Genomic DNA, 141456 nt, shown 5'->3' on the forward strand with positions numbered 1-141456 from the left:
CGGAGCCGGCATATTTTGCCCGGAGCCGGAGCCGGAGCCGGAGCCGTGAAACAATATAGCCCGGAGCCGGAGCCGGAGCCGGAGCCGCCAAAAAAGGGGCGACTCCGGCTCCTTTTTTATTTTTTGAAGAGGAAAAAAATAATTGACCTAGTACGGTTTGACAGTACAAGGCAGTAAAGCATATGATAAGTACGTCATGAGCCATCAAGTGAATGAAAAAAAGCCGAATATCCCCAGTATCCCACAGTACGCAATCAACTTTCTGTCTGCTCCTCCTCGCCCCCCCCCCCCCCCCCACGTCTACTGCATCCCCAGAACATGAGGACCGGTCATCAGGTGACGGCCATTGTTTTGAAGCCAGTGCAGTGGACTGCGACTCCCAGCACCGTCTCTTCCCCACCCCCCACCCCCCACCCTCCCCCCATGCAGCCGAGAGGAATGTCAGCTTCAGTGAACTCCGATTCGCGGCGACTGCGTTTCCAATGCCATCGCTTCCTAGTCCTTTGTTCTGCCAGTTCTCTCCGAGGTGCGTTTGCGCGGGGACGCGGTGAGCCGGTCATGGCAAAGAGTAACGCGTATAACCAATCCAATTTTTCTTCCACCCGTATTTAATTGATTGCATAGGGGATGTACTGAGTCGGAGCCGGAGCCGCCGGAGCCGGAGCCGCCGGAGCCGGACCATTTTACTCGGAGCCGGAGCCGGAGCCGGAGCCGCCATGACATTTCACCCGGAGCCGGAGTCGGAGCCGGAGCCGATTTTTTTCTCCGGAGCCGGAGCCGGAGCCGGAGCCGTCTGAAATTTCCACGGCTCCGCATCCCTGGTCATTATATTTTCAGGGTACGTTTAAAATTGATAAACGCGAGGGTAGGTACTGGAAGTTTCGTCGCGACCGGCCGCTTTTTACGCGAGTTATCTGCGAAAAACCGAGGGGTGGGGGTCTGTTCGACCCTCCCCATACGGGCGAGGGTTTCCTCGCCCGCCAGTGTCCTGACTTAACCCGCATCCCGCCGGGCTATTCAGCCATACGCACCCTGCTAAGGGGGATACATACCTATTCTCTCTCCCCTCCCAGTTCCGAACCGATGGTCGTAAAAAGACAGGGAGAGCGGCAATAGAAAGCTCTCAACAAGACAGACCTTTAAAACAATTTATTTCTTCGCTTGAGCAGGTCAGAGGTCATGTCAAGGACAGGTCAAGGTCAACTTTCTACATTACCGGTTTTGGAGCGCAGTTGGCGAAGAATGGACGAGATCGAGTATCCAAAACGTGTTCTTAGGCTACCAAGACCGGATTCGTTCATGCAATGCCATGCAAAGGTCAAGGTCAAGGTCAATGTCAGGTCAGGTCACCAAAAGTGAAATATAGAATAGGACATATTCGACACATGTTTTATGGGTGACAGTCACAGAAGAATCACGCACACGCTTTTCGTTACGTCCTAATTTCATTAAAAAATGAGAATGTTAGAGGCGTTTGAAATTTTGCGGTTTTTGAAGCGAAAATGGCGTGAGACGACTGTCTCCGACGTCACTAAATGCAATTTCGGAAACATTTCCCCACGGATTTCGCTTAAATTTTCAGGCAACATCTCAAATTCATCAATTGATGTATAAGGTACCTATTGAAAGTTTGACATCGCTGGCTTACCACGTTTAAAAGTTACTGGCGAAAAACGGGAGAGGCAGTCTTTATCATCTCAGAGGGACCAGGGTGCTTTTCTGAATTTGGGGTTCCAAATCAGTTCCAAATAATGTTGAACTCAATGGGCAGTTCCAATTGCAGTTCCAAATCAGCCCCTTATGGTTCCAAATGCATTGCCGCCCACGTTAACATTTGGAACAATTTGGGACGCATTTGGAACTGCAATTGGAACTGCCCATTGAGTTCAGCATTATTTGGTTTCCCAGTGTCGCCGGCCGGCCGCCAGGTGCGTTAGCGCCGACTGCGGGCGACGACTCCGGGCGGACGGGGCGCTGATAACGTAGCTACGTAGTTATTATAATGACGGAACATAAAATATTTATCCTATATCTCCACACACAGTTATCGTATAGATCTGTTCATGGGTTCAATCGATGACGCTTTCCACACGCTACGTTGCTATGCAACGTTTATGCTGGGATATAATCGTAAAATGAAGTTTATACTGGTGTTCGAAGCCGTTTGTTTATCATATTATTTCGTAGTTTACTACGTTAACTGTTGTTTTTTCTTAATCAGCCCTATCTATCGGTTTCCTACGGCTTGTATCATCGTGACCCTCGCACCTGGTTCCCGGTATGATGTCGACCTCATGACGGCGAGGTCACGGGTCCGATATGACCTCACGTTACCCTTAGGAGAAATCCGACAATCATAAAACAAGCCTGTGTGTTGCTAAGCTACTAACCTCAAACGACACATACCACGCCAGGGCGCGCTTCAGTCGGGTGAAAGGCAATCTACCGAAGCATTATAGAAGCACTCGTTCTTGATTAAAAACACAGCCGCGTAACATTCTTCCCTGATCAAAATACAGTCACCATGGGACGCCCATTGGTCCAGCGAAACAGTTGCACTAAAAAAAAAAAAAAAAACTCCCTGATTAACATACTGCCACGGTGGGCGCTGGTTGATCCAGCGAAACAGTTCAGGCTTCAGCTACAGCCGAATGGAACCATTTTTATTCATTAAAACATGATCAAGACAAAAACAGGTTTGATAAAAATTGATAAAAACAGGCAGCGATAACTGTCCAACCGACCGAACAACAAACGACCGCTCATTCGCGCTTTGCGAATCCCGCTCTCTTCGCCTCCACGAAGTTCGTCCATTGCCCAATCACTGTTGGCGCTGTTGCCGTTACTGCCTTAACAGTTTGTTGCAGCGCTGCTCAACTGGGGCAGAACACGCGCCCCCCGTACCGCGCGTGGGCGCCATCAGAAGGTTCGCCGCACTGGCGGCACTTGTACGAGCATGCCGGGCACGCCGTCGCCGCCGGGCACGGACCGAGCGCGTCGTCGCCGCGGCAATGGATTGTTTGAGCACAGTAGCTGCTTGCGGCGGCGTCAGGCCCTGGGCCTCCGCCTCCGCCCGGGCCTCCTTCAGGCGCCGGAAGTAGGTGGTGCGCGACACTCGACAGGCGCTTGCCACCCTCCCCCTGCGTCTGTAAGGTCGCAGACGATCCCTACTACTGCGGAGGCGGGAGGCGGCGGGGACTGCAGCAGTGGCCACCACACCGGCTGCTGGTAGGGCTGCGGCGGCCGCCAGCCCGGCTGCTGCTGCTCCTACGGCGGGGCCCCGGATGCAACCATCTCGGGTGCTGAGGTGGCGGCGGCTTTTCGTGTCAGAAGCCATGACAGGGACTGTCCTTGTTGGGCTTGAGAGCCCTCGATTATTATATACTTGTGTCATATTTGTATTATTTGTCAATAAATGTTGAGAAAAGAGGTGGCGGCGGCTGCTGAGGCGGCCAGCCTCGCAGCTGCGGAGGAGACCAGGCAGCAATGGCCGGCGGCTGCTACGGGACTGCGACTGTCGGCGGGACCGGCGGCGGGTTCGCCGCGGCAGGCCTTCGAACTTTAGCGGTTTGCGATCCGCCGGCTCCAGCCACCCCCACCGCTCCCGGATCCGGTCTGCCTGCGTGTTGGCCAACGCTAGGCGGCTCGAAGCCAGAACTTAACAAACGAAACTAAACAAACTTAACTAGTCAGTAAGCGCGACGCCTCTCACCCGTGTGCGCCGCCGGAGGCCGGTAGGCGGGGAAGAGCGGCTGCAAGCCGACCAGGCCGGCCAGCTCGGTAAGCCGGCGCTGCAGTCCGGTGCCGTGCAGGCGAAGACCGGGCAACTGCTGCTGGGGCTGAAGAGCCGCCACTGCCCTGTCCGCATGCCACCTCGGACGGCCCTCGACCAGGTAGGCCTGGAAGTGGACGGCGCTAGCCGAGGAGCCTACAACGAGCAGAAAAGAACCACACCGTCAATTCATAATCCGCGCGCCTCTACCTGCCAGTCATACCATACCAACGCTGATAAGTTCGCACTCAGCTTACACGATTATAACTATCATCTATTTATATTTTTTATAACTAGCATCAGTTATTTCTAGCAAAGTAAACCGCAAGTTAGCGATTAATAAGATGTCAACCGACATAGGGGCCAGTCGCTGCAAAATAAACATTAGAAATCATATAGGTACGACCAGGGATGCGGAGCCGGAGCCGGAGTCGGAGCCGGAGCCGCCGGAGCCGGCATATTTTGCCCGGAGCCGGAGCCGGAGCCGGAGCCGTGAAACAATATAGCCCGGAGCCGGAGCCGGAGCCGGAGCCGCCAAAAAAGGGGCGACTCCGGCTCCTTTTTTATTTTTTGAAGAGGAAAAAAATAATTGACCTAGTACGGTTTGACAGTACAAGGCAGTAAAGCATATGATAAGTACGTCATGAGCCATCAAGTGAATGAAAAAAAGCCGAATATCCCCAGTATCCCACAGTACGCAATCAACTTTCTGTCTGCTCCTCCTCGCCCCCCCCCCCCCCACGTCTACTGCATCCCCAGAACATGAGGACCGGTCATCAGGTGACGGCCATTGTTTTGAAGCCAGTGCAGTGGACTGCGACTCCCAGCACCGTCTCTTCCCCACCCCCCACCCCCCACCCTCCCCCCATGCAGCCGAGAGGAATGTCAGCTTCAGTGAACTCCGATTCGCGGCGACTGCGTTTCCAATGCCATCGCTTCCTAGTCCTTTGTTCTGCCAGTTCTCTCCGAGGTGCGTTTGCGCGGGGACGCGGTGAGCCGGTCATGGCAAAGAGTAACGCGTATAACCAATCCAATTTTTCTTCCACCCGTATTTAATTGATTGCATAGGGGATGTACTGAGTCGGAGCCGGAGCCGCCGGAGCCGGAGCCGCCGGAGCCGGACCATTTTACTCGGAGCCGGAGCCGGAGCCGGAGCCGCCATGACATTTCACCCGGAGCCGGAGTCGGAGCCGGAGCCGATTTTTTTCTCCGGAGCCGGAGCCGGAGCCGGAGCCGTCTGAAATTTCCACGGCTCCGCATCCCTGGGTACGACCATTGCGGTTTCGAGCTAACTATTTCTATGTCTGACCTGGGATGAAGCGGCAGAGATGGAGATGAAAACTCTCCAGCGACGTGGTGCCGCGAGCGCAGCGGTAGATGTTCTACGCCGCCCAACTGGGAGCTGCCGATGCGACGGTACAGTGTGACGCCCTCGGGGTCCTGCAGACAAGGGAGGCGGCGCCGCTGCTCATCCCAGATGTCTCGCATCTCCTCCCACATTAGAGGTGCCCCCAGACTATCCGTCGCATCAGCGAGCTCCAGTAGGAGCGTTTCCAGTAGGTCGGCTGTGCACAGGACGCCGGCGGTGCGCCGGCGCGGTAGTGGCGGGCCAGCTCCTTGGTTCCGATGGCCAGGCGGACGGCCTTGGCCGTCGGCTCCGTCACTCAGTCGGCCTGGATCTGTGCCCGCTTGGCCTGCTCTAGCAGCGCCAAGTCAGCAGTGTCTCACTAGAGGAGGCACGCTGAGAGGCGGCTCAGCAACGTGCCGTATGTACAGAGGGTGAGAGCCGCTCGTTACGCCAAAGGCGAAGCGCCGCATGTAATGCTAGGCGTCCAGGCGCACGACGAGCTGCGGCCAGGCTCAAACAGCTCCCATAGCCGCGAAGTGCCGCCCCCGCCGCAGCAGCAATTGATGTCGGTGTAGAGAGCTGCCGGGGGCGGCTGGCCGGCCGAGCGGAAATGCTCACCAGGTCGGTGGCCAGCGGCTCCAGGTCAACAAGTCCTTCGGAGATGGTGAGGACGGTGCCTTCAGCATCCCACCGCGTTCGCTGCCGACCGAGGTGGCCCATGTGGCGGAGCTAGCCGCCAATCCCGCCAGCTTCTTGGTGATCTACGGGAACAAACATACCATTTAGTAAATGGTACTCATATTACATAGTAAATGGTAGGTGCATACCACATTCATTGTGGTGATGCGGTCACTGTTATACCGGGCCGATATCTGACCTCACTTAGCTACACGCTCAGAGTATGACTAACAACGTAACATGAACGGGAATCTTTACATCACAACTAACAACATTATCAGCAATTTAATCATGAAGACAAGAATAAGAAGCTAGAGGTGCAGGTGCTCACCTTCTTGGTAGAGTCAATCTTTACGGCCAGACAGTCCACTGTCTGGCCGTAAGTGCTCGTGCAGGCCGCCTTCATCAGGGGCAGCCGCTGCCAGTTGTCCCGCAGGTGCATTGCCAAGTATCACGCGGGTCCGGGCGGGGCGGCAAAGTCTGGCGGCGGCTGGTACTGCACCGCCAGCTGCAGAAGACCTACAGAGCCGAGTCCAGAGTGAAAAAGAGCACCTGCTGTTAGACTACCACTGCCTGAGGCCTGTGGCCACCTCCGATGATTCGTACAGCGGATGAACTTTTGATTTATGAACACCGTAACTGTCCATGGGCAGCCGAAATCCATAAATCAACGCTCTTATAGGCGTATAGATCCCAAAAAAATAGCGAGACGAAATATGTTCTTAGTGTACTGGAGGTGCAACTTACTACTATACTTACTACTATGGTACTATAGTGTCGCCGGCAGTCGGCCAGGTACGCCTGCACCCGAAGGCAGTACTCAGAGTGCAGCCCGGCGATCGTTCGGCGGGGCGCGGTGCGGCTGTTGCCCAGGGTCCAGCCGAGCAGGAGCCCCGGCAGGACGGCTCGGTCGCAGGCGGACCGCTGGCTCGACACCACCGGATACCGGAGCCCCAGGACGGCTCGGTCGCAGGCAGACAGCTAGCTCGACACCACCGGGTACCGGCCGCGCCAGCTGCTCGACCAGCTGAGGGTCCGTACTGATGTAGGTCCCGCTGAACGCCGGGCAGTAGTGGTACTCTGCTGCTAGGAAGTAGAGGTCTCGGACGTTCGGGCACAGTCCGCAGAACGCTAGTGCACCACGGTCTTCAAGGCATTACCGCACCATAGGTGGCCGTCCACTGGTAAGGCGCGCATTTTGAGCGTAATCGTCCAGTGCCTAGTGCGCGCTGAAAAGAAAGAAGTATTTCAAGTCGTCAGGAGTGATGCAGCTCGTGACGAGACTCGCTCCGGATCACCCAAAATCAGCGTTAACTTTAAATGGACTTTAAAGTGGACAAAAAATGATCCAAAACAAAATACGGCCTAAAACAGTATGCTCACATTGTTCAAAATTAAATTTGGCTCACAAATAGGGCACATAAAAACAGGCGGAGAGCTCGGACCCTGCCGAGGCCAGTGTGCTACAGGTCAGCTGATACGCTGGCCCTACTGGCCGAGAAAGTCTTTTTACAAAAGGCGGCTGTGTGAGCCGACCTTTCCCCAAAAGGCCAGAGTGCAGAAAGGCAGCCGTGTACGCCGACCCTTCCCGGCCCAGACGACTCCCTTTTGCAGCTCTCCGTGTTACGGCCCTACACTCTATACAACACTCAAAAATCGAGCCACCCGGCCGGCTCCACTGCACCGAGACGACTGACTCTCTCCCGCCGTGACCCCGACACAGGTCAATTCGCCGGCGGGGAGATAATTCGCCGGCGAGTATCACGTGATACTCGCGCGACCACATCACCCCCCCCCCCCCCGGCCCGCACCGCGCGCGGCTCGGCCTGCCGGTACAAGTGTATCCCGCCCACACAGTGGGCTCGGAGAGGACACGCCGAACACAACAGTGCTTCATTGCTGTTGTGAATTCACTTCTCCCAACAAGGAGAAGTGAAGTAATGTTGAGCTGTCATCGCGAGATTCGGCGCCCAACAGCCGCCGAATATTCAGCTGATTGCCCTTCATCGCACATTCGGCGCTGAACCGCAATCGGCGCGCAGCCCATATACTCCACAGCATATATGGGCTGCGCGTATTTACATACAGCGCATATTTAACCCTAGAACGCCTAGGGGGGGGTTGTATCAACCCCCCCTGAGGTTTTTTTCGAAGTGCACGCTAAACGGCTTGTCGTAGCGGGCTGAAATTTTCAATACCCTCTGGGGCAACCTTTGCGCATCTTTTGCCGAAAACAATTGATCGGGTCATGTCAGGTCACGGAGTTATGACGTCATAAGAGGTACAGCCTCCGGCCGGATTTTCACAAACTGAGTGCCAACGCCCGAGGTTTCCTGCCGGTGGTACGGACATCGGTTGATGGATCGTGTTGAAACTTCCCATGCATGTTGGGGCAAGTATTGGCTATCATATGGTATAAGAAATTTGACCGGGTCAGGTCAGGTCACGGAGCTATGACGTCACAAGAGGAACAGCGTCCGGTACTATTTTTGAAAAGCGCCCGAACCACTATTTTGCTAATTCTTGTCACCTCAATGGGAATATGCAGCAATATTAGCTTCTATAGGGAGCAAATGGACCTCCCAAATCCAAAAATACAATCAGATTTCAAAAATTTAAATTTCGATTTTTCGAATTCCTGCCGCCGACTGTGACCTTGCCGACTTCCGGCGCTCCCAACGCGCCATTTTTAGAGCTAGGGAAACGAAATACATACCAAACGATAGAGAATTGATCAAGGAATACGATAGTGAAGGTTTCAAGTCGATATCTCCCACCGTTTTGCCGCAATCGCCGCCGAAAGTTGAAAAAAGTATATTTTTCCGAAAATTTTACCTTTGACCGGTCAAAAGTAGGTCAAATGTTGACCTAGGACCAAAAAATATACCACCAATCGCGAGATCTCGTTGAGAGCAATCCGTTGGTTTTTTCCGCTAAGCTCTACGACCTTCCGTTTCGAAACGCCAGGGGGGGGTCGTAACAACCCCCCCCCCTGGTCGTTCGTGTTATGAGAAATGGCCTGGTCGTGCGAGGGTTAACCCTCGCATGTGTGCGGCGTTTGCCAGCTTCTAATGTGTAGGGGGGGGGGGTCGGTTGGACCCCCCCTTGCCGTTTGGCCCCTGATCGAGCTAGAGCTTCGCGGAAAAAACGAGCGTGTTGCCCGTGACGAGAGGAAGCCGATGATACCCAATTTTAAGGTCCTAGGTCATTGGTTGACCTTCCAGGTCAGGTCAATGACCCAAAGTCGGGAAAATCGGGACCTGTTAGAAAGTCGTAAAGTGTGGCTGCTAAGGGTTTTTTTGGGGTGCTGATCACGAATATCGTGTTAGTTTTGATCACAGATGATGTCTTGAAGCATTTAGACCAGGTCGGGTCAGGTCAGGTCAGGTCAACCAGTAGGCGTCGTGACGGGTATTCGTAGTACGTGTCAACCGCCTCTGACAGCTTCGTAACATGTTACGAAGTCACCAAAACTACTTCGTAAATGTTCAAATGGTTGCTAAATTCGAATTCAGCTCCAAAAACTAGCCTAGAAACATGTAAAACTCGAAAAAGTGACCCGAGGTCACCCGAGGTCACCAAAGGTCAATGACCTGACCTCAGACCTGACCTTCAGGTGACCTTGACACACACGATAGTAACATCAAATCACATGTTTGAACGTTTGAAACCACGAAAAGCTTGCAAACACGCGGCTAGTGCGAGCCGACATACGCGAAATCGCGATTCCGGCCAAACATGGTCTCGGAAAAGAGGTCGCAGGTCAAAGGTCATTTGGGTCAGGGTCATGAAATTTTCAGGGTAGGTGTAAAATTGATCAATGCGAGGGTACTGAAAGTTTCGTCGCGATCGGCCGCTTTTTACGCGAGTTATTCGCGAAAAACCATGGGGGGTCCATCCGACCCCCCCCTACACATGCGAGGGTTAACCAGTGAACGGTAGCCTTTAGTGCTTTCCATGGGCTAGTCGGTTCCGGTCCAGCATTGTAATTAAAACACAGCAAAGCCGTAGTTACTCAAGGAACGTACCTGGCAGGAGTGCAGCGGAGACACTTCAGGTCGACCCTCCATATTCTGCCGGGCATCCAGAGTAGGGGGCGCCGGCAGAACTGAGCGCCAGGCATGGAGTAGGAGCCGGGCGGCGGCACGCCGGCAGTCGGCGGGTACTGCCACAGGTCCAGGCCGTCTCTCAGCCGCCCGTGGTCGTCGAACAGCCGGTGTGTCACCCACTGCTGATCAGCCGGCTCCAGCGTCTCCAGCCAGCCGTCAGGCAGGACACTGGCCGGTCCGGTGGGCCGGGAGTACGGCCCGACCCACAACCGACCTACTGCTCTAAAAGTTAAAACCGGTTGGTTCGGTCGGTTTCAGCTTTTCTCGAGTAGTGTAGGACATACCCCAGGATCTCAGATGCCATTTACTGCTACTGTTGCTGCCACGTCTCGGCACACAAGGCGGCGTTCGGGTTCGAAAATGCGTGTATTGTTAGGCTTTAGGCGTGCACCACACCTGTGACATTTTTGACCTAGTAAAAACAAAAAACAACCAGCAATCTGACTAGCCAAAACCACTCAGGTCAGTTACTTCGGCATTCGAGAGAAATAAACTATGATCTCACTGGTGTCACGAAACGCCGACAACACAACCACTGAGGAAGTAATATGCATACATTACATAAGTGGCAGAAGAATGTCAATCAACACGAACAAGACAATGATGACAGCATTCGCGAGACGAGAAACCAGAAATGAGTACCTACCTATAGCATTGCTAGGACAACCATGTGAATACTGGATTATTTGTAACAGCAATGAAACAAAATGAAACGTATTGTGAGTACGAAATAAGATGATGTCGGATAGATAAATGCACAACGCAAACCAGCTCCATGCTTCCAGCTATTATAAGCGTACTAGTCACTAGGGATGCAACAGTAGAGTTAAAACCAAGCAGACACCAAAAGGCAGTCCACAGACCCGATCAAGGTAAAGCATTCGTCTCCGGTTACAAAGAACCTCGCTGAAGTAGAATCCAACTCCTGCTTAAGCGCTCTGTGTTATGTGTCCTGCAATCGTCCTCACAACCCGGCACTGTCTCAGCTGACAGTTTAAATCTCACACTGGCAGACAGCGATATGACCGAAATGCCAGGACGAAGGACCCGCTCGATCTGCCAGTACCGTTCGACTCTCATACCAGTCGCTCTGATAGCAGCAGGACAGATAGATCGCACACAAAATCTCACAAGGTCACACACAGCGGACACTGGGGTGGCATCCACAGTCCAGTTCCTTAGTCCACGGTGGTTACAGAGTGGAAGGTGTCACTCTGTTGGTAGGGTTCTATGATGCGTCGACAGCCGGCCGGGGTTATTATGTGAAGGTGTCACTATATCACTAGTACACACCCTGTCGCCCATCACCGGTCCCCGGACCCACCATCAACCTTCCATGGGAGGTCCACCCTCGCACCTGTCCGGCAGGAGTCTCACAGAGCCTCCCAGACACACGTCAGGGCGGCGGGGTGACCTCTGAGGCATAGCCGTATTACCACTCCCACACAGTTATAAGCCACGGTCACAACGGCCACTTGACTGAATTCCCAGCCGGAGCTTGGATGAATCGAGTACCGCCACGGTGCCTTTCTCGGGTTTTATAATCAGGGTCCGAAGTCTCCTGTAGATCAGGACACCTCGTGTATCCCGAACATTGCGTGGGTGTCAGCTCGGCGATACCAAACTCCCGTAAACGACGGAAGGCTAGGCACTCGTCACCTGATTATATGCCGCTGAGCGGGACACCTTTTGCGCTCCTCACACCATATGCGCTCCTGTGGGCACACAGGACGACTGGACCCCGTACTACACTTATCCTCCGTTGTGGGTCACACTCAAAGCTCGTTCCCACCTACATGCAACTGTTCGCACGCAGGGCCTCTTGTCGCTCTTCCACAGGCTACATGCCGCTGTTAGCACGCAGGGCCTCTTCGCCGCCTTCTCACAGTCTACATGCCACTGTGGGCATCAGCCTCTGTGTCGGCTTGGCCGTAGAACTTCTTCTCGCCCATGAGAGCCTGGTAGTGTCGCCGCCCGTCCAGATACATCATCATCTCTGCGGAAGATAGACAGGGTCCGTAATAGAAGTAGGTACCCAACCAGGAACAATGTACAACTGAGCTACGGGGAGGTGTGCTGACTTGTAAAAATAACAGTATTGCAGTCATAGCTAATGGGTATTCTTAGTCGGCCGCTTTTTCGCCTCCTAATCTGCCTAGGCTTGTTTGAGCCATCGCTCGCTGGAAGAGAATAATTACGCCTTGGAAAAGGTGGGAAATTAAACGATTTCTAAGATGCGTGTAGAGCACAGGAGGCCCAACCCATTAGAAATACATAACAAGCACCGAGCACGACATCCTCTAACTGCTTATCTTATATGAGTTATAAGACACTAAACCAGAGCCGGCGCTAGAATACACACTACACAGCATCCAATAAAGTAACGTACACTGGATTTTAGCTCCAATACGCTACTGCAGTAACCATGGTGGAGCGGTACTCACAGCCGATTGTGGCGCCACCTCCACTGTACTAACAATCAACCTCGGTGCGGTGCCTCACCAACAGGCAGCAAATACATTTCCAATCAAAGGAATTTGACAGTTTCTGATTGAACACAAATGAAATAAACCCTGGTGGAATCCGACCAATGCCCACAAACGCCAGCGACCAACACCACACTGGCTTCAGGCGGCCCAACCACAGTGGCCAATGAGTGGTACTATGAGTACCGCGACTCTCCGCCAGGTGGTCAGAAGTAGAATAGCATAAAACGTTCTCACCGTTTTGTGAGTCGGTGACCTTCACCATCTATTTCTAACATGCGCCAGCTGCTGCCCGTGCCTGTTTGGTTCCAGAGCTCACCTACAGAGGGCGACAACCGTGAGCGTCGCCTACGATATTCAACCGTGTGATTTTAGCAATTTTTAAGAAATAGGGAATGATTTGTGAGTATGTTACAAGCTAGTCTGCTGGGTAAATGAACTACGGTATTAGTAAAACATTTTACAAACTATTTGCTGAACGGATAGTCAGCAAATTCCCAGGAAAAGCACTACACCGTACAATACTCGACAGTGCAGTGAATTATCAGTTCCGCACAAAACTAACATAACAAAATCCGTTGATCGTACCAGCTTCGGCTGTACATATACTAAAATTGGAACGATACAGAGAAGATTAGCATGGCCCTCGCGCAGAGATGACACGCAAAATCGTGAAGCGTTCCCAATTTTTAATTTATAAGGAAAAAAAAATGACAGACCGCAGCCACCTATCCCAACAAACTGGGGTACCTACTTTCATACCAAACAAACCATCACCGGTTGACTTTTGAGGCCCGCATAGACCTTTGCGAGCCTGGATAGAGGTGCGTTATCACGTTTTGGCGTGCACCAAGACCGAGCAGTCTCCACAGAGAAGCATGATCTATACAATGCTCAGTCTGTGCACCATAATCACAGTCCGTACGTAACGGAGACTAACCCAGAGTGCGCCCGTCCCTGCTGGCCGATCCCGGGAGTCTCCCGTTCCTCCCCGTACCTGACCAGCCCTCTCACCGTGGTAAGTCTGCGGCAGGATCGGCTTGACCGGCTCCTTGGTGGTGAACGTGAAGTAGAAGACGTTGGTGAGGTCCTTGGTGCCCAGCCGTGGGTCGACCACCTCGGCTGAGACGCACAGCTGCAGGTTGTTACCTTCCGTGTACACCACCTGAGGTAGGGGGCAGACTGCTAAAGGTGTGTCGTGCAGACCGATCGAGTCTCGGATACTGGAAACCAGTCACATGATGAACAGATGAGAGCAGTGCTGGAAATGAGGCCGCTTTCTGGTCCCGGCGTTTTATTCTCCGGGTGAGTTAGCCCCGTCTAGCGATTAGCCTTTCGGGACCCTCTCAGAGCCGCGGCTGTTTTCGCCGCTCGGCCCATTCGAGATGCAAAGTTGATAGTCGCACGAAGTTTATTTGGGCCTCTGAATATACGACTTCGAAATTAATCGATTCTACAAAACCTTTTCTTTCATCTATATGCATACATTGAACAGCAACTCCAGACTGGACTGGTTTGGCTGGCCCTAAACAAGCTTCGTGTGACTATTAACTTTGCATCTCGACTGGGGCGAGCGGCGAAAACAACCGCGACCCTGAGTGGGTCCCGAAAGGCTAAACGCTGGACGGGATTAACCCGCGAGGAGAATAAAACGCCGGGACCAGAAAGCGGCCTCATTTCCAGCACTGGATGAGAGCGGCAATAGCAAAGGGCAGTGTGATCAAACTGGAAATGCTATTGCAAAAACGACGAGCTACTTGACTCTTGAGATTGGTGACAATGGTTCAGTTATATTGCTTTTTATTATGAGAAACACTGTAAGAATACACCATCAGCTGAGGTGAACCGCAAGCTTTCCGCGGTGTTCAGCGTTGTTCGCGCCAATTAGCTACATTCAGCCGGAACTGGCCAGACCATTGAAGAGATGCCTTTCCGGAAACGTCACCGGCGACAGAAAACACTGAAAATGGATAATATCAGAGTACAGGGTACTCAGCATGGAAACTGGTACCTAGGCTCCAATGTTGGCTGCTGCTGATAATGTAACGCACATACTAAACACAAACTTAAATTGGCCAACGAGCAGCGTCGACATGATGACCTTATTGGCATAAGTAAGACATATGTCAAATCAATGAAATCATCAACCATGTGCAACCGAGCTGCGAGAACCGGGCACCAGCCGAACATGCAAAGTGCTCAGAAACAAGCAAGCACATAAATCAAAACCCAGACCGGTGATGCCACACATCCTGTGACGTCACACACCAACTCAGCGACAGAGTTGTGACGTCACTCGCTCACCCGAGAGAGGAGGTAGAGCAGAGAGCCGACGTCGACCGGCTTCCGGAACAGGATGTCGTCCACGTGGGTCAGACGCGGCCGGCTACCGCTGTGGTGGGCGCGGGGCGGGGGCGGGGGCGGGGGCGGCGCGGGTCAGTAGGCATTCGGTGTTCAGCGCGGACCGGCGGGGGCTCGGCGGTCTGCGTCAGGCCCGTCCACTACCTCTAGAGGCTCGGAGCCGACCATCCGTGGCGGTTTGAGTCTGTAACTACTTTATATCGGCAGCCCGACAGGGTCAGAGGACCGGACAGCAGGCGAGTCAGCGGGGAGCCAGAGCGCTGGGGGCTCATACAGCAGCAGGCGGCGCCCAGGTATACAGAACATGACTTTACATTAGCCTTTTAGCTTTGCAACGTGACCAGAGCGACAACCTATCAGGACGAGCGTTTAATAAAATACAATAGTTCACAATACTATTGCAAATTTCAAACGAAGAGTAACTATTAAAGACCTCATCAAACAGAATAACTGACACCCGCAACACGGAATGTTTGCACACATGTTGCACAATATTAACTGCTGCTGATTATACGTACGCCTAAGTACATCGTAGGTACTTCGAATCAATGGATTAGGCCGCCTAATCCATTGATTCGAAGTACCTACGATGTACTGCCCAAAATGTACGGCCCACCGCTAAAGTAATGTAGGGTTTTACCAATCTCAACGGTTGGCTTTGACTGGCGATTGTTTAATGCGGAGTGATCAAAAAGAAGATGTCAATAGCTAAAGTTGCAGCTGCAAGGGTGACGATACATATAACGATACATATTCAAAGTTTCATTGTAGTCTGGCTAATCGTTCCTAAGCTTCAGAAGCAGAACATACCCATGACTGAAACCCCACATTACTTCTGCTGTGGACTGTACAACGGCACCCAGCTACCAACGGCTGAAACATTATATACAACGGCCAACCAGGACCAACAGGCAGATGAGCATCACCGAGTCTGATAGAACCCCAAAGTACGGGAAAGCCGAAGGTGGAGAAAACTGGACAGCAGTATCAAGCATCAACACGTCAGCATGAAAGAATAAGTTATAAGTCACTGAGGCATAAAACTGTGTCAGTCACATGGTTACAATTACAGTTGGGGTGTCAAAATTAGCCTTATAAGAAATGTTTGCTAAAATGTTTTCAGTGGAATTAGTCACTGAGTGAAGGATGACCAATTGACCAAATGGATAACAAAATGGATGGATGACAGTGAAAAATCCATATTACGCTACAATATTTTAGAGTTAACGCTCTGACACTCTTCATTTCATAGGCGTAGGAACAGGGGGGGCCGGGGGGGCCATGGCCCCCCCACTTTCGGAGGTGGGGGGGCCAGCAATGTTAACTGGCCCCCCCACTTTTTGCTGACTTAAGTGTCTGTCTGTACCTAACCTACCACCCGGTAACTTGACACTATTCAGCTTGCCCTTTAATGAGGATTCCTTTTTGTTTCTTTCGGAGGTGGGGGGGGGGGGGGGCAGCAATGTTAACTGCCCCCCCCCCCTCACTTTTTGCTGACTTAAGTGTCTGTCTGTACCTAACCTACCACCCGGTAACTTGACACTATTCAGCTTGCCCTTTAATGAGGATTCCTTTTTGTTTCTACAGCGTTATTGACCGCAATTTCCTTCACTCAATGAAGGAAACCATATCAGAGACAAGACTGTGAGTCCTGGTGACAGCATTTTGTTGAATACGAGGCGCGGGACAGCGAGTACTAAAAAGGTATAGGCAATGCTAAGACAATACTAGCACGGTGCAGGAGAATGCGTATACAAACGACCAACGCTTGACCTTATCTGCTTGGGGTCGGCATAGTTCGGCATGGGCCCCATGGGCGTATGGGGCTCTGGCCCGTATTCGATTGTCACGAGACTCAAGAATCCCACGCTAGCTATTAACAGCTCCCAAACCAGTCTTTGAGGGTCCTACACTGATCTCGGAGGGCCCTTCAGTGGCGGTCAAGCGCCCACATTGACCGCTGAAAACCCACATTGACCTCATTTGAGGGCCCCTAAACCGGCCTCAAGAGCCCAGCCGGCGTCTGAGGGCCTCACACCGGCCTCTGGTGGCCTCATTTCTGTCTCTGGGGTCCCAAGACTAGCCTTTAGGTGCCTTTGAGGGCCCCGCACTGAATTCTGAAGACCCGATGCCGGCCTCTAAGGGTCCGCATCGGCCTATGAGGGTCCACCTTGGCCTGAGGGGTCCAACGCCGGCCCATGCCGGTCTTTTAGGGCCCCACACTGACCTCTAAGGACCCATGCTGACCTGTAAGGACCCACATTAGCCTCTGATGGCCCAAGTCGGCATCTGGTCTCATCCTGCCCTTTGCAGGCCCTGTACTGGTCTCTGAGGGCCTTAACCCTCGCCGGCCGGGGGGGGGGGGGGCGGGGCGGGTGCCGCCCCTCCATAGGTTTTTTTTTTCGCGATAGCTCCGAACACGCCGGCGATAGAGAGCTGAAGCTTGGCATACCTGACCTTTGAATCAAACGGGATCTTTTGACACCAACCGCATTTTCGGGTCAGATCTGACCCATGTGGTCATAAGTGAACCTCTGCACGGTCTTCACATGTCGCAACTTCGCAACGCCCTCACTGCCAGAGGAGATTTCACAGGGAAATGAACCTTGGAGGACCTAGTATCCAATAGGAGTCTCTCAACTTGTATAATGTATATCTCGGATTTTTCCTAAAGTTCATATGAGGTGAGGTCATTTTCGTGACCTCACCATTAGGTATAAGTCAATGGGGATAAACTGAAAACTTTTTCTGGCGCCGGGAACGATCGATCTCCAACTATCTCAAGCACACCGAATCGTGATTTCATGCACTCCTTGCAAGGTTCGATGCGTCACTTTTGCAATGTTGACCTTGCGCGACGTCATTTATGAAGTTATAAGGGTCTTATTAGTTTTTCGTCAATAACTAGGTACCGATCAAATTGAGCTAGCGAGTCGGGAAAGCCACCTATGGACTCAAGAAGACCTGCCGAATCGAATGATATGCGACATGACCTCCTTCGACCAATTTCGTGACCTGGGGACGCCGACCTGACCGTGACCCGAGGTCAACACCCTAAGTTTACCTCACCCAAACAAAAAGTATACCATTCGACGCGCCTGAGAGAGGCGAACACGATGCTGGCAAAATCGCGGCTCTGCGGCCATTTTTTGCGAAGTTATTCACCAAAAACGGAACCGTGCCTTGAGGCACTTGACCTGACCTCAGAGGTCACCGGTTTTGTTTGTTTTGTTGGGTTAGGCCCTTTCGGTCCAATGAGACCATTTCAGAGCCGGAAGAATGATAGGATATAGGGGGAGACATTGGTCTGGGCAGGCACCCTAGTGAGTCGCCGGGGCTGAGCCCGTCCAGAGGACAGGCCACCCAGCCCCAAGGCACTCACTGCACCCGGCTACGGGGTGCGCTCCCTCGGGAGCAGCGGTGCCGCTCCAAGGGAGCAGCCCGCATGAGATAAAGTTGCCTGTCCAGCCCGGAGGGGTTGCGGTGTGGAGGAGAAGGATTTCAGTATCCTGAGGATAGAAGCACGGAACGGTGTCAGAGGTCACCGGTTGACCTAGGACCATAAAATCGGGTATCGATCTCTGCGTCCCGTAACGGCGCACACGCTCGTTTTACCGCGACGCGCTAGCTCCACCTGGGGCGAAACGGCGAGGGGGGTCGTACCCGCCCCCCGCCCCCTCGGCCAGCGCGTATGTAGAAAACCTATAGGACCGGGCCGTGGAGGGTTAAACTGGCCTCTGAAGGCCCAGACCGTCTAAAAGTCTCACACCGGCCTCTAATAAGTGATAGTCAATCAGCCCAGTTGCAGTGGTCGCTGATATAAAACCTCTTAAAAACGTTATAGGCCTGGCTGAGCCTAGCTGGGCCGTTCATGTTGATTTTTATAGGTATATTGAAAAGACTCGCTTTGCACGTTTCACGCTTGCTCGTAATGAAAAAGTTGCTGGATGCCTCTGGAATTTGCATGGGTGCCAACGGCTGCGGAGGACAGGGGAACGCGTCCATCAGTTTGAGTTTATGGACGGGAGACTCCCTGAAATTTCAACCAATTTTTTTCTTTTTTGTCTCGATTTTTTTTACCTCTGAGCATGTTTGCGAAAACAAAGTGGCCAAAATCCGAGGAGAAATCGGATTTTGGGGGTAGGTTAGGTTTTGGACCTCTGGGACCCTGGCCCCCCCACTTTCGAAAACGTTCCTACGCCTATGCTTCATTTGATATCATGGTTATGGGACATGGAACCATTGCAAATTTCTTTTTTAAAAATTGATCAAACCAAATTTCAATTCGAATAGAATGATATTCAACTTTAGTGTGGCGTGCATTAGAATACAACAGTAAAACTGATAAATGAAAGTGTCGTCTATTGCAACATTCAGCAAAGCTGTGGCTACTGGTCCCATTAAGATGTGTTCCCCTTTAAAAGCGCAGGAACGTCGAGAGACAACAGCCACACAGTAGGTAAGTACGCCCGAAAACATCACCCAAAAATACCGGCCTGTCTTTACCTTCAATCTACGAGCACCAGCATTCGATAGCATCTTGATACGGGATCACACATTGGTTTCCAAATTAGATTACCAGCAATTTCGAGCCGAAACTACCACACCAAATGTATTAATAATAAGCGCGATATACCGTCTGAACTCTGAAGACTACTAAACAGTCTGTACGGAGTAGCACGAAAAGGCTCCGCCCTTCACTGACCTACTGCAGTTGATGATGGCGTTAGCGTAGGCGAGCTCCAGCGCCTGTCTCATCAGATAACCGCCGAAGATTTTACCGTACACGTTCCGGTTCTGGGTGGGCGCCGCCAGGTCAGGTCAGAGGTCAGGTCAGAGGTACAGGCCACCTGCCGCCCCAAGCCGCCACCGTCGAGTTCGGAAAGTCTACGAGCGGCCACGACCGAAGGTGAACGACGACAGACGGCCGCCAGAGAGTTCCGCCTTGGATAACAAAGCGAAAAATGTGCAGACTTTACAGCATAAGAAAACCAGTACATTCGGTCGCATCCGTTCTGTGCCACATAAACGAACAGAAGCTCGAATTTACCCGAGACTGGTCGACTTCAGCTGTGATAATGTGCACAAAATGTGAACATTCCATCGTCGTTCACCTTCGACGAGCCGCTATCATATTTTTCAGCCTCCGTCGGCCACGGTATAAATGGCAAATGCTCAATGTAAGTGAAGCCCCCGGAAGCGTACCGCAGCGAAAGATTCGCGGTTTTCTCATATCGCAGTGTTAGTAGAAAGCAGATACAGGTAGACGTCTGAGAGCTAAAAGCAAAGCAGCAACGTTTGTGCATGAGCGGGTTGTGATAAGCGGGTGGTGGATCATGCATCAGACAGACACGGAGCAATCTTGCTGTGTAAACACGCCGCGACGGTGTGACTGTATCGTCCCACACAGTGTTTACAGAACATGACAGCGTGCAGATCATGCAGAGGCAGCTGACACAACCCGTGCCAGTGATGGTATCTCAATCTGAGGTCTGAGGTCTGGGCCGAGTCAGGTTCAGGGACCTCGGGAGATGACTGGGAGTAACTGTCGACTGCTGAGAGCTTCTCCTGACGGCTGAGAGGTGGTCTTCCTGAACGTTTGGACAAATTAATTAAGAGTTATTGTGGGGTTAATGGGGTGGACGTAAGAATTATCTAGCTGTAAAATTTAGCAGCGTATTAATTTCGGCCATTTTGGATGAAAAAAAAATCCTTAGAAAAATGATCAGCTGTTGGGAAAAAACATAAAACGAGAAATAAAGTCCATAAGGATTTAATCTATCAATGGCTAGGGGTTGATAATACTGCAACAAGCAATGTCAGCTGTAAAAAAATGTTTGTGTAGCAAAGGCACACCGACTGGAGGATACACGTCTTGCCGGCCGTTGGGCGAGGGTGTCACTGATCAGGGTATGCGAGTGGTGGACAATGAACGGAGGGGGGGGGGGGCGCAGACCAGTCTCCAACGGTCTGGTGTCTCAGGACGGACTAGGGGCTGTTAGAGGCTGTGTAAACTAAACTAGAGCGACGTATACTAACCTAGCGACCATGGCGTTCGCCCAGCCAAGCTCAATCGCCTGGCGCATGAGAAAACCGCCAAAGATTCGCCCGAAACGGTTCCGGTGCTGAAAACGGCACATATCAGCCAGATTTATCGAGAATATTGAATAAAATATCGCCAGGAGTCCGACAAATTAGCTCACTTTAAACCAAATGGAGCAGTAGATTTCCCGAACAGCACAACTTTAAACACAGTGTCTAGACAGTCACAGCCACCCATAATTAAGCTATAAGCATTCTGTAATATGTGTACATTCAAGGCATCTGGCCACTTCTACATACAACATTTTCTTATAACCAGCATTCAGACAGCCAGTGTCCTAGAAGCAGAACTTTCATAATATACTGTTTTCAGAGTAACCCTAGCAGGCAGAAAGCACGCAAAATATGTCTACACAATGCATGAATCGTACTGTAGGTATGTAAAACAAACAGTCAAGCCAACGGTGTTCATCCCAAGCAAAATGTTTCAAAGCAAGCATACCGTGTCCCTATAATTACACAACAGACTCGAAGACAGAGGCCCGCTTGAGGCCAGCTACCGCCGCGCGGTTGAGCAATGACTCACCAGTGGCTGGGGCCTACCTGCCCACTTCTGCAGGGAGATGACCATTGATCGAAAGGCAGGATACCTATTATTACCTATCTGGGCCCAGGACTGGCTCCTGCAGTAGCAGTGGCACAGATTCAACCCCTGGGACCGAGCCAAGGGTGAGTCATGGACCTATGGGCCAGGGGCCGTATTCACGTTGACTTCGTAAGTCGATTTTCTTTCGTAAGTATAAGTTGGTATTCACATCGACACTTCTTAAATTTTTATCGGCGGAGTTCACGTGAATAAAAAAATTAACTTAAGAAGTAGGTCAAACTTAAGAAAATTCTTACGAAAATGATCGACGTGAATACGGCCCCAGGAACTGAACTCTGGACCAGAAACCTGACCTCAGAGCTGGGGCCATGATGACCATCATGACCCTCTGGGCATGATGATTAACCTCAGGTCCAGCGATCTGACCGGGCTCGGAACTGACCTCCGGATGGCAAATGATGAGGTTCTTCAGCTTGGTCTCGCTCATGAAGAGGGCGTTCTCGGGCCGGCGCTGTCGGAACGTGCCGTGGTCGACGGTGTCGATGAACACCTGGTGGATGAGTGCCACCTCTGACTGCGTCGGCGGCAGCTTGAACAGCGACTGCTCGGCCATCCGCTTACGGCGCACCTTGTTCACTGGAACACGCGGCCAGTGAGTGCTGGAACTGACTGCTAGCCGACCAGGGAGGGGGACTGAGGACAACTGCTCGTTGCTGAGGGTTGGTGGTCTTTCAGGCACGGCAAAGGTGTGGGAAAGCATACTGACACAAAATGCTCGGCTTCGGAAAGTGTGCATATAAATCATTACCAAAGCAAGACATATTCACACTTATTGATGAAAATATGGTGATGCCATCGCATTTATTCGCCAATATGCGATTACCATTGCATAAACAAATGACTATTAAAATTAAAAATGATCATACCCAGGAAACAACCGCATCAAATGTTCACCAGCCCGAGTCCGAGACCCACCTTTTCCGACTTTGACCATCTCCTGCTCCTCTGGAGTATCGGCCACCAGCGGGTTGACCACGGCCGATCCAGTGTTGAGCGGGTCGCGCGCCACCATCACCATCTCTGCCTTGGTGATGGGCTCCCAGTGGCCACCGTCCAGCTGCTCCAGCACCACGGTGGTCTCCAGGGAGCTGGTGCCCACGTACGTCACCTTGCCGGACAGACGGATGTCCTCGTCCGGCTGCCGGGTGGAGGGCGATGTTAGGGAGGCTCATGGGATGATACATGTATCATCATATTCATGAATCACATGCCTGTTTTACAAGTATATCTATATTTCTATGCACTTATGATGGAGACTTAGCAAAAGTACATGTCATTTTAGGACTTAGATTATTGTAGCACTAAGACCTCGTCAAAACAAAAAAGGAAAAAAAAATCACTCAACGCAAATACTGTCAAATGCGGATGTCGCCTATTACCTAATCTATTCTGTTTCTTATTCAGCCCACTGCATTCAACAGCCGGCTCCCAGCAGCATTTTGTACCTTGAGGTTGTGCGCAGTGAAGTCCATCCGATCCACCAGCGCGGTGACGATGCAGAACGGGCTGGGCATGTTGGGCAGCTGCTTGGGGTTCTTCACGTACTTGTAGCACAGCCACACTGGCGGGGGAGATAGAAATGTGACGGTCAGGTCTTAACAGTAAAACTAAGGGTGTATGATATTATCCTAATCCACGGATAACGACGACGTGCCCAAATATTATTGAGCGAACCTAATTCTAGAGAGAGAAAAAATGACAAGAGTAAGCATATCGATAATATGTTTAAAAATTGAGTATTTTGAGCCCAATAAAGTAAGTCGAAAAATCGCCAAGCGCATGCACCACTGCGCATCTTGGATCATGTCTCAAAATCTGTAGGCCTTCAAGATGACTACATGGGAAATCTTGACAGACTCGCGGTTTTTCTACACATATCATCGGTAAAACATCACGTTCGTTGTAAGTGCACACCACACAAGACATGTCAAAGAGCCACCTACACTTCTCCCTCACCAGCAAACACGTCGATATCCTCCATGAGTCTGCCGGTGCGCACTCCGCCCATGTAGTTGATGTACTTCTCCCGCAGTGCCAGATCCTTTCCGAGCGGGATGTAGGCCTCGTCATAGCTGTCTGCCATGCGCCGTCCGGGCAGCTCGGCCTGTGAGCGGGGCAGGATCGCCTCCAGAGCCGCACGGTCCTCGGCAGGGGATGAGAAGGACGTCTGGGCGCCCGTCACTGACTCCAGACGGGCGATCACTGCGGGGAGAGGGAGGGAGGGAGGGTGAGAGTGACGGGGAGGTAAGGAGTGGTCAATGACTTGGCTGAGAAAGATATTAGTGCATATTATAATTCTCGTTTAAGTTCATTTTACAGTGATGTCCAAAGCCAAAGATGGGTGAAGTCAAACTGAGCCAAAATTGAGCAATGTGGTCAAATATGAGACACGATAATGAACGCCACTAGCTTGGCTAGCAGCACGTGGAATATACCGTAGAGCTGGTTATGTGGTAGAGCCGTTTTCACCTACCATCCTGGACGGTTTGTCGGCGCACGGTCCTTGTGATGCAGATGTGTCGGACCGGCACGGCTGATTTGAACAGAGCCAAACCACTGAAACAAATCGAAGTGTGTGAGACCACAGCCAATACATGATGACTGGCACAGACCACAGCCGTAGCAAAAACCCAGGGTTTAGCCAGCACAAAGGCTAGCCACAGCTCACCGCTCACACCAAGGGTGGCGTCGATGGTTTCCAGCCGATCGAAGCCTGAGACTAGCGGTCTTACGCATTTGTCAAATGTTCAGATGTTGCAGTGCAGTGGTGGGGGTTTGACTATCTGAGACAAGGTACGAATGAGTGTGCTCTCGTTGAAGTTTCAGTTATCTTCAGTTCTCTTGCCGAGTGATCGGTATCAAATTCTACCCACATAAGACAGGCTGTAAAACAACCACAAATCAGAAAAGTGGGCGCTAAATATCAACTAAGACATCTTGACGATCAAGCGGCGAACGATCATAGACGGCTCGCCAAAAGATTGATCGTTGACGGTCCGTCGAAAGATCGATCGCATCATAGACGCTCGTCGAAAGATCAATCGCATCATAGATGCTCGCCGAAAGATCGACCGTAGACGGCTCGCCAAGAGATCGACGGACTGTCACTGACTTAGGCCGATCATCTGCGCCGATCACTCGACCAGCGACTGCTGGGAATTCATGGAGAGGGCACCGAGACACTTTTCGTTTGAACTTTTCTTATCGTTTCCTTGCACATACTTTTCAACTGCTAAGTGGATGGAACTCAACAAGATGAGTTGACAAGGTGAGTTTCAGTTGCCTTACCTTCTAATGCAATGACTGAACATGGCTGACTGGCTTTTGAGATAGATATGTGCCAAAATGGATGCACCTGAAAAATGAGAAGGCATTAAAACATTAAAAACACATTTAAATACACAGAAAACAGCAAACACTTCTTCTGACTGCAAACGTACTCGGTACTCGAAACACCTGATTTGGTACTGATCGCAAAACTGTTGACGTCATTATTAAATATTTCATTTGAATGCTGACTTGTTTGTGTGAGAATGTAGGTAATAAATACCTACTAGGTGAGGTGGCGACAGCCTAACAAGAAATTACGAAAATCCCAAGAAAATCCCAAATTAATATTTCCATTCAAGAGGCTTCCACAGAAAATGTGCACAATCCACATGATGACACCATCAAACCGCAATATGTTGCATGTATTCTAGTGAATACTGCCTGGGTACCCACCGCAAATGCACTTCTGTTGGACTACGACTATGTCTCCAGTCTCACGGCCTCAGCAGCCTGCCTGCCTGGGAACCTGTCAGCAAAGATATGTAAAAACCGCATTTAGGCCAGGGCCTTAAGGCTTAAGAAAATGCAAGAGGCGAGCTCAAAGTCGAGAGAAAATCACCCAAACTAGAAAGTTGGACAAAAATGAGCATATAAAGGATAAGACATAGACAAAAAACACCTAATAGAAATCAAAAAACGCATCACTACTCACCAACCACACCACCTTCGTTGTCAAGGCTGGTCCAAGATTCTCACAGATAAACAGACATACATATATTATTACAGACAGGGCTGGTCACTTTGTTGTGGTAAAATCCAAAATCCGCCTTGGGTTGGCCCTCAGTAAAATTTGAGTAAAATGCACAGTGTGTAAAATGTTATTTTCCCGTCGTCGAAAAGTTGTTTGTGTTTGTAAGCACCCTGATATTTACAATATATTACGTACTAAATTTAAATTATCAAAATACTTAAAAGAAATTTTTCAATATTCTTGCTATTTTATAGAAATGAATTCAACTATGTCAATTTAGAGCAAATAACAATAAATATCGAAAAGCAACAGCAGTAAGTCCCAAAATTAGGTGATTATTCATTAAAACGTCAGTTGTAAGCAACAGGGCAACCATCAAAGAACCCATTGAAAAACATTTAACTTGAATGAGACGAGCAGTGCTATGATTGCCGCATATACTTTTGTTCTTCTTGTAATTCTGCCCTAGGACGTCATCAAAATCCTCCCATTTGATTTGAGGAATCTTGTGAGGAATAGTGAATCGCTAGAGAGCGATCATATATTAGCCTGAAAACGAAACACCTGATTTGGTATTGATTGCAAAACTGTTGACGTAATTATTAAATATTTTATTTTAATGTTGACTTGTTTGTGTGAGAATGTAGATTCCTTGACGCTTATTTGCCCAAATTTGCCTTCAGGCTCCCCACGTCCGTCTGTTTCTGTGCGTGATCCATATGGTCGGGATGTGGTAAGTTGTCTAAGGTAATTTGCAAACTACGTACTTGTGCAATTTTTTGTAGCATGTAAATAGCGAAGTACGTATACGATGAACTGCACAACAACTTAGGAAGGTATTTTAGGATGCCTTTTGTTTATGCTCAATGATAACGATTGTTTCCAAAATCAAGTAGTCATGAGTCATGTTACAGTCTGTCTTAAAAGTACCGCACAAAGTAATGGTGGATCCATCAAGCCTGACCGAGGGAGGACCTGCTATAATTTGAAAGTCACCGAACCAATTGACCTGGGGCATGGACGAGGATGCCCAGTGCCTACTGCTTTGGTGACTCAAATTTAGCAGTCCTTTGTCGGTAAGGCTTGATGGAATATGGATCCTCGGTTGCTTTGCGCTGTACTTTTAAGACAGACTGTACCTACCAAATGAATGAATTACTTAACCTTTTGCTATCACTGAGCATAAGATATTCTAAGATTTGTTATTTTCTTAGGTTTTGTTATGTTCCATTGCTTCATAGTTTGTAATTTCAAGAATTTTATCTGATGTCTCTGCTTTCTTTTCAAGTCAAAACTCAAAAATGAGCTGGTTTGCACATTTTCTGGTGATTGTTGATGCAACAAATATTCCAGATTTTTTTTACAAAGTAATTTTGTAGAAGGTTGAATGGGTGGCTGTGAGGAGCGAGCGTGGGTGCCTCGCTAAGCAGTGCTTGTATGAATGACACCACAGACCCCCACCTGAGTCTGATCTTGCGCGCGCCAGTTCATTGGTGATAATTTGAATCAAGTTAACAGAGAAATTTGCTGCAGATAGATGGTGGTACAGCACAGTGTCAACTGTCAGGACCATCCCATCTCTAGTGTGATCCACTTACCAGTACCGTTGGCTGAGAATAAATATAGTAGATGCAGGTCAAATGACCTGGAGCTTTCAGGCTATGTATTCGCTGCCCACCAGTTAGGAGATGGACGCCTTATCCACTAGGGCAGGGGCAGCACACACCTTTTCCTTGTTTCATTTTGTAGTTACTTGGGGTCATTTCTAGTCCTAAAAATAGTTGCTCAGTCAGATGAGCTTGGAGGATCGCTGTATTTCAATGGTATGATATAAACACTAATAAAAATCATATTACTTGTACTACCTAGGTAGGTATTCAAAAGCAGTACAACCCAAGCATGCTGAATCCCCACTTTTTCCATACACTATTTTCATTTATTAGCATGCCTTTTGCCTACCACTTGATTGCATGACATACTTACTTAGTTGGTAATGCTATTTTCAGTCTTTCTTTGGTAATGGCAAAACAGTAGTGCCAAAAATTGGGAAGGTCTAGCAGAGATTTTGAGATTTATGTCCCAATTCTCCTGATTACCTAGTTCCAGAGTCACCAAATTTCCACAGGGTGAGATTTCTTATGGGCCCACTGCCCGGGGCCCTGTGAATTTGGTGTTTCTAATGACATAGGAAACAATTGCCTGGGGTGTTGCCCCTCCCCCTGACAGTTTGGTGAGTTCATTTGTTCAAGTCATGAAAAGTCTGCAGTCGAGCAAAAATAGTTTCTGGCTCCTATGCAGTAAATCTTTTGCAGGAATTCAAGGAGTCTGTACAAGTAACAGTGGTTTACCACAGGCCCAGCTCCTCATGCACATTAGGTTTGTGTTGAACTTTCATTGGGCAGACTTTCAACTACGTTCGAGCGTATGCGAGACTAGTTTAATCGTCCCAGGCGAGGTGCTTGTCGAAAATCGCGCCAAGGCTTTCTCACCAGCGGATCGTGCCCTTAAAGGGACTATCCCACCTTCTAAATGTTGTTAAAACCAGTTAATTGTGCCCGACTTATAGATTGGATGACCAGGAACACGGTTCTGGCATTTTTTTTCATTAAACATCTAGGTTCCCGTATTCCAAACACAAACTTTCAAATAGTGACGTCACAGCCCAAAAATACCTTTCCCCAGGCCACATTACTGTCATAAAGCTGATTCTTTTACTCTGTAGGCACCACAACAATGTTCAGACCAAGTTTTAAGCGATTTTTCAACGACACAAACCCATTTAAATCAGAATGACTAAACGAGGTGACGTCACACTAACGGTCGCTCCATGTTGAAGATAGGGCCTTGTACAAGGCCCATTTTCAAATGAAGGGAACGAATTTCTTCAACACCAAGAGGCCGCGGGGGTTGCAACCTAGATAGATAGTGGTTCTGAACCTCGCCGTAAACTTGGCTATCTCAACTCAAACCCCATGTTAAAGGTGGGATAGTCCCTTTAATTAGTTTGAATTTGATCGGCCTAGACACAAAGAGCATGCATGCCAAATTTCAGCTACCCTCAAACGTGCTCCGAATAATCGCGAAGAAGTCGAACCATTTTCTGGTTCCCGGACCCAGGTGGACCAAAATATTTGTTTTACTGAATAGGCATACATATACCTAAGCAGTCTATTGAAAATTGAAATCATCATTTGTCATCCACTCTGCAGGCCATACACGACGTCACAAAGCTCATTTGAGAATGCCTAGATTATCAAAGTTTTTTCGCCACTGACTAAGGATCGAATTGAATAGGCGAGTCGGGAAAGGGACCGGCTCACTCTGAAAGAGTTGGTGAGTCGAACTACCCATACATACGTACCCGACACGATCTATGCTCTGACTCACTACGACGTCGCACCTCACTGAACCCTGACGAACCGTGCTCGTTACAGGTAACGATGGCGTCTATAGCGGATAGACTGGGCGTCAGCGGCGACCACGAGTGGTCATCGGCGCCAGCTTCAGCAAGGGCAACAAGGGCACCGCCTTCCACTCCGTGCGCTGTGAGTGACGGGGAAATGGGGGGGGGGGAGGGCACGGAGGTCGGGTGGACGGGCGGCGGAGGTCGGGTGGACAGTGGAGGGAGCCACACAGGTGGAGTGGGCGGGATAGGGGCCACGTGTGGCGGGTGTGGTGAGTGAATCTTTGAGACCGCGATGTACGGACGGGGATAGATGGCGGCGACGATGGGTACGGACCACTGAGAATCAATCAATCAATCAATCATGTTTTGAGTCCTCCAGTGAATGGTTTTTCAGTGCTCTCGTCATAACATTCATTCACAATCTATAAAACTACAAGTGGGTATAAAACACACATCAATAAGAATGACGCACAGTATAAAAGTAAAGAGAATTGTCTGTACCAGTAAGATACTCAGATGGCAAAATGGAAGTTAAGAATGCACATACGGGTAAAAGTAGACAAAGTAAAAAAAGTGAGCAGCGCAAAAAAATCATCACAAAATACATCACAGCTTGTTGCCAGAAAGCTAACGATGGAGACCGTTCCACGATTTTACTGCTTTAAAATGAAAAGTACGCCTAGCTCGCTCTGTTCTAATTTTAGGCAGGTCCGCTGATCCCCACATGTCCGCGAGTGACCTCCTATTCACATCAGAGCGACGCATCACGAGTCCAGCTAGAGATGGCGGCGCATCCGACGAGAGAACCTACGCAGCATCGCTATGTCTCGGTCCTCCAACATCTTGTCAAACTTCGGCCATTCGAGAGCTTCCAGAGCTGCGCTAATGGTCGCGTTTAGACAGTCCTGTTACAATGCGCGTCTCAGTGGAGTGCGGACCACTGAGACTGTGGTGGGGTGGATGGGAGGGTGTTTCAGTGGAGTACGGACCACTGAGACTGTGGTGGGGTGGGAGGGGGGAGGGTGTCTCAATGGAGTACGGACCACTGAGACTGTGGTGGGGTGGATGGGAGGTGTCTCAGTGGAGTACGGACCACTGAGACGGTGGTGGGGTGGGTGGGAGGGTGTCTCAGGTGTACGGACCACTGAGACTGTGGTGGGGTGGATGGGAGGGTGTCTCAGTGGAGTACGGACCACTGAGACTGAGTTGGGGTGGATGGGAGGGAGTCTCAGTGGAGTACGGACCACTGAGACTGTGGTGGGGTGGGAGGGGGGGGGAGGGTGTCTCAATGGATTACGGACCACTGAGACTGTGGTGGTGGGGGGGGGGGGGGGAGGGTGTCTCAGTGGAGTACGGACCACTGAGACTGTGGTGTGTGTGGGGGGGAGGGTGTCTCAGTGGAGTACGGACCACTGAGACTTGGTGGGGTGGATGGAGGGAGTCTCAGTGGAGTACGGACCACTGAGACTGTGGTGGGGTGGGAGGGGGAGGGTGTTTCAATGGAGTACGGACCACTGAGACTGTGGTGGGTGGGTGGGAGGGTGTCTCAGTGGTGTACGGACCACTGAGACTGTGGTGGGGTGGATGGGAGACTGTCTCAGTGGAGTACGGACCACTGAGACTGTGGTGGGGTGGATGGGAGGGTGTCTCAGTGGAGTACGGACCACTGAGACTGTGGTGGGGTGGATGGGAGGGTGTCTCAGTGGAGTACGGACCACTGAGACGGTGGTGGGTGGGTGGAGGGTGTCTCAGTGGTGTACGGACCACTGAGACTGTGGTGGGGTGGATGGGAGGGTGTCTCAGTGGAGTACGGACCACTGAGACGGTGGTGGGTGGGTGGGAGGGTGTCTCAGTGGTGTACGGACCACTGAGACTGAGGTGGGGTGGATGGAGGGAGTCTCAGTGGAGTACGGACCACTGAGACTGTGGTGGGGTGGGAGGGGGGGGGGAGGGTGTCTCAATGGATTACGGACCACTGAGACTGTAGTGGTGGTGGGGGGGGGGGGGGGTGCTCAGTGGAGTACGGACCACTGAGACTGTGGTGTGTGTGGGGGGGAGGGTGTCAGTGGAGTACGGACCACTGAGACTGTGGTGGGGTGGATGGGAGGGAGTCTCAGTGGAGTACGGACCACTGAGACTGTGGTGGGGTGGGAGGGGGGAGGGTGTCTCAATGGAGTACGGACCACTGAGACTGTGGTGTGGGGGGGGAGGGTGTCTCAGTGGAGTACGGACCACTGAGACTGTGGTGGGGTGGATGGAGGGTGTTTCAGTGAGTACGGACCACTGAACTGTGGTGGGGTGGATGGGAGGGTGTTTCAATGGAGTACGGACCACTGAGACTGTGGTGGGGTGGATGGGAGGGTGTCTCAGTGGAGTACGGACCACTGAGACTGTGGTGGGGTGGATGGGAGGGTGTTTCAGTGGAGTACGGACACTGAGACTGTGGGGGTGGATGGGAGGGTGTTTCAATGGAGTACGGACCACTGAGACTGTGGTGGGGTGGATGGGAGGGTGTTTCAATGGGTACGGACCACTGAGACTGTGGTGGGGTGGATGGGAGGGTGTCTCAGTGGAGTACGGACCACTGAGACTGTGGTGGGTGGATGGGAGGGTGTTTCAGTGGAGTACGGACCACTGAGACTGTGGGGGGTGGATGGGAGGGTGTTTCAATGGAGTACGGACCACTGAGACTGTGGTGGGGTGGATGGGAGGGTGTCTCAGTGGAGTACGGACCACTGAGACTGTGGTGGGGTGGATGGGAGGGTGTTTCAGTGGAGTACGGACCACTGAGACTGTGGTGGGGTGGATGGGAGGGTGTTTCAGTGGAGCACGGACCACTGAGATGTGTGGGGTGGGTGGGAGGGTGTCAGTGGTGTACGGACCACTGAGACTGTGGTGGTGGGTGGGAGGGTGTCTCAGTGGTGTACGGACCACTGAGACTGTGGTGGGTGGGTGGGAGGGTGTCTCAGTGGTGTACGGACCACTGAGACTGTGGTGGGGTGTGTGGGAGGGTGTCTCAGTGGTTGTACGGACCACTGAGACTGTGGTGGGGGGATGGGAGGGTGTCTCAGTGGTGTACGGACCACTGAGACTGAGGTGGGGTGGATGGGAGGGTGTCTCAGTGGTGTACGGACCACTGAGACTGAGGTGGGGGGGAGGGGTGTCTCAGTGGAGTACGGACCACTGAGACTGTGGTGGACACCGTGGACAGGGTGGACGAGCGAGTGTCGCCCGGTGACGGATGAACCCGCTAGACAGGCGAGAGTCGCCTGTTGGCAGGGCGAGGATTGCACGGTGGGCGGGCGCTATTTGTAACCACATCTGCTCATTGTTCTGTGCGCTGGCGATGATTGTCATTAGTTGTAGGTGCGATGGTGCCTTGCCATCCCCCTGGTCGTACGTCTGGGGAAGCAGCACCCGAGCCACAGCGTCACATGTGGGGAAACTAGAAGACAAATCGATTCTACTGATGGGTTGTAATGAATTCCCTGACGTCTAACTATTTCATCAGCATTTCAAATAACGCCATCTGGGTGATCAGTGGCCAGGCGATTGCGTCATCGACACCCGACAATCACTTTTAATGGTCGTTTTTACCTTATCGAATAACGTGTTCAATGTTTATAATGCCAGTGCTGCCAGGCCGATATTATTATTTTGCTTTGGTTCCATTTCTCGCACGTCACGCAGGCCTTTCGCTACCTTCTACAGTATGCTATCTGTAGTAACCTCTCGGCTTACCTATCCACCCCTACAATGCCCAAATGCTCCCCCTCGGCGCCCCCACTCCCCTTCAACATCTCTCCGATGACTACTTGTTCTTCCCCGTCACTCACTTCGACATCCGTACCATCACGGGGATTCCCCCGATCCCCTCCTTACCCTCCAGTTATTCCCTATCTTTCCTAACGTACCGCACCATAACGCCCGCTTACATTCCCCTCGTGTGACTCTCTCACTGTATGACTCCAGCTCACCGTACCTCTCCCCGTCAGATGACTTCAAGCCGGCCTCCGTGGACCCGTCCAAGACAGCCACAGTGGACGTGGGTGATAACCACAGTGTGACAGTGACTGTGCCGCACATCGAGGGCACCAACCACACCGTCTACCGCGGCAACAGCCGGCCCTACCAGAAGGAATGTGTGCTGATAGTCGACCATGAAACGGGGGATATCAGGCTCGAGAGGCTCACTGAGAACATCCAGGTCAAGAAGACCAGGTGGGTGACGATACTACGAGGAGCGGATTAGGGGGTAAAGGTGGTGAATGATTAGATTGTGACACGTGTCTCGGTGATATTGTGTATCATTCGATGTTTGCATTTTGTAATGCAACGATATGACTAACGAATTGATAGCGTAATGCTGCCGAGTCTGGTTTTGGTGTTTATTAGGTAATTGGTGTGTGATACTGCCGAGCCTTTGACGCTGTGTCTCTCTCCACCCCAATGCCCCCGGTGACCACGGTCTGTTCTTTCACTGGCCCGGCAGGTCGGAGGGCCCCACGCCGCGGATGCCGGCCATGCCGCGGCCTTTGACTCCTATCGACCCGGTGGCGCGGCGCACCTCGCCCTCCCAGCACCAGGCGGCGGCGGCGGCGGCTCCTCCGGCACCGCCGCAGCGCCTGTCGCCACACTCTGTGCCCTCTCGGTCTGCGCGCGCCTCACCCACTGTGCGCCGGCCGTCCCCGGTGCCGCACCAGCAGCCGGCCCGCCGCGAGCCGCCGCCGCCGCCCCCACCACCGGCCACGGCGCCCGGCAGCATGCCTAGCATCCTGGGGATGCTGGACGATGACACCTCGCTGCAGCTGCCGCAGGCCGCCCCGCCTCCCCAGCCGCCCCCGCCGCCGCAGCAGCAGCAGCCGCCCGCCGCGCCGGCGCACGCGCCGCCCCGCAACCCGGTGAGGCGGACGGGAGTGGGGGGGGGGAGGGGTGACGACTAATGTTGGCAGACATACGTCCTTCGTGCAAATTTACTTAACTGAATATTGCCAACGGTAAAATGTTTAAACGTGTGCCCGGCAAGTTGGCATTCATGATTCGTGGATACAATCAGAGTGAGTATTGCCGTTAATTAGTGTAAACACGACCATTTATTTTTGATGCTTGACGCAATTTTGGGGCCTGAAACTCCTGTTTCTGATATTGGCCTACTTTATGTTGCGCTGCATGGCGATCCCCGCTGACGCCATACCTGACATATTCTGTCGCCAGAGTACCGACTGTATTGGCACGGTGAGCGACAGTGACAGTGACAGCGACTCGGGCTCCAGCTCCGACAGTGACATGGATGTGGACAGCCGACCCGTGCCAGGTGGGTGTCCGTACATATAAACGTTTTACTCTACAGCGCCATACCCAGCTTTGGGACTAGAGGTGGCAAAATGTGGACCCGAGGACCCGGTCCAAAGAACCAGTCTGGACCCATATGGGTCCAGACCGGTTCCTGGAAATTTTCTGACGGGTCCAACCGGGTCCAACCATAAACTATACATCTTGCACACTACACATTATTGCAAAATATGAAGTGAATGAAGTGAATGTTTCTTTGCACACAGTAGCTCATGAGTATTCCCAGTGGGAAATAGGCTGTTATACATGATGCAACTAATGATGTCTACAAGAAGTTTGTATTAATTGACTTTTGGGTACCGGGTCCAACTGATTCCGATTCCAACTAAGACCGGGTCCGACTGATTCCAGAAATGTCCAGCCGGGTCTGGTTCGAGTCTGGTTCCCAAAATTTTCATCTTTTGCCACCTCTATTTGGGACTGATCAATTTTGGGGGCTAACTGTAAGGCAAGGTGTGATGATGCTGGATAATATTTGTTTAGGGACTAGGGATGTGCTTTACTCGAGGAGTGGCATAAATTATTTAAGGCTTACACAGGCTTGACAACAACGCTATAGCATTGCCAAGGTATCCGCCAGTCATGAGCTTTATGTGTCTTGGCGCAATCACAGTGTCCTGGCAAAAATAGGCACCATGTCGTCCAGTGCCTTTCGTTCCAGTGTCCCAAAATTTGTAGATGTGGGTGGGAAACGACATCGAAATGCAAATCATTTTCCACTTTCTCCTCCAGTTTTCAAGCCCAATTTTCCACTCCCAATCCCATCGAGAAGGAGCAATTGCGGGAATGGTTGTTTTACATCTGTCACAATTGTAGATAGATTAATGTTTTTGATCATTTCCCACTCTTTTTGGGCCTTACCTGACCGACAATTTTCACTTTCATCCTTTACTCAAGAGGAGGAGGCGCCTCTTGAGTAAAGGGTCTTATTACTCGAAAGGGTATCTAATGACCTTTACTTAAGGTAAATACTTAAGGTAAATACTTTTTTTTTGGTCAGCAATTTTCCCCTCTGACACCCAAGCAAAAATATGATTTTGGTACACTGGTCGTTCCTGTATTGTAACGTGCCCTCCTCCGTTGACAGGTCGTCAGAACGGTAACCTGAACATGCCGTCCCTGCTGACGGACCTGCAGCTGTCCGAGTCGGACTAGCCGCCGGCGCGGGCCACAGGTCACCGACAGCCCGAGGTCACCGGCCTCCAGGTCAGCCAGGTCACTCCCGAGGACCGCCCGGCCTCGCACCGAGTGGCCGACGCGGCGTGGCTGCGGGCGCAGCCAGGACAAAACGACACACAGATATAACTGTATAACGTGCCTGCTACGCAACGACGACGGAACGCTTGGACGCGAGGGCTGCGTGCGATCCTATAAACGCGTGCGGCCGGCGGGGCGCCGCAGTGTTGTTATTTCGAACGTTGGTGATGGGTGCGAGAGCGCGGTCCCTGCCGTCTCTCTGCGATAGATTTTAGGAGGTGAGAAGGACTATGTCAGTGACACACCGCAGGTCGGGGAGGAGCTTTGCCGGCTCATACCAGAAGGTAGCCGTCGTGGTGAGGCAGGAGGTAGATCTGTAAGAGTGGGGCGGATTCGCGGCCAACCAGGCCGTGACTGGAGCCTCCCTTAAGTCGACCGGATGGACTGAGTTCCGATGGTTCTATAACGGTACCCTAGACTCTACGAGGCGATATTACTTATCAACCGTGCCCTATGTGCGGACGGCCGGGAGGGTGCAGATGCGTGCCCGGGAGACTGGGCTCCCGCCGGCTCTAACGCGGCTGAGCCCCGGCCGTCCGCTCTCCAACCGTTCCACAAACCAGCGTCTCTGAGCGCCTACTAACGTTCTGTGTTCTCCTGTGTTCTTTGACAATGGTTCTTACCATAGCCAGCTGTGATCGCGAGCGAGCGGTCCGCCGAAGAGCTCTTCAGTGATGGGTGCGTCATTCCCCTCGTGGACAAATCATTTATGCAATCAGTCGAAAACAAGTCAGATAGACGATATGCAGTATCAACGGCAAATATCAAAATCTATTCCGCCGTATCGCTTCGTATGACCGATCAGGACATATCAGAGTGAATTGATTAAATTATTGCAATCTGCAGTAGACCTATAGGTGAGGCCGTTCCGAATCCCTCTCACGCTGTGCAGTACCGGTCGGCATGTATTGAGGGACCCCATGACCTGGTCTGTGGGCTCCGGGACGCGCATTCGAGGCTCCCCGTGAGGAGAGAGTCCGGGAGGAAGGAAAGAGTGAGGGAGTGTGTATCACACGAGTCTGCTCTGCCCGAGGCGGGAATACAGGTTTGATAGTTCGCTGTCTTTGACTGAGGTTGTGTTCGTCCTGTGTTTGGTACCGGCGTGGGATATGACTGCAGAAACAAAGTACTAAGTCAGCGAGCACCGATGCGTGCCTCGTTTCGTAACCCCAGACTAAACTCACCAGCCAGCAACCCCGTACTCCATGGAACTGTTGTATCATGAGCGAGGTGATACACGATTGATTCCATCTCAAACACGTTAACCCTATTAGTGGCAGGGGGGGTTGTTTTTATCCACCCCTCAGGTTTTTCGGGAATATCTCCGAAACCGCTGAAGCTACGATGCTGAAATTTTCTGACTTTTCCTAAAACTAAATTGGGCACATTCCCTGAAAATTTCAAGTTCATAACTTTACCAGGGGCGGCTCCAGAGCACTGGGAATAGGGGGTCCTATTCGTGAAGCGAGTCATTTGGGCGAAGATCACGATGCTGCACCAGTTTTACGAACAGTGAAGGTATCATGTGATAACATATACAAAGTTATTGCGCATCCTCTTTTGACACGTTTTTGCTATAATAGGCGGATCCAGGCGTCCAAAAAGGGGTTTATTTTTTACCTCCCAACATAGGTGCCCTGACACCGCCTATGCATGACCAATACAATTTTAGTCGTTCTCTCATAAGAAAATTGTAACATAACATGACCATTGCCACCCTTTTTAGAAACGGTACCAACAAAAACCTTATTTACTATACTTTTTGTGTACCCCCAATCTCAATGATCTGTATCCGCCTATGATTTTTGAAAATGCATATTTTTAGGATCCATGTGAATTCCTGGTTCATTCTCTATCGATCGGCAAAAGTTGCGTTAAGATTGGTTCAGAAACCTGGCCGTGATAAACAGTCTAAAATGTATCTGCAATTTGCACGTTTTTACCCCCCTCTACCCCCCTATTGACATTTTTCAATTTTATTTTTTTTTTTAGAAATGTAGATCTCGTTGAGCCAAATCGAATGCCGTTTGAATTTTGGAAATCGGCCGGTTAGATCTCGAGATATCAAGGGGGGTCGTAAACAGCCCCCCCCCTGCCACTAATATGGGGTAGCCAGGAGCCTGCCACTAATAGGGTTAAACATATCGTTACACAGTTGAACGGCATTATGAACCGAATGGAAGCCCATCACCGCTGCAGCGTTCAGTGCGCGCCACGCTGATCAAGATTACACTGGCAAGCTCCTCGCCATGACATGCGGTAAAAATGTAAATGTATTTCATGAGATGCGGACGATGACATACGACTAGGAAAAACACTACACCCCTGCTGTCACAATATGTACCCCCCCCCCCCCCCCGAGATACATCATATCAGTTCTGGCTCCCACGGTCATCACATCTTGAGTTTCTCCGGTTCTGACTCATTCTTTGTTCATTTCGACTTTTGTTTCCGCGCTTTGGTTTTCTTCTCGGTGTTTAGCGTACTTGGCCTCCAGCTGGTCGAAGAAGGAGCCCATTGCGGCGCCCCGCGCCTCCTGGCGAGCCTGCAGCACAAACGGGAGTGTCAGCCTATCAGGGAATTCACGCACAATCAGGGAATTCACGCACAAAACGTATGAATATAACGAGTCACGAGGTGGCTGCTTAAGCGTTAGCAAGGTGCTTGTCCAAAACGAATAAATCAGTCAGTGCGATGATAGCAATGGCTTTCTAGAAAATTCACCAGAAAGCAAGGATCGTCATTTGTTCTTTCAAATTGCTTATAAATTCGGCAAATTGTACTGAGGCCGAGTGCACCGCTGACAAATAGGAATTTTATTTTAATCAGAAAGCCCACCCCATCTACTCGTTGTCCACCCGGTCCATTCACCTACCATGATCATGGCCTGCAGAGATCCATCTCCGTCACCCAGACCGAGCTTTTTCTTCTCTCTCCTCAGCCTCAGCAGCCTCAGCCATCGCCTGCGGGCACAGCAGCCACGGACGGTTATCGATTTAAAGATAAATGACTGATTCACGACAGGAATGGGCACAAAACGCTCAACAGCAGGCAAACATGTTCTCAGTATATCCCATATTCGGCTGTCTAATGTCTTCGGAGTTGGATATAAGTGCACATACAATATTCAACATTGATGTCCCTACTCCGCAAACTATGTGAGAATACTGACTACGGATAGTTTAACTATGTCAACATCTCGATACTACGCCGAACCACGATACTGTGCATACAGGGTGGAAAGTAATTACGCGAACATGGATTTTCTTACAATTTCGCCCGTCAGTGGAGATTTTGTATGAGCGCGGGCTGTCATGGAACATGATTGGTCGTGTTTGTTGTCGCCTCATCTACCAAAAGTGACCTTACTTTGAAAAATGACTTGGAAGGTCTACAACACGTCTCGACTTCGAATGGTGCAGACGCCATACGCTGCACAAGACCACACATGTGCAAAGATCGCAATTTGGTGTTGCCAGGGAAAGCGTTTGTGATTATTTTGGGGATTGGTGCGGAAGGGACTCGGAACGGTCTCGGCACCAGCATTACTCAATTACACGTTTGGTTGAAGCATAATAAAACTTAAGAGGACCGTAAACTGGGGTGGCTTTGAACTTCCGGGTGACTTTGAACGCCGTTCACTTCTTAGAGGGAATCACAAATATCTTAAAAATGTGAATTATAAATGCAGCCATGTTTTTTTTACAGAAATGCACATTTTTGAAAATGTACATGACATATTGGAAGATATTTACCTTAGTACATATGAGTAAAAAATCAAAACTAAATCAATGTTTTTAGCTTTTGAGATATACCCGTAAACTTCCATATGGCATGGACTAGTCATTATGGTCATGGAACGGAATGACATATTTTTGCCATTTGATGGTTGGCCTATATGCCCCATCATAATTTTTTAGCTTGCTTGAGCATGGCCAATGCTGTGAAGGGATTTGTAAAAGCATGACATTTTTGGAACTTCGCTGGGGTGACTTTGAACGTGTTCAATGTAGCCCCGGTGACACGCATGCCTGACTTGTTGATCAAAAGACATGTTGATCAAAGCAACCCCACCAAAATACACTGCATACATTTTGCGCTACAAGATAGGGGTGTAACAGAGATCGACCAGCTGGTGTGCAGGCTAAGCCAGCCTGACATGGACAGGAGGGGCAGGCTCCACTTCAAGAGTGAGGAGCTCTCACTATACAAACTGATGCCGGGGTAAACTCATGACTGATGTGTTCTGACGCTAGCAGGTGTACACTGTACCTAGTGTTAAGTGTTAATATTAAGGTGTTAAGTCGGGTGTCAAGTGTTAACTGTGTCCAAGGATATTCTGTACTCAGGTGTTCTCAGGTGTATTTCATGCACAGGCCTAGTCGAGTGCATGCATTACACTTGAGTTGAGTTGAATCGAGTGATTTCATATCCTGTGAGTGTTGCTCCACAGTGCCTATGCAAGTCTTAAGGTGAGGAAGTAAGGTGTTTGCCATGAAAGATGCTTCTTTTTACTCACTGTCTGTGTGCTAATTTCTGTGAATATGATGTTTGATTCATCAGCAGAGGCTGTTCCAAGAAGTTGTGTTTTTGCTTGATGAGCTCGCCTTGTTTTGACTACTGCCCCCAGAAGGACTTTTGCAGGTATAAATGTTTTTGGCCTCTTTCTTAAAAAGCATCAGGGTGTTCAAAGCCACCTCAATCGGCACGAGAAATTGAACACCTAATGAGATAAATGATGAAAAACACAGACTGTTAAAGTCACCCCATTGCGTGGTGACTTTGAACACCAGACATTTTTTAAAAAATAGAGAAATGGCTATACCTAATTTTTGTTGACACCATGGATGGATAAGGCCAGACTCAGCCCACAAATAGTCCATGTTTCACATTCCTATCTACAGTAGTTTACAAGATATTCACCGATAAGTCTCAAAACTGTCCAAAGTCGCCCCGTTTTACGGGACTTAAAAAGCAAAGCCGTTGGCGGCAGTAAAACCTCGGCGAATTCAGGCGCCGAATGGGTGGTCACCATTTCCGCGACCAAACGACAACAGTCGATCCGAAAACAGGCGAAATGGTTTACTATGGCCGGGTACCCGATCTAAGATATCACGATATCACGATTCATACATAAATCCGTGAAAATTCGAAAATTAAGCCGTACAAACAATCGAGATGGCCAAAATTCATGAATTAACAGCAGGATTGTCAATTTAAGTTTTCTAAAGACCGGCAAACCTGAACAGAGGAGGACAGGCAGCTGGCTTTGTGGTTGGGTGAGACATCTTCGAAGCTATTTCATCCGTCAAACCTGCAGAACAACGCGTTGGGGGCTGCTGATGTGTCCGACGTCCGCCCGTCCCAACCTTCAAACATCCGGCAAAGGAACACACATCAGCGTGTTATGAGCGCCCGGATGGTGTCAGAATTGCATGTAGTGGCCAAAAAGGCAACCAAAAAAAAGTATACAACTAGTGGAACATCCTTCAGACGAGTCTCTTTATCTAATCCACCAATGCACCAAAAGGGGCAAAATGATTGAGCGCACTTTTGTGCCCGACGCAAAGAAATTCTTCTTCATGATTGATAAAGTCCTTCCTCTCACGGCCAAAAAGACGCAAGACTGGTGCTTTGAGAACCTGTTCTTCTTCTGGGCATATAATGGTCAATCTGGGAATAGCCCAGACCTCAATTTGATCAAAAATATCCAGGCGACTCTTCAGGAGAGCGTCTAAGAGCTGCTAGTAGCCACCAACATCGATTGCCTCACCAGACAGCTCCAGGAGGCGTGGACTAAGCTTTGGCCAATAGTGCTTGACATGCTCATGTCAAGCAGTAATTGTTTTTATTTTGTCCAGTGACCAAGGGTGAGCAACATCATCCGAAATATATGGACTTGTGAGTTATATATTATTATCCCAGAGATAATCCGAAAAGTGACTATACATAACTAATTTCCTGGGAAAAAATGACTTTAAAACATGCTCATGTCAATTATGCCTGAACGCCTTTGTCAGTGTATCGCACATAAATAGGAATATACAAGCGGCTGCGCCACTTGCTTTGCTGCGTGGTAGCAAAAATTGCGGCACCAGCCAATTTCTGCCGCCCGGAGGTAAAGAAGCGTAACTTGATTTGGGCGAATATGACTTTTTGATATCATTCGTTTCCGCGTAACGAAACGCATCTCTTGACATTGGCCTTAGGTGGCTATCACTAATATTGCACGAATTATGTGCAATAACTTTATTGTGCTGCGAGTGCATAGTTTTAAAGTCATGCAACATCAGGCAAAAAGGCGTAAAATGCATGTTTAATGGAATAAAAGCGTGTACATTCGATAAAGTGATCCGGCTTGCAGGCAAGGGAGCGTAAATGTGCTCACGCGCTTTTCTTCCTGCTACGAAGGACTAACAGCAATAATGAGCGGAAGCGTAACCTCCCGTTGGCAGCGGATTTGATGCAGGCAAAAAAGCGCAAAACATCCAGCACGCTTTTTTGGCTGCAATTAAAAATGGAGTCAAGTCAAGATACGTTTTTTTTTCGCTAAAATTTTAACGGAGGCACCAAATAAGTGCAAATTTGCATTGTTGTTGGCACAATCTTGTGCCAATATCTCGGCGGGCTCCCGCTTCTGGCCTAGCGGGGCGCACTTCTAGTGCCTACCCGCGTACGGATCCCGCACTTCCTCGGGCGGATGGGTCGAAGTCAGCCCAATACGCCCTCAACTTCGCAGCAATCCCTCGCAACTGCTGACACGCCCTCGCGGAATACCAGAAGCCACGTCGCTCGCCGGATACAATTCGACCTGGCCCACAGCCGACAGGCAGCCCGCCGGGCGCAGCTGCCCCCCAGCCGGTGCTTCTCGGAGACGACCAGCTGGACCAGCTTGCCCGTCGAGTGGCGGCGCTTTTGCAGCCGCCCCCTCCGGCTCGCCCAGCCGAGCCGTCGCAACCAGATTCGACACCGCGCCCGGGTTCGGCTAACCTACGCCCGATGGACGGGCCCCCACCACTGGTGCTCCCCGCCAGTGTTCAACCAACAGGGCGGGACTACCTGGTAGTTCAACGACTCATCAACGACAACTACCAGACGCGGGACCGACAGAAGATCCGGGTACTCCTACTGGCTACAGCCCCGGCCGACATCCAGGACTTCCAGTTTCTCCAAGACATATTGAAACTGTTCGTCATAGTCGGCCACCGCGGCTGGGCGGCTGCCTTAACCGCACTTCCAGGCCTGGAACTACTGCAGCTAGGAGTCCAGCTGCCGCCGCCCGCCCCGTACTACACCTGCCACCAGCCCCGGCCCCTCAGGTACAATGTGCCGAGAGTGTGGCCCCGGCCCTGCTGCCAGCCGTCGCCGCCGTCGCAAGAGGCAGGCAGCGGCTGCCGCGGGCGGTGCGCATTAATAGTAAATGGCGCCTGGCACGCGACGGTGCGGGTTGTAGCAACGGTCCCTCCGGTCCTCTCCCGCGCCGACGGAGCTCGTGAGCCGGGTCCCCCAGGGCCCCCCGGCTTGGCAGCCGGTGGCCGGGCGCCTCTTCCAGAGGCTTTTCCCTCGTCGACGGCAGCCAGCGGTTCTCCTGCTCCAGCTCCGGAGCGGCCGCGCTCAGCTGACGTCCCAGCAGATGAGGTACCACCTGCTCCGGACGAGCCTCTCCCCCGCGACGATGATACGCTCTCGTTTGCGGGGTCCCTCATCAGTGCAGAGTCCCAGCTGACCATCGACGAGATTGGGTCGCTCCCGGACCTCCACCAGCTGCTGACTCCCTCACCCGGCCGGTACCTGCCTCGCCCTCCCCCTGCCCTAGCTGTCAGATCTCGAGAGTGTGCTGGGCGGCAGCGGGACGGGCGACCCGCCGGAGGCCTCCACGCCGTCTGAGTCGGACTCCGACGATAGCTACCGGGGACCGACTACAGTGGACCTTTCGCAGCTGCAGCCCTCTCCACCCAGGCCGCAGCGCTTCATGGACCACTTCCGCCGTCTCACAGACGCCGAGATTAGGAAAATGGCCGACCAAGCTCGAGCCTTGCAGAATCTGCCCGCCCAGGACGCCGAGTCAGATCCACAGCAGCCGCCCCCCCTGCAGTCGCCTCTGGACCTCCAGACCCGGACGAGGACCAGAACCAAGAGGACAACGACCAGGAAGAGGAAGACGCCGACGATGACGACGAATCGCCCCTGCCGTTCATCGGCGGTCCACAGTCAACAGCAGCTTCGCCCAAACACGAGGTGGACATAGACGACCGACCCACAGTGAGTCCGGTGGTGGCCCAGGATCACCGGGTGGCCTCCAGCCTGACCTCAGGTGCTCGGACCTTTATACCTCGGGAGGCCCGTGGCCAGTTCTACCCGACTCAAGACCTGTTGAACCCTCCGCCCTGTTACCTGCCAGGGCGCTGGACCTCTTTCAATGTGAGAGTCCCCAGTGGGCTATACAAGTGGACCTGCAACATGGGTTTTACCATATCCCCTACACCAGGCCCTCCAGCCGTTCATGGGCGTTCGGCTCTCCACCGGTGAAGAGTACGTGTGGACCGTGCTGCCGATGAGCCTGGCGTCCGCTCCGGCCATAATGCAGTTGGTAATGCAGAGCGTGACCAAATATATGAGGAACAGGTTCCCACTCGTCCAGGCCAAGGTACGTGTATACCTGCACGACTTCCTGTTCTACGCGCCGCAGCCGGAACACCTACTCGGCATCCCGGCGCTGCTCACGGATATCGGGCTCCAGATCAACAAGAAAGAATCCATCGGATCCTTCGCAGAGCCTCACCTACCTGGGCCTTCAAAACGATTTGAACCACCGACGGATCTCGATCCCAGACCGCCTACAACGCCGGATTCTGCGGGCCCTGGCTCAGATCAGCTCTCTCTCCGAGCACCAAGCGCAACAGTTGTCCGACAGTCCGGATATCTCAACTTGGTTCGGCCCGTTGCAAAGCTGCCTCTCCAGCTCATCGTGGCTACCCTCCAAAGGGCCCACGGTTGAAGCAGTGGGCTCACGACGGTGTGTGGAACCACCAGTGTGGTCCTTCGACTACAAGGACTACCACAACTGGTTCCGGGAACACGACCACCGCGTGGCGGTGGACGCCACGCCGTCCCAGCTCGGGTTTGCCGACAACTTGGCAGCCCTAGCGATCCCACTCGAGAGGCCCCTGCCAATCTACGCGGCAGAGTACCTGGCCGCCTTCATCGCGGCCCTGCAGGTGCCGCCCGAGACAACAGTCTACACCGACAACATGGCAGTGTTGCATAATATTCATAAGGGTCGGTGCCCCGCAGCCTAGCTCCCATTTGTTTCGCGTACGTGTCAACAGTTTCCGATATGTACCATCCGCCTTGAACCCTACAGACGCCCCTAGCCGGTGCCCCCCTCCCCCTCCAGGGACAGGATGCCTAGAGAGCCCAAGAGCGTGCCTCGGCCCTGTAACCCTCTGGTGTATGTCCCGCATGTACTCAGTGTTGCAAAAAACGTGAGCAAAACTGCTCCTCAAAAGGAAGTAAATAAAAATCGTGTTTATGAATGTTTAAGAATATAAACATTCGTGAGTTAATGCATATAACGCATGGTTAAAAAAGCGTGCTGTGCTCGATATATCTGAGGAAAGTCTGGTAAAAAAGCGTAAATCACATCTTACGCTTTTTTGGCTGACATACAGAGACAATGCGCTTTTTTGGTTACGGTGCTATTGGCCGGTTGTGCATTTCAGCGGACGGCAAAGAAGTTTGGGCCGTTATGCTGCTGTAATGGCCCGATTTATTATTTTTAAGTAACACTGCCTTGATGCTGGATCGAAATGCTTTACAACGGTGCTATTTCGAAGTTTGTACGACAGAGAGGGCCCAAACAATTCCTAATAATCCATAACAACTTTAAATCGGCTCTCCTGAAAACTTGCTTCTTTTGCTTTACGCTTTTTGCCACCGGGCGGCAGATTTGCTTTCGAATGGTGTTTGATTCATGTCGATGCGTTGTCTAGAAGCGTAGATATGGACGGAAATGTGAAGAGCATGTAAAAAATAACTGTTCTGAGGGCGTTGTTGGATGCAATTTGGGTGATACGGGGTCAATACGGGTCAAAGGGGTCAGTCCCGGTCACTTTGGGTCAGGCCAGGTCACATAGGTCACCTCCGTCCGATGGGATCAGCCCGGGCCACTGGTCTACTTTTGCCTCCACCACTACCCCTACCACTACCCCTACCCCTACCACTACCCCTACCACTACCCTACCACTACTCCTACCACTACCCCTACTACTACCCCTACCCCTACCCCTACATCTACCACTACCACTACCCCTACCCCTACCAATACTACTACCCATACTCCTACCCCTACCACTACCCCTACCACTACCCCTACTACTACCCCTACTACTGCCCCTACCACTACCCTACCACTACTACTACCCCTGCCACTACCCTACCCCTACCACTACCCCTACCCCTACCACTACCCCTACCACTACCCCTACCAACACCGCTGGGTCATGTCAGGTCACAGAATAATTGGATCCAATCAGTACTAAAATATCAGACTTAAAGTGTTCCCAGCCCTGCCCCTATTCGTGCCATTCCATTACGCTTAATCGTATTTGTCGGAAATGGCGCTTTGTGACAAATGTGGCGCATTGCGGCAAACGCGGCGCATTTTCACCCGGTGATTGAGCAAGCATCTTTGCACCAAATTGCACCCATATCGGACCATATTTGACAAAACTGTGCGATTTGCGGCAAAAATGACGCCCTGAGATAATTGTGGCGCATTGCGGCAAACGCGGTGCATTTGTAAACTCGTATCACAAACTGCTCCCATTGAAAGAAAATCAACACATTCTCTGGCCACTTTTTATTCAAATTAAAACTTGCCCATCCGCCAATGCGAGGCACCCGCCGCCGATCGGCATGCATTTAGTTCACAAAATTTGTCGACCCCGGCTCTCAATGAAGATATAAGAACCGATCAAAATTTCATTGGCGTTCTTCCAGCGCGCCCCACGCGCGAACCGTGCACCCCAGCGAGTCGGAACCTAGGAAAGGCGCTGACCCGCTCTGTCACCTAGAAGGTGTGCAAATTTCAGCCCCCTACGCCGTACCGTCTGCCCTGTAGCCGTAACAAATTGAACCCACTACACGATGTGCGGACACACAAACAGACAGACAGACAGATGGATTCTGTTGGAATAGTAAGTTAGATGAAAGGATGAAATTTTCATGTCACCCGCCGCTTTTTCCATTGCTATAAGACGAAAAAGTATGTTCGCGTAATTACTTTCCACCCTGTACATAATAGGTACATATCAACCGTCATATGGACGATTTCGGTATCATATCCGTGACTGACCCGTCGTTTCCTGGCGGCCCGTTTGGCCTTAGTCTCGTTGGTGAAGGCGGGCAGGGCGGGCAGCTCGCCCGAGTCGATGAGGCCCTGCACCAACTGCCGCAGCCGGTCCTCGGAGTCGACAGAGGCGCACGGCACGCGGTCCAGCAGGCCGCCCATGTCACCGTCACAGGCCAGGTAGGCGGCACGCACGTCCTCCACCTCCTCCGCCGAGCCTGCCGACAGACGTGGCTCGTCATCGTAGTGTTTTACCGGTCACCGACGCATTCGGAGAAAGATCGGAGAAGGGTGAACTTCAGGGAAAAAATCGTAAAACCGACAATGGCAAAAAAACTACATGGTTGAGCACTGTTGAACAGTCGACCGTTCTCCGTTTCGGTTTGTCTGCATGCAACCGATATGCAAGTAAAACAAAAAGTAATGAGGCCGTGTCCGCATATGCTTATCAAGTCATATCTTTTTACCCAGAAGTTGCGACAACTCACCGACATACTCCTTCTCGAACCTCTCGATGTCCTGTATGGTGAGCGGCTTGAAGAGCAGCCGCCAGTAGTCGGCCCAGTCGCGCTCCTGCTCCACAGGGTCGTCGTCGTCGACGCAGCCCGTCTCGTCGTAGACGGCGCGCCGGTCTCGGTCCGAGAGCACGCTGTATGCGCGGCCCAGCGCCTGGAACTGTTCGGTGGCGCGCTCCTTCTGGGAGGCGCTCACCCGGTCCGGGTGCACCTTCAGCGACACGTGGTGGTAGCCCTTCTTGACTGGATAGAGAGGCAGAAACAGACGTGGTAGGTTAGGTTAAATAATAGCTTAATTCAATTTTGGGACAATATGGAGCAAGTGGCAGGCATGCAGTTCCAACCTCAAACCATCATTTTTGACGATACTGGGTGGAATATTTCTGACAATAATTAGGCTTCTAGTGATAACCTGAAGCTATATTACAAACCTTCTTCCATGACTGGTGCAAGCAGACACTGTGTATATTGCATTACACTGGTTGAATGAGCAGGCAATATGTGGGTACTCACTTTGCTTTTCAGAAGCATCCTTTGTCAAGCCAAAAATGGAATACAAGTCATCCTTTCCAAACAACTCCTTGCATTCTCTAGAAAAGACATTGCAGTTCTTCTGTGTCCTTTTGTGGTTACAGGGGCACTAGTCACCAGGTCACTACACTTTTAATCTTCTTCCTCTCCGGTTTTCTGCTTGCTCTTTGGTGGTCAACTCAGTTTACCAGCAAAGGAAGGAAAACACCAAAATAAGCAGCTGCTGAATGAGGTTTCCTGATAAAGACAAAACAGTGTCACTAGTGAAACCAGAGAGATAGTTTAAACAGGCAAACTAATACTTAAACAATGACTACCAAGCCTGAACTGCTGAAGTCTGAACACTGAACCAATGATTACTGAACAAAACCACGGACATCTCAACTGGAATAAGAGAACACTGAGCCAATGGCTATTGGGCCAAGCCAGGGGGGTATTAGTAGAGCAGACGTCACACGAAGGTTTTCCAACCAAGGAGAGGTGCTATGCCTGGAGGTACTTCTTTCTAACAAAACCTAAACAAACCTAACCTAACCTGACCGAACCTAACCTACAACCTACAAACCTACAACCTAAAAACCTACAACCTACAACCTACCCTACAACCTACAAACCTACAGCACCTCTCCTTAGTTGGAAAACCTTCGTGTGACATCTGCTCTACTAATGCCGCCAGGGGCACCTGAACTGGGACAACTCATCCCTGAGCCAATGACTTGAAGTATTAAACCAAGCCAGACACTTGAACCAGAGGCTGTTCACAGACCCTGTGTGCGGTCGGACCGCACACAGCCTCCAAGCTCCGCCCACTGCGTCCCTACGTCAGCCTTGCGTCACCGCACACAGCGACCACTGTGGCCGGTCGGGACTAGCCACAGCGGACCGTCCACCGCACGCAGCCGTGACGTCAGAGCCGCCTACCCATCCCCTACCCCCACGCCTGCTGGACGCACCGCACACACCGCACGCAGCAGTGTGCGGTGCCCGTGAACACCCCTCTGAACAACTTAATAAAAACCAATGACTCATTATGAACCAGACCAGGGACATCACTCAGACAGCTGAACCAGAATTTGTGATAGGTATTCCTAGCATTCAATGTAGGTCATAGGTTTGTCTCCACTGTTGGAAAACCTTCGTGTGACGTCTGCCCTACTAATACCGGTGCTTACACCTCAACTGAAATGCTTCTGAAAATAATAACAAATTTGTAAGAAAGCAAACATGTTTCATGCTTGATAGTTTAAATAAAACTCAACAATCTGATAACCGGCCGATTTGAATTTCACTAATTATTCATTTAATTTAAACATATTTCAAGATGATGCTGTTACTTCGTTTAACCATTTTCTATCGATAAAAACATTATACAAAAATAACAAACAAACTGACCCAGCCTACCAAACACAAACGCCCGAGAAGCCCAATCAAGAACATACACAAACTCAGGGGGGTTCGCTCCCGTGCCTTCAGCATTACGAAAAATGGCAACAACCCGTGAGCAGCATCAGCGCTCACGCACATGTTCAGGGAAAATAACGTGTAATGGACTGCTAACGACGGCCCTCTCCACCAATCAGCGTTCGGCATCTCGAGCGCTGATTGGCTGGTAGCAAACGCGTCATATGTGGGTCTCATTTTTTGCGATCAGTGAATGCGTTATTTAATACACAGTGGCCTATGGAGAATGGCACGCGGAATTGAAGGTCAGTGTTTTATTGCTTCGTATATGCGAATGGGGGTATCTGAGTGGCATTTGACACCATTTTCGAAATCTACAGTTAATTTCTGATCGAGTCATGTATATATTTTTATGAATTTGGCAGTATTAGTGCTATATAGTCGGTGTTTTATGTTGGTGTTGTTTCTCTCGACCTTTGTCTTGGACTTTTATCATATCTTTTCTCGAAAATGCTTGCCATAACCAGGTCTAAACTGTATCTTTATAAAGGAAATATGTGTTGAATATGAGGAGAAAGTAGTAGTGACCATTCTGCCTATCAAACTGCCAGAAGGTGTGCTTGTAAGGTGATTGAAACTGTAGTACGGGTTGCAGATGTGGGTTTGACATTAGCATTGTTGTTGTAACCCCACTTGCTCTAATAAAATGGCAACATGGGGTTATGTACACACTATTGCACAGCCTGGTATCAAGCTGGTTGATTTGTGGAGGATAATGAAAGCGTAAAAAACTTTTCTTAAGTGAATAGGAGCGCTGCATCTTGTGACTTATGTCAGGTCATTTTAAATCAAATGATTGTGATTGTAAATTTTACTTCAATTATTATTGCGACTTTTGACCTTTTAAATCATCAAGTTTTATGTGTACCAATTTCATATGCCTGTGTTATGTCTGTGCGGCTTTGTGCAGTGTGCGTGTCTTGAAACAAACCAATTTATTTTGTACCTTTTTGTACTTCAACAAATGAATGTCAAAGGACAAAAATGTCATGTCTATTATCATTGACAATACTACAGCTAACTTTGCCTGTATTCCTATCTTTCAGAGGCATTTAATTCAATCTACTTTCCAGTGCAGTACCTAGGAGGCTGCAACTGAAGCTCGCACAAAGGCAATCAAGTGTCACTTCATCAGCCTACAGCAACAGCCCATCTGTAATCAAAATATGGATGAAGTGGCATAGAAGAACAACCAGTTCAAACATGAAAAAATGTAATTTGTTTTGGACTATTTCTTAGCATAACAGAACAGCACACTTGCTGCTTTTATGTTTGCCCTGTGTGCAGTTTTAAATAATTTTAACTATGAAATGCTTTTGCCAACTCTTCTCTTTACATAAGCTTCCTTTGACATGCATGTGTAATTTTGAGTTTACATGCATGATGTAGGCATATTTCCCTTGGCTTCATAAAACTACTTTGCAAGCTTTTGTTATGGACATTGGTGCTACCTATATTATATGATGCTTCAGATGTGTCCAGTAGTTGATGAAGGAAGAAGAGGAGTAGGACAGCTGCCAAAACCAATTTTTTAATCAGGCAAATCCACTCATAGTGGCTATTCCTTGCCATCAGTCAAGTTGTGAAATGCAGTGAAAAGCTGATAGCTATTACCAAAAATATGGGCTTGTCTGCACTTCGGGCTGTTCCATCATATGCAACCTCTATTTACTTCCTTCAGTTAAAAACACCTCATCTTTTGTTTCTTTCCTGTGTGGCCATTGTTTCCGTGGTGCTATAAACGTCAAGTTTGAAGTTGGTATCCAAGTGAGCAAAATGTGCATTATTTCAGTCCGTCTTGAATCATTCGTCTTGAATTATATCCCTAACTGACATCCTGTTATTTGTCGTGCAATGTCTGTGCCTGTGTCCGCCCTTACCTCCGGCTCCAGCCTCCAACCAGCCCTGCTGAGCTCTGTCGCCGGCGCGGTGTGTCGCAACGTGCTGTTTCTCCACTCCAGCCAACAGCTGCTAGGAATCGTCCTGTGCCATATGCGCCATGCGACACAGCAATTGTAAGCTGCAGGTCACATTCGGACTGATTGGCTCCGCATATGTGCATCCGGCCGAGTGCTAGTCGATATCAGGGACGTGGGTCGGACTGTTGTGGCGGCGTGCACTGTGCTGGTTGAAGTTGTTGTATTTCTGTTAGTGAAAAGCATTAATACATAACCATGGCCGCAGCCCAATGTTTTTGTGGATTTCAGAGGGAGTGGCCAGTCAGGAGGGCCCCATGTGGGTATGGATCCAGTGTCCAGTGGGATTGGCTAAGATTTCCGGCGATTGATATAAACGCTTCTATGATGATAGTAAACCTATGATCAATACGACATTCGTGAGCTCTTGACTTGTATTATCGAAAGACAACGGTACAGTCACGAATGTTCCGGGCTCATATCTGAAACAGAGATAGGTTGGCATTACCATACAGATGAGAGATAACACATACCACTCTGCATCCCCTCCAGTTTCTACCCGAAAACTCAACGAAAGATACAAAACACGATCCACCTACAGGTATGGTTCGCAGCTCACGTACACTCGTAGTCATCCAGGTACGCTGGACGACGTCGCTGCCGGGGCGGCAACACAGGCGGGTCGTCGGCGAATACGGGCGAGTGACCGACAAGTGGCGTCGCCGGCTCGACGTTGTGGGGGGCGTCCCAGTTGTCGGCAGGGCGAGTCACGGGAGTGCGAGACGCTGTCGCCTGGTCGTCGCCCCGCGGAGAGGTGGTGGGCGGGGGGAGCGGGGAAGATGCGGCGGCAGGTCGGGCAGCTGACGGTGACGTCGGAGCGCCGCGGGGAGATGCGGCGGCAGGTGGGGAGCTGACGGTGACGTCGGAGCGCAGGGAGCTGCGGCGGCAGGTGGGGGAGCCGACGGTGGCGCTGGAACACAGGGAACGGTACAGTCACGAATGTTCCGGGCTCATATCTGATCTGAAACAGAGATAGGTTGGCATTACCATACAGATGAGAGATAACACATACCACTCTGCAACCTAGTCCTATTGAGCTATGAGGGGAGGTGACGTGAGGGACCTGACCTTACTAAACTCTTGTGAAAACACGACACATACGAACGGTAAGAAACCGACAGCTATTCTTTCTGCCAAGTGTCATCTTTCTGTGAAGGATTTCTTGGCACTGAGTGTTCAAAAATTGCGTTGTTTTTGGACTGTGTAGAGGCTCACGAGCGACAACATAGGTCAACAACCTGACGTACCTTAAATATGCGACTTGTACCAGAAGATCCAACTTGATCAAAAGACTGGACATGTCAAATTTCAGCTCTTTAGCTCAAAAGAATTTTGAGCTGTCGTTAAAACCGTCAGTGTGGCACCATATTGCCTCCCTGCGCGATCGGAAGGTAAAAGTTCGCCGTCTCTAACTAAACAAATAGTCGTCGTATCGCAAATTCAATGACGGCGTTCGAAGCGTCGTTCAATTTACTTTCGAAACATATCCTAACATTAACATTTAACTGCCTAGCGCAATCTCCAACAAGCAAAAGTTCCGTGCATTCATCCTCATACAGTGTTAGCGGCCGCCGGCCGCTGACCCACATTCGCGTCATCAGGGAATGCCGCAACTAATTTATTGTTTCCAACTTTTTTCCCGGAGCGGTCTACCTGGTTTATATAGCCTTGACACAAACTGAAACGAAATCATTCGATTGGCGCCAAAAGAGTAATGTTTATAGTAGACAAGCAAAAATAAAGATTGATGACGTAATAGATTTAAGCAATTCTAGTGACATATAGTTTAAATGAAACCGAGAATAGCTGAACACCGAGGACAAAAAGATCTAAAAAAGACCGATAATGCTCATTTCTTTTTTTAGTATTATATCAAATATCATTTGACGTTTGAACACATGTCTAAGCCTTACTGACCATACATACTGATGACGTCATCAGACTCAGAAATTTAGACGAAATACATATGACCACTCAATATTGTGTCCACTGAATGAACGAATGAGTGAATGAATGAATGAATGAGTGAGGAGTGAGTGAAGAAAACGTACATTATCATTATACGAATGATTGAATCAATGCATGAGTAAATAGGTGAAAGAAATGACCGCTATAATGTAAATATATGGGCATCTTACATGGAAAATCATGCAAAAAGCTTCGTGAGAGATGATATATTCAAAAGAAGTGTTTCGAGCACATGAAACGCTTCACGAGCGTTACGCTAGGTTAAAAGACGATGGCGGCAAGGCTGTCGTTCAGGCGCCATTCTCTGGGTCCCACCGGTCCCACCCCACTACTTCTCAATCCGGTCGGGTCTTGGCACGTAAACTCTTACTTCGCCGGACAGGGCCAAAATTCGCTCACGCACCCAGGCACACAGATATACGGAAACACGTCGCATCAATGCCCTCTCTCTCTCCGCTGTATCACCACCGGGTGCAGCAATGTCACCGTCGCATTCCCACGCTACCAGATAGAGTGTACATTGCCCTAGCGACAGCAGGCGCTCTACCCCAGCTCGGCCGCGGCTGCACCCGTCCGACTCACCCCAACGACTCTGGCTCCGACTCCGCCTACTCCCCCGTCGGAAGTCAGCTCAGGTACACAGACTCCCTGACCAGCGCGACAGTCGAACGCTGCAGCTACCAACATTTCCTTCACGCAATGACGTCACCAATCACCCTCAGCGCACTGCGCAGGCGCCATCACGTGACTCGCCACAGACCGGTAAAATGATCAGTCCGAACGTCACGAAAACAACAAACAGCAATTCCATATCAGGTTATACCGAAATCGAATTCACTCGATGACTAAAACGGCAGTGGATTGTGACAAAACAACGTTTCAGCTACATAACACAAATAATGTCAACGACATTTGGCCTTTGGATTTCGCACATCCTCCCTCGATGCAGACAGTCGTCCCCGACTCCCCATTGCTAACATAATCAGTCTACCCCGGTAATATCGCCCCCTCGGAGCCCCCCGCCCTCCCTACAGCCATCTCAGGAACACACTAAGCTCGGACTCGCGTCAGACGCGGGCCGGCTCGCCGTCTTTTGTTAGCATCACCACTAGCGTCACCACTGACAGCGTCCGTCCGTTTAACCGGCGGCACCTTTCACACTATCGCACGTGCTGCCCGACTACGTCACAATGAGCTAACCACCCGGCGGCGGCGGCGGCGGCGCGGCTTTTGGATGGAGGCGGGGAGCGCCGCGCCGGTCCGACCCCGGTCAGTGCTCCTTCTTCTGGTGGGCGCTGACGGGAGGGAATCTCACGATGCGCAGCTCGGAGCCGTAATCACAGACGATGGCGTCCCCGACGGGCGTCATCTGGCGGACAAACACCGAGCTGTCGCGGTCGCCCAGACGCACCAGGCGCACTGGCTCGCCGAGCTCCAGGTCCCACACCATCAGAGAGCCCTGCCGGAGGTCAAGTCGGGTCAGGTCAGGACACACATTATCAGAGAGCCCTGCCGGACAGGTCAGGTCAGGTCAGGGCACACACCATCAGAGCCCTGACGGAGGTCAGTTCAGGTCGGCGGTAAAATCACAATATCGGAACACCCCGAGGTCAGCTTAGGGCAGGTTAGGCTACGCACACAGAGCCCTGCATGAGGTCAGGTCCAACAAATATCATCGGAGTCCTGCAGGTCAGGTCAGGTCACAGCCCTGCTGGTCAAGTTATTCCAATTCACCGTACCAGGCAAGAATGATGATAAAAGTCGGAACATAACGATTGGTTTACCACAGCAGACAGAATCACAGCGTTCACATATACAGCACAGCCAAATGTCATCGTCCATTAAAAATCACTTGACCACGCCTCCCGAGCCCTCTTCCTTGCCCCCCCCCCCCCGCGGCGTCATTTCGGAGCTGACCTGTCTGGAGGTGACGAACAGGTTGCTGGTGAGCAGGATGACCTGGCTGCAGTAGGCGTGGCTGAGCGCGATCTTGCTGATGAGGTGGCCCTGGAAGCGCTCCCAGACGCAGAGCCTCTCGTCGCCGCCGGTGCTCAGGATGTAGGAGGCGTTACAGTTGAGCGAGGTCACCGCGCCGTCGTGCGCCGGCACGCTGTACAGGCACAGACCTGCAGAGGGGAGGGGCGGAGTGTAACAGCTCAGTGGTCCATAGAGTCAGCAGGTCTAACGAACAACAGCATCAGATAGACGGCTGAGCTGGTGCAGTCGACGGGGAGTGATTACGGAGCGAGCGAAGCGAGCGTAGTCTTTCCTTAGATTAACGGAAATTTCTGAGTATGAGCGGCCGGCCGGCCGGCCGGCCGGCCGTGGTCACGCTTTTGCGAGGCTTATATCTCAGCAACCACTTGACCGATTTACACGCGGTAATTTTTGTAGGGTAGCTTCATTCCTTCTACCAAGTATTGGACTATTCCTGATGCATGTGGGTGACCCCTTATGCACGTGCCACGTGCAAAACGAAGAGGTTTCCGTTTTGTAATTGTTGCAATATCTCGGTAACTACTTGGCCGATTGCGCTGAAAGTTGGCATGTAGGTAGGCACCCACTAGGCACTGCATATCCATGTGCCACAGTTGGGGTGCTGCTGCACGTGCGCACGGGCAGGGGTCGTTTCCAGATCTCGAGAACGGCTCGACCGATTGCGCTCAAATTTGGTACACAGTTAGGGACCAGTTAGTAGGGTGCCGTGCACAATAGGGTGTGTCGACAGAGGGGTTTTTCTCACAGATTCGCGTTAGACAAAGATATAAATTGGCGGGAGCATGCCAAAACACTAGCCCTGCAGTTGGTTTTGCGTAAAAATGCGATTTGACGAGGCTCGGGCAGGTCGAAGTTACAGCGAAAAAGTCGCAGTCGACGGTGCTGCCACCTACATTGCCAATAACGGGCACTATCATATCGTTATAATTGGGGTAGTTTCAAATGAGAAATGACTTCTATTTTTGTTCAAACTGCTTAAGAAGAAATAAAACAATTCGGAAACATACATTTTTCCCAAATATCGCGTTCCATTTTTTCCTGTTGAGTTGTTAGGAAAGTGGTAAATTTCAAGGTTGACGGCTAAAAAACGAAACAGGAGGAACAGAGCAGGAATCACCAAGACGTGCGCCGCGCCGATGCTGTAGCCTGTAGATAAGGGGTGAGCAACAGAACCAGCATACCTAACGATTTTGATTAGTGATAGATATTTTTCTCTAAATGAAAGACTATTAGTAACTCAGGCAAGCCTTCTAATATAGGTATCGACAGGGTTGCGGTAAAAGGTACAATCGATGGCACATTACAATTATTCTGAGTTGGGAAACAACACTCTTCAGATACCTACCATCAACAACCTCACTATCTCCTATGTGGGAGCTATTTCATCTGATTCCAGCGCCCTGAAAACGAACAGGTTATCATCAAAAATCTCTGTATTAGCGCCTACCGACATATGCTGAATGACGCTATCAATACCCAACATTTGTAAAAGGTGATTCGCCACACAGCCCGCCGGCGTCGGAGGGGTTGAATCAGTGAGCCAGATTGCCAGCGACTCACCGCTGAACTACCGGGCGTAACAAAACGGACGATGCGACATGACTCAGAGATCATCACAGACGCGACGGTAAGCCGCCAACAGCTCCTCTGATGTACCTATGCTTTAAAAATGTTGGCCAAAATTTAAGATCTATCTAACATTTGGGTTTTCGGTTTTTCTAATCCCCTCTATTTCACGGATTGCTTGAAAAAAAGCTAGAGGGTTTCTTTTTACCGATGTCAAGTGGTTTTAGTTCAAAAGATTGGTGGTGCTGCTACTGGCAACAGTATTGGCGCAATATAACCGTTCTTTAGTCACCATGTCAATAATATTGACACAATCAATGACCACCGACTCTCACTGAATGTGTCTTCCTGTGTTCCGCAGGAAGCTGAGCTGTGACTGACTGGCCATTGCGTGTCATCAGTTCGGCCAGTAGCGGCGGAATACCTTCAATTAAGCCGACTTTTGGTCCCATTCATTCCATGCAACGCCCATAGGGCTAATGTTAAAATGACAAAATCAAAGGGGGCACGGTGCCGCGGTGCCCTCCCCGTTCCGCCGCCTATGAGTTCGGCTTGACAAGGGAACCGCGAGGTGGCAGATAGCGATATTACGTATCTGAACGAGGGTTCCGCACGAGCTCAGATGGGGCGGGGTGGGGCACGACACCTGGCGGGCTGCTGGGATCGTGCTCACGATCGAGCCCCTGCTGCCCGCCCGCGCGCCGCCGTGGGAGGTGGCCGCCTGCCCACACGTCACATTCTCCCTGGACATCGGAGCGTTGCGGCGGGACGCCTCACCTGACGAACTGCACCAGGCGGCGCAGAGACACCTAGCGTCCCTCCCCCAGCAAGCCATCTGGGTTTGGACGGATGGGTCGGCGGATGCGGGAGTCCGCAGCGGAGGAGCAGGAGCCTTTGTGGAGTGGCCGGACGGTGCAACCGACGAGCTACGCGTCCCTGCCGGTCAACTCTGCTCGAGCTTCAGGGCGGAGATGGTCACACTCCGCGCGGCCCTGAACCACCTGCGCGACCACCCGCACCAGCCGAGCGCGCCGATCACCATCTGCTCGGATTCGCAGTCGGCCCTCGCGACGCTGAGAGAGGGCCCGGCGTCCCAGAAGACCCTGCTAGGAGCCGCCATCTGGACCGAACTAGCGGCCCTGGCCGGTCCGTCCCGCCGGATCCACCTACAGTGGGTGCTGTCCCATTGCGGCGTCGACGAAAACGAGCGCGCCGACCCAGATCGCCAAGGAGGCGACCGCGCTCCCCCAGGCGGCGGTCCCGGTGGACGTCGCTACCGCCCACCGCGCGGCCGCCAGACTGGCCCGCGACCGCACCATCGCCGCCTGGCCGGAGGGCTGGTACCGGACCCTGATGGAGAACCGGCTGCCGCCGCCGGCCGCGACGGGGGACAGATCGTCGGCCGTCGACGTCCATCAACTCCGCGCGGGCCACTGGTCAGGATCCCGCCAATACCTTCACCGGATTGGACGGAACCCTTCCGATGATTGCCGCCAGTGCCCTGACACCGACTGTGCGGCGGGCCGGTGCACCGTGTGCCGGGAGGAGGCCACACGCCCCGGCACTTCTTCTTCCGGTGCCCGGCCCTCATGGGCTGGCATCTCCGGATGTACGGAACGATTTTCCTGAACCCGGAAGACGTCCGCGACGACGGAGAGGTGGCGGCCCTGGCGGTCGCCGTGAGGGACCTCCAGAGCCGCACGGCTACACCGCGGTGACGCGGCTGGAGGGAACACACAACAACAACAACAACAGCTCAGATGGCCTTCGGTTACATTTTTCGTTGCGTCTGTGATGATCTCTGAGTCATGTCGCATCGTCCGTTTTGTTATGCCCGGTAGTTCAGCGGTGAGTCGCTGGCAATCTGGCTCACTTATTCAACCCCTCAGACGCCGGGGGCTGTGTAGCGAATCACCTTTTACAAATGTCGGGTATTGATAGCGTCATTCAGCGTATGTCGGTAGGCGCTAATATAGAGATTTTTGGTAATAACCTGTTTGTTTTCAGGGCGCTGGAATCAGATGATATAGCTCCCATATAGGAGATAGTGAGGTTGTTGATGGTAGGTATCTGAAGAGTGTTGTTACCCAACTCAGAATAATTGTAATGTGCCATCGATTGTACCTTTTACCGCAACCCTGTCGATACCTATATTAGAAGGCTTGCCTGAGTTACTAATAGTCTTCCATTTAGAAAAAATATCTATCAGTAATCAAAATCGTTAGGTATGCTGGTTCTGTTGCTCACCCCTTATCTACAGGCTACAGCATCGGCGCGGCACACGTCTTGGTGATTCCTGCTCTGTTCCTCCTGTTTCGTTTTTTAGCCGTCAACCTTGAAATTTACCACTTTCTTAACAACTCAACAGGAAAAAATGGAACGCGATATTTGGGAAAAATGTGTGTTTCCGAAAAGTTTTATTTCTTCTTAAGCAGTTTGAACAAAAATAGAAGTCATTTCTCATTTGAAACTACCCCAATTATCACGATATGATAGTACCCGTTATTGGCAATGTAGGTGGCAGCACCGTCGACTGCGACTTTTTCGCTGTAACTTCGACCTGCCCGAGCCTCGTCAAATCGCATTTTTTCGCAAAACCAACTGCAGGGCTAGTGTTTTGGCATGCTCGCGCCAATTTATATCTTTGTCTAACGCGAATCTGCGACTATCGACACACCCTAGTGCACAAGTCAGTTGGGACCCATTTTGCACGTGCGCACGTGCAGAGCGCCGCTTCCAGATCTCGAGAACGGCTGGGCCGATTGTGCTCAAATTTGGCACATCGCTAGAGACCGGTTAGTAGGGTGCCGTGCACAAGTCAGTTGGAGGTACCCCCTCGAAATTTCGCACGTGCAAGGCCCACCCTCTCGCTCGCTCCGTTAGTCGCCCCAAAAGGCGTTATACTGGTTCTTAGCAGCTGCCAGTATTCACACAGCTCGAAGGATTTGATGGAACGATAACTTACAGCCGAACAGAATGATAACACGAAAAGGTTTCAGCGTTGCGGTGTACCGGGCTAGCAACCGTGCTATTTTTTATTTATATAATTTTCCATATTGATACTCAGCATTATATGTATGCCCATTGTCCTTTGTATACAGACTGGGATCTTACCTGACGTGAGATCCCAGACGGACAGAGTGCCCTCTGCGCTGCCCCCTCCCCCTGCACAGTGTATACAGACTGGGATCTTACCTGACGTGAGATCCCAGACGGACAGAGTACCCTCTGCGCTGCCCCCTCCCCCTGCACAGTGTATACAGACTGGGATCTTACCTGACGTGAGATCCCAGACGGACAGAGTACCCTCTGCACTGCCCCCTCCCCCTGCACAGTGTATACAGACTGGGATCTTACCTGACGTGAGATCCCAGACGGACAGAGTACCCTCTGCGCTGCCCCCTCCCCCTGCACAGTGTATACAGACTGGGATCTTACCTGACGTGAGATCCCAGACGGACAGAGTACCCTCTGCACTGCCGCTGCCGGCGGTGGCCGGTTCGGACCGACAACGGTCCACGAACAGCGCGGTGACGGTACCATAGTGGCCGTGCAGGGTGTGGACGGGAGAACCGTCCTCCAGCCGGGTCACCTGGCGGGGCACGGGGTCAGGTCAGCAGGGGGGGGGGGGGGCGAAAGGTCACTGGAGAGGTCAGCGTGGGTCACCACAGTCTGACGTGGGTCGGGGTAGAATTACCAAGTCTGCGCACAACAAACACTGTTTGAATACGAGACTTTCGGTAAATGGTTAGGTAGAACTAGAGCAAAACGTCCTTAGCATGTTTACATAAGTGTGTTATGGTCTGACGGCAGAAAAAATGACATGATCGTCCAGAATCAGATCGTCCGTTCATCCAAACCCATGCCTCCTTCCCTCCTCCCCCCCCCCCCACCCCGTACACCGCCCCGTCCCCCGTCCACGGACCCTGAGCATGTGGTCGAGGCTGCCGGTGACGATGCGGCCGCCGCAGCACTCCAGCACGGTGATGAGCTGCTGGTGGGCGCGCGCCGTGCTCAGGCCTGCCCAGCGCAGCTGGGTGACCGCCTCCCAGCGCAGCTCGTCACCGCCGGTGGGCAGCCGCGGCCGGCTGCAGCTGTAGTAGCCCCAGTCGATCGGGACGCCCTGCTGCACCGCCTGCATCGTTAGGATGTGCACCGTGCCGTTGAAGCGCGCCACCACCAGCCGCGCGCCCACCAGACGTACGTGCGTCACCGGCACAGCTACCTCCGAGTGCACCAGCTGAAAAAAACAGACAGATTGATGGTTAGAATATGGTCAGGGTGGGGGTGAGCTAGGATCAGAGATCGTTGATGGAGGTATCTCACTGAATTCGAAACTCTTCCTGATGGGGAATAATTTCTAAAAAATGCCAGCAGTAAGTACTTTGAAGACACTCCATATTTCCGTCAACACTGTGTTTCATCTCAAAAACGCATCACTCATCTACGTAGTCCACAATATCTTAAAACCTATGGCACTCATATTTCATAACCCACAGTCCTAAAAACCCCACCGATTTGGCCAACATCCAACAGACCCAAACATCCTGCTGATCGTCCTACGTACCACCTACCACCGGATATCACCCCCGCCGTACCTTGAGCGCGCCGGTGGCGGCGTCCCAGACCTCCACCGACCCATCACTACAGCCGACCGCCAGCAGTCCATCGCTGCAGTCCATGCACCAGATGGCGCCACGCTCGGGCGGCGCGCCGGCGCGGTCCTCGTCGCGCGCGGCGCCGGCCACCGCGCTGCCGGCGCTCCACACGCGCCGGTGGGTGCGCCGCGGCGCCGGCGCCGGGCCGGGGTCCTCACTCGGCTCCCGCGCCGCCAGGAAGCGCGAGAAGTCGTACGGCGCGTCGGCGGCGGCGGGCGCCGCGGCCGGCCGCGAGGAGAAGGTCAGGTCGACGGTGGGCGTCAACTGGTGGTCGGACTGCGCCAGTTGGGGGGTCGAGAGACGCTTGGCCATCTGCTCCAGGTGCCGCTCACCCTACCGGGGGCAGAGGGAAGGGTGGAGGTCAGCGAGGGTACCTATCATTCTGGTCAGGAAGGTGAAGCAAAGGGCGATGTTTGAATAATAGTAGTCACTACTTGGATGTTTATGATTTGAACATAAACCGACACAACCAGCTATCAGCGTTATCATTTTGTACTTGAGATAATGCGAGATTTAATGCATTGGAAGCCTTTTCTAGCCAATTTGATACCATGATCCCCCCCCCCCCCTCCAGCACGCATGGACGCTAAGTGGCGTGCTACTGATACGTACCCTGCTGGGAGGCGATCCGCCCGACCCGTAGTCAGAGTGTACGTCCTCACGACTGGCGCGAGGACTGGGCGTCGCCGTACCGCGGTTTATCACCCTGGGAAGGAGCGGCATAGCGTCAGAAGGCGGATATCAACCCGTTCCATGGCTTTCATCTTCAAAATAATCAAAGCTTTCTCCTCCACGCTGCAGCCTCTGGTCCGCGCTGGACAGGCAACTCTTTATCTCATGCCATCGGCTCCCATTGGAGCGCACCGCAGCTCCTAAGTGAGCCCATACGTAGCCGGGTGCAGTGAGTGCTCCCTCCCCCTCTCACCTGATACAGTCTCCGGTGACGGCGTCCCTCCCCTAACCCATCTCCCTCTTCCCCCTCTCACCTGATACAGTCTCCGGTGTCGGCGTCCCTCCCATCTCCCTCCCCTCTCACTCTCTCCTTCCCTCTCCCCTCACACCTGACACACTCTCCGGTGTCGGCGTCCCTCCCATCTCCCTCCCCCTCTCACTCTCTCCTTCCCTCTCCCCTCACACCTGACACACTCTCCGGTGTCGGCGTCCCTCCCATCTCCCTCCCCCTCTCACTCTCTCCTTCCCTCTCCCCTCACACCTGACACACTCTCCGGTGTCGGCGTCCCTCCCATCTCCCTCCCCCTCTCACTCTCTCCTTCCCTCTCCCCTCACACCTGACACACTCTCCAGTGACGGCGTCCCTCCCATCTCCCTCCCCTTCTCACTCTCTCAGTTCCTCTCCCCTCTCTCACCTGACACAGTCTCCGGTGACGGCATCCCTCCCCTCCCCCGTTCACTCTCTCCTTCCCTCCCCCTCTCTCACCTGACACAGTCTCCAGTGACGGCGTCCCTCCCTTTCCCTCTCACTCTCTCCTTCCCTCCCCCCTCTCACCTGACACAGTCTCCGGTGACAGCGTCCCAGACGCGCACCTGCCCGGCCAGGCAGCAGCTGACCAGCAGCTGTCCGTCTGTCTGCAGGCACTCCACCTGCTGGGAGTGGCCGCTGAGCCGGAGAGGCAGAGCCTCCAGTACCACCTGCTGCTGGTGGTAGTCGCCGGCGCACTGACCGTCGGCGCCCCATGACGAGCGCCACTCGGCGTAGTTGCGCGAGCACACGCACCGGTACAGAACGACCAGGAGATAGATCTGAAGGGGGGGGGGGCGTCAGAGAGTTATCAGTACAGAACGACCAGGAGATAGATCTGAAGGGGGGGGGGGCGTCAGAGAGTTATCAGTACAGAACGACCAGGAGATAGATCTGAAGGGGGAGGGGGGCGTCAGAGAGTTATCGGTACAGAACGGCCAGCAGGACGTAGATCTGGAGGGGGAAGGGGGAGGTCAGTACTGAGCAGCCAGAAAGGTTCAGGCCAGTGAAGAAGCGGGGAGGTAGGATAAGACGTCGGGTCAGAAGTTAGGTGGGGTACAAGAATTACAGTGACAGTATCATATGTTATATCTTCTGGTCAAACTGAGAGGAACTTAAGCCCTGTGAAGCCCCACAGGATAAAGATACAAAATAATAGTCAAGTGCTTGATTGTCTAGCTGAACTAAACACCTGAGTTATTCAGCACACAATATGAAATTAATTGCTTCAGAAATAGATCCACTAATTGTTCTTCACAAAATTGGGACAACCAGAGATGTCCAAATAAGTACCTCACAATAATTTGAAGAGCCTTAGTATCATTTAAGTTTCAATACAGACCCTCTGTGAGGACCGAGCGCCTTGAGTGGTACTCGATTACAGCGCCCTTAAAACCAAATTATCATCGAGTGCTTCTCGATGAAAGCCACCTAACTCATCTTATCAAGACATAACCTCTTTATAATCGATAACAATCCAATAATGTTCAGTTGGGTACCAAAGCGCCATGGCCAAACGCTAACCAGTACGGTAACAGCAGACAGTCGAAACCCCCTCCCTTCCCGGTCCTCGACTCACTATGAAGGCGATTGACGGGAGAGCCAGTAGAACCACGAGGAACACCTCGAACGGCGAGGACGGTACGTAGGCGTAGTCCGAGCTCGGGCTGGGGTACTGCGACGGCTGGCCCGTCTCGTCAATGTCTGAAAACGAACAGAGCAGAGTCGTCAGCAATGCTGGAGGTTACGGTTCTACGTCAATGATTGAGGAGGATGAAAAACGGAAACATTATCTCGATATCTGTCGCTAAAACTATGCAAAAATATGAGATGTCCTTGTCTATTCCCGCCCAATTGCTTCTCCTGCAATGATTGAACGATACACCCCTCTCCCGTGACACTGTCACAAGCCAAACCAGGCTGTGCCTACCTGCAATCTCCAGCTGCCCAAGCGTCAGCGCTATCCGATCCACCACTCGGTCGGAAACTTCAGCGTCGCGCGGATGCCGCGCCTGCAGCGCCTCTTGCGGCGACACGGCCAGGCTCACATACACTGGTGGCAACACTGTCACGTAGCCGCCGCGCGTCGTCACGTTGTAGACTCTCATCAGGGACATCCAATGGAAGTCGTGCAGCCGGTGCCAGACGGCCGGGTCCCGATGACGGAGCAGCGTGAGGTCGTCATCGGTAGCGGCGGATGACGGCGGCGGCGGCTCGCCGGCCGTCAGCAGCGCCGCCGCCAGTTTCCCGGCGGCGGCGGCGGGGGCGGCGGCCGGGGCGGGGGCGGCCTGGTCGGCGGCCGGCGGCGGCGGCGCCACAGCAGCCAGCAGCTGGTGCACTAGGCCGCCGTTGTAAGCCAATAAGCCCATCCACGCCACCAGGAACACGGAGAAGAGACGCTGGAAGAAGCGACTGCGCGCCCACAGGTAGAAGAGGGTGAGCCGGCGCGGCAGACGGCCCAGCAGGCCGTCCATGCTGTACAGGGATTTGACCACGCTGGCCGGACCGCCCAGTGGCTCACTCAGCGTACCGGGCTGAAACGGAGACGGGTGAGAGCCGGTCAGACAGAAGCCATCGGGCGGGTCTGGCGGAGGTTAAAGGGTCAGGGGCAGCTAACGAGGTTGTCAAAAGGACTGGAGACGTAACGGGTCTGAGTATTGTTAGAGCCCAATACGAGACTGGTTTCACGGCGACGAAGGGAACGGTTCAGAATCCAGATTCTATAGGCACTGGCGGGGATGACAAACATGCGGTAGTAAAGAAGAATGCGGTAGTCAACTGAAATCCACAACGTTAATTTTGTACGGAGAAAGCTAACAATAATTGTCTTGTACGATCAATACTCATAAAAAATGATTACGCACCGCCACCTCTAAGAAGCAAAATGAAACGTAATAGCGTCGTCCGGAGCTAGTTGCCTATCTGTACGGAACTACATCTAAGCAGCAGGGACAAATTCCCGGACAACCACCCGGCCTCCCCTCCCGTCCCGTCCCGGCCCACTCACGTGCGACTGGGAGCGCTGAATCTGCACGCCGCGGGCGCCGATGGGGAAGCGCAGCCGCAGATCGGCGTAGCTCGGCTCACCGGCCGGCTCTTCATCTTCCAGTGCCGTCTGCAGGCTCGTATCGATACTCAGAGTCGCCGCGAAAAACCCAAGCTGGAGGAAGAAGTCGCAGCACATGCCCACGACGGCCAGCATGCAGAACTCCTGGATCAGCGGAATGAAGGTGAGGATGCCGATGGTGAGGATGGTGATCTCCAGAAACAGGTTCTTGGTGATATTCCAACCCTGGCGGCTGAGGCCCTGCGCGATGCGGATGCGCGGGTTGAGGTCGCGGGCCGTGTTGGACACAGACTCGGTGATGACCATGACGTTCTCGAACCCCACCACCACGATCAGGTAGGGGAAGACCTCGCGGCTGTTGAGCGTCTGCTGCAGGCCGTGGTGGATGAGAATGCCCGACGACATCATCAGTGTGGCGAACACGGTCACCAGAGCGCTCACAGACATGGCCAGCTTCGACTTGACCGACTCCATCTTTCTGACGGAGAAGTAGATGTAGATGAAGAGGATGATGTAGATGAGCGCCACCGGCAGCAGCTCGTAGACGCCGGTCCGCGCCGGGTAGAAGATGTGGACGTGCTCGCTGGACAGGTTGCCGTTCTCAGCGGCATGCAGAGGGTACAGTTCCAGCAGTCGGTGCCGTAGACCGGCCAGTAGCCTGGCGGGAGAGACAGCGATCAGGCGGTCAGTGGGTGCGCAATGTACACAGGGTGGTTTCACAAGAACCAGTATTGTAACAAATGCACGTTAAGTTTTGTGCGTCACGAAATACCGTCAACCACTAACACGTCAAATGCTGAAAAGAAAACATCTGACAAAAGAGCTGCAACATGTCAACTCCTCTTATCAATGACGGTAAGGAGTATCTACAATCTTACGTAGAATACGGTCTGCATTACGCCTCTTAACTCACTCTGGGTCATTTTTCCGCAGGACCACGGTGACGGCGTACGTGAGAAACCTCTGACGTTTGTAGATCCGCGTGAAGGCCGTCTCCTTGGCCGGGACGCCGAATACCAGATTCGAGACGGTCGTCTTGTAAAACCGCTCCTTCTGCAAAACCAGACAATCAATGTCGTATTTCCGCGTACGAGACAGCAGTGCGCATCTGAAAAACGCTACTGCGGCTTGCGAATATTACTGGAACGATTTCCGTAAATTGGGTAGATGAGCGCAATAAGCGACCACTTAAAACTAATTCCAGCGAATAGGAAAAAAACCTCCAGCGTGTGCCATGGAAATGCGAAAACGACGTAGTTCATGTCTGTCAGTACTTTCCCATGACAGAGACATTCAATGTGCAGTGCGCACTGCGCACCCAATTACAAACGAAGTTCTTTGCCTAAATCATCTGTGCGTCTTTACGAGATAAGAGCCATGTAGTTTCTAAAGCATTGCTCTAGGACGCGTGCTGTTGATTGTTGAGATATAAATGAAAAGTGAGACCACTATGTCAGTGGATTACATGATAATAAACTCACAAGAACGTTAAATTCCATTAACGCCGACAAAGCTGCTTTGGAGGACGCACAGTCATTCCATGATCATTTCAAGATAATCCGTGACCCATATACGCACCAAATTCCTCTTCCATTACATTACAAATACAATCACGGAAGCCTTCAATGAAGCAAACTCTACTACAGCCGCGTACGGCATAGTATCCGCATTACGCAATATCTGCTGCCGTGTGTGCGGGGAGCGGCCCACTGAGCCGATCTGAGCGGGGCCGGCGCGCACCATCTGACCATTGCGGGCCTCCCTTTCACCTAGTACCGGTCCCAGAGCGTCTGACAGACGCGCTGGCCCGACGCCAGACAGCGGCCACACATCAGTCAGTGCGACGCAGTATTTTCTACGCAGCTGACTTGACGGTTGTCACACACAGAAACGTGCGGTTATGTCAAACGAAACTCGTGACGGATCGCTAGTTTTAGCGTGAGTTATCAACACGATGTATCGTTTACTCACCGAGTGTTTAAAACTGTATGAAGGTCACATCCCGACAAGCAATCTAAATAAAAATCCGTCTCTTCCCAATCCCAAGCATCCAGCAACTGCAGTCTATTTCATCAACTACGCTGTAATCGACCACAACATTAGTTTGAGGAGTCGGTTTCCCACCCGCCTCGTCACCCGGCCCCGCACGTGACTGACCTGCTGTCTGACCACCGTCTCGATGATGTTGCTGTCCTGCTGGAAGGCGGCACGGTCGCTGCCCCACAGTACAGCCGGAGACAGCAACAGACACGTGTAGCGTGGGAAGTGGGTGTCGAGCAGTGCCGGGCTGCGGAACACCGGCTCCTCCGCGCGGAAACACAGGTCCTGTACCGAGCCGTTCCTGGTGGGAGGAATAGGGGGGGGGGGCAGTCAGAGGCGGGGGAGGTGATCAGGGACATGGGAGAAGGGAGACGGGGAGAGGTGGGGGAAGACAGGTAAAGCCGACCAGACAATGACTGTCAAAGACAGATAGACTGTCAGACACGAGAGGGCGGTCGGAAAGAGGCAGAAGCAACTGTCAATACCGATGAGAGGCTAAACACGGGAAGGGAAATGTAAGGTGCAAGAGTTATGGGAATCAATTAAAAGCCACGCCCCTGGGAGAAAATAATAAGTCGAGAAAAAATAAAAAAGTTAAAGAGTGAGAATTGTTCAGCAATCAACTTTCATCAGAATTAAAATAGATTCTACTCCAGTAAAAAGGAAGAAAGAAATAACATATTCGCTGCCCCATTGAAAAACCCACCGAAGCATATCCAGCAAGTCTGAAAAAGATCAAATACTGCATCTTTCCCCAAAGCATCTACCGTCGTCTCCTGGCGCGTGAGCCGTCCCCTAGAAGCATCCCACACTCAGTTAGTAACGCTTCCATCGTAATCACTCATTCCACGGTAGCTCAACCAAACACCAGCTTGCGCTTGTTTAATTAATGACTTCATCAGTAATTGGACCAGTCATGTCAGTTACGTGTATGTTGAATAATCTAAACAAAACCAAACACATTCCAGGCGCAACGACTGTGTCACCCTGGCAATTACATTTATTTTTAATAGTGTCGCAGGTATTAAAAAAAAAAAACGTGTCAGCTACGAAAATCACTAGGAGTCCCATTAAAGAAAGAAAAATAATGTGTTGTAAATGCCTCGGCATGAACTTCTTTCTTTGATTACTCCGGCTTCCATTTTTTTTTTTCTACTCGATAAAAAAAGTTCAGTTCGTCACCCACAAATAAAGAAATATCCTAAAGTTTGACAATGACCGTTGCCCACACCGCTCTCCGCTCCTCCAGCTCTCTCACCCGTGTTGAAAGTTGGCGATAGTCTCTGTGAGGGCGAACACGCGTGAGAGCGGCGCACGGTAGGCGTCCGTCAGAATCATATCCGACTGCCATGGAGTGACGGCGGCACGGACCAGCACCTGACGATGGACGGCGAGGGAACACTGTCACAGGCGGCTCATCCGACATAGACGCGGTCAATATAACGCATCGTGTGTAACTTCGGTGAGACCAAATGTAAATAACGAGGTTAATCTTCTCAGCATGCAGGAGTTGCGACATGACGTTACTAAGGAATCCTCTCACAAGTTATCAACAATCTGAGAATGCGATAACAATATTTATGGTAAACTATACGCCAATCGCCGTGTGCTTGTCGGATGAACTATCAGTAAACAAAACGCCAATCACCCCCTCCCCTCCCCTCCGGGCCCATGGCGACAGCATCCGGCTGAATCCGGCACCGACCTGCTGTATGTAGACGACCGGTTTCTCTCTGAACCAGACGGGCGCCGGCTGCGACGGCTCCTCGGCCGGGCCAGTCGTACGTAGCTCCTGCGGCGTGTTACTCGGTAGATGCATGTTCACCACCGGGATACTGCCGAGAGAACAGAGAGGGGTGATCTTTCAGAGCGTGTGTCTGTGGTAATGGTGGTACTCACAGAAGGAGCGCCTTAATACGTACTTGACTTGGTCTAACTGTTCAGTTCAGTTCAGTTCATTGTATTTTTTCCATATGTAAACAAGAACAACGAACAAAACAATAGAGGATTGGCGCAAAAGCAAAAAGCTTAAATCAAAGGCGCCTCTCCAATTAAGTTAAACAAAGAACACATGACCAAACCAAAGTATCAGAAAGCGTCGACCCCGCCCGAAACCCGCCGAGCCAAAAAAGCAGACAGTACCCGGCCCCAGGCGACGGACGACTCCAATCGGGCCAGCTTGCGTCATAGTGTCATGTTTTGTGTTTTGTAATGTAGTGTAGTGTTATGTAAGCAGTGTGTTGCATTAATATCAATGGTACTTAAATGCACTAACTAAACAGTTATGTTGTATTGGTAAACCGATTTGTCTCTACAATAAATGTCTGAAGGTGATGGGTGATTTGTGTGCCTTGATGCTTGTTTAAGTCTTTTGCAAAGAGAAGGGTATCAAGTTTTAATTTTGCTGAGAAATTGTCAAAATTTGGAGTGATGATTCGAACTGCATTTATAAGTTTTACTCTTTGTGTATGGTAAAGTGGGCACCAGAGTATGAAGTGAGTTGTGTTCTCATCGTGATAACCGCAAGCACATACTGGGCTGGGTGTGTTGGGGTGTTGTATATTGAACAGGTGTGCCTTGAGAGTCGTCATGCCCACTCTCAATCGTGTGTGTAGTGTGTTACGCGTTTGTTGCCGAAAGAAAAGAAAGTGGGTGGCTCTGGTGCCCCAAATCGCTGCCAGACTTGACGAGCAAAAGCGGAGCGGGATGAGGTGTTACGCAATGTGTCTGGGAGAGTATTCCAGAGTCTTATTGTCGAAGGAAAAAAGGCTCTATAGAAAGAAGTGAGATTGGTAGGGGGGAAAGTAAGAGATTGAGCATTGCGAAGTCTAAGTCCCGTGGCGTCTTGTCTGGTTTCTGTCAATATGTCTTTAATGTATGAAGGGAGAGGAGGATGATTGAAGTAAATTCTGTGAAAGAATAGAAGCTTATGAATTAATCGTCTTGTCTCAAGTCGTTCCCATCCTAGTTCGGTAAGTAATGCGGTAGTTGGTGTTCGATAAAGCGTCCCTGTTACAAGTCTGGCACAGCGGTTCTGAAGCGTCTGGAGTCGGATGGCGTCAGTTGATGTCAAATGTCCGTCGTAAACAATATCACAATAGTCGAAATGAGGTGTTATATAGGTAGAGTAAATGTTGTTCAAGACTGGTCTAGGAAGAAGCTTAGCCACGGGATATATCGGTCCTAGGAGAATGTTAATTGTCCGAATGACGTTATTGATGTGTGCGCGAAAGTGAAGGTCCGTCGAGAGTGTCAGTCCGAGATGTTTATGACTTGTCACGGTCGGTATGTCCTGCCCGTCAAATGTGAGTGCTGGAGGACAGCTGTCTCGTCGGTTTGTAAATGTCTGTTGTAGTGTCTTTTTAGCGTTGAAGGTGATGGCCCAGTCAGTCCCATATCGTTTAATCTCGTCCAGGTCGTTCTGCAAGGAGCGTCTATGATCCTGACTGTCGTGGGGATGGGAAGAGTAAAGTGAAGTGTCGTCAGCGTAAAAGAGAGCGTCATTTTTGGTCTTGTTTGATAGATCGTTGAGGTAAATTAAGGCCAGAAGAGGTCCAAGCACCGAGCCCTGGGGGCAACCGGATAGTATTTTTTGGGATGATGATAGACTGTTTCCAACACGAACAACCTGTTCGCGATCTGTAAGGTAAGAGTTAAGCCAGGCTAGCAGAGAACCGGAAATATTGCACTCGATTTTGCATTTTAAAAGGAGTCCATCATGCCAAATTTTATCAAAATATTTCGAGATGTCAAGATAGATAGCTGTAAAGTTTTGACTTTTGTTTAGAGCAGAGTATAGCTGGTGAGTTAGATACAAGAGCTGAATTTGTGTGCTATGGCCCGGACGATATCCACTTTGTTTTTCTGAAAGTAAGTTGTTTCCATTCAAATGAGAATATATCTTGGAAAAAACGATTTTTTCGAGAATTTTAGAGAGATTGGGAAGAAGACTAATAGGACGATAGTTTGTTGGATCTGAGCTAGATCCCTTTTGCTTGAAGATTGGAGTGACACAGGCTTTTTTCCAAAGTGAGGGGAACCTTCCTAGTTGAAGTGATTTGTTAAAGAGTTTGGACAGAGGTTCAGCAAGTAAAAGTGCACACATTTTTAATAATTTGTTAGGAATTTTGTCCGGGCCTGTTGCCTTGTTGATGTCTAAGGAATTTAGAATTTTGAGAACTTCGGGCTCGGTGACTTGGACATCCGTTAGCGGAGGAATAGGGGGAACAGGAATAGGGATTTCAGGCATTTGCAAGTTGTGTGTGTCTAGTCGAGTCTGGGATGCAAAGTGGTCATTTAAGATTGTCGCTTTGTCAAAGTCGTCTGAGATTGGTATGCCGTCTTGATTTATAAGCGGTGGCATGCTACGATGAGTCCTTTTTCCGATAATACTGTTTAAAATTTTGTAATATGATCGTGGGTCCTTTTTATGGTCAAGAAGTTTGTCAATTTGGTTTTGTATGTGTCTATTTTTAAGTCTTTGGTTTGTCTCTGTGGTCTTGTTTCGCTGTCGTCTCCATCGTTCCCAGTCATCGTCCGTGTTACGTCTTTTTGCTATGTTGAAAAGCCTATTCCGCTTGCGTATTTCTCGTTTAAGTTCAATGGTAAGCCATGGTTTGTCGTGAGATTTTATTGTAATTTTCCGACTTGGAATGGCTGCTTTGGCTGCAGTTAATAGAGCGTCAGTCAAGTTATATGCTGCGTCGTCCAAGTCACAGTCCAAAAGTCTGTCCCAGTCAGTGTCCATCAAAAGTCGTGTCAGTTTGTCTGCGTCCATATGTCTGTAGTCCCATAGTTTAATGGAATATGTTACGCTGGAGGGGCGACTTATGTTAAGACAGGCAAATTACATGAGGGTTTCGGCGACCATTAGTTTGGAATGCCATCTTCCATATTTGAGTGGGGATGGTGCATACTGCACACTGCACACGCTCCGAGTCTAATCGATGAGTTGCGCTAACAGATAGCATCTGTCGATATGAGAGCTACAAGCATTCACGACATCTTCAACTTGACATCGCTGGAACTCTTACATTGAGACCAATAGTACTAACATTGCCGAAAGAAAAGAACTATCAACAGCGGATAAGGATGTCTGAGCAGTTTTTCGCCGGTAGGTATATTTCGCTCACAGGACAGTTCTATGAGCGTCAATACAAAAAGAAAAAAAAGATAAGTTATGGACGACTTACTGGATTAAGAAGGCAAAGTGACCATGAAATCTTGGATAAAAACATAGTCGGGCTAGCCTTCTATCATGAAACGCGTAAGGTCATGTTCTATGGCAGATTACCAGCAATGGTTGTCTGAATCCATTGGTAAACACTCGCCCATAAATACATACACGGCCCCCAGAGGGATGGACCCTCAGGTAGGTAGTGCAGGCTTTCAGGACAGTTGTACTGCCCTGTTCACCTGCGCTCACCCCTTCCCCTGCCGCCCGCTTGTTCTGGCACTCACCTGCAGATGATGGCCACGGTGAGTACTGCTGAGCTGAGCAGCTTGGGGTGCGAGGCGGCGAACAGGCCGTAGGTGTAGTACATCTGGGCCACGCGGCCCGGCAGGCCGGTGGCGCCGCCGGTGACGTCCTCGCCCGGCGGCAGCATGGTGTCGCCCGCACCGCCGCCTGCAAAAGCCAGGCGGAGAGACACCGGGTTAGGGGGAACATCCTTAGGGTAGTTAGAACTCATATAGCGCCGCTCGCACTGCCGCCTGAAAAAGCCAGGCGGCGACACCGGGTTAGGGGGAAACATCTCAGAGGAGAACACTAACTCGGCGCTGCCCGCACTGCCGCCTGCAGCAGCCGCCGGACGGAGAGACACCAGGTCAGGGAAGACCATTTCAGGAGAGAACAGTCACTCAGCGCCGTCCGCACCGCCGCCTGTAGGCGCCGAACGGACGGTGAGACACCGGGTCATGGAGGAACACGTTCCAGGGAAGAATGCAAACTCAGTAAACGGTAAATGGCCACAGGTCGCAAGGCATCCGAACTACATAGCTCTGCCAATTTTTCCTTTGAACGCTCTGTCTGGTTGATAGAACCTTGGTCGGTAGGTGTGCACACATGCTTTGAAAAGTGGATTAATTTTGGCAGAAATCAGCATACAACTTTTTTATAAATTTAGTCCGAACCTTTTGAATGGAAGGATTCACAAGGACAGAGCCCCCGCTAAGCGAAGCTTGTTGCATTGGCCCTGCCCTCTACCTTCCGATTGTGCAATTCCGGTTCTATGGCAGAATTTGGAGTCGAAAGTTTAACGTGCGCAACTGCGCACATAGCCGCTCACGGCCGGTCCCCTCACTGACTTCGCCTGGCTACGGCCTGCCACCAACCGCAACCATGCCTGTCAGGAGACCCATAAATGCCAAGCGCCCGTCGCGCTTCGAACCCGGACTGTTGTAACCGAGCGCATGCTCTCACCACGCGGAGTAACGCTCTACCGACTGAGCTACGGGAACTTCCTGAACATTCCTACTAAAATTTCAGCACAAAATCACTAGCACCAAACTTGAGCACATGCAAGGCCCTAAATACAAGCACATGAAAATATCACAGACATCCAGCATAATACTCATAGGTGGTGGACAGGGGGGGGGGGGGGCACCGGGGCACAGTGCAGTGCCCCCCCCCCCCTTGCTTTTTGGCATTTTAACATTAGCCCTATGGGCATTGCATGGAAAAAAATGGTACCAAAAGTCGGTGGTGCCACCCCCATAATTGAAGGTGTTATGCCGCCACTGATAATACTTATATTTAATTATACTTATAGTATACTGAATTTAGGAAGGCCTTTTGGCCTCTTGGATCCGCACATGATGAGCTACATGTCACTGCATCAGTCGTTGATCATCTGCATCGCCGGTCCCGTAGCTCAGTTGGTAGAGCATTGGACTCCGCGTGGTGAGAGCACGCGTTCCCGGTTACAACAGTCCGGGTTCGAAGCGCGACGGGCGCTTGACATTTATGTACCTCCTGACAGGTATGGTTGCGGTTGGTGGCAGGCCATAGCCAGGCGAAGTCAGTGAGGGAACCGGCCGTGCGCGGCTGTGTGCGCACATTAAACTTTGGACTCTAAATTCTGCCATAGAACTGGAATTGCGCGATCGGAGGGTAGAAGGCAGGGTCACCGCAACAAGCTTCGCTTAGCAGTGGCTCTGTCCTTGTGCAGCATCCTTCCTATTAAAAGGTTCAGACTAAATTTATAAAAAAAAGTTGAATTGTAAGGTGTACATAGTGAGTGCCCAGCCCCAGTGTTCGTCAAGCCTGGCCTTGAAGCTGTCGACAGAGGGTGCATAGACCACAGCAGAGGACAGAGTTCCAGTCATTCAGGTCTCAGGAATTGTATGCTGAAGGCGTTCCACCTCACTCTGGAGACAGCTCTTGGCTTAAACCTCTTCCACTCTGACTCATGCCCTTGGGTTCTGGTTCAGTCGGGGAAACTATGGTAAAATCTGCTATTTTTAGCAGTCTGCTATTTTTAGCAGAAATCTGCTAAAAATGGGTACGCATGTGACGTCATCGTACCCAAATATAGCAGATTTGGGTACGGCCCCATACAAAAGCAGATCTGCACCCTAATTGAAGCAAATGCGCATCAAATGCCTGGCAGATTCATGATGAGAATAGTGCTGAGAATGTCCTCTGATATTTTTGTTCAGATCCGACTATTTTCAAATAATGAATTTGAAAAAAGTCGGATCTGAACAAAAATAGCAGAGATCACTCTCAGCACTATTCTCATCATGAATCTGCCAGGCATTTGATGCGCATTTGCTTCAATTAGGGTGCAGATCTGCTTTTGTATGGGGCCGTACCCAAATCTGCTATATTTGGGTACGATGACGTCACATGCGTACCCATTTTTAACAGATTTCTGCTAAAAATAGCAGACTGCTAAAAATAGCAGATTTTGCCATAGTTTCCCCGACTGGGTTGTTGTTGCTGCATTGAAGAACTGAGATGGGTTCACATCTACTCTGTCAAAGCAAAGCACCTGGTAGACAGAGATCATGTCGCCTCATCTGCATCGATAGTAGAGCGATGGCAAGTCCATGCTCCAATGGATGTGGAACCCGACAATACAAGGCACAAAGCGAATTTACAAGGTTAAGACTTCAGCTGAGCCTGAGTCAACCAAGGGAAACTACCAAACTTGCTAGGTATGTTTCAACACCTCAACCCACCTGTAACGGGCAGAAGAGCTTGAATGAAGAATGCAGGTAAATGCAATGCTTGTATTATGTTGAATTGTAATATTATCTCAATTACTGTCTGACCCTAGCATTCTTTAACATTGCATATTGATATCAGCTTATAGTAGTAGGGATGTATCTATATCATTCAGTCGTAATCAAGGGAATCTAAACCTGCAATCAATCATCACGCCCACCCGCAATCTGAATCCAAGGCCGTATAAGAGTCTGAATCTGACTTCGGCAAAGTCTCATACACAAATCGGCAAAATCGCTTGGCAGAAATTCGTAAAATCGCCGATAGTGTTCTATGTGCTGCATGACGTTTGTCAGCGCAGTGGGCGAGTTCACATTTAGTGATGTCAATCTACCATGTATGTGATTTTGTATATTTTAAAAGCCGAATGTGAGTGAAAAAGTGACAGTTTATTGGAAACTTATTCAGCTAAGGAGTTCAATTCTCTAAAAATTTGCGGTTAAACAGCTGGTTTAAATGTTTTCTCAAATTATTGAAATTAATTATTTCTTTAATTAGCATCTCTACAATTAAGGCCTGAAAGGCTGCTGCTGATAGCAGTGAATGGTGGCTTATGAACAACTCGTAAGCAGTAATGTGGGACACTGCTTCTGTCGCAGCTGCGTTGAGTTCGCTTTTCTCTTTTTATCATTTTTATCGATTACTCACCGAATTAAGCATGACTTTCTTCTTTTAAATTATTTTAATTTTGCTTTTCCTGATTGCAAATTTATTCCCACTGCCCACTTTCTTCTTTCGTTCTAAGTTGATGTTACCAAATTGCTTTTTGAATCCAAGAATTTGGGAAAAGCGAAATATTTCGTCCTATCGGTATGATTTGTTTGTATTTATTCACTACTATTCTGCAGTCAACTGTTGTGTATTTGGTGTGTACCGTTTTGCGTTTGCGGTTATCCATTTCTTAGCATAGTTTTAGAAAGTGGGCGTACAATTATGCTTGTTAACCGTTGTTAATTGTTATGTTAATCAATGACGAAAGCTTGTGATCCAGCTTTCACTCACAGAAGACTAAGATGATTGACAAGTCCTTCACATGAATATCGCAAATGGGCGGTTAATCTGGTGATTCCAAGAAGCCCTCCAAAACTGAAGGTAGGTGGAGCTCTTTTTTACCGTTCACCTTACGCAATGTCGAGATGAAAAAAAAATCATTTAGAGGCCAGGGTTACCAACAGAAAAATGGCCGCCTGCTGGAACTTTTTGGTGAGAGACCGCTTCACATACGGAGCATAAACGTGACGTGCACTTAAATTGATAGGGCTTTATTGTTAAAGCTCTGTATGTGAAGCAGTCTTAAAACAAAAATTCTGGCAGGTAGCTATTTTTCCGTTGGTAAAACTGGCCTCGGTTTACGGATATGCCCAAACTTTCAGCCTATAATGCTACCAGACAACACGTTCCCTCAGTGGCCGAGTGGATTAAAGTGCCAGAATTCGCCGCTTAGCTGGAAGTGAGAGCCTGGTTCAAGCCCCGGTGCAGGCGTCCACATTTAGCTCTCATGTGTAATGGCTTGCGTGTTTGTGGCAGGGGCCGCACAGAAGCCAGGTAACGTGAGGACATGCTGGGCACACTAAGGCTCCGATGTGCCAGCTGTATTAACCTGTCAATGTCTTTGCTTACTTAACTATTGTATGTGTCTGTACCTAAACCATGTTTGAACTGAATGAAAAATCCCTTGGCCATAAAGGTCACTTGGCCCAGGGATCACACTCTCATTGATCTTTTTATGGGAGATAGGCTGGATTCTTAGAAGTTGTAAATGTCAAATATCATGCTACTGCATTCTGATCTTGATCGTGATCCTGAGTAGGTGTCTATTGCAATTTGTCCCTTGAGGTCTCAATTTGATCCATGGACTGAGTTGCTACTTTCTACCTCAGATATTTGCTAAAGAGCTCCAAAGTCAAGTTTTTGATAATATATGTTCCATGCATTCTGTTCATGAAGCTTATGGCCCTCAGTGTCCCAAGTTTGAACCTCTGGTTTGCTTCATGTTGTCCCATGTAAGGAGTGCTACAGAGTACAGGTGATGATAACAGAGCTAAGCATCTGTGGAGCAACTGATACTCTGTTACCTAAATGTCCACCTGATAAACTGTGAAATATCATGCTGCAGCTCTGGTAGTATCAAGGCTATATAAACCAGGTAGAACGCTCCGGGAAAAAAGTTGGAAACAATAAATTAGTTGCGGCATTCCCTGATGACGCGAATGTGGGTCAGCGGCCGGCGGCCGGCGGCCGCTAACACTGTATGAGGATGAATGCACGGAACTTTTGCATGTTGGAGATTGCGCTAGGCAGTTAAATGTTAATGTTAGGATATGTTTCGAAAGTAAATTGAACGACGCTTCGAACGCCGTCAATGAATTTGCGATACGACGACTATTTGTTTAGTTAGAGCCGGCGAACTTTTACCTTCCGACCGCGCGGGGAGGCGATATGGTGCCGATGGTGCCACACTGACGGTTTTTACGACAGCTCAAAATTCTTTTGAGCTAAAGAGCTGAAATTTGACATGTCCAATCTTTTGATCAAGCTGGATCTTCTGGTACAAGTCGCATATTTAAGGTACGTAAGGTTGTTGAGCTAAGTTGTCGCTCGTGAGCCTCTACATAGTCCAAAAACAACGCAATTTCTAAGCACTCAGTGCCAAGAAATCCTTCACAGAAAGATGATACTTGGCGGTAAGAATGGCTGTCGGTTTCTTAGCGTTCGTATGTATCGTGTTTTCACAAGAGTTTAGTAAGGTCAGGTCCCTCACGTCACCTCCCCTCATAACTCAATAGGACTAGGTGTACTATCATAGAAGCGTTTAGCGTTTATCAATCGCCGGAAATCTTAGCCAATCCCACTGGACACTGGATCCATACCCACATGGGGCCCTCCTGACTGGCCACTCCCTCTGAAATCCACAATAACATTGGGCTGCGGCCATGGTTATGTATTAATGCTTTTCACTAACAGAAATACAACAACTTCAACCAGCACAATGCACGCCGCCACAACAGTCCGACCAACGTCCCTGATATCGACTAGCACTCGGCCGGATGCACATATGCGGAGCCAATTAGTCCGAATGTGACCTGCAGCTTACAATTGCTGTGTCGCATGGCGCGTGGCACAGGACGATTCCTAGCACCTGTCGGCTGGAGTGGAGAAACAGCACGTTGCGACACACCGCGCCGGCGACAGAGCTCAGCAGGGCTGGTTGGAGGCTGGAGACGGAGGTAAGGGCGGACACAGGCACAGACATTGCAGGACAAATAACAGGATGTCAGTTAGGGATATTGTTGGCGCCGTTGTCGCCTGGCGATGCTAACTTTTAGTTGTCTGGGCGTTTGACAGATGGCGGTGTGGTTTTCGGTTGCCCATTTGTTATCGATTTATTGATATGTTTATTTTATGGTTTGGTGCCTTGTTTCTTTTGGTTTATTTTAGGTATCGGTTTGTAATTTAGTTTTGTATTGTGTTTCGCGGTCATAAGTTATTTGGGTTTTGTTCGATGTACCGTTTTGTTGGTACTGACCGGTGACCTCTACGGTCACGTGACCCGCCACGTCACCCTGCTGGGTCAGCGGAGGGGCGGCCGGCGGGGCAGCGCCCATTCTTGGTTGGCCTGTCGCGGCGGCGTTAGCGTGCCGCGCATCGGTTTGGTTTGGGGTCGTGTTTGGCTTGGTTCAGCCGTTCGACGTGAGAGCACAAGGGCGCACCGTGTAGGTGAGTGAGCGATTTTGACCTCGGAAATTAGTTCATGTTGGTGAGATTGTTTGCCGATTTTGTTTTCTTTGCTTTGTTGTGTCTGCGTATTCGTTTGGTTGGTGTGCATTTGGTCATATGTTAAGTTTCCTTTGTTTCGATTCCAGAAACCGCTACGCTTTGTTCCGTTCTGTTTGCTGCTCTACGAGCAATATATGGTCAGCACAGGCGGAGAGCGCGTTTCACTACCGGTCGGCGCGAGATCCGGGGCACTGAGGTCGTCGGCGGCTACAGTTTCTACACGCGCCAGTTTCTGCGCGAGCCATCTGCGCTCGCTGGCTGGTCTTCGGCTGCTCGGCGCCAGCTTCTGTGCGCGCCGACTGGATCTTCGGGAGCGCGCAGTTTCTGCGCGCCGGCTGGATCTTTGGACGCGCGCAGTTTCTGCGCGCGCTGGCTGCGCTATCGGCGCTGTCCTACGGACGCGCGCAGCTTCTACCAGCTTCTACGGTCTGCAGTGGCTACAGTGTTTCGCCCTGCAGCAGAGCTCGACACGTGCCGACTGCCGGGCCTCTGCGCGTGTTTCAACGTGCTGAGTTTCTGCGTGAGCTAACGTGCGCAGAGTCAGAGTCGGTAAGTGATCTGGGTCTGGTTTGGTATGACCGTGGGTTTGGTTTGGTTTGACTCACCTCTGTGAGTTTGGACCTGTGAGTACCTACTGCTCGCGGGTAGTTTGGCCTTGAACCGGGGGCAGTTTGGCCTTGAACTTTGGACTTGGACTCGCGCCAACTCGCTCTTCCTGGGTTGGCTGTGTGCCAGGATTGGACTCAGTCTGGCTCAGTCACAGTGGTATCAGTGAACTTTGGCTCAAGTAAGGAATTTGAGTGCTCTTCAGGGGGAACATCAGTGGGGCTGTTGGGGTTAGCTTTAAGGTGTTACTGTGTCACGCATTTGTGTGTTTAGTGTGTGTTGTTGTTGTTAGTCTGTGTGATGCATTATTAGGGTAAGGTAGCTAAATGGCATCAAGGGAGGAGCTCTCCAAGCTCAAGTCTTCAGAGTTAGTGGAGGAGCTCAGCTCTAGGGGGCTTTCGACTTTGGGTAAAAAGGCGGAGCTTGTTGATAGGCTGTGGAATGTTGTCAAGCCTGTTGATGATGAGCATGATAGTGTAGACAGGGACATGTCTCAGTTAAAGGGAGATGTAAATCAGGAACAGGTCAGGATGGCAGCAGGTCAGTTGGATAGCAATACTTTGTCTCAAAATCTGTCAGGTTCTGGCTCGGAAGCGTCTCAGTTGCTCATTGCAAAGTTGAGGAATTTGAAAGAGATGGAACAACTTGAGGAACAGGAACTTAGGATTAAGATGAGACGTCAGCAGTTAGATATAGAGTTAAAGCTGGCTGAGTTGCCCAGTGGAGAGGTAAGTGAGGAAGTGATTGACTCATTGAGGATCCAGACAGACAACCAGGTGAGATCTCCCCGTTCTGATGAGACATCCGTGCTGAACTCACAGATGCAGAGGATGTTGTTGCCTCCTACTGAGATTGAGAAATTTGATGGTAACGTCATGAAGTACAAACTGTTCATCAGGTCATTTGAGGCTAGAATTGTGTCACGCACGACTGACGATGACGAGCTCTTGCACTACCTTGAGCAGCTGACTGTGGGAAAACCGAGACAGATTGTTAGGAGCTGTATGTATCTGAGTGAGGGTGGTTATGCAGAGGCCCGAAAGCTGTTAGATCAGAGGTATGGCAGCTCACACAGGGTGGTCGATGCATACGTGCAAAGACTGAACGACTGGGGCAGGATCCCTCCAGGTGACGTAGAGGAGTTAGATAGGTTGACCCTGTACCTGACTGAAATCAAACACGCAATGACTGACTTGGACGTTGCAGGTGAGCTTGAACACCCGAGAACCTTGAGAGAGGTGGTTGACAAACTGCCTGGCTACTTGAAGGATAGGTGGATGAGGTTAAGTGATGATATCATGGAAGGTGAAGGGAGGATGGTGAGGTTCAGGGACTTGGTTGATTTTTTGGCCAAGGAAGTGCGCGTTAAGAGAAACCCAGTTTTTGGTAGGTCCTCGGAGAGCAAACAGGCTGCACAGAGGTCAAAGCCACAGGTCTCTGGTCGCATGCAGGCGCAGTGCAGTGCGACTGCAGTAAGCTCAGGATCAGGTGAGAACAGATGCAGGTTCTGTCGAGGTAATCACTTCCTTGATGACTGTCAGGAGCTGAAATGGAGACCGATGGATGAGAGGAAGCAGTTCATTCAGACTCAGAGGTTGTGTTTTGGTTGCTTGCATGAAGGTCACACTGCCAGGTTCTGCAGGAAGCGTAGGAAGTGCAGCATCTGTGGTGGTCTGCATGCTACTCTCCTCCACAGGCAGGGTGAGCAGCCACCTAAGGCTGAGCAGGTGAGACCCAGTGCTGCTCCCAGCAGCTCAGTTCAGGTTAGCAGCGGTGGAGTCACTGCTGACTCTGGTCAGAGGACAGGTACTCTGATGCCTGTGGTTCCAGTGAGAGTTGTGTCACCCTCAGGGAAGACAGTGGAAACTCTTGCCTTTTGTGATAGTGGCAGCTCTGGAACTTTCATGAGTAAGAGTCTGGCTGATCAGCTTGAGATGTGCTCAAGGTCCACTACCATTTCCGTTGACACTGTGTGTGGATCTGGGAGTGAGATTTCCACATCTGTGATGGAGGATGTGAGAGTTGGTCCCGTGAAGGGCGAAGGTCTGTTCTCGCTCCCTCCAGTGTTCACTCTTGACCGCATTCCTGTGTCCACTGAGGATGTGTGTGACAGAGTTGAGTTGAGTGCTTGGCCGCACCTGTGTGGTGTGGAGCTGCCGGAGACTGATGTTGATCTGCGTGAGGTGGATCTACTGATTGGTGCAAACTGTCCACAGCTGTTGGTGCCGGATGAGGTGAGGAAGCCTGAGGGCGACGGGCCGTGCGCTCTGCGCACCCGCCTCGGGTGGTACGTGATTGGACCCTCCCATCGGTCGGCTCGTGATCCTGTGGGTCAGCACTCTGTGAACCGGATCGGCGTTTCGCGTTACGACATTCCTGGTAAGGTCTCTGAGGCTGATCTGTTCGTTCAGCTGTACGATCAGGATTTCAAGGACGCAGCTGATGAGACTGAGAGTTTGTCCGTGGAGGACAAGGAGTGGGTGAGCATGGTCAAATCTAAGCTGAGGAAGGATGAGATGGGCCATTTTGAGATAGGTCTCCCACTCCGTGATGTCAGTGACTTGCCGGATAGCTACTTCACAGCTAAAAGGCGCTTGGAGCCTCTCAGGCGACGCTTGTCTGGCAACCCCGATCTTCGTGATGAGTATGTTTCTGTTGTTCAGCGACTGTTTGATGAGGGCTACGCTGAGGTGGTCCCCGATGCTGAGGTTGAGACTGGGGAAAGGGTTTGGTATTTGCCGCACCACGGTGTTAGGCATCCAGAGAAGAAGAAACTAAGGGTGGTTTTTGATTGTTCTGCAAAAACTGACGGCCTGTGTCTGAACGATCTGCTGATCAAGGGACCCAACCTCACCAACTCACTTGTTGGGGTGCTGCTTCGATTCCGCCTGAATCCTGTGGCGTTCACGTGTGACGTGGAGTCGATGTTCCACAGGGTTCGGCTGCCTGCTGCTGATGCGAACATGCTGCGTTTCCTGTGGTTCAGGAACGGCGATGTTGGCGGTGACGTGGTGGTCTGCCGCATGAAATCGCACATCTTTGGCGCGGTGTCTTCTCCCAGCGTCGCAGGGTTTGCACTGAGGCAGTGCGCTGAAGAAGGTAAGGCCGAGCATCCAGAGGCTGCTAGGATTGTTGATCAGAATGTCTATGTAGACGATGCACTGGTATCGGCTTCATCAGTGGATGAGGCTGTTCGTTTGGCCAGCGATTTGAGACAGTTATGTCAGACAGGCGCATTTAACATGCGCAAGTTCACGAGTAACAGCACAGAGTTCCTTCGGAGCATTCCGCGTGAGGACAGGGGCAACAACGCGAAGGATCTTGACCTCCAGGTAGAGTCGTTGAAGCCAGAGCGTGCTCTAGGCATGCTTTGGTCAGTGGAGGATGATACGTTCCGGTTCCGCTTTGTTGACGGGCGCAGACCAGTGACGAGACGAGGCATCTTGTCCACAGTGAGTGCTTGTTCGACTCGCTGGGCATCGTCTCGCCAGTCACCTTGCACGGCAAGGTCTCTGTCTAGAAGCTGTGCCTGATGTCCTGTGGCAGGGACGACGCCATTCCGGCGCCATTCCGGGTTTGGTGAGCTCTGTTCGGATTTTGGTGAGCTCTACTCTGGGTTTTGGTGAGCTCGGCTGTTGGTTTGGTGAGCTCTACTCAGGGACTTGGTGAGCTCTGCTCAGGGTTTTGGTTTGGTGAGCCCTGCTCAGGGATTTGGTGAGCTCTGTTTTGGTTTGGTGAGCTCGACTTGGAGACTTGGTGAGCTAGGCTCTGGGGTGAAGGCATACCAGGTAGGTTTGCTGACGAGCAGTTCTCCACCCAGCAGTGGAGAAGGGTCCAGTACCTCGCTGACCAGTTTGGCTCAGATGGAGGCGCGAGTACTTGCCGACCTTACAGCGGCGCCAGAGGTGGGTATTTAAGTCTAGGAACGTAGAGCAAGGAGACGTTGTGTTACTGATAGATGAGGATGTGCCGAGAGGTCATTGGCGCATGGGCAAGGTGACGCAGACGTTTCCGAGCAAGGACGGTTTGGTGAGAAAGGTGTCCCTGAGAACTGGTGGCACGGTTTTGACGCGGCCGGTGCATAAGCTGATAGTCCTGCTGCCGACTGCTGACCGGAGCCTGAGCTAGGCTGCGATCGTCTGGAGCCGACTGCGGCTCAGACCTGAGTTACTGAGTGTTGTCGCGGCGCGGTGATAGTTAAGTGTTTTATTCGGTGTTTAGTGTTAAGTGATGAGTGTTAGGTGTCCTCAACCCTGTCGGTTGAGCGGGGGCAGTGTTGGCGCCGTTGTCGCCTGGCGATGCTAACTTTTAGTTGTCTGGGCGTTTGACAGATGGCGGTGTGGTTTTCGGTTGCCCATTTGTTATCGATTTATTGATATGTTTATTTTATGGTTTGGTGCCTTGTTTCTTTTGGTTTATTTTAGGTATCGGTTTGTAATTTAGTTTTGTATTGTGTTTCGCGGTCATAAGTTATTTGGGTTTTGTTCGATGTACCGTTTTGTTGGTACTGACCGGTGACCTCTACGGTCACGTGACCCGCCACGTCACCCTGCTGGGTCAGCGGAGGGGCGGCCGGCGGGGCAGCGCCCATTCTTGGTTGGCCTGTCGCGGCGGCGTTAGCGTGCCGCGCATCGGTTTGGTTTGGGGTCGTGTTTGGCTTGGTTCAGCCGTTCGACGTGAGAGCACAAGGGCGCACCGTGTAGGTGAGTGAGCGATTTTGACCTCGGAAATTAGTTCATGTTGGTGAGATTGTTTGCCGATTTTGTTTTCTTTGCTTTGTTGTGTCTGCGTATTCGTTTGGTTGGTGTGCATTTGGTCATATGTTAAGTTTCCTTTGTTTCGATTCCAGAAACCGCTACGCTTTGTTCCGTTCTGTTTGCTGCTCTACGAGCAATATATGGTCAGCACAGGCGGAGAGCGCGTTTCACTACCGGTCGGCGCGAGATCCGGGGCACTGAGGTCGTCGGCGGCTACAGATATAATTCAAGACGAATGATTCAAGACGGACTGAAATAATGCACATTTTGCTCACTTGGATACCAACTTCAAACTTGACGTTTATAGCACCACGGAAACAATGGCCACACAGGAAAGAATCAAAAGATGAGGTGTTTTTAACTCAAAGTAAATAGAGGTTGCATATGATGGAACAGCCCGAAGTGCAGACAAGCACATATTTTTGGTAATAGCTATCAGCTGTCCTACTCCTCTTCTCCCTTCATCAACTACTGGACACATCTGAGGAAGCACCAATGTCCATAACAAAAGCTTGCAAAGTAGTTTTATGAAGCCAAGGGAAATACCTATGCCTACATCATGCATGTAAACTCAAAATTACACATGCATGACAAAGAAAGCTTATGTAAAGAGAAGAGTTGGCAAAAGCATTTCATAGTTAAAATTATTCAAAACTGCACACAGGGCAAACATAAAAAGCAGCAAGTGTGCTGTTCTGTTATGCTAAGAAATAGTCCAAAACAAAATACATCTTTTCATGTTTGAACTGGTTGTTCTTCTATGCCACTTCATCCATATCTTGATTACAGATGGGCTGTTGCTGCAGGCTGATGAAGTGACACTTGATTGCCTTTGTGCGAGTTTCAGTTGCAGCCTCCTGGGTACTGCACTGGAAAGCAGATTGAATTGAATGCCTCTGAAAGATAGGAATACAGGCAAAGTTAGCTGTAGTAGTGTCAATGATAATAGACATGACATTTTTGTCCTTTGACATACATTTTGACATACATGAAGTACAAAAAGGTACAAAATAAATTGGTTGGTTTGTTTCAAGACACGCGCACTGCACAAAGCCGCACAGACATTACACAGGGATATGAAATTGGTACACATAAAACTTGATGATTAACCCTCGCCCGCACATGCCATTTTCCCATCCTAGAACGCACATGGGGGGGGGGTGGTTGCCACCCCCCCCCCCGCGCCATTTCGTTCCTGTTGGAGATAGAGCTTAGCAGTAAAGACCAAAAAGATTCTTTGGGAAGAGACGAATCCAATGATACCCAGTTTTACCTTCTCAGGTCAGTCATTGACCTTCCAGGTCAGGTCAAACTAAAAAATGTTGCTGTTTTGGGTCACCGTTGGATATCAAGTGTGCTGCTTATCAAATACCGATGACGATGCTGTTTTCTGGTGCCAAGCCAGCTAGAACCTCTTTGTCACACTACCCGACCAGAATTTTGCTGCTGAGGTCATTTCAGGTCAAGTTAGGTCAAGGTCAATTATGTTGTGAGAGGCGAGCTCCAGCCTTCCAGGCTTGAGAGCCTGCCTCCGCCTATGGCGGCCGCCGTCACGTGACCTGCGCCTCGGAGGTCGCGGGGCGCCGCCCGCTGGCGGCCAGTCTTTGCTCGGTGAGTGACGCGCGAGGATCTCACACTGGTGGCAGCGTAGTGAACGGTGCATCGCCGGTGATTGGACGTGCGTACTCGGTGAACAGACGCACTGTGTGGAGTGTGGACATTGATTATGGCGGAACGAGGCTCGGACAAGCTGGTGTGGGGGGAAGGAGAGACGATACAGGATTATTTGCGGCGCGTGGATGCCTATGCGCTGTTGGGGGATGAAAAGAAGACCAACGGGAAGACTCTTCTGGGACTCGGTCATCGCATCAGCGTCATCGACTCGCTCAGCGATACGGACAAGAGCTCTGTGACGAATCTGAAGGCGGCCCTGCTGAGAGAGTTCGGCGACACAACCCAACAGAGCCAGCGGCAGTTCCTGACCAGACGGAAGCGGGACGGTGAGACGTACGGCATGTTTCTCTCAGCGCTTCGAGTACTGTTTCAATCTGCCTATGCATCGAGCCCAGGTCAGTCCAACACCGATGAGAATTCGGCAGTGGGGATGGCTCTGATTAAGTCGACGTTCCTGTCGGGTATTGATAGCGGGGTGGCTGGGCAGCTCCGTCTACAGTTCCCAGACGCTAATATCCAAGATTTGCCAACCCATGAGAGGGCAATTGAGGAGGCTATGGGGCTGCGGAATGGAAAAGCGGACGTTTGTCAGGTTGCCGAGCAGTCTGGGAAGCCGGACCAGATTGCTGCGCTTCGCTCAGAGGTGCAAACCCTGACAGAGGCTGTCAACGCCATGCGCTTCGTCGATGCTGGTCGGGGCCGCGCGGCTGTGCCGGTGCTCGGACGCGGCGGCGGCGCTGAGCCGGGTCGCGGTGGAGCGGCCCGGCGTGGGTCACGTGTCCCGCTCGGGGCGCCGCCGGCCGCCCCTGTCTGGACAGCGGCTGGGCGCAGTGGTGCGCACAGGGTCGGGACCTGGGAGGGCGGCCCCGGCGGAGCGGGGAGGGGATGTGACACTGACGCACGGGGAGTCACGTGCTGGACGTGTGGCGAGCCAGGTCACGTGCAAAGGTGGTGCACGCGCGCGCCTCTGGCAAGGGGCCGCGGACGGCCAGCGCCCCTGGTATGCTGGGCGTGTGGCGAATTCGGGCACACCCGCTACCAGTGCTCTACAACATATTTAAACTGAGAAGGGTCGCTGCCACGGAGCGAGCGGCGGCCTCTGGGACAATGGAAGCTCCCCTAAGGACGTCGAACACGCTACACGTACGGGGAAAAATTGGGAAGCTGGACTGCACGTGGATGGTGGACACGGGCGCGTCAGCCACTTGTGTGTCAGCCTCCCTGCCGGGGATTCAGGCGATGCACCACGAACCCGCTGATGTTAGACTCGTGGCCGCCAACGGCTCGCCGCTGGTGTGTCTGGGTGCGTTATGGACTGACGTAATGTTAGGACCAGGACTGATTCGGCACGGCATTAAGGTGTGGGTTGTCGAGGATTTGTCAGCTCCTGGTATTTTGGGAAATGATGTACTTCAGAAGTTCGGGCAGTTTTCAGTTGATTTTGAGGCTCGTGTGTTGGAGCTTGCAGGCCACCGGCTGCCGTTGGAGGCGCGCGCCAGTGGAGCGCCGGTGCACTCTGTGCAGGTGCGTCTGGGACACGACTGCCTTCTGGAGCCGCACTCTGAGCGGGTGGTGGAGGTCAGTGCCGTGGACTTCGGCGCGAATGAGCGGGACGTTGTCTTTGAACCAGACGCTGCAAGCAGCCTGCGTTTGGGAGTAACGCTACCGCCCACAGTAGTTCGGTCCGGTCCTATGAACAGAATGCCTCTGTTGGTATCAAACCGTGGTAATCAGTCAGTTCGCCTATACGGTAACATGACGCTGGGGGAAGTCACAGCTATCCAGGTGACCGAGGGTGAGCAGAGTCTGAGGGCCTGTCGACCCGGACCAGCGCAAGTTGACCTTAGCAGCGCGGAGATAAACGAACAAGAGAAGAGAAGTGTTGAGAAGCTGTTCAGCAGATATCGAGACACGTTTGCAAATAACGATGACGAACTGGGCAAGACACATCTCAGGGAATTCAGGATTGTGACAGGGGACTGTCCGCCTGTCGCTGTTCCAGCCCGGCGCACTCCATACCATTTGCGTGAAGAAGTTGCGATTCAGATACGGAAAATGGAACGGCAGGGTGTCATTCAGAAGTCCAACTCGCCTTGGTCAGCTCCACTGCTACTGGTAAAAAAGGGTGACGGCAATTATCGGTTTGCCATCGACTATCGCGCTCTCAATGCAAAAACGGCAACAGAAGTGGCATACCTCCCAACAGTACGCGAATGTTTGGACAGCCTAGCCGGTTCAAGATTGTACACAACTCTGGATCTGAATTCAGCGTATTGGCAGGTTCCCATCGTACCGGAAGATCGTAAAAAGACTGCATTCTGCACGGAAACAGACCACTGGGAATTTCTAGTCATGCCATATGGATTGAAGAATGCGCCGAGCTGCTTCACAAGGCTCATTGCTGATGCACTGCGGGGTCTGTTGGGTAACGGAGTGACGGCCTATCTGGACGATATCATTATCGGTGGCAAATCTTTTCAGGAGCACCTGTCGCTGTTGGAAGCGGTGCTGGAACGACTGAAGCAGGCTGGGTTGACGGTGAAAAGTAAGAAGGTGGTTGCCTGTCGGCGGAAGCTCCGTTTCCTCGGGCATCTGGTTGGTGATGGAGTGGAGCCGGACCCGGAAAAGGTGGCGGTAATCAGATCCTGGCCCAGACCTACGTCCACGAAGGAGTTGCGCTCATTCCTCGGTCTCTGTGCTTACTATAACGACTTCGTCCCTGACCTTCAACGGGTAGCAGCGCCGCTGCACAGGATTTCGGGAAAGGCGAAGTTTACATGGGATGCCGAGCGCGAAGCGGCATTTGAAGGCTTGAAGAGGGCCCTCAGCGAGACCACCACTCTACAGTTCCCGAACATGCAGAAGGAGTTTGAGGTCAGTACAGACGCCTCGGATACAGGCTTGGGATGTGTTCTTTCTCAGAGAGACGATTTGGGTAGGGACAGACCAGTCGGCTTTGCATCGAAAGCGTTTACTGACAACGAGAAGAACTGGCACATTCGTGATAAAGAGGCCTTTGCTTTCGTGGTTGCGTTGCGGAAATTCCGACCGTACCTCCTTGGAAAAAAGTTCAAATGGTTTACAGACAATCGAAGCTTGACGTGGCTACATAACACAAGAGATCCTCGAGGCCGCTACGCTCGGTGGCTTGAAGAAATTCAAGAGTTCGATTTTGACGTGGAATATCGCAGAGGGGCAAGTAACTCACATGCTGATGCCATATCCAGATTACGTGTCTGTGTCACACAGGAACATGAACCACGAACTCTGAGCATGGTGAACGAAGTCGACATGGTCTCGGCTCAACAAGAGGACTTGTGTTTGAAGAAGCTGTACAGTGAGATCAGGCTAAAGCGCACCAATGGACCAGAGACGGTGAAGTGGAGGAAATTGGGCTGGGAACCGAAAATCGAACCGGGAAGCGGCCTGTTGGTGGCTACGAGGAAGCAGAAGGAAATGCTTATTGTTCCTGAAAAGTTCATTTCGCTGGCTCTTCGTCTTAAGCATGATGATGCTGGACACTTCGGAGCGAAAAGGACTGGGGTGCTGCTACGACAGGCTGGTTACGGCTGGCTAACGATGAAGGAAGACGTGAAGCACTACTGCCGCAGCTGCGTTACGTGCGCTAAGGCCAACGACCCCCACCGAAGGTACCGCGCTCCGCTGTCGGCAACAACCCAGCCAACCGAGGCCTGGCAGCACGTGTCATTGGACCTGATGGGACCGATCGGCGTCACACCCACCGCCCGAGGTAATCGGTTTATTCTTGTGGCACTGGATCTGCTCACTAAAGGGGTTGAGTTAGTCGCGATTCCTGATAAATCCGCCAAAACGGTGGCTGAAGCGCTGGTTGAGAATGTTTTCTATAGACACGGGCTGCCTGAATCTCTGCTGACTGATCGTGGTCTGGAATTCGACAACCAGTACTTTCTGACACTGGCACGAGCGGTCGGCATTGACCGGAAGAGAATCAGTGCGTTTCACCCACAGAGCAATGGTGCTGTAGAGCGGTGTAACCAAACGCTGGGATCGCTGCTCCGAAGAATGGCCCAGGAAAAAGTAGGTGACTGGGATGATCACCTGTCGCTGGTTCGGTTTCAGTATATGACAGCTGAGCACAGGGCAACCGGACATTCGCCTTTCTATCTCCAGTTTGGCCGTGAGCCCCGTACACCGCGCCTGGCTGAGAGGGTGGAGCCGACCGGACGGCCGCCGGACGCCAACTCATGGGTTGAACGACTGACAAAGGAGCTGAAGGCAGCTCACGCCACTGTAGTGGAACGGGAAGAGAGGACGAAACGGCGGCGTCAGGAGCTCAGTAGCCGGAATGCGCACGTCGCCCGGTACAAGAAAGGGGACCTGGTGTTCCAGCGATGTCCTCCAAAGCCGGGTCGACCGGGGAAGCTGCAGCCCCGCTGGGACGGTCCGTACATCGTGGTTGAGTGTCGTCAGGGCAACGTCTACTTGATCAAAAAGGCAGATAACTTCCGACGGCGATATGTTCGGCATCATGATCGATTGAAGCCGTTCGAGGACAGAGGGGAGCGTTTGGGGGCTCCGCCGCCGCCGCCGGCAGGCAGTGCACCAGCCGGGGAAGAGCGAGAAGATGGACAGCGCGACCCGTCAGACGAGTCAAGCGACTCCTCCCCGTCACTGGACGAGGAGAGGACGGAGCTATCGTCGTCAGCGTCGGACGAATCGGACGAGGAAGCCGAGGCAGCATCTGGTGTCCCACCTCCCCGTCGGGGCAGCCGGCAACGCAAGCCGGCGTCCAGATGGCCGGAGGGCCAGTGGACGCAGTAAGACCGGCGGCTCCGGGGGGGGGGGGAGGAAGAGGACGGAAAGAGGAAAATCTACGAGGAGGGGAAGGTGTGAGAGGCGAGCTCCAGCCTTCCAGGCTTGAGAGCCTGCCTCCGCCTATGGCGGCCGCCGTCACGTGACCTGCGCCTCGGAGGTCGCGGGGCGCCGCCCGCTGGCGGCCAGTCTTTGCTCGGTGAGTGACGCGCGCGGATCTCACAATGTGTTTGTATGTCTGTGTGTGTCTGTGTGTATACTGATGTGTGCACCGATTGTTTTTGGGTCCATATTACATGAAATCATGATCTGAGAAGCTTTTACCAAAAATGCAGTCAAAAAACTTCAAAAAAAGTAAATTCAGCTTGCCTAAAACGCAATTATCTTAGGTGACCTAGGTTGACCTTGACCCTGACCTTGACCCCTGTACATCATCGAACAACATGTTCCATGATAGGTAGGAGGTAAGACTGGCAAAAAAGGCCGAAATCAGGGTGTCAAAAGCTCATAAGGCCCATGGCAAACGCAAGATGTTGAGAATTGGCCATTTGGGTCATGACATGACCTGAAAAACAAGGTCATATCTCCGAAACCAAAAATCACAGAAACTTGAAATTTTCAGTGGACATCAAGAAAGGATAGAGGAGCAGCTATACGAAAAATCAGCCTTCTAGCTCTAAAAATGTGGAGTGCAGAGCAGAAAGACTACCTGGGGGGGGGGGGTGGCAACCCCCCCCCCCCCCCCATGTGCGGGCGAGGGTTAAAAAGGTCAAAACTTGCAATAATAATTGAAGTAAAAGTTACAATCACAATCATTTGATTTAAAATGACTTGACAAGTCACAAGACGCAACGCTCCTATTCACTTAAGAAAGGTTTTTATGCTTTCATTATCCTCCACATATCAACCAGCTTGATACCAGGCTGTGCAATAGTGTGTACATAACCCCATGTTGCCATTTTATTAGAGCAAGCGGGGTACAACAACAATGCTGATGTCAAACCCACATCTGCAACCCGTACTGCAGTTTCAATCACATTACAAGCACACCTTCTGGCAGTTTGATAGGCAGAATGGTCATTACTACTTTCTCCTCATATTCAACACATATTCCCTTTATACAGATATAGTTTAGACCTGGTTATGGCAAGCATTTTCGAGAAAAGATATGATCAAAGTCCAAGACAAAGGTCGAGAGAAACAACACCAACATAAAACACCGACTATGTAGCACTAATACTGTCAAATTCATAAAAATATATACATGAGTCGATCAGAAATTCACTGTAGATTTCGAAAATAGTGTCAAATGCCACTCAAATACCTCCATTCGCATGTACGAAGCAATAAAACACTGACCTTCAATTCCGCGTGCCATTCTCCATAGGCCACTGTGTATTAAACTAGATGCCAGCAGCGCTCGTGCGTTGCCTTGGGGCAGAATTGGAGGATCCATAGCCCAATGAAATGTGCATTATTTTGGAGGCCTTGCCTGGGACTACCATTGAACCGATTTTGAGGTTGATAGCTTAAAATTTCTTTGAGCCAGAGGACCTCACGTCAAAACGGTTTTCCGACCGTTTTGACGTGACGGCCGCTTTTTACGCGAGTTATTCGCGAAACACCTTAGAAGGAGCTGCATCAACCCCCAGTTTTAATGTCAAATTAAAACACCCCTGTGCCGGTGAGGGTTAAAAATGAAATAGTTTTGCAATCGTTTTTGACACTATTTCGAACGCTGCCTTCTGCGTGTCTCGACGTGACCCACTAGCTGAGTTAGAAGTCAGTGTTCAAACACCCCCAGCAGGTTCAATTAAAAAAAAAACGCGTACGCTGGGGGCGGCACCGCACTGCTAGGCGGGGGCGGCATCGCAATCATGGGCGTCAATGCGCTGAGGGGCATTGAGCCAGAGCCAGAGGACCTCACGTCAAAACGGTTTTCCGACCCCAGCACGTGCAGCCTGCACCCCTCGCAGACGGTGACCCCCTGGAAACTGGTTCAAGGTGTTACCGATGTGTCCTGCCAGTATGGCTTTGCCCGTGACCTCGGGTTGACCTGTAGCCTTGACAAAAAATTTCGTGTCACCGAAACTTTGAAGCGGAATAGCATGTGCCACGAAGCACCGAGCGAACCGAGGCCAGCACCAAAAGTTTACCTCGCCGGAGACGAATCAAACGGTCCCACTTTCGTCCCGATCGGTCCACCCATTTTGACTCCAGGTCCAAAAAAGCTTGGACAAACTCACTCACATACTCACTCACTGACAAACAGGTTCAGCCGAACTTTTTTTCGGCGACCCACCAATGGGAATTTCCGGATGCAAAAGCATGCTATCGCATGCTTTTGATCCTCCAATTCTGGATAACGCGTTCACTGATAGCAAAAAATGAGACCCACATATGACGCGTTTGCTACCAGCCAATCAGCGCTCGAGATGCCGAACGTTGATTGGTGGAGAGGGCCGTCGTTAGCAGTCCATTACACGTTGTTTTCCTTGAACATGTGCGTGAGCGCTGATGCTGCTCACGGGCTGTTGCCATTTTTCGTAATGCTGAAGGCACGGGAGCGAACCCCCCTGGGTAGTATTCCATTCCAGTTGATAAATATGTTTTCTTCTTGCTGGTGGTTTGATAGCTTAAAGGGACCCTCCCACCTTAACATTAGTTTTGAGTTGAGATAGCCAAATTGGTGGCCATGGCTTGAAAATACCGGTTTGGGCATTCACAACATCGAAAAATGCTTTAATTCGGAGATATGGAATTTCAAACTTGCAGTTTTCGGATTCTAAGGGGCTAATGCATTGGTATGCCCCCTTAGAATTTGTGACGTCAGCGGAGATCTACGATTTTTAAATCTTTTACTAAAACGTTTGGCAGCACGCGGTGGTATATGCTGCTTTGCGCGCAACAAATGCCGCACTTTCAAATAAAGTCGCTAGGAACAGCGGAGATCCCAAAAAGTAAACAAAAGTAAAAGTCTAATATCTTGAAAACCGGTGAATATTTTTCGATGAAATTTGGTAGATATTCATTTTTGCTCTTTCTGAACCGAGCGACATCACTTTCATGCCAATTCATTAACTTTTTTGAAGGTGGGAGGGTCCCTTTAAAGGGACCCTCCCACCTTAACATTAGATTTGAGTTGAGATAGCCAAAATGGGGTCCCTGGCTCACAATTACCGGTTTCGGCACTCACAACATCGAGAAATGCCTTAAATCGGAAATATTGAATTTCAAAATTGCAGCATTTTGATTCAGAGGGGCTAATGCTTAGGAATACCCCTCTGAATGTGTGACGTCAGCGCAGATATCTAACGATTTTTAAATGTTTGACTAAAACGTTTTGTAGCACGCGGTGGTATATGCTGTTTGCGCGCAACATCTGCCGCAAACGCCGCACTTCTAAAATAAAGTCGCTAGAAACAGCGGAGATCCCAAAAAAAAGTAAACAAAAGTAAAAGTCTAATATCTTGAAAACCGGTGAATATTTTTCGGTGAAATTTGGTAGATATTCGTTTTTGCTCTTTCTGAACCGAGCGACATCACTTTCATGCCAATTCATAAACTTTTTTGAAGGTGGGAGGGTCCCTTTAATCCTATGGTGGTGGCCTCTCAATTTTTAAGTACCTACCTAAAAAGTGGAGAAACACTGCTTTTAAACCAGTATAGCGCCTTTTGGGGCGACTAACGGAGCGAGCGAGGGGGTGAGTCTTGCACGTGCGAAATTTCGAGGGGGTACCTCCAACTGACTTGTGCACGGCACCCTATTGACCGGTTTCTAGCAATGTGCCAAATTTGAGCACAATCGGCCCAGCCGTTCTCGAGATCTGGGAGCGGCACCCTGCACGTGCGCACGTGCAGCAGCACCCCAACTCTGGCACATGGATATGCAGTGCCTAGTGGGTGCCTACCTACATGCCAACTTTCAGCGCAATCGGCCAAGTAGTTACCGAGATATTGCAACAATTACAAAAGTGACACCTCTTCGTTTTGCACGTGGCACGTGCATAAGGGGTCACCCACATGCATCGGGAATAGTCCAATACTTGGTAGAAGGAATGAAGCTACCCTACAAAAATTTCCGCATGTAAATCGGTCAAGTGGTTGCTGAGATATAAGCCTCGCAAAAGCGTCCGCACGGCCGGCCGGCCGGCCGGCCGCTCATACTCAGAAATTTCCGTTATTCTACGTAAGACTCCGCTCGCTTCGCTCGCTCCGTAATTACATCACATCAGCCACAAGGGGTTTGACTTTTTCTAAAAACACAGTATAAGAGCTAGAAATGAGTTAGGTATTCTCTGGATTGAAAAAAGAATCAACTGATTCCATGAGTCAATATGTGACATTGGGATGCAATGAAAGGATTTAATGTAAAGTCTCCTTTTCTGATACTGTCCTGAAAAGACAAGGTTTTGCATTGGTAGGTTCAGTGGACCATCCTGCTATGACTGTATTTTATTGCTCCCAGCTATTTTTTATCTCAGTGCTGAATGTTTTCTAGAATATTATTGTTTTGCTGTATACTAGTCGATCCGTATCGTCGAGCTGAGCACATATGAGGTGTTTTTATCGCTCTAGCATGGCTCTATCAAAAGTTATTGTCAAAAAACTTCTGGGGATCTTTCATGACCTGATATGACCTCAGGGACATACGGAGAGGTCACGACTCACTAGTGTCATCTTTCGGTTCAGCTTGTCAAGTTTACGTGTAACTTGACGTTTGAGAGTGTTTGGAATGACGTTCGTCCAAAAGAGGCGCCTTTTAATTTTGTCCCATTTACTTGTAGTGGAGTTGCCGCAAAATTGACCTGACATTAGGTCACTGATATCGAAATTCCGAGATATACTCGTACATTTTTTTACATACTGTTACTCTTATCAATCGCTGAAAATGTCAAGGCGATCATGCAGTCGGTGTAGCTATGACGAGGATTCTTTTTCTTTTTCTGAGGTGAGGTCACAGTGTGGCCAAATTGGTGATGTTGCGGGGAAAGTCACCCCCAATGAAAAGTATAATGACATCCTCAGACATTTTAAAATTACATCATCACGACGTTTTTGTCGTGAAAGTATACCTACCTATAATAAAGACTGAAAATGTTCCAATGTACGATTCGCACCGTCATACTCGTACTGTCGCGCTTGCAATGACGTTTTTTACATCTTTAATGACAATATTTGTTTTTTTTTACTTTCCACCAGAACTTGACGTCAGGTATAGTTTTTTCCCACATTATCTGTAAAACTGCACCTAAAATGAGGCTGAAGACGTGTTTTTTTGAAAATAGTGGCATCCTCGAACGACTTTTTTATACATCCCCCCCCCCCTAACGCTAAACCAATTTGGTCACACTGTGAGGTCACTTGACTGACCTGGTGACCTGACCTTAAGAGACCTAAGTCTAAAATTTTCCCAACATGTGCGGGAAAGATGCATGAACAGGTGTACCAAAAACAGCGCCGCTCCTTTCTGAGATATCTGCGAAAAACCGCAAAAAGGGTGCTGAAACACCCCCTCCCCCGGGCCGGGGCTGGTTGATATCATTCGTCGTACTCGGCAGTCGCCATGCTTTCATAAGTCGCACTCACTGCTTAATTCAGAGCAAGAAGCCCTCCAGGCTCCAGCGCATTTGTTTTGAGGATTGTTCGTACAGGATGGGAATTCGTTTTGCTGGTACCGATGTCTCCAAAAAGAAAGATATTGTTGGGTGAAGGGCTCACCTGCCACAACCATTGGACAACGTTTATCTGCCATGCTTGAACATTGAACAATGACCTCATCGGCCATCGCACATAGTTTTATGTACATATTGTTACGCATTTGACCGGCAGGTTATCGGTAAGTGCGTCGGGCTGTGCGCCGTGCGACTCTGCCCTGTCAGCCGGCTCGCTTCGGTGACGACTGTTGACCCGAGCCAACCCCCCCCCCCCCCCAGTCCAGACACTTACTCAGACATTATTTTCACCCAGACCGACTTTAAGTCAGAATGGGCGTGGATTATGCGAACTCAGGCCCTGGCTTCGCCCGAAGTTCACAGCTGACTCGGAAACTTTGTATTGGGGATGGCGGGATAGTCCGTGGCATTGCGGAATCGTCAGTCGATGAACACGTCGGGATGTCAGGCAGCCGAGTGTCGTCTTTGCTTTTTGGGTCGCTCTGTCAGATGTCTCGTCACACGTATTCCTTCGGTGTGGCTGTGTTAAGTCTTCCTGACAGGTACCGACACTGCTTTGGCGGCAGGAAGCCCTGCTATCTGTCCATACATAGAAGTCGTCGGTGACTGTTTATGAGGCACCGACGTACGCGGCACTGTATCCATTGGGAGCGTGCGATCGTCCCCGCTGCCGCCGGTGAGGGGTCGGCAATCGATGACCCCACACGCATGTGGCTTTGTTTTTAGTGCCGGGTTCGTGCGCAGCTGTATGGCTTCCGGCGCGGCCCCCGCCCCTTCCCCCCCTCCCCCACCCCCACCCTCCACCCCCGGCGGCTATCGCAGTGGGGACTCTGTGGTTCTTCTTCCTCTTCAGTGAACCCCCTTCGCTGTGGCTCCTGACCGTGGGGGCGGACGTTCTGCCTGCGTACCGTACTCGGCACCCGGCAGCTGATTGGTCCGTGGGGCGGCTCCGAGCCTGTGATTGGCTAGAGACATCGGGTGTCATCCGAGACGGATCAGTTGTCTGACAGCCGCCCCTCGCTGTCGGTGGGCGTTCATTGGTTTATCGGCAGTCACTTCTCTCGGATGGACGACATTTGTGTCCGTTGAACAGAGGCGGTTGGTGAGGGACTGTGATTTTTGGAATATATCGCCGCTTGTCCGATGGCGTCAGATGGGTACGGATGTCTTATAGGGCTGTGCCCACCGTAGCTTTTGAAAAGAGATTGGTTTTAGTAATCACTTATGTTTCATATATTATTCGCAAATCGTTTGTCCGGAGTCTAAAGTTGTCAACATTCTTACGCCGGGAACCATCCAAGCGATAAATTTGTAAAAGGTCACAAAATCATTTTAGCTAATGTGTCATGTCACTCCGTCGTTTCCTGTGACATTTGTGACACTGTTTCGTTTCCTTTGGCACATTCCGTCAGTGTCCCAAAATTTGCTGGTTTGGGTGTGAAGCGACACCTAAATCAAAATAATATTCCACTCTCACCTCCAATTTTCCAGAGCGATTTTTCACTCCCTGTTGTATTAATCATCCTATAATGCAGCTCCTGCACCCTCTAACATTCACAAATAAATTGTTGATCCCTGTTTTCAACCTTTTTTTGTGCCGTTCTGACTCAATTTTTCACTCTCAGCCCTTTTTGTAGTGACGAATATTCCCCTCCGACACCCAAGCCAAAACATATTTTTGGGTCACTGCATTCCGTCGCCCTCCACCGTCACTGGCGCTCATCCCAGACGGCAGCGTTCGGTCGCCTCGCCCACCCGTGCCGTGCAGTAGCGCCCCGGGCGTGTCTGCTGCGGCGGCGGCCCCCGGGCGCTCCTGGCAGCGGCCCCGGCTGCGGTGTTCACTGTTTACGTGGTGCGTGCGTCGCGGGCTCGCCGACGCGCGGCACAGAGGAGGGGCACGAGCCAACTCTCGTCCCTCTCCCCTGGCGTCTTTGTTAGCTGGGGACGGGGCTCGGTCCCCGCAGTCGTCATCACGACGGTGACACATCTGAACAGCGAGGCGTTCTCAGAATCGGTGGAAGAGTGAATTTCTTGTGCCGTCTGCAGCGGTGATCCCCGAATCACGAGTAGAGAATGATATGATCTGTTTTGTCCAGCTCACCTTTGATTCCAGTGCACTGAACTCCATTCTCAGTAAGAATACATGAAAATGTACTTAGTACCATGTCGATTATGTTGTCCTACGTCATTTTTGTTGCTTCGCTTAACAGCTAAGATCCTTTTCTTCTTCCTGATCAGTGCTACGTTCAGTTGATCGGCCATGTTTGCTGGGTGTCTACTGTCTAGGGTTATAGGTACATTCATGCATAGGCCTCTGTATACAGAGGTCAGTGATTCATGATTTATATTTTGTGGATTGCGGACAGCTGATCGTTTATTTTAATTCACACATAGCACAGCGAGATGTTTGCAACTACGAGTTGCGTGGCTGAGCCGTTTGTCGCTCGGCTGGTCACCTAAGTACCACCGTGACCGTCGCATTGTTAGCTCTATGGAGTTTCCTTTGGATGGAACTGAGCCCCCGAATCCGTATGTCGTCTATGTCGCCGGCCACCGGCGTCGTGTCCGGTACAGACAGCGGCTGTCACCTCGCGTGGTGCGCCACTGCTCCGGTCCTATGACCGCTGCCGCTGCCGGTTCTATGTGTCCTGCTGCCCGGCTCACACCTGCTGCCCGGGACCGCTATCTGATCGGGAGGCCCACGCCGTTCTTAGAGACGTGCCGGCCGCGTTTTTCCAGGCTCGCAGGCCACGCTTAATCCGTTATTACGCGAGTTGTACTCTCACGGCTGGATGAATGCCGTGTGTGGTGCATGCCGCGTCAAAGCGGCGGTCGGTGTAACCTGGGGTTTGAGGGCGCATCAGGAGCGAGGTATGCGAGTCGCGAGGTGTTATTGTCCAATTGACATTTGGCGTTTTGCCGGTCTTGGCAATAAACAACGTCGTTTCTCCTAAATAACATGTTGGCTATTGTATGAAAATGACGTGGTGGCTATTACTGTCGTCATGCTGATTTTTTCTCATGATTTGCTAAAACCTTGCTTGCAAGTTTTCAGTGGTTACTGGTGACTTCCAAGATGGCGGGGCTGGTAATTGAAACGGTTTCAGTTGTAGGTTTTGCCGAGGACATGGATGAAGGATGTATTTTTGACCCATGCTAAAGATGTCTGATTATTGAATAACCATAATATAGGTGCGGATTGCGGAGAGTCGCATGGCGAAGTGCGGCTGTACTATTATCTGAAGCCTCACTGTGCCCGTCAGTTGCGGCGTGTTGCACAGAGCTGTCGTACAAATTGTGGGACACTGCCTGGCATGTAGTTAGGTGCTGCAATTCTATTGCCATTAGACGCCATTCTAACCGCCGGGCTCATTTTAAATGGAGGCCGGGAATACACAACGTCGCGCATGCCCTCCATTTTGTACAATTAGGCTCCTTGTTGAGTGTATTTTCATTTGTTCATTCATGGCCAGGTATATGTTTTGCTTGTCACGCTGATGTCAGCAGGTGCTGGATGTGAGATTGACGTGCACTGGAGCCCGGGACCACGCAGTGAGGCGAGGGCGCCTCTCGGCGGCGTTTCCGTCTGTGTGTGACGCACCGTCGGCGGCCGCGCGCGCGTCGCGCCGGAGTCCGTTCGTGGCCGCTCCCCGTTACTCACTCGCCTGTGGGCGGAGCCGGGCGGGGGTGGCCGCGCGCCGCCTGGCCCACCGACTCCTAACGAGCCACTTTGGAGCGCTCCCCCGCCTGGCCCCGCACAGCACGGCCTGTCCCGGCCCGAGGGCGCCCTATTGACCCGTGCACAGCCCCCTAATTGGCCGGCACCTGCCCACCCCGTCCGTCGGTCCGTCCCCCGGCGTCGCGTCCGACGGCTCACCGACGGCGACACGGCGACATCGATTCTGTCGGCCAGTCGCGAGATGAGGGGCGGCGGCGGCGCCCGCTCGGCTCCACCCCGGCGGTGACCCGGTGACCGAACTGTGTGCGACTCGTCGTGACTCGTGACTGATCAGTGTCGCCGCCTCGTCGACAGATGTCGCTGGCGGCACCGGCCGGCCGAGGGCGCGTGCCGATGCTGGAGGTCAACCCGCACGTGATGTGCGTCCTCTGCGGCGGCTACTTCATAGATGCAACCACCATCATCGAGTGTCTCCACTCGTGTAAGTACCGTAACACGAATAGTGAGTACCTACACTCGTGTGAGTACCGTTACACGAATAGTGCCTCCACTTGCATTTAGTACCACGGCTGTTCTTACGCTTGTATGACTAGTGCTTTGTCGTCTTGTTATGCGTTAGATAAACGCCAGTCGTTCGTTAGAATTGTTTTGCATTGTCGCTGCTGTTAGCTGAGGCATCTCATTGCCTATTCATCGTTTGCTCTGCCTTGCCGCTCACGCGGTGAGGACTGAGGAGCCACTGAATGTGAATCTGAGGAGCCGCCCGGTGCACCGCGCGCGGTCCTCGCTCTTGCCCGGTGATTTGGCCCGTGTGTTGGCCCGTGCAGCGGTTGTCAGCGCTGCGGGCCGCGCGGGAGCCCGCAGCCGTCGATTAAAATTGCACCGGCGCCGCGGTAATTGGCGGGACGAGTGCCGTGTCCAGTGATTCATGGCGTGTCGTTTTTACGGTCACTCCGCTGCCGTACTGCGGCGCGTTCCTGCATGCACCGCTGGCACACGGGAAGTCGTATAGTTGGTTGTGCTGCATTGCGATTGGAGAAGCATACATTTGTGTCATTGTTTTAGTGCATTTTTGTCGCTCGCCTGCGCTTTCCCACGCATTTGATGGCGCTTCGTGCCTGAATGTGATTGTGATGGTGTTGACGGTGTTCGTGGTTTGCGTTTTATGGGCTTTCATGAGTTACCCAGTCTGTAAGCATCCTTGTGGCAACGCAAAGCTTATCACGAACCCACCGTTGTGAGTGGTTTTGTCCCATCCACCAGCGTCCCGAACTCCCGAACTCTGCCGTGATCGCTCGTGTCGCACTTCCTTAGTGTCCCGAATCCCCTACTGTGAGTTGCATCGTGAACTAGTTCCCTATCGCTTCTCACTACACCGGACTCGGAACTCCCTGCCGTGAGTGGTCCTGTCTCATCCACCCGTGTCCCAAATTCCCTGCTGCCGGTAGGCGTCCCTCCACCGGTACCACTCTCTAAGCGGCGTCCCGCACACCGCCAGCGCGCAGTGGGCGCCCGCTGCACTCGCTGCCGCATAATTGGTGATGGCGGCGCTCGGTGCCACCTGCCGCCGCTGTGCACGGTCGGATCGCCCGCCGGTGGCGGCGGTAGCTGCACCGTACTCCGCCAGCTGCTGCTCCTGTGCCGTGCGGGTGTTACGGCGCCCAGCTACCGGCGCGAGCTGGCAGCTGGCCGCTGATTTACCCCAGTGTGAACGGTGGGCGGCTGTAACACCGCCCCCGCCGTCACCCGGCCTCCGAGATTAATTGGCATGCGACCTTCCGACTGTTCCGGCCTCGTGACGTCACCGTGACTCAGTGTGACGTCACGGCTGGGCGTCGTGACGGCGCGGGTCCGGCCGGATGCGTCATAATCACCCTTTGTTTGTCTCTGTGTATGTGTTTTGTTGTGTATCTGAGATGCCATCGAGACAAGTCACGGTTTTCGGAGAAGGTCCCGGGGATTACTGCGAAGCCCCGTCGTTCTTGGGTAATACGCTGTTGCGGTTTGGTGTTGCCTTATTCCGGGTCCTCTGTGCTTAGCGTCACGGTGTCTTCCAATGAATGTCCCTGCGTAACTGTGTAACTATTTCCGTTATTGCCCTATTGCGCTTGTGTACCTAACCGTACAATTGCTATGCAAAGAGATACAATGGCACATAATGGTACATACAATGGCACATAATTCACTTCGTGCCGGACGTTCGAGCCGAGCGGACGTGCGCCAATTTTGTCTCGTGAAGACTTGGGTGTGGTCGGTGTGGTGATTTAGTGGTAGGCCGAGGATATTATAGGATTAAAATAGTTTTTTTTTTGTCTCAAGGCTATTATAATTGTTAACGTAACCTTTGACTAGAGTTTAGACTTCTCACTTTCAAACCATTACTTGTTTGCAGTTCAGCATAAAGTAAAGTAGCATCTGCGCATAGAGGTGCCATGGAGGAAGGGGATGTTAAGAGACTTATTCAGGAAGCTGTTAAGGAGGTGACTAGTGAGATGGAGGGAGAGATGAAAAAAATCTGGGAGGAAAACAAAAAAGTGAAAGAGGAGATACAAAAACTGAAGGATGAAAACCAGACACTGAAAAAGACCCTAGCAGAACTTGACCAGGCCTTAGATGATGTGGAACAGTACAGCCGCAAGGATTCCCTGATCTTGGGAGGTGGAGGCTTTCCGCAAGCCAAAGCTGACCACTATGAGACTCCTTCTGAGACTCGTCAGCTGACCAAAGCCGTGATCGAGGAAAAACTAGGAGTAAAGCTGAAGGGACAGATATCTGCTTGCCATCGCTTAAAAAACAACAAACGTGTCATCATAAAATTCCAGGATCTGGATGACCGCAATGCGGTTTACGAATCCAAATTCAGTCAAACACAGACAGCACAGGCAAGGATCACCATCCATGAAAACCTGACAGCCAAAAGATCAAAGCAGATCCAGCAGCTGGGTGACATGTGGGAGGCTGGCCAAATCTGCAACTATCATACCAAGAACGGCGTCATCATGGCACGCAAAACCAGAGACCAGAGATACATCCCCATCCGAGCCAACATGACCAAGGACGAAATCATCCAAGCTGTGGAACAGGCCCCAAAAAGAAACAACACCCCACAGTCATCCAACCAAAACTTCCTTCGCTCCCAGACCCTGAACAACATCCCATCAGGACGAGTTGCTGAGCAGAGGGCTGACCTTGAGGAGTTTGTGGTCACTCGGAACAGGAGAGGTGGCAGGGGTGGGCGTGGTGGACCTGGACAGAGGGGCTCTGTTTAAACCACTGATGATCTTTGAAGGACTGGCACTGATTAAAAAAAAAATATCTTAGTTAACTAGCCAGCACTTGTGCTATCACTACATCTGCTCAATGTCACTTGACAGGGAATCTCTTTCAGCTGTGCCAAACCTATTCGCAACTTTGGTAAACATCATTGGAGGAAGAACTTTGGCTTAGCATATAAACAAACAATGCAATGGTTTTTCATAAATGTCCCTGGACATGCTCCCGCTCACACTGCCGGTGTGCTATTGGTGTGGCGTGGGAGCATGTGAGTGAGTGTGAGTGTGAATGAGTGAGTGAGGCTGCACGTCTGCCTGATGCAGTTAGTGCAAACAAGCCCAAACTCTACAACATAGAGCTTTTAACACAGAGCATCAGGGACATGTAAATAAATTTGAGTGCAACCACTCCTGAGCACATTGAAAATTATGGAGTTTCCACAGCAAAGACTTGCTATGGCAATAAAACAAAGTTCTGCCAAGGAGCAGACTGAGACCTGGAAAACAGGCTGAAGGCCATGTTGGGCACCAGTGGCCTGTTGTTGCAATCAATATATGTTATGTTATGTTATGTTATTTACACACGAGACCTTGGCTGGTACTACAAAACACGTGCTCCCCTAATTTACATATTCCTTATGAATGGGTAAAACGTATTTCGTCATCCAGATTTGTCTACTGGCAAACATCACTTTTATCTTTCCTCTCACTTTGCTCATTACAATTATTTGGCATTTTGTGATAATACTGAATATAATAGCAGGTTTTGAATTTTCATAAAATACCTTGGAAAGATTACTGCCCAAATGTTGTACTATTGTAGTTACAACAAGAGAAACAAACAAATAACACAATACAATTATTCCTCTTCCTCAGAGGCACCTCAATCAGTAGTGCTACAAACAAGTGGTGATACGCGTAGTACATTTGAGCGTAGTTTTTCTTATCTATCGCGGTAACTGGTACGCTGGCTGACGAGTCAACCTTATCTGATCTTTATAATTTAACCTTTGATCCCTTCATAAATGATATAAGCAACATATCCACGACTCATTCCCAATATGATAAGGTCAGGACCAGCTGCAAATTTCATGAATGTACCAAGGTGAGAAGCCTGAACTGTTTTGAAAATAACATTTCTATCATCCATATAAACGCACGTTCAATGGTAAATAAACTTGATGAAATTGTAACATTTTTGGCACAAATAGACCAGAAGATGGCATTTGTATGCATTTCAGAGACCTGGCTCAATCCAAAAATAGAAAATAAGTTTTGCTTAGGGGATGAATATATGGCTTTCTACAAAAGCAGAGAAACTAAAGTAGGAGGGGGATCAGCAATTTTTGCTTATGACAAATATTTCACTGGCATCCAAAAGATAATACTACATGAATTCAAAACAGCAGAAGTAGTTACCTTACAGGTAACTAATGGAAACAAGCCATCTTTCCTTATTTGTCAAATTTACCGACCCCCTGATAATGAATGGGAATTTCTTCTTGAAATGGAACAGTTTCTTTCCGCCTTAACCGCACTAAACATGCTTGCATTCATTGCAGGTGACTTCAATTTTGATTTATTCTCAATTAATAATAATTCTGCAAATGAATCATTTTTTACATTGATGTGCAGTTTTGGATTTTTGCCAACTATCTCTAAAGCTACCCGCATTACCCCAACCTCAAGTACTCTTATTGATAATATCTTCACAAATGACTTGTCTAAAATAGTAGTACCAGGGGTAATTGTAACAGACCTTTCAGACCACCTTGTAATCTTTACAACTGCAAATGTTGAAAATAAAATATTAGAAAAGAAGGATAAGGAAAGAACAGTATTTGATTACAATAAAATTGAACACCTGAAGGGCCACCTAATAGAGAGTCTTGATGATCTCACCACTCAAACAGATCCTGAACTGGCCTGCATACAGATTATACAAGCATACAAGGACGGCATTGCTATGTGTTCAAAAACCATAACATGCTCAAGAAAAAATAACTTCATAAAACCATGGATGACCCCAGCTATACTCTGTTCCATCAATCACAAAAACAAAATGTTTGTGAACAAACTTAAAAATCCAAATTCATACAATATAGCACAATACAACAAATATCGAAACTGTCTAAATAGGGCAATTACAAACTCAAAGAAGGCCTACTATGAAGCAGAATTTCAAAAAAACAACAGGAACCCCAAAAAGACATGGGAAACATTAAATGAACTTCTAAAACAAAAAAGTAAATGTGATATTTTGCCAGGTGAAACACTAAACAACACTGAGAATAGCGGTCAAGAAATGATGTCAATGGCTGAAAGTTTCAACAAATTTTTCACAGAAATAGGGGAAAAGTTGAAACAAAATATTCCTTGTAACAACACAAATCCCTTAGAAAATGTTCGAGAGACAGAAGGAGAAATGACTAACTTTTCTAGTGTCACTGATGATGAAGTGGAACAAATAATTAAACAGCTTAAAGATGTTGGTGCTGGAATTGATGGAATCAATTCAAAAATATTGAAACATTCTTACAAACCTATCCTTTCAAAGCTTACTTATTTCTTCAACCTATGCCTCTCAACAGGAACCTTCCCAGATCCCTTAAAAATAGCATCTGTGAAGCCAATATTCAAAAGTGGAGATCATAATAGCTTATCTAACTACAGACCAATAAGCATTTTGCCAATAATTTCAAAAATATTAGAGAAGGTTATCCACTACCAACTGACAGACTTTGCAACAAGCAGACACATTCTCTCAGACAATCAATTTGGATTCAGGAAAAATAACTCTACCTACATGCCAGTCATGCTTATTCAAGACTACATAACTGAAGCACTGGAAACTAATAACATTATAGCAGGTGTCTTTCTTGACCTTTCAAAAGCATTTGACACTGTAGAACACCAAATACTACTAGAAAAGTTAAACAAAATGGGTTTTCGAGGAAATATTCTAAAAACAATCAAATCATACTTAACAAACAGATTTCAAGTGGTACAGATAGAAGGGGTCAAGTCAACTGAACGAGAAATAAAAATAGGAGTGCCGCAGGGGTCAATTCTTGGACCACTCCTCTTCATTCTATACTTAAATGACATTGCAAATCTTCCAATTGAAGGGCAAATTATGTTGTATGCAGATGATACTGCAATATTTTTCAAACATAAAAACAGAGAAACACTTCAAGAAATAACAAATGCAGCCCTGTCAAAAATATCTGAATGGCTAGAAGCAAACTACCTCACAGTGAACCCATCAAAAACATTTCTCCAAGTATATTCAAAACGGAGAACTGCTGAAAAGTTAAACATTTACATTAGAAACACAGCAGTAGTTGAAATGAAAACAGTGAAATATTTAGGAATCCTTATTGACTCTGACCTCAAATTCACATCTCATATCAGTAGCATATGTAAAATTATCAGCAGAAACATTGGAATGATTGCAAGAGCTAGACGCTTTATCCCAAAACAGCAGCTCATTCAATTATATTATTCTTTGATTTTTCCTTATATCAACTACTGCTGTTTCATTTGGGGTTCCAACTATGAAAACCACCTTCAAAGGCTGGTAATTCTGCAAAAAAGGTTCATGAGACTAATTGAAGGTATTTTCCCACCACAAAGTGCTACCCCAATATTTAAAAAATATAGTATTCTTAAAATTAAAGACGTAGCCAAACTTCAAATAATGCTTATCATGCATAAGTACATAATGCAGGAATTACCAGTCTCTGTAAGACGATTACTTCATCTTTCAACTGACCCTATCCATCAGACAAGAAATATCCATCATTTTCAACCTGTTTTTTCAACAAAAAATTACAGGCTCTACTCATTTCCTTGCATCGGACCCAAACTCTGGAATGACTTAATAGCTAAAGATCTTCTATTAGAAGAAGTACCTCAATCGAAAAACACTTTCAAAAAATATGTAAAGAATATCTTACTTAGTGAGTACTAAGCAAAAGTACTTATCAAAAGTTTAAGTGAAGTATTAGCAATAAGTATTAGTTAAGTAATCCTGGGTACTAAGTATCCTCGTAAATATACCTATAAATGAATATGAAAATATGTTAAATCTTACAATAAGAGAAACAACAAGAACATGATAATAAATAGCAATACATACCTAAATAGCGTAATACACACGCTTACCTAGTACTTTTCATACAAAGTGCTTAGCATCTCGACAAGTGGCCCAATAATAAATGGACATATTGGTGCATTTATTATTGGGCTAGGCTGACAATGATGTGTTGATAATGTAACCTACCTTTGTGATTATCAACACAGGAGATACGTCCCCACTCAAATGGAACGCCGGACTTGAAGGGGTCCATCAGCAACAAGCCCTGCTTAGCTGGTGGGCCCTAGAAAGTCTGGCTGTTGACCTGCGCTCGAATTGACCAGAAATGTTTCCCCACTGGATTGCCATTTGCTGATTTTTCTTCTAGGAGTGAAAGGCTGAATGCACTCTACTAACCAATTATGTATGCATGTATGAATGACTTCTTTCTTAGATGTAGTAGAACAGTCATCCGCTGCTTTCAGCAATGACTACTTTGGCTCTCTTTATTTATTAACCGGTTCCCGCACTTCTTTTGCTTACTTTGTTTTTTTTTTTTCAATTTTCCTAGCTGGGAGTGCCGCGACTTATCCTTTTTTATTTTTGTCTGGTGTTAACGTAAGGTGCTGTGAGTCGCTGGGCTGAGGGTGGGGGCACTCCTGGTCACCTAATAATGGGTGGCGGAGTAGTTCGAATTAAAAAAAAAAAAAAAAAATAATGAAAGCTCTTCGAGATAATAACAGCTGTTTTATTACCTTCCCGGGTGTAACATTCACCATTCAATTCCACTCCTAATGTATTCGACAACAGCGCATTGCCTAGTCGTTCATTCCGGCCGGTTCCCTTCGCTGCACAGAGCTCGAATCAGCGCATCCGTTTCATACCTGACCCACCCCTAGTGTCTTCACAGTGTCTCCCTTCCCCGTTTCTAACTCCTTCCGTTTCTGACTCGACCCTGTGACTGATCCTTCCACTTCTCTGACATCCGTGCCTTCCTGCCGCACGACCCGTGCGTCTGACCCGCCCTCGTGCCTCCCCCGTGTCTGATCCACCCTGTTTCTGACACGCCCCGTGCCTTCCGCCAGTCTGCCGCAAGTGCATCGTCACCTACCTGGAGTCGTCGCGCTACTGTCCCATATGCGATGTGCAGGTGCACAAGACCAAGCCGCTGCTCAGCATCCGGCCGGACGCCACGCTGCAGGATATCGTGTACAAGCTGGTGCCGGGACTCTACAGAGGTAAGTTCCTATGGGTGTAGCCTGTAGGGGTAGCCGGGACGCCAGGGAGGCGAGGGGGCGGGTGGGAGGCTGTCGGGTCAGCCCCACGCGCCGACGGACGCCGTGCAAACCGGGACGATGGGCGCATTAAGTTGGCTGACAACTTCGGCTCGGCTTTTCAAGCTGAATGCCGGTAGCGCGGTGCCCTAGGGACGGCTCAGAACTTCTTCCGGGTGTTGCAGCTTTCAGAGCTTGAATAGCGATTCATGGGACTGGTCGAGAAGCTTTGACTCGGCTCGGTTGAATTCATTTGACCTTTCGGAAATGGTTGCCTCCTTTCATTGATGGGGAATGGTGCCTAACATAGTATCCGTAAATGAAAACTGGCTTCTTGCCCATTGATGGTGATGGTAAAGTATTTTTCGTCTTGACTGGTTTGAAATGTATATTGCATTGCCTTCAGTACACACGTCATCAATGAAACCACTATCATGTGTACGACAAGCCCTCTGATCGATTGAGTCCACGGCAGTAGCCACCCCACTGTGCCGCGGCCCGCGATGTCCTCCGTCCACCGTTCCACATGTCACCCCATGGCTACTGTCGTACTTCCTCGCCGGCTGGACCGCACGCCGCGGTACAACCGCCACCGGATGTGCCGCCCGTGCCGTAACCCTTCGCCAATAGTACCGTATTGTTGTCGCCCATTCTGAGTCTGTGACCGGGCCCATTTCGGACCAGCGAATTGGCCATATTAAATGAACGGCGCACCGTTAGTGTCGGCTCACTTCCCGGCCGGTCATTTGGGGGCCGTTTCGGTCGGCCAGCATCGATTTTAGACTGTCCCGAGTCGCGTTTTTACGGCGCAGATTGCAGCCGCGGTGGAGGTGGTGTGGGGTTGGTGTGTGATGTATTGGCTGGCGTTTGTATGGGCGCCAGGTGTCCGATAACGAATTACTCAAAACTGATGGTTTTAGCACTGTCGCAAAACAGCCGTATCGATCGGCTATATCGGTGTCAAGTTAACGTCCAAGGAATTATATCTAGAGGTCTGTGTTTGATTGGAGCTCATTTCCCTCAGTCATATATTCACGATCCTTCAACCACGATGCATTTACTGCGTCCAGCAGAGCTCTAGAACGAGTTTGCTCTGAGCCTTCTTTATGTACCATGTAGTACTACTGGCGGTGGCAGGAATGCTACCATACGTCCGAACCTACCCAATTGACAATGTTTTTTTTTTTTTTTTTTGCTTTGCCTATTCCATGTCCTGTGTTGTCATTACGTCTACTCCCCACACCACTAACCGTCGTTCCCTCTCGCAGATGAGATGCGGCGCCGGCGCGAGTTTTACGCGTCGCGGCCGGCCTCGGAGCTGCCCGGCGAGCGCGGCGAGGCGCGTGGCGAGGAGCGACGCGCCGTGTTCGCGCCCGACGAGCTGCTGGTGGTGCGGCTGCAGTACCAGTACTCGGGCGGACCACCCTGTCCCGGACAGGTGAGGAAGGGGGGTTACTGGGGACCGTCCTGCCCCGGACAGGTGAGGAAAGGGGGCCACTGGGGACCGTCCTGTCCCGGACAGGTAAGGAAGGGGGCCACTGGGGACCGCCTTGTCCCTGACAGGTAAAGAATGGACACTGGGGACTGTCCTGTCCCGGACAGGTAAGGAACGGGGAAGCTGCTTCGTAGGAGAGTGTCATAGTCTGGGAAATGTGTGCCACCGCGTATATCCTTGTCTCGGATAGGTGAATAGGGTAGGGAAGAAGGGGGGGGGGGGGGACATCCTACCTGCCTCAGATAGGTCCATGTGGTTATACATATAGTCGCCTGGAGAGCGAGGTGTCACTGTGGTCCTTTCTGCTCCGGATAGATCAATAGGGGCGAGTCCTGCCACTGACATCTCAGGGGAGGGGGGCTCGGAGTCGCAAGAGAATGGCCGAGGGCAGGGTCGGGTAGGTGACAATACGTATGGCTCTGTCTCGAATAGGTGAGTAGGGATTGGGAGGATAGAGCTTTTCTGTTCTGGACAGGTCAAGTACGAATGGAGATCCGCACTGTGCCTTTACCGGACCTGCCAGCCCGCCCGTGTGTCTGTGTGCTCAGGTGGTACATGCATACCATCAGCCGGCCTTGGTGTGCACTGTGCCCCCTCTCCCTCCTCCCGAGCCGCCCCTCTGACTCGACGGCTTCGTGGAGCGGGGACGAACCATTGTTTACCGACTGATCCACCGGTCAGAAGCTAGAGCCACCGTGTCGGGGTGCTAGAACGAACCATAAAGCTCTCAGTTATCTCTGACGGCTGAGCGGCCGGCCACCGTGCCATGCAGTACCCTGCAGTGTCGAGCCCCGGACTGGGGGGATAGCCCCGGCCCGGTCACGGTCTAGCTACCTCGGAGACGGCTCGACCGTGACTCACTCAGCCGGTGACGAGGCGAGGTCAGCTGTGGAAGGAGAGCGGCGTGACGTTCTCTGTCCCTCCTCGTTGGACGGTAGGGTAGGCCGACCTGGCGCGGGCCAGTGCCTCGCCGATCGGTGAAGCTGTCTTGACACACCAAACAGCAGATATCCTGATCGGACAGAGAGTGTGCTCAGCGATAGGCGCTGTTGGTTTAGCGTGTTCGGTGGCAGGTAAAGCAGAGAGGAAAAAGCGTCAGCAAGAGGAACGGTTGAGGAACGCGGGACGCACCTTAGAGGACTGTGTTTGTTAAAGCTGTAGGCTCCCAGATAAACTAAAGTAGGAACGAACATCATGAATTGATTAGGTTATCGCCTATATCGTTTCTCGCCCGGGAAACTCCGCAGAAGGTTTTCGGTAGTGTCGCAGCCAGGCACTCAGCGACTACATGCACCAAATTTGCGGGATCCACCAATCGCTGGGTGATATTCAGCGGTCCTGCTCGCCCCTCCCGGCCGCCGCGCCTTCCCTGCCCTGCCGCCGGCCGTTGGACCGCGCTGCTCATGGGCCTCTTCCTGTCGGCTCGGTGCCCTTCTCACGGGGCGGCGCTCACTCCCTGGCCTTGGTGTGGGGACGTGTCGCGCTCGGACGCGCTGCGCAGTACCCACGGGGCTGCTGCACTGGGGAGGGGGCGGGCAACGAGGGCCGTGCAGGGTCCCGGCCCGCTGGGGGCGGCGGCGTCCCACCGGCGTCATTACCGTGCACTGCCGCCACCGCCGGCGGCACGGGCCATCAACGCGGCGCTGCCGACCGGCGTCGGTCCGAGCACCCGGTCCGTGGCCCCACGGTCAACTGTCAGATGGTGAAGGGGCCGTCCAAGCTTATCCGTACAAGCGACAGATGTGTGTCACGACTCACGTCTACGTGACATGTGGCCAGTAGTCTGCTGTACCGTGAGGTCTCTTGTTTATATTTGACGGCATTCCCCTGGACTCGATGGGTGACGCTGCCCGCTGCACGTTGAGCGGGGCTCCCCCGCTGTCCTCCGTTTTCCGTGTTACGGACGCACGCCTGCCCTGCACCGGTCCCGGCCGGTCCGACCCGGCTCTAATTGTCGCCTTCCTGAGGTGTGCCGCGGCGGCCGGCCGGCTGCGCCATTAGTGTGAGTTATGCCGCCATCTGCACCGGTGTGACGCCAGCAAATGGCGTAATTCGGCCACTCGGCGGCACAGTGCGGCGGCCGGCCAGCCGTCATCGGCGGCAGCCCGCGCCGGCAGCCGGCGTTCCGCAGACGGCGCGAGCGCTACCAGCCCGCGACCTTCCCCAACACCGGTCCGACGGCTTCCGAGAATCGGCACCGCTGTTACCAGCTGAGGTGCTCGGTAGAATAAAAGGATGAGGCTAGGCAGGTGTGGAGGCATGGGGCAAGTCTCTGTGGATTAGTTATGAGCAGCTGAGCTGGTTTCTCGTGAGCGGCCGCCGCTCGCGAGAAACCAGCTCGGCTCTACGGCTGCTCGCGAGAAACCAGCTCAGCTCTAGCGGCGCTATGCTGGCTAGAGTGTTGAGAAACATGAATATGTAATGACACCGGTGAAGCGTGAGTGTCTAATGATACGGTGTAAAGTCACAGGCAGGGCTGGATGTTTCGTGATGTGCAACTGTTAACCGTGGGCATTTGTTCCTTGAGTCGCCATCAAAAAATGACCTTAGCGATTGCCTCAGTGTTTGATGTCGAAAAGTTCCCAGTTCATGCGTCTTTTACGGCCTTAGACTAAGCGCAAATATCGATTACGAAGCGTCAATATTGACTGACGCTTTATCGGAGTGAATGAAATTGAATCATCAAACTGGTCATTAGGAAAAAAAATGTCGAGGAATGTTCCGCGTCATGCGATTGGGACGAGTGACTGGTTCATTTGCGTTTTTTTTTTTTTTTTTTGCTTGTGGTCAGCGGTCAATATGACATGTTTCTTTGACATTTATCCGCATTCGGGGTCCGTGTGGTAGACATCGCACAGATATCACAGGCATCAGTTTGAGGAATCAAAGTCTTGTTCTGCGCCCTCTGCCGTTGTTCTTAGTCTTGTATGTGCTAATGGCTAAATGCTGAGTCCTGTGCCGCCTGCGTCCTGTGGCGGGCTTCTTGTGGCTGTATTTTGTTTGTACTCATGCCGTGTCCCCATATCTATAGTACGCTGTCCGCTGACCGATAAGTGCTCTCCCGCGTTCCGTAAGTCCACTGACCAGTACGCCTCGGCCGTAGATTCTCCGACCGATACCGCCTCTTTGTGTAGCCGGCGGTAGCCCCTCTGACTTCCCCTTCCCCCTCTAATCACCCCTCAGGTCCGTTACCTGCGCTGTCCGGCTCAGGTGACGGTGGCCCACCTGCAACACATGATCGGCTGTAAGCACGAGCTGCCGGCCGGCCGGCGCGTCGAGCTGCTGGCCAGGGGCGAGGTGCTCACCAGCGACCTGATGCTGCTCGACGTGGCCTACCTGCACAGCTGGCGACGGGTACGGAGCGGGTCAGCAGCAGCTGTCACCGGGCCCGGTGTTGACTGACCAGTCTAGTGGCACATCCGCCCCTAAAACTAAACTTGTCATCATACTGTCAATCAATTTAGGTCATTTAGCTTCATACTGTTTTCATTCACTAATGTGTTTTAAGTGATTTACCTGCCACTGGGCTATGGCTGATTCGTTTTATGCCGAACCATTAGTGTTATGCTAAGCGGATAGCATAATTCAATCCGTTTCCACATTATTCATGAGTGTTGGATTAGCCTAACAGACGGGCTGTTCCCAAGGCACTGTTTAGTGTTTATGTCCGGTTTCATTGTGTTCTGCCGTGATCAGCTATGCGTAAAGCCTCGTTGACCAGGGTGCAATAAGCCGTTTCTGCTTCGCTGTGCCACGGAATCGGGAAAATTTACATCGATCCGGTTCAGGGGGCGGTCATTTGAACTTCCGACATGATTGTTATCTCTTGACCCTTTTTACCCTTTCTTGGTCCTTATTTAACCTTCCTTTACCACCTTATCTGCTGACCAATTGACCCTCGTTGTGTACTTTCCGGTCCAGAGTCCAGACTCCAGAGTCGATGCCGGCAATGCCATAAAATCCTCCTGTCTCTCCGGCAGATCAGTCTGCCGGCTCGTCTTGCTACCACTCTGTAACACCCCCTTCCCTCCGGCAGGTTGGTCCGCTGCAGCTCCAGTACCGGATCGTGGCCGTTCCCGTCAAGCGCGCCCTGCCCGACGGACACTCGGAGCCGGCCAAGGTGGCGGCCTCAGCACCGGCGGCGGCCGAGCGCGTGTGTCGCGACCCGGCGCGGCTCACCAACGGCCAGGAGGCGCCGCCACCGGCCATCATTCCAGCGGCAGTGCCGGCGGCGAGCCGGGCGCCGGCCGCGCGGACGCAGCCGGCGTCTGACGCCAGCGAGACTCCCGTGTCGACCGTGGTGACGAGTGGTGCTGTGACGCCGGCGGTGACGACTGTCACGGCGCCGACGGAGGTGCCGCCGCCCGGGCCGCGCCCCAAACGGACCGAGAGTGGCGAGTGTAAGGAGGTGCAGCTGCATATCAGTGAGACCGGCGAGATGACGTTCGGGAACGGGCCGGCGGCCGGCGGAGGCGGCGGCACGGTGGATATTCTCCAGCAGGCGTGCAGCATCCTCGTCTCCCTGGAGGAGGGTGACGCCGAGCCGCCGCCGACTAAGACGAGCTCGGCGTCACCGGCCGGCGGCGAGCCGCCCCCGCTCACACTGCCCACAACGACCGCGCCTCCGCCGGCCGGCAAAGGGCCGATCAGAGACAGCAACAAGAACGAGATCGGCACAGAGCCGCGGCCACCTCGGCCGCCGGACGATACGGGTCAGAAGAGGCCGAGCAAGGAGTCAACGCCGAGCCGGCCCAAGCCGAAGCTAGACGACAGGAAGAGGTCGTCGCCGGTGGGCTACAAGACGCTGAAGACGCCGCCCAAGTCGTGGAACCCGCAGCTGCCGCGCTCGTACGTGGGCACCGGCCAGAAGGCTTCCGATCCGGGACGTACGGTGTCCCCGATCGCGCCCAAGCCGCCGCGCTTCTTCAAGATGCGCCACTCGAGCGGCACGTCGGGCGGCCCGCCGGCCGAGGCGGCGCGCGCGCCGCTGCTGATGCGCGTGGAGCCGTCGGGCCTGCCGCCGGCCATCTGGGGTGACCAGCTGCTGCCGGCCGGGCCGCTGTCTCTCTACCCGCACCTGTACGCCGCCCAGCCGCTGTCGTTCCTCCCGGGACCGACCGTGTCCATGTTCGCGCCGCCGCCGGCACACTCAGGCGTGTCGCAGCTCACCTACACCAGTGCGCCCGGCTCGTTCCCGCTGCTGACGGCGCCCCGACCGCCCACGCACCGCCATCTCACCGCGCCAGTGAAAAGTACAAGTGCCAACGGCGTGCAGAAGGTGGCGCTGTCGGCGGCGGCGGTCGGCAGCACGCCTCCGCCGACGGCCACGGTGTCGTCGAGCGGTGCGCCCGCCGCCTCCATCTCGGCGTCCGCTGCGGAGCGGCCGCACATCGCGTGCTCGGTGCCCAGCTCTCGGCCACGGCCCGGCGAGCGGCCACCGTCGGCCGCGCCCTCGTCCCTGGTCTCCGCCTCGGCGGCGGCCGCAGCGGGCCGGCTGCCGCTGTCGGCGTTCCTCCAGCAGAACACGGTGACGGCGCCGACAGCGCTGCTAGGCTCGCCCTACTCGGTGGGCGGCGGCAGCAGACCCATCGCCAACGGGCAGGCGCCGCCGACCGCGCGGGATAAGGCAGCGCCCCTGCCCCTGCCGCCCCCGCCGCCGTCCGCACTGCCGCCGCCGCCCGCGGGTGTGATGAGGAGTGATGCTTCAACCGGTGGGACCAGCGGAAGTGCTGTGAAGACTAGTGATCGGCAACCTAAGCCGCCGCCGCCGCCGTCGCCGCGGCCAGCGCCGCCCCCGCCCGGCGCCGGTGGCGGTGGAGGGAAGGCAGCGCAGGTGTCATCGGCCCCGGCGCGGTCCACGCCGCCCGCCGGCCTCCCCCTGAAAGCCGCCGGCGAGGCGCGGCCACCCCCGGCCTCGGCGGCAGCAGCGGCGCCTGCCAGACCAGAGAAGACGGCTGTGACTCAAAGCTGAGGCGCGTCAGCCGCTCGGGTGTCGGTGAGTGTTGTTATCTTGTTGGTGATTTTGTCCGCTGGTGATCGTGAGTGCCTGACGCGGGGAGTGCGGCCGTCGCGCTGCCGCGGAACGGTAGAGTTCGGTAGGTTTTGTACGGCCGTCGCGCCCGTAGAGAAGTGAGTAGTGGAGTCGCCGCCGGCGGTCCGTAGATGGCGGTAGAACGGGAGACCGGCCCGGGTCGGACGGGTGAAACCCAACCCATCTGTGAACGAGAGTACCTGTAGACACTGGCGTCAAACAGTGGAATAATGGCTTACTGAAGTGCCCTTGTGAACCAAGTTTTTCACGCGCGTGCGTCCGGCGGCCGCCCCCAGCCGCCGAGGCGCCTTTCGCTGATGCCGCCGCCGCCGCCCCCGCCCCGCACCGCCCTGCACGGCTTAGCCGCCCGCCGGGCGCCTGTTGGCTGATTTGCGCACGCACCGCGCGCCCTCCCTTTGGCGGACTGCAGGGTAAGCTTGCTGAGAGAGAAAAAGTGCAATGTTTTGTTATCTAGTTGGTCGGACTAACGGTGTGTAGATGGGGTTTTGTTATGGGCTGTTTTAACGCCACTGTGGGGAGGTGTGTTGGCCGCGCCGCTCGCTCGTTCCGCCCTGTCCCCTCCGCTCTCGCTGGCTATCTGTGCGCCGCGCGCGACCGACTGCATACATCCGTAGGTGAGCGTAGCCGGCGGGCCTGGCCCGAACTGCACCGGGCCTAGCCCGCTGCCGACCAGCTTTATTCATACGCGACAAATACACTGGTCTTTTGCAGAGTCGGGCTGTTGTGGGACGCGGAGACAATCTAATCCTTTTAAACAGCTACCGGTGAACTATTGGGTTTATTAGACCTCGGATTGGAGGAGCCATGCGCCGTTGCGGGGCTGGTTTGGCGCGTCGCCCGCCGAACGGGGTTATTGTCGTGTTGTGTGCCTCGTTCAATGCCGCCCTGCGAGCCCTCTGGTGAAGTGTGCGGTCGATGGGCAGACTGCCGCCGTGGTGTCTGGTGGTACTTACAACAGCGGGCGCCGCCGACTGTACTTGCTACTGGCACCTCGTTAAGCCCATCACTGGGGCCGGTTTTAGCACGGAAAGTGAACGAGACGCCTGCCTGACAGTGTGTAGGTAATGAATCAGGAGTCCAGGCCACTTCCCTCACGAGGCGTGTAATATTCCAGAGTGGCTCGACCCTAAAGACATCGTGCACCGTTTAACACAGGCTTTGGAATCCATCGCATCCGAATTCAAATTAAAAAGGGCGACTTTCGAAGTGTACGGTCTCCATTGGACCTGACTGACCCCCGTTGAGAAGTAATTACTGGGGTGTAGGTATGGCCGGCGAATAGTGTTACTTGCGTTCGTGATACATGAACGTGGGTAGAAAGGCACACGTGAGAAGTAATTACTGGGGTGTAGGTATGACCGGCGAATAGTGTTACTTGCGTTCGTGATACATGAACGTGGGTAGAAAGGTGCGCCCATCTAAAGTTCACGCCTATACAATATCTTTTGATCATGCCATCCTACGGCAACAGCTAAAGTGTCTTGTTTCATACCGTGACGTGCCTTCCTTTCATCCAATTTAATCATATTTCGGCAATGTGATGACTTTCCTAGACAACAATTGCGACAAATATCAGCTACGAGTATTTAATTTGCATCTTATCCATTGCGTGTACAGTCTCTATTAGACTGCACTCTCAATGGATGGCCTGGATTGTGCCTCAAAACGACGCTCGGTGTCGATGGACGGTGCCATCCCGATGGTCTCTTAGAGGCGTCGACTCATTTTTCTTTTACCGAGTTGGTTGGCGAGGCCCTCTGGGAGAAGAACGTCCCTGTTAGCGAGCTCCAGTGGTTGGCTGTTATCTCACACCCGCAGTCCCGCACACAGGCAGCGTACGATCTCAGGCGGCCTTGTAACGAGATGCCGCCGCCTCATTTCCTCGGCACCAGCGAGCTCTGACAATCAGCGCTCCCCAGTAAACCGGGGTCGCCGCCCGGCCAGCCCCGTCCCGCACCGTTGAGCCAGCAGGCTGGCTGACTGCGCGGACAGCAGGCCTGGCTCCGTAGATAGGCGACGAGCTGGCGTGCAATGGGTGAAAGAGGTGATAGTGGGTGTGTGGAGAGAACTTGTCTGCCTTTAGCACAGGACCGACCGGTGTATTGTGTTGGAAAATGTAGCTGTGAAACAGTCTTTAACCGTAGTGTTCCTCTTCAAAGGTTGCATTCGACTGTCGGGAACTGCAGTCGCGCTTCCGTTTGTGAGGTTTCTTTGTGCAGGTCCCGATCGCCCGCACTAAACGGGTAGCCATTACCATAAAGACATGATTCTTGGTACATCTAAGCGTGTATTGTGTCAGAGTTCAGTGAATCAGTGAGTTGCCATCGGGCCCTCAATGAGGGTCGCTGGGGTGTGGCCCGGCCTCCCCTCCCATTCCCCTCCCCCTAGTGAGGGTTTGGAATCGAGTCGGACGACCATTTACTATGGACGTCAAACCCCTTGAGACCCCACTTTTTTGCGATAATTTTTAAATGCGTCAACTCTCGTTGACAATATTCTGGCAATGTGTGTTTCAGAACCTGCCGAAACTTTTATTACTAAGGTATTTTGACGCCAAACGATTATGAACGGTACTTCTCATTCACTCGTAATTACGGAGCGAGCGAAGCGAGCGTAGTCTTTCCTTAGATTAAAGGTAGTGTGCCAGCTTTCTTGGACCGTATGAAGTTAATGGCCCAGATAAGGAGAACCGGATTTTTAGAACTTATCCATACCTTCAAAACTCATGGAAACGTCTTAAATTCTTCAAATTTTGAGTACCCCAGTGCGAAATTCGCCCCGACGGGTTGTCGGTCGTACCCCAACCACATTTCACACCACTATGAACAATAAATGCACACACTGAAATCGCTATTACCGATATGCTCATCCAATCAAGTTTCGATAAACCCGTTCATCATCATCTCCTGCGGTTTCGAACACGCCTGTTAGGTGGCTTCTGATGCTCGTCGAGGTCGGAATTTCCAAATACGCGTGGTGCGTCGGGCCGCGCGCTCTGACTTCGGCCAAGAAAAATGCGTCAGCTGATCATTGTCATTTCTGCCACTTGCGTGTGGTGAAATGGGGTCATAACTTATAAGACGGCTTTTTCATATCAATTATTTTACATAAAATCATATTTTAAACCATAAATAATGTTCGACAGCCAAATAAAAGAAACAATACCAATACGGGCTTACAGTTTAAGGCTCGACATTGTGTTGTCTACGATTAGACAGCTGATAACTCATTCCCGTACGTCGTATGGTCGTAACACTATAATGACCTTTGCTTATTGTCATAAGTGCGCCGCATTCGCGATTGTTGCCCGACGCCTGTTTGCAGGTGAGCCCACTACAGTTGTTATACATATCTAAAAACCGAAAAACTTTAAGGCGAAAAGGGCACTATTCCAGGCCCATTTTTGATTTTTTTTTGCGATATTAGGTAAAAACAGAAGCTTCTTATCCTAGGAAAAATAAAATGGGAAATCTTTCAAAGGTGGCACACTACCTTTAACGGAAATTTCTGAGTATGAGCGGCCGGCCGGCCGGCCGTGGTCACGCTTTTGCGAGGCTTATATCTCAGCAACCACTTGACCGATTTACACGCGGTAATTTTTGTAGGGTAGCTTCATTCCTTCTACCAAGTATTGGACTATTCCTGATGCATGTGGGTGACCCCTTATGCACGTGCCACGTGCAAAACGAAGAGGTGTCCGTTTTGCAATTGTTGCAATATCTCGGTAACTACTTGGCCGATTGCGCTGAAAGTTGGCATGTAGGTAGGCACCCACTAGGCACTGCATATCCATGTGCCAGAGTTGGGGTGCTGCTGCACGTGCGCACGTGCAGGGGTCGTTTCCAGATCTCGAGAACGGCTCGACCGATTGCGCTCAAATTTGGTACACAGTTCGGGACCGGTTAGTAGGGTGCCGTGCACAAGTCAGTTGGGACCCATTTTGCACGTGCGCACGTGCAGGGTGCCGCTTCCAGATCTCGAGAACGGCTGGGCCGATTGTGCCCAAATTTGGCACGTCGCTAGAGACCGGTTAGTAGGGTGCCGTGCACAAGTCAGTTGGAGGTACCCCCTCGCAATTTCGCACGTGCAAGGCCCACCCTCTCGCTCGCTCCGTTAGTCGCCGCAAAAGGCGTTATACTGGTGCTAAGGTCAATTCAGGCCCGGGCAGAGGCTTGCGCTCGGCCACACTCGAGCCCCGCCACCAGCGCCATCTGCTCTTAATATCATCTACCAGCGCCCGCTACCGCTACCAGCTACCGCCCACCATCAAGCCTGAATGGAGCGAGAGACGCGAGTGACCGGTCGCCGGGCAAGGAGCGCCGGAGGGGTAGGGCGGAGCTTAGCGCTGGCGTCATTACGTGGCTCCGCCCCATGAGCGCGTAGCCTCTACCCAAACAGCAGATTCGTTCCGTGAAATTTAACATTACGAGTGAATGAGAAGTGCCTTTCATAATCGTTTGGCGTCAAAATACCTTAGTAATAAAAGTTTCGGCAGGTTCTGAAACGCACATTGCCAGAATATTGTCAACGAGAAGTGACGCATTTAAAAATTATCGCAAAAAAGTGGGGTCTCAAGGGGTTTGACGTCCATAGTAGGAGACAGACACGCTAATGTAGTGATTGTTGGGCACGCTGCCGTTGTTATACATCGATAGCGCACAACTCTGACCATCGATGTGCACAATAAAATGAAGCACGTCGCGCAGCATGCAGTGATACAAAATGTGCCGCACAAAGCGGCTTCCTCCTAGATACACCATACATGCCAACAGCTAGCGACGAAGGCAATGTAAAACGTAAACGACATGTCAGGCCGGCTAAACAAAATATCATACGAGTCGTATACAAAAATATGGCTCTCATCTCGTCGAATAAATAATGACTAAAAGTTGTCTTTTTCGCCAACGCCCTTTAACACACTAATTAGCTGATCATATATGCAGTGAGTGACAATCTGCCTACTACACACGTTATCGTGCATCTATCTACATATTTACATATGCAAACGTTTCAACACATGTTCCATTGAGGTTCATAGATAAGTTTTGATATTCGACATGTGCTGGAGATGAACCGTGTTCTTGTCACCAACGTGGACAGGCTACTGAAGCACGCCATTTACTATCAACTACATGTTGTGGCTGCCTTTGTCCTTTGATGCTGCTCGTGAAGTTACAGGTGCGTGAGACCTACATTTGCCCTACTTTATCAACAGGCACGAAATGATGCATCTCAACAAAATCAGTTCAAGCTGCATGGTGCCACACTTATCAGACGCTAGTGGACCGTTTTGTAAGCACATTTGCAGGCCAATAAACGTCTTTACCTCCTACGACTCAAGCCTCGTCTCTACCTTTATGTGAATAAGATATTGAAATAGTCCTTAGTTTCCCTTGCCATGGGCTGCAGCCTGCAGCCACTGTTTGTGAATGCGTCCATGTCTTGGCTGATCGCTGGTTGGCCTTCATCGTGATGACCGCCGTGGTCTATTCGATGCGATTTATCGAATTATCTATCATATAAATATGCCCTGTTGACTGCAGCGCGTGACCCACGGCCACCCGAGGCCCCTCTCAGAGTGACAGAGTCCCATGAGAGAAAGCAGTTCCTCAGGGAGCGTCCATTTGAGGGAGCGTCCATTAGTTAGGGTCCATATGAGAGAACGGAGCCCTCAAGGCAGTCCGTTCTGCGGTCCCGTCGCTGGTCTGCTCCCGACTAGTTGCAGCTGCCCGGCGGACCGCGGCAGTACTCAAACTTGCTGACCTCGGGCGACGACAACAGGATGACCAGGTTGAAGATGACGGTGGCCACGAGGAACAGGATGCCGCAGAGCCGGTCGACCACGTAGGCGACGAGCCGCCACTCGTCCGCCAGCGCCGCCTTCAGCTCAGACATGCTGTCCTGCTCGGTGCGAGCGGCCATGTGCCCCTCGATCCGGTCCAGCAGGTCGCGGGTCGATGAGGAGCGAGTATCTGAAGGACGAGGAGAGCGCCGGTCAGAGAGGGGAGCTTACCCTTACACTTTCTCGTCCATAGGTGGCGTTAAAGGGACTATCCCACCTTCTAAAATGTTGTTAAAACCAGTTAAATTGTGCCCGACTTTATAGATTGGATGACCGGGAACACGGTTCTGGCATTTATTTTTCATTAAACATCTTAGGCTTCCCATATTCCAAACACAAACCTTCAAATATGTGACGTCACAGCCCAAAATTACCTCCTTCCCCAGGCCACATTACTGTCATAAAGCTGATTCTTTTTACTCTGTAGGCACCACAACAAAGTTCAGACCAAGTTTTAAGCGATTTTTCAACGAACAAACCCATTTAAATCAGAATGACTAAACGAGGTGACGTCACACTAGCGGTCATGGGTGGAGAACCTGCCCCGGCCACCCCGGCCGTGGCCGGGGTAACTTTCAGCCTACCCCGGCGCGGCCGGGGTAACTTTGTACACTTTTGTAAATCCTAAAAGCTATCTCCATGCGAAAAACTGCCACCTATAAAAGAATCTCTCATTATTCTTATCTACCTTGAAAGGTTTTTTAAAATTTACTTTATTTTCATTTTGGAGCTTCTATGCTCTCAATTTTTTTTCATCGCGCAGCCCAACACAGGGCATATTTTAACATACTGACTGCGTCCCATTTTGGGACGCAGCCCCCTGCCTTTGGGACGTAGCCCTCGCGAAATTTGGACCACTGCGTCCCACACTGAAATGCCACGGTTTCAGCCGAAAAGTGCTAGCAAAAATAAGTAACATGTCTCGGTCTTTTACTGTGTAAAAGATGTTGGCTTTCCGATTGCTTTGTGCCCTGATTTACTATGTACCTAAGCACATACATGCCCTCTCCAGTCCTCGTGCCCTGCCCTACCCTTGGTCATACACCTTATTATGTTCTTCCCTACTATACCCCTAGGATATGTGCCCTGCCCAGTGCCCTGTCCTAAGGTCTTGTACCTTGCCCTGCCCTTTCTTCAGGCCCTGTACCCTGCTCTGCATTCAGGCCCTGTGCCCCGCTCTACCCTGCCCTCAAACACGATACTTTATATATTCTGCCTGGAAATTTGATGCGCTGCCTTCCCGTCTTTTGGCCCCGTGCCCTGCCCTACCCTAGTTTGGGGCCCCTGCCCTTCTCTGCCCTCCAGCCTTGTGACACGTCCTGCCATCAGATCCCGTGCCGCTGCCTTGTCTTCAGGTAATGTGCCCTGCCCTGCCATCAGGCCTTGTGCCTTCCCATGTCCTCATGCCCCGGCCCCGCGCCCGTCCTCGAGCCTAATGCCTTGCCCTGCCTCAGGCCCTGTCCTGTCATGTTCTGCTTCCTGGCCTCATGTGCAATGTGCAATAATTGTGCATTGCCCTGCCCTTAGACCCTGTGCCCTATTCTGCCATTAAGCCTTATGCGTTGTATCGCCCTCAGGCCCGTGCCCTGCCTCGCCCTAAGTTGCTGTGCTCTGCCCTGTTGTCAGGCTTTGTGCCGTCCCATGCCATCAGACCCTGTGTCCTACTCTGCCCTCAAGCCCTGTATTCTGCATTGCCCTAAGGTCTCGTGTCCCATGCCCGCTCTCAGGCGCTGTGCCCTGCCCTGTCATCAGGCCCTGTGGTGTCTCCCGCCCTCAGGTCCCGTGCCGTTTCCCGTCCTCATGCCCTGTGCCCTTACCTGTCCTCAGAACCCGTGCTTTGTTCTGACTTCATGCCCTGAGCCTTGCCCTGCCCTCAGGCCCCATACCCTGGCCCTGTTTCACCGGTGATAGCAGCACGCTGCTATTACACGTGTCAAATTGGGTTTCCAAGGAGACATCAACAGGCCCATTGCTCAAACACTACCACAAGTATGACGTCAGCTCGCGGAATTTGATAGCAGCGTCCGTGAAACACCGCCCACGTCTTGTCATACCTTCGGGGCCCGAAGGTATGACAAGACGTGGGCGGTGTTTCGGGCCTTGTGCCATACCTGTGTCTTATGTCTTGCTCTACCTTTAGGTACTATTTCTTGCCCTGCTCTAAGATCCTGCGTGTTGCCCTGCCATCAGGTGTGTTGATCATCAGGTGTTCTAAGACCCTGTGTCTTGCACTACTCTCCGGCCTTGTGTAATGATAGCCTCAGACCCGCGCCTTGCTTTGCCCTCGGACCCTGCATCCTACCCAGCCCTCAAGTATCCGTCTTATCTTAGCTTCATGCCCTGTGCCTGCCCTGTCCTTAGGGCTCAGACTCTGTGTCCTCCCCTTCCCTAAAGTCCTGCTTAGAGATGTCAAGTTGGAGCCCGCAGGCCCGGAGCCTGGCCCAAAATCCGGCCCTACAGGGCTTTTGCATGCACAGTGGATTGTATCATTGTTTTGAGGTACCTCATCGAAACGCATCGACTGATATGCGACATGATCTATCTTGGTCACGAAATGGCCTTAATGTGAGGTCAAGTTCTGACCTTGACATTTCGAGGTAAAAATGAGAGAAGAACGATCGTGCAAACGAAAATTCTCTACCTTTTTTTAGTTCAAAAGCTTTTCATGAAACCTATATTGACAAAAATTGTAATTTTACCCGTTTCTGGCTATGGAGCCTTAACCGTTGATCTGAACTCAATTCTGACGAAATATTGACGAAAGAGCTGTTCAAAATATATCGATTGCTTTTCTCCTATCGATTGCGCCCTCCTAGCTATCATAGTTTTTGAGATACCGGCACGTTTTCCGAAAAAAATATCGCATCATTGCGAAGTTTGACATTTGATGGCATACGGTCAGATCAGGGCCGTCATGGCCGTCTGGCCATAGGAGGATATAGAGGGAACCACGGGGCCATGCTCCTCCCCCCCCCAAAGCGCCCGGAAATGGCACAAAATCGACACATTTCTGGGCATAATAATTAAACAAAGGAACTTCCATTGGGAAAAGTTTGGGTTATATAACATGATAGGCAGTAAGGAAGCGAAATCCGAAGCATCCAAAGCATCCGTTCATCCAAAGCATTAATTTATGATGGATTTTTTATGTAGCTTTAAAATCCGATGATTTCTTGTCACAACTTAGGTGGGTACTGTTTGACCTTACGTCATCTAATTATTTCAAACACATAGTATCTTCAATGCAAATTGGCAATGTTTCACACGTCAACCTCTATTTTGAATCGATTGATAAGGGTGAAAAACGCATGAAGAGACGTATGTATCACATTTTAATCATGTGCATATTCATTTTTATTCTCTAAGCATAGGTACAATTTGGTGCGTCAAGGGAGGTCAAACACGCCCAACGCCGTTCAGGAAAACGAGTGACTAACAACAATGTAAATGTCATTAAATCGCCGGTCCGCCCTTTGAATGCGGATAAAGAACGCACTACGACTGGGCGAATTTCGAGACTGGCCAAAAGCAATAACAGCCCGCTCCCAATATCCCGCTTGCAGTGCCCCTCCACCAGCACAGTACATACACAGTAACAATGTATCTGTACATTATCTCACTTGCATTATATACTATTTCGCTTGCAATGTGCCCTTTCCGATCAAAGCGTGTGCCCTATGCCACCTTTGGGACGCAGTGAAAAATCCTTAAAATATGCCCTGGCCCAACAAGTTTCATCTAACAACCCTAAATCATCCGTTATCGTAAGATGGCACTGCAATATCATCACAAGAGAGGACGAGGGTAATATCAGTGTTCAGTGAGATAGAAGGACGAGCTGTTGGGGGCTGGGGCTCAAGGCTCCTCCAACTTAACCCGCGCCAGGGTGGTGGCCCTATCGTAACACGTTGAGTCGAGCGGTCGGCGTTTCACGCTCCTTCTAACTCGGCGACTGGGCTACGAGGCGAAAAGCGGAACGACGTTTGAAAGAGGGACAAACGTGATCAGAGAAATCTGGTCAAGTTTTAGGCAAGCTCAATCATAAAATCACCATAGACAATAAAAGCCAAATTCCTCTGATTTTAGCGTTCTCCAACGACTTTTCTCAAAGTTCATAACATAAGTCTGTCCCGTAGCTCAGTTGGTAGAGGCAATGGACTCCCGAGAGCCTGGGTTCGAGTCGCTCCGGCGCTCGATATTTGAGACTCCTGACGGTGATGGTCTGCGGTTGGTGGGAGCAGCCGCAGCCAGCTGAAGTCAGTTGAGTGGGACAGGCCGTGTCCGGCTTTGAAGGGCACGTTAAACTTTGGCATCTAAATTATCCCGTTACCCAGAATTGCGCGATCGGACGGTAGGGTTGGGGGTCTACCTACACTGTAAAAAATATTGACTAGCCCCTCGTCAAATGATTCTCAACGCTAAATGTCGGGGGTACAGACTAGTTTTGCATCCTACTTTTGACACACGCTGCGAGCCTCTGGCTTGTTTTGTGTTTGTCAGATGACAGTTACCAGGTGTCGGTTAGTTTTTACCACGTCCCAAAAATATCTGGAGCGTTTCTGCCTTGTTTTGGAAGCAGGTCCTCGTTAATGCTGTGTATGATAACAAAGTACCTAGTAACAATAATAACGAAAAACAATGTCAAAACGAGGGCGGCTTGTTTAGTGACGATGGTCAAAAGAAGCATCGTCTTGTTCCTACTTAACGAATGAAGCTCAAACTAGGTCAAAACTAGGGGCCCAACTAGGCCCTAATCAACCCATAGTCAGTTGACCAGCAGATCCTACGCCGCCCAATCCAGTCATCGAATTTGCCAGCAACTTCGTTTGAAGACCATCTTAATATTAAATATCGGTGGTCTTCAAACGAAATCCCTTACCAGTTTGATGACGAATTCATCCGGCCCATTCCAAAAACGCTCAAGATAAAATGAAAGTGTATTTCTGAAATAATGTGCTTTCTTGCAATGCACCTTTCGTATATCAAGCGAACCTTTCACTTCCAGCGCCCGTTTACAGTTGGGGCATTCCACGATAGATCGTACCACTTTTTTCCAATTTGACACCCTCATCTCTCGGATTTTAACAATAATTGGTCTAAGGGGTAATCAGGGGCTCTGAATCCTCCTGTAACAATTTCAGGCTTGTCAGATGAGTGGTTTTTGAGTTATAGTGTATAACATGTTTTGGATCTTGCGCTGCAGCCCCAAGTTTGGCGGGCTGTAACTCTAAGACGGATAATCCAAATGCCAAATGCTATACGGCATTGAACTTGCATTGAAACAAAGAATAATATGCATTTTTAAAATTTTGAAATATATACTATTTTTGATATATAACACCTCGAGTTTCCTTTCATTTGCATTTTTATGCCTTTGGAACCAAATTTTTTTGAATTTTTATTTACTTAAAAACATTTTTGGATCATTTTTAAGTAGCATGCAAAAATTTAGGAAGGTGTTCTTTCTATAAATGTACTTATTTTGCGTCACCATAATGGTCTCGAATTGTGATTTCGGAAGAGAGCCTACAAATGGTGTGGTAAAGCTGCCTAGTGACACCACTGGTTACTGAAAGTTCAATTGAAGTCATTTTTGCCTCACTTTTGCATTGCTGACCTTGCGTGACGTCATTCGTCCGTCACTAGGGTCATAAGAGTTTTTCGTCAATAACTCTCGATCAAATTGAGCTAGAGAGACGGGAAAGCTACCAATGGACTCGGGAAGAACTTGCGAATCGAATGATGTGCAATATGATCTCATTCACCCAGCTTCGTGGCCTGACCCGACTGTTAACCATCTCTGCAGCGGCACTGTTTGTCCAGCGCCGCGCTGGTTGGCTTTGCCGCGGACTCGGGCGGTCACGTGATGCCCGGGGGCTGGCTGCCGGCTGGGCGGCCCGGTCGGGGAGCGGAGCCAAATACACGGCAGTGTGCTGACCCGAGGTCAGCGACTTAAGCTGACCTCACCAGAACAAACAGTATACCATTCGACGCGCCGGAGCTAGGCAAACACAAAGATGCTAAAATCGCGGCTCTACGACCATTTGTTGCGAAGTTATCTATTAAAAACCGGACCCGTAATTTGGGTCACTTGAAATGACCTCAGGGGTCACCATATCAACCCGAATAAGGTATCATTCGATGCATCTTGTAACGGCGCACATGCTCGTTTTTTTCCGCAAGGTTCTAGCTCCATTAGATGCGAAACGGCGAGCTGGGGTCGTATCGACCCCCCGGAAACCCATTTTGTATACATTTAAATGAGGATCTTATAGAAAGAACACCTTTCTAATTTTTTGCGTGTCGGTTTTAAAGGACCTGAGGTTTATTTTGAAGAAATAAAAATGGCAAAAATTTTGGTCCCAAGGGCCATTATAGACAATTTAAAAATATACTACACCTTTTTTCAACATGTAAAGCTATTCTTTCCAATTTTAAAATACTGTATTTATCTTTGATTCATCGTTAGTTCAAAGCTGTTTACCGTTTGTTGCTTGCTTAGCTTGTTTTTGAGTTATAGCTCATCAAATTCACCCTTACAATCTGAAGTTTAGAAAATATTATGCAATGTAACTCAAAAAGTTTTCATCTGAGAAGTCTGATATTTTGGCAGGTGTTTTTGGAGCCTATGATTACCCCTTGTACCAATTTTCATTCAAATCTGAGAGATGAGGGTGACGGGCCTGGTACGATCTATCGTGGAATGCCCCAGTTATCAATCGAATCAGAAGCATGCACATACCTATCGATAGATCTGAACCTAAGAACACAGAAGACATTTTGTAGAGTACCTGTCTGAGCCTATGCAATGGAGCCCGTGAGCCACCCAACCGCAGCTGCCTCATGAACTTGATGATAGGTCTGAACCTCAGATTGGCCAGAGCTTGGCCGTCAATAACCAGCTTATTTATATCCACAGTTGTAGTGACTTAGGGTTTGGAATTTGCCAAACCTAAGTTTTGATTACCAAGAGAAGTTTTGTACTTCTTGCACTTGCCTTTTCTTCATAACTTTGGCGGAAATCGTCGTAGTGAAACTTCAGTGTTCCGTTAGCTGTCGGTTCTTGAGAGAGTTGGCCAGGCCGGACACCGGGGGCGGCACCACAACTTTCGAAAAATTAAACCTAAGTCCTATTGCACTGCATGGAGAGCAATTCATTTAAAATCGCTCTTGTTCCCCCCCCCCCCCCCTCGACAACTTTGCAAACGTCTCTGCGCGATTTGGTTGAGAATAATGGCTTATGGCAAGTTATTGAATCAGAACGTCGATCACTGCAGGTCATATATCGGCAAGCAATTCTTCATAACTAGACACTGCACAAATGGAAACGATACAGGTTTGCCCAGTGATAAACACTCGCACTTCACAGACGCTCGCACCCCCGACCGAACGCGGCACGGCACAGCGCAACTGGCGCCGGGAAGCCGGGAACGCATTATGTGAAGGATTCACAGGTGCGCAACTTTATTGCGAACAATAAAAACCTACCGCAAACGATTAAAAAAAAAAGTTTTAGGGCAATCGGAAATACAAATGTATTGACTTATAGAAATAAAATTGTCATTCACCTTCCAAATAACCCAACAATTTATTTGCCGTAAAAAGTGTCTGGAAATGGAAAGTTGCTAACATGATTCAGCAAGTAGGGAAACGCAGCAGCTACCTGGCGAATAATCTCAGGCTGGTTTAGTGACGAGTGCATTGCTACGGCTTGTTCCTCACCCTTCACAGATTACTATGACAAAACTACCCCTAGTATTTTGATCATCCTGAGGCTGGCTTTCACCTAATAATTTGATGAGGGTCTTCCTCGTTTCGGATTGAGGCGAAAACAAACGTCAAACAACCTTGATAGTTAATTCAGCACTTCAAAACAAAGGTACACCTAGGGTATCATTACAATACCGGATCATAACGATCTGGATAGTTCTCAGCCTGTAAGCTAACTAAGCGGTAACTGGTCAAGTGGTAGGTACCGGAAGCATTGACAACCTGGTGACTGTTTCGAGACCCTTGTTTTGACACACAGCTCGTCAATATTTTTTACAGTGTATACGCAACAAGCTCTGCTTAGCGTGGGCCCCCGGCTCTGTCAATCGGTCCATTAAAAAATTCGAGCTAAATCACTGCAAATAAAACATTGGATAACTCGTAATGGCAGACATCCATTGTTCCATGCCACAGAATAGGGGTTTGTTGATAACCGTTGACAAATATTTGTGCATCATCGTCTTTCTGACTTTCGGTCGCCGGCCGGGGTAACTTTTTCAAACATTCTCCACCCATGCTAGCGGTCGCTCCATGTTGAAGATAGGGTCTTGTACAAGGCCCATTTTCAAATGAAGGGAACGAATTTCTTCAACACCAAGAGGTCGCGGGGGTTGCAACCTAGATAGATAGTGGTTTCTGAACCTCGCCGCAAACTCGGCTATCTCAACTCAAACCCCATGTTAAAGGTGGGGTAGTCCCTTTAATGATTAGCGCCTGGGTGAATGCTGTTCCGCATAACATGAAGTTATTCCAAAAGCTAAATGGCAGACAATTCCATAATACTACACCGCAACACATCACTGTATTCTTGACGCTAGATGGCACTAGTAAAGCGCCTGCAGTTATACTATACCGCAGTACATTTCTATATCCGTGACGCTAGGTGGCACTGGTAAGGCGCCTGTAGGCTGCAGCCATACTGTACCGCAATGCAGTTATTACTGTGCTTTATAGTTTATTCCAGACGCTAGATGGCACTGGTAAAGCGCCTGCAGTTATGCTGTACCGCAACACACTATATTCTCGTCCCTAGATGGCACTGGTAAAGCGTCTGCAGTTATACTGTACCGCAACACATTACTAAATTATCGACGCTAGATGGTACTGGTAAAGCGCCTGTGAGTATACTGTACCGCAAGACATTACTACGTTCCCAACGCTAGATAGCACTGGAGCGCCTTATAGTAGGTTAGGTATAGTACCTGGTAAAGCGCCTGCAGTCATACTGTACCGCAAGATATTACTACATTCTCGACGCTAGATGGCACTAGTAAAGCGCCTGCAATCATACTGTACCGCAACACATTACTATATTCCGGACGCTAGATGGCACCATAGTGTAATAAATAATAATAACCGGTTATTTATTACACTATGATGGCACTGATAGAGCGCCTGCAGTCATACTGTACCGCATTGCATCACTATTCTTGACGCTAGATGGCACTAGTAAAACGCCTGTAGCTATACTGTACCGCAACACACACCTGTCCGTGCTTCTATCCTCAGGATACTGAAATCCTTTTCCTCCACGCCACAACCCCCTTCCGGGCTGGACAGGCAACTTTATCTCATGCGGGCTGCTCCCTTGGAGCTGCACCGCTGCTCCCGAGGGAGCGCACCTCGTAGCCGGGTGCAGTGAGTGCCTTGGGGCTGGGTGGTCTGTCCTCTGGACGGGCTCAGCCCCGGCGACTCACTAGGGTGTCTGCCCAGACCAATGTCTCCCCCTAATTCCTATCATCCTTCCGGCTCTGCAATGGTCTTGTCGACCGAAAGGGCCTAACCCAACAAAACAAACAAACAAACAAACGCAACACACAATTCTACTCCCGACGCTTAATGGCACTGGTAATGTGCTTGCTGTGATACGTACTATATATAGTATTTGGTGTTCCTGATATAAGTATTGCGGTACACCGCAACTCCGTTTTCCCTGCTTTCAGACCTGTCCGATCTCCTAGTCTTCTGTCAGCCTAACCAGCCCAGTCAAGCTCGCTCAATCCCAGCCTGTCCTCCCCGCCCTAGCTCGCTCTACCCCGACCTCTTCCCCACCTTCAGCCCGCTCTACCCCGACCTCTTCCCCACCTTCCAGCCCGCTCTACCCCGACCTCTTCCCCACCTTCAGCCCGCTCTACCCCGACCTCTTCCCCACCTTCAGCCCGCTCTACCCCGACCTCTTCCCCACCTTCCAGCCCGCTCTACCCCGACCTCTTCCCCACCTTCCAGCCCGCTCTACCCCGACCTCTTCCCCACCTTCCAGCCCGCTCTACCCCGACCTCTTCCCCACCTTCAGCCCGCTCTACCCCGACCTCTTCCCCACCTTCAGCCCGCTCTACCCCGACCTCTTCCCCACCTTCAGCCCGCTCTACCCCGACCTCTTCCCCACCTTCAGCCCGCTCTACCCCGACCTCTTCCCCACCTTCAGCCCGCTCTACCCCGACCTCTTCCCCACCTTCAGCCCGCTCTACCCCGACCTCTTCCCCACCTTCAGCCCGCTCTACCCCGACCTCTTCCCCACCTTCCAGCTCGCTCTACCCCGACCTCTTCCCCACCTTCCAGCCCGCTCTACCCCGACCTCTTCCCCACCTTCAGCCCGCTCTACCCCGACCTCTTCCCCACCTTCAGCCCGCTCTACCCCGACCTCTTCCCCACCTTCAGCCCGCTCTACCCCGACCTCTTCCCCACCTTCAGCCCGCTCTACCCCGACCTCTTCCCCACCTTCAGCCCGCTCTACCCCGACCTCTTCCCCACCTTCCAGCCCGCTCTACCCCGACCTCTTCCCCACCTTCAGCCCGCTCTACCCCGACCTCTTCCCCACCTTCCAGCCCCGCTCGCCCTCCGCTCACCGGTATCATCGCCGCCGCCGGCGTCGGTGCGGACATGCAGGGTGGTGGCCGGCCCGAGAACCTTGGCCGCCAGCTCGTCCAGCTGCCGCTGGCTGGGCCGCTTCACGAAGCCGTCATCACGCACCGCCCGACCCGTTCGCGGCCGTTGGGGGTACTGGTCGGCCATGGACGCCTGGAGGCACCGGTCGCCCAGTCGGTGTCATGCAGGGGTTAGGGTCTGTGGTGCTATTAATTCAGCTGCAGGCAAATATCCGATAATGCTTGTGCTTGGTAGACCAAAACTTCGGGATTCAGATTTCAGAACAAAATATTTGTGAAACATGCATGAATGAAAGTTAAACGTTAAAAACAAATTAGGTTTATTCAGAGCTAGAAAACGTTCAAATGTATCGAATTTAATTGATTTGCTCACCTTGCAGATGTACAATTGCATGACAAAATGCAATTATATCTGCACAAGCGTGACACAAGTACCCACCCACGTAAGGGCTGATTGTCACGTGACCGGTATTCAATCTCAATGTCTAGGTTGACCGCCAGAAAGGCGCTTCTTTTACAACAGACTACTATACTCAACGGCTCGCGTACCCCAGGGTAGAAATGCCTACTTACGTTAGCAAACACGGTCGTCAAATAATGAACATATAACGCGTGAAAGATTAGGGGAGAGTGGGGCAAAGCGGCCACCCTAACGTTTCTAACGATGCCGACGCTTGATTTTTAAACTTGGAAAGATTCTTTCTATACCAATGTGATCCCTATTAAATTGTCTTTTATTCCAACTGCGTTTCATTTCCAAAGGCGTTCACATATGGGAGATATTGACAAAACTTTAAACCTATAGCATATTGGCCACTTTGCCCCATCCCTGAGGCAAAGCGGCCACTGGCGACTTCTCAAGTCCCGATATGAGAAACAGAATAGTTGCCTCATGCACGACCAGGGTATTTGATGGTGACAATGTTTAAGGGAAGATGGATGTTTACTTTGTTATCTTCCCACCTATTGCTAAACAAAGAAAGAATTTTCTTGGAAAAACATTTAATTGCATAATTTGGTAACTCATGTAACCGAAAAGTGGCCAAGATGAATGCATGACGACACATTTGAATATAAATAATGTTTTTATCCAGATGGAAACAACTTATGACCAATTGGGGACTGGCCACTTTGCCCCGGCCGCTTTGCCCCGCGCATACCGTCCGAGACAAAAATATTCCAGCTCAGCTATTAGTGGGGAAAAAAGCATTAAAATTGGTAGAAGGCATGTACGATAACCACGCAATGCATGGACAAAAACGCTTATAAAAATTCCAAACGGTTATGGAATAAAATAACATTTAAAAAATTGTAAACATAATTGGTAACCTGGCAAGAAATGCTTTTCCGTGTTTCACAGAACAATGGCGATGGGCCTGAAACCCCGGTCTGGCTCATTCGAACGACCGCAAAGAGAAGTATAATTGGAAATCATAAATTGGAACTGACGCCAGCTGTGGAGGGCTAAAACGATGGATGGCCGCTTTGCCCCGGGTGGCCGCTTTGCCCCACTCTCCCCTACATCTGAAAGCACCATCAGTCACGATACATAAAGCATAATTACAGCGCTCGGAACGGTAGGAAGTACTAAATGCATCATGCTGGAGGTTGGAACCTACAATATGAGACATAAGCATTTAGCACGAATATTCACACACTTGGTGTTGTTACGCATCTAAGGCTAAGCAGCGTACAATATGCCAATGCGGCGAGCCATGCAGCCCGATACTAGCCACATACTGCACTAGCCACACACCCAATGGTGCCAGCTAAGAATGCACCAGATTACCGAAGCCACATGAGGACATTGCGAACACTAACCAACAAAAGACCAGTGAACTGGAAGTCAGGCGATACTTCTACACCCCACACAGACGAACACGTTACACCCCACACAAATTACCTTTCTGTTGCTTTTTACCGGTCCCCAAGCTTCCTAAAAGCGTCAGTCAACGGTTACTGTTCAATCTATAATGCATCAGTAGCTTTAAGCTTATCTTATATGTAGACGGCGCACATCACGGCAGTCAGTCAACCTTGAAAAAGGTGGTTTGTTCGCGAGACTGATACCAGCCCACTGGCCAGACATCGGTAGCTCAACTCAAAGTAAATCTGTTCTACGAACTTGACCTACGAAGCGGGAGTTGCCGAATGACCCATCTTTTTGATGAAAGACGAAAACAGACAAATGCAAACTTCAGGCGATGTTTTATAATAATTCAAGTGGCTGCTGCTCAAACCGTCAGTGTCAAACATTTTTTCCTCTGTTTTGGAACGGAAGGTAGGTTTTGCCCGGGTTACGAATAAGCTATCTGCATTTTCATGTGTCGGATGCAGCCTGAGGCAAATGACCTTAGCAAATAGCAGGCATCATCAGACATGGGGCTTGGAATTGCCATTGTTAGTACAGCCGATAACATTATTCTTTATGCTTGTATGTAGCTATTATCTATCTATTACAAGTTAAAAAATAAATAAACGCTGTATAGTAGCATGACAACCTCTCGATTCAATACACCCATTTGCCCGTCCCACATTATCTCGCTCCACGTTTTCAATGCCATCACCTTTTCCACTCACGCGTATCCCACCCACGTGTCAACCATCACGTGAGTTACAGCACCACGGCTCCCACTGCACTGGACCAAACCGCGATAAATGCGCCCAAAACATTCCATGTGGGAGTGTGGGAACGCGCTGCCTATGACAAAACCGCTGACAGGTGGCGGCTAGATCCATCTTGGCTGGCCTGTCAGCGGCCGGCGGCACTGGCGGTCGCCCTGACATCATGATCGCTTCACGCACAAGTCGATCGCTCTCCTACAGTCGTCCATTTACTTCTGCGAGCGGTCAACTGAGCCGGCGCACGCACACCTTTGTACGATTTATGCAGTAAGCATGGGTAATTGGGTATGTGTGCGAGAGGGGGCACCGGGGGCACCCTCACAGCCTAACTCGTCGCTCCACGTCACTCACCGATGACTCTCTGGTCTGCTGAGGCGACACCTGCGTTTGCCTGATCCGCGGAGGTACTGAGATGAAGAGAACGCGAGCCAGGACGTCGAACATGACGACCCTGTGACGTCACCGAAGGGTCAGTCAGCAAGGGATATTGTAGCTCAACGCAACGAGCACCCTGTGCCGCAAGTTGGGTGCTAAGGCCGTCTGATCGCGATAGCGCCTTGGTTACAATTATGTGAATCGCGCCCACGGTTTTCATGATTGCGAGCGATGATTTTTGCAAAGAAAATTTTGTTTTAAATATGTTGTTTCGTCTAATGTAGCCATTTAATTTTTAGTGGTTATCCACTTTCTTTTTGTTCCATCATTTTTGTTTTTGATTGGTCGCAGGTTTTTGTTACATAGACTTCGCTTGTTTTGTTGTTTCTCTGTTTGACAGGACGCGATAAGCTGTTACTTAGTGGGCTCTATTAGTCTGCAAACATGCCAGCGTTTACCGACAACGAAAATCTGAAGAAACTAATCCCATTTCTGGTAGGTAACATGCAGCCACGTTGATGGCTTGGTCGGGATTGACTGGTTGCGTGCCGTGGCACAATATAGGCATTCGGGAATTATCTAAGGCAATTGCCGTTACCTGTCCTTGGGGAATAATAAGTCAAACATTGCTTGTATTGTTTTTTATGAATGCCACTCTGATTGCCAAGGGCAAGGGTTGCTGTGCGGCGTGAAGGGTTGACGAAAACTGAAGGGTTGGTATTTTATATTCAATAAAAAATTATAACATTTGGGACATGCAGAGTGAGTGTGTAACAGTCCCTTTCTTCAGGTAATGAAAACCAAAGAGCCATAAGTATCTATTGTATCTACATCTCGAGAGAAGAGCTCGAAATGTAAATTTGTCCTAGTGACTGGCTGAAACTGTTCACGATCTACTCTCACCTGAGCCAGCTGGGAACTGGGAATCCCCAGACGCCCTTGTACTGGATGTTGAGGACGATAATCGACGCCATGATGTTTGCCGTAAGGACGCCGATACAGGTGCCGTAGTAGGTGCCTGAAACAAACCACATAGCGCGCGCTGACATTTCTGAAACCAATCTTACAGAGCTCACTCTGATATCTATATCTTTGAAACCTTCCATACGGTTATCATGAAGCCAACATACATCTCACGATGCTTTTTCTGAAGACTGAAGCCAACCATACCCATAGCTCACATTGATGCTGGTGTTGGTGTAAAATATTCAATCCGTTATATATGTTCAAATAAGTTTTGATGCAAGTTTGGCTAAAAAGTATCTAAAGTGGTCAATTAAGCCGGTACGCTGAACCTAGCGTCATGACCTTTGTGTTGTACTTACCTGCTTTGTCGTACTAAATTCCTTCCGATAGGCATACGTGGACGAAGTCATGCGATTTTCCCATCGGTTTCCTCAATGCATAGAGGCAATGTGCTCCGATGCTTCATCTATCTACTCATAACTTGTCCCTAATGCACCATTTGTACTCATTTTGGTACCAGTATTTTAAAATACCGTGCACCATAATAGCAAACCGATTCCCAATTAACTTAAATATGCTGTGATGGGCTCTTGTCTTGGTTACGCTCGCAAAAACTTAACCGTCAATCACTTTTTTATTCAGCCTCTCCAATCTTCATTTGTCCTCAAACAGCGCTGTGCGACAGCTAAACGATTCATGAGTTCGGTGTCAGCGCGGTGGTTCCCAGGTGACTGGGGCGCGGCGCCGCTACACCCGTATCGGAGGCGCCGCCCACCGAACAACCCGTGGGAACGGTGGGAACCACCAAAACTAATCGCGCCGAATATTGATGAATCGCGGCCAGCTGGGCCGGCTATCGTCTGTTGACAGGCGTCAGGGCCGTGGCGGGGGAACAGGCCCCCACCAAAGGTAGAGGCACTATCGCACATCCATGACGGCGAACCGAACGGCAGCCGATGCATTGTTGATGACGTGGCTTTATGCACGATTATTGCACTGGAAACGCGTGCCAGCCATCAGAAATGTCGGCGGTAACTGATAACCACATGATGGACGCTGATGTTCTGGCATAATAGGGACAAACGAGGGAGCTGTCGCTTTGGCTGATGGTCGCTCTAAGTGTTCACGCATTTCCTGAATTATTTGTTCAATTCGCGCACGCTCCTTGCATTAATAATGCATCAATCGTACTTTTGCTCCCGCTTTCTCACGAATGGTGCTGACAGCTTATAGCATCATGCGTGGAAATAATGCATTCGCAGAAAATTGTGGGTAGGCCGCTTTGTGCGACTTCAAAAAGGGCTGGCGGCATAGTTATTACAAGGCTATGTCCATTATTAAGTTATTATTTATTCCAATGCAACTTGAAAAGTCTTCCGGGTAGCTCAGTTGCCACCTTCTACATGCAACTTCCAACTTCCCCATGCTAAGACTCATCAGAGCCTGGGTTCAATCGCACCAGCGATCCGTGTAAGCTTCTTCTAAAGGGATGATCTGCGGTTGGTGCAGGAGCCGTCGCAGTCAGTCGAAATCAGTCGGTTAGATGCGAGACGAACCATATCCCGCGCCCTGCTGGGGGTCCTGGATTTCCACGCCCTGCTGGGGGGGGGGGGGGTGTTTGAACACCCCCCCTTGTAACTCGGCTCCTGGGCCATGTAGCGATACGCAGAAGGCGGCGTTCGAAAGAGCGTAAAAAATAATGACGAAATCACTTCGGTCAATTTTTTGGTCCGGTCAAAGGTCAGGTCACCAGAGGTCATTAAAGGCAAAATTTCGCCGATTTCCAGGTCGAATGTCGAAAATTTCCAAGAAGCCAACGCGTAATTCGAGAACCAATAGAGCTACAGCGCCGCGGAAAAGCGCATTCGATAGCCCTATTAACGCCCTTTCTGAGTTATTCTCTCAGATTTGACCTAACGTCAACGGTTTTGCCTGCAGGGGGCAAAAACTGCAAAAATAGCCGATTTTTTCGAAAACAGTTTTTCTGCAATAACTTTTGACCCAAGCCTTGTACGAGCTTACTTTTACCGGCATCGTGTTCCTCTCGTCAAGACGCATCGAATGAACTATGACTTGACCTTGAAAGGTCAACTTGAAAATTTGACCTCAGGTCAAGGTCATGACCTGACCGGAAAGGGTCATGTTGCATATCAGTCGATCCGTATCGTCGAGCTGAACACATCTAAGGCGTTTTCATCGCTCTAGCATGCCTCTATCAAAAGTTATTTGCGAAAAACTGTTAGATACCATTCGTGACCTAAGATGACCTCAGGGCATAAACAAGGGTCACGGACACCATTTTCAAGTTCAGTGTGTCTAAAACACTTGTAATTCGGTGTTTGGGAGTGTTTATAATGTCTTTCATCCAAAAGAGGCGCATTTCAATTTTCTCCCATTGACTTATAATGGGGAGGTCACAAAATTGACCTGACCTTAGGTCATCGATATCAAAATTCTGAGATATACATTTTGTACATGCTATTGCTCTTAGCAATCGCTGTAAGTTTCAAAGCGATCGGTCACTCGGTGTAGCTATGACAGACATTGAAAGTTTTTATGAGGTGAGGTCACTTCAAGTGACCTGGTGACCTGACCTTGAATGACCTTGGTCTGAAATTTTCACAACATGTGTAGAATTGATGTATGGTAAGGTGTACCAAAAACGAGATATTCGCGAAAAACCACAAGGGGGGGTGTTCAAACACCCCCCCCCCCCCCAGCAGGGCGCGGGATATCTGCTTTTGACGGTCACGTTCAAATTTGACTTCATAATCCTTCCGTAATTTCTGGGTCAGACGCAGGAAATCAGGGTCTGCGTAAACAACTTTGGTAAGAGCGAATTCTGACCTCGACCATCCTTGTACTTTTTACTTATTTTATTTAGTGGACAACTTATTCTATTTCCTCTATTATTCCCTGCAGTTCTGAGCGCGATAGGTATCATTTGTGCATTTAACAGTCATTTCACACAGGCGCGCACACAGGATTTTTGAATGGGGAGGGGGGCACGACCTTCGAACTGGGCCCCCCATGCCGAAGGGCCCCCCCCCCAAAAAAAAATACGGCCCACGGGGCTATATTTCGGTTGGTTTGAAGCTTGAGCAATTGGTTTGTCAATGCATGTAAAACAATTATTTCGGTACCAGCTTAATTTTCAAAACATATATATTTTTACGCTAGGCTGCTTTTTTCTCAAATGCGACTCAGAGCCGGTACATATACCTAATCATCTAATTCATTTCGTAAAACATTTCATTACTAAACATTTTTGCAGGTCCCTCAGAAATCAGCCCCGGGCAGCGACTGACTGCCGGCCGGCTGACCGGCCCCGGGTGGCTAGAAGCAGGGGCCGGTCACTGTTTGGCCCGGATGTGTAGGAGCGGGAGCAGCACTCCTTTTTCACGTATATTCGCATATTTTTTTAGGCACATCGACATGAAATGTCGTTATATCTGATACGATGCGGGATAACAGACTAGAGATCCAGCTTATAACTTATATTTAATGAATCAGTCAATGATTCATCAATGAATCAATCAATGAATCAAATCAACAGGACTATGTACGATGCATGTCGGACACGTACCCAGAATTTCGCCCAAGAGGGGGTCACCTGCTGGTCACCTGACCCCGGGCCCGCGAGTCACCCGGGCGCCCGGGGTCAGCTCAGGCAAGGATGTACCCAGGACCTTTCGATGGGAGGAGGGAGGCACGGTGGGTCTAGTCTCACTGGCAGACGGGTCTCTTTAAAACGGTCTTTGCATGAGAAAATGTGGAAAATTGGCAAGCAAAAGTATCATTTATGCCCGAGGAGTGTGCCTAATGTACACTAATACCTAATTTACATGGTATTTTGCGAGCGAGCGAAGCGAGCGAGCTCCTCAGAGTCACCGGTGTGTGGCGCGTTCAGAGGTGCCAGTGAAAGGCCGTCAGATGCGCTGGTGTTGGGTCCTCACAGGCGCCGTTGCGGGGTCTTAGGGCTTAGAGACACTGGTGGAGCCATCATTGGCATGTGTGTGGCC

The 141456-nt window shown here is 50.8% G+C and overlaps 6 protein-coding genes, 1 long non-coding RNA gene and 1 other non-coding gene across 17 annotated transcripts; 3 read left to right on the forward strand and 5 right to left on the reverse strand.

The window, feature by feature from the left end:
• Positions 1-5681: 5681 nt before the first annotated feature.
• Positions 5682-7147, reverse strand: LOC122380189. Its single transcript, XR_006256295.1, has 3 exons — positions 6558-7147; positions 6130-6317; positions 5682-5881 (listed from the first exon to the last, which is right to left on the reverse strand). It is a non-coding gene; the product is annotated as an uncharacterized LOC122380189 (long non-coding RNA).
• A 3107-nt stretch (positions 7148-10254) lies between these two features.
• On the reverse strand, positions 10255-25796 carry LOC122380242 (acyl-coenzyme A thioesterase 9, mitochondrial-like). Of its 5 annotated transcripts, none has more exons than XR_006256302.1 (12): positions 25446-25796; positions 25187-25259; positions 24752-24818; positions 23937-24019; positions 23420-23665; positions 22909-23024; positions 22379-22601; positions 21846-22039; positions 20794-20879; positions 14088-14785; positions 13408-13665; positions 10255-11903 (listed from the first exon to the last, which is right to left on the reverse strand). XR_006256302.1 is itself a non-coding variant. In XM_043363226.1 (12 exons), exons 3-12 carry the CDS (start codon positions 24772-24774, stop codon positions 11797-11799), a joined length of 1323 nt encoding a protein of 440 aa, XP_043219161.1. In that variant the 5' UTR covers positions 24775-24818; positions 25187-25259; positions 25446-25792; the 3' UTR covers positions 10255-11796. The 5 variants fall into 5 exon arrangements, 4 of the variants coding, with proteins under 4 accessions (XP_043219161.1, XP_043219163.1, XP_043219162.1 ...); XM_043363226.1 differs by lacking the exon at positions 20794-20879 and adding an exon at positions 19460-19551 and having other exon boundaries at positions 13408-13558; positions 14698-14785; positions 25446-25792; XM_043363228.1 differs by having other exon boundaries at positions 13408-13558; positions 14698-14785; positions 25446-25789.
• LOC122380245 lies at positions 12978-13084 on the forward strand. Its single transcript, XR_006256306.1, has one exon. It is a non-coding gene; the product is annotated as a U6 spliceosomal RNA (small nuclear RNA).
• Positions 25797-26019: 223 nt separating the features above from the next.
• LOC122380243 (vegetative cell wall protein gp1-like) lies at positions 26020-36555 on the forward strand. Of its 6 annotated transcripts, none has more exons than XR_006256304.1 (7): positions 26025-26231; positions 28919-29029; positions 32886-33111; positions 33383-33791; positions 34105-34204; positions 35330-35943; positions 36032-36555. XR_006256304.1 is itself a non-coding variant. In XM_043363231.1 (6 exons), the coding sequence occupies exons 4-6, from the start codon at positions 33405-33407 to the stop codon at positions 35395-35397; spliced, it is 555 nt and encodes a 184-aa protein (XP_043219166.1). In that variant the 5' UTR covers positions 26020-26217; positions 28919-29029; positions 32886-33111; positions 33383-33404; the 3' UTR covers positions 35398-36555. The 6 variants fall into 6 exon arrangements, 3 of the variants coding, with proteins under 3 accessions (XP_043219166.1, XP_043219167.1, XP_043219168.1); XR_006256303.1 differs by having other exon boundaries at positions 26025-26217; XR_006256305.1 differs by lacking the exon at positions 26025-26231 and adding an exon at positions 26251-26320.
• Positions 36556-37759: 1204 nt separating this feature from the next.
• LOC122380231 (dnaJ homolog subfamily C member 9-like) lies at positions 37760-52632 on the reverse strand. Its single transcript, XM_043363216.1, has 8 exons — positions 52580-52632; positions 51892-52242; positions 51730-51754; positions 47878-48004; positions 47338-47607; positions 46856-47067; positions 38375-38462; positions 37760-38044 (listed from the first exon to the last, which is right to left on the reverse strand). The coding sequence occupies exons 1-7, from the start codon at positions 52630-52632 to the stop codon at positions 38406-38408; spliced, it is 1095 nt and encodes a 364-aa protein (XP_043219151.1). The 3' UTR covers positions 37760-38044; positions 38375-38405.
• An 859-nt stretch (positions 52633-53491) lies between these two features.
• LOC122380244 (sterol regulatory element-binding protein cleavage-activating protein-like) lies at positions 53492-76065 on the reverse strand. Its single transcript, XM_043363234.1, has 16 exons — positions 75793-76065; positions 73069-73234; positions 69314-69443; positions 68867-68985; positions 67726-67909; positions 66482-66621; positions 65509-66226; positions 64432-65035; positions 64081-64205; positions 63030-63283; positions 62135-62228; positions 61463-61855; positions 60790-61104; positions 60303-60456; positions 55218-55426; positions 53492-54759 (listed from the first exon to the last, which is right to left on the reverse strand). Exons 2-16 carry the CDS (start codon positions 73212-73214, stop codon positions 54571-54573), a joined length of 3774 nt encoding a protein of 1257 aa, XP_043219169.1. The 5' UTR covers positions 73215-73234; positions 75793-76065; the 3' UTR covers positions 53492-54570.
• A 619-nt stretch (positions 76066-76684) lies between these two features.
• LOC122380193 (formin-like protein 20) lies at positions 76685-117683 on the forward strand. Its single transcript, XM_043363149.1, has 6 exons — positions 76685-76930; positions 101155-101281; positions 109236-109388; positions 110693-110862; positions 114103-114273; positions 114956-117683. Exons 2-6 carry the CDS (start codon positions 101155-101157, stop codon positions 116888-116890), a joined length of 2556 nt encoding a protein of 851 aa, XP_043219084.1. The 5' UTR covers positions 76685-76930; the 3' UTR covers positions 116891-117683.
• Positions 117684-133370: 15687 nt separating this feature from the next.
• Positions 133371-137481, reverse strand: LOC122380232. The gene is made up of 3 exons (XM_043363217.1): positions 137372-137481; positions 136445-136544; positions 133371-133601 (listed from the first exon to the last, which is right to left on the reverse strand). The coding sequence occupies exons 1-3, from the start codon at positions 137440-137442 to the stop codon at positions 133371-133373; spliced, it is 402 nt and encodes a 133-aa protein (XP_043219152.1). The 5' UTR covers positions 137443-137481.
• Between the last annotated feature and the right edge of the window lie 3975 nt (positions 137482-141456).

The sequence above is a fragment of the Amphibalanus amphitrite genome, unplaced genomic scaffold (genome assembly GCF_019059575.1).
Source record: "Amphibalanus amphitrite isolate SeventyFive unplaced genomic scaffold, NRLGWU_Aamphi_draft 000093F_arrow, whole genome shotgun sequence".
Classification (NCBI taxonomy): domain Eukaryota; kingdom Metazoa; phylum Arthropoda; class Thecostraca; order Balanomorpha; family Balanidae; genus Amphibalanus; species Amphibalanus amphitrite.

Coding starts and splice junctions, on each gene's coding strand:
- LOC122380242 (XM_043363226.1), bottom strand. CDS start 24,774: ATGTTCAGTCATTGCATTAGAAG. Junction 23,025..23,419: donor GGATATCGACGTGTTTGCTG/GTGAGGGAGAAG, acceptor CTCCCCCGCCAG/TGTGGCTGTGCTACAAGTAC. Junction 19,552..21,845: donor TCATCATTTGCCATCCGGAG/GTCAGTTCCGAG, acceptor GCGCCCACCCAG/AACCGGAACGTGTACGGTAA.
- LOC122380243 (XM_043363231.1), top strand. CDS start 33,405: ATGCCGGCCATGCCGCGGCCTTTGACTCCTATCGACCCGGTGGCGCGG. Junction 33,792..34,104: donor ACGCGCCGCCCCGCAACCCG/GTGAGGCGGACG, acceptor TTCTGTCGCCAG/AGTACCGACTGTATTGGCAC. Junction 34,205..35,329: donor GGACAGCCGACCCGTGCCAG/GTGGGTGTCCGT, acceptor CTCCGTTGACAG/GTCGTCAGAACGGTAACCTG.
- LOC122380231 (XM_043363216.1), bottom strand. CDS start 52,632: ATGTCCAGTCTTTTGATCAAGTTGGATCTTCTGGTACAAGTCGCATAT. Junction 52,243..52,579: donor GTACAAGTCGCATATTTAAG/GTACGTCAGGTT, acceptor CCTGTGTTCCAG/CGCCACCGTCGGCTCCCCCA. Junction 48,005..51,729: donor AGCCCGGAACATTCGTGACT/GTACCGTTGTCT, acceptor CCTGGTGACTAG/TGCCCCTGTAACCACAAAAG.
- LOC122380244 (XM_043363234.1), bottom strand. CDS start 73,214: ATGCTGCCGCCGGGCGAGGACGTCACCGGCGGCGCCACCGGCCTGCCG. Junction 66,622..67,725: donor AGACGGTGGTCAGACAGCAG/GTCAGTCACGTG, acceptor CTGGTTTTGCAG/AAGGAGCGGTTTTACAAGAC. Junction 54,760..55,217: donor TGTTCGTCACCTCCAGACAG/GTCAGCTCCGAA, acceptor GACCTCCGGCAG/GGCTCTCTGATGGTGTGGGA.
- LOC122380193 (XM_043363149.1), top strand. CDS start 101,155: ATGTCGCTGGCGGCACCGGCCGGCCGAGGGCGCGTGCCGATGCTGGAG. Junction 110,863..114,102: donor GACCACCCTGTCCCGGACAG/GTGAGGAAGGGG, acceptor ATCACCCCTCAG/GTCCGTTACCTGCGCTGTCC. Junction 114,274..114,955: donor ACCTGCACAGCTGGCGACGG/GTACGGAGCGGG, acceptor TCCCTCCGGCAG/GTTGGTCCGCTGCAGCTCCA.
- LOC122380232 (XM_043363217.1), bottom strand. CDS start 137,442: ATGGCGTCGATTATCGTCCTCAACATCCAGTACAAGGGCGTCTGGGGA. Junction 136,545..137,371: donor CCAGTTCCCAGCTGGCTCAG/GTGAGAGTAGAT, acceptor GTGACGTCACAG/GGTCGTCATGTTCGACGTCC. Junction 133,602..136,444: donor AGCAGACCAGAGAGTCATCG/GTGAGTGACGTG, acceptor CGGTGCCTCCAG/GCGTCCATGGCCGACCAGTA.